The sequence below is a fragment of the Pyrus communis genome, chromosome 17 (genome assembly GCF_963583255.1).
Source record: "Pyrus communis chromosome 17, drPyrComm1.1, whole genome shotgun sequence".
NCBI lineage: Eukaryota > Viridiplantae > Streptophyta > Magnoliopsida > Rosales > Rosaceae > Pyrus > Pyrus communis.
Window position 1 is genome coordinate 5301365 of NC_084819.1, and position 143279 is coordinate 5444643.

The 143279-nt window shown below is 37.2% G+C and overlaps 13 protein-coding genes and 1 long non-coding RNA gene across 27 annotated transcripts in view; 7 read left to right on the plus strand and 7 right to left on the minus strand.

Annotated features, from left to right (window-relative positions):
- Positions 1 to 8584: 8584 nt before the first annotated feature.
- LOC137722614 (UMP-CMP kinase 3-like) lies at positions 8585 to 13210 on the minus strand. 2 transcript variants are annotated; one of them, XM_068461656.1, is made up of 10 exons: positions 13114 to 13210; positions 11900 to 11961; positions 11599 to 11650; positions 11041 to 11158; positions 10287 to 10443; positions 10086 to 10166; positions 9853 to 9960; positions 9701 to 9772; positions 9343 to 9395; positions 8585 to 8766 (listed from the first exon to the last, which is right to left on the minus strand). In XM_068461656.1, exons 2-9 carry the CDS (start codon positions 11927 to 11929, stop codon positions 9387 to 9389), a joined length of 627 nt encoding a protein of 208 aa, XP_068317757.1. In that variant the 5' UTR covers positions 11930 to 11961; positions 13114 to 13210; the 3' UTR covers positions 8585 to 8766; positions 9343 to 9386. The 2 variants fall into 2 exon arrangements, with proteins under 2 accessions (XP_068317757.1, XP_068317758.1); XM_068461657.1 differs by having other exon boundaries at positions 11900 to 11957; positions 13114 to 13204.
- A 4580-nt stretch (positions 13211 to 17790) lies between these two features.
- On the plus strand, positions 17791 to 21236 carry LOC137723472 (methyltransferase-like protein 2). Of its 2 annotated transcripts, none has more exons than XM_068462668.1 (9): positions 17791 to 18253; positions 18406 to 18619; positions 19102 to 19241; positions 19343 to 19376; positions 19701 to 19776; positions 20199 to 20376; positions 20478 to 20567; positions 20672 to 20765; positions 21000 to 21236. In XM_068462668.1, exons 1-9 carry the CDS (start codon positions 17978 to 17980, stop codon positions 21137 to 21139), a joined length of 1242 nt encoding a protein of 413 aa, XP_068318769.1. In that variant the 5' UTR covers positions 17791 to 17977; the 3' UTR covers positions 21140 to 21236. The 2 variants fall into 2 exon arrangements, with proteins under 2 accessions (XP_068318769.1, XP_068318768.1); XM_068462667.1 differs by having other exon boundaries at positions 17798 to 18253; positions 19704 to 19776.
- A 2195-nt stretch (positions 21237 to 23431) lies between these two features.
- Positions 23432 to 36635, plus strand: LOC137721918 (uncharacterized). The gene is made up of 17 exons (XM_068460940.1): positions 23432 to 23564; positions 23692 to 23758; positions 25715 to 27768; positions 27849 to 28370; positions 28670 to 28819; positions 29321 to 29706; positions 30054 to 30463; positions 30654 to 30706; positions 30790 to 30897; positions 30980 to 32754; positions 32945 to 33053; positions 33272 to 33446; positions 34098 to 34165; positions 34305 to 34417; positions 34520 to 35377; positions 36057 to 36153; positions 36260 to 36635. Exons 3-17 carry the CDS (start codon positions 25725 to 25727, stop codon positions 36274 to 36276), a joined length of 6885 nt encoding a protein of 2294 aa, XP_068317041.1. The 5' UTR covers positions 23432 to 23564; positions 23692 to 23758; positions 25715 to 25724; the 3' UTR covers positions 36277 to 36635.
- An 869-nt stretch (positions 36636 to 37504) lies between these two features.
- LOC137722893 (O-fucosyltransferase 29) lies at positions 37505 to 42609 on the minus strand. Its single transcript, XM_068462007.1, has 9 exons — positions 41950 to 42609; positions 41741 to 41831; positions 41571 to 41647; positions 41403 to 41491; positions 41066 to 41255; positions 40745 to 40926; positions 40066 to 40168; positions 39504 to 39832; positions 37505 to 38463 (listed from the first exon to the last, which is right to left on the minus strand). The coding sequence occupies exons 1-9, from the start codon at positions 42304 to 42306 to the stop codon at positions 38082 to 38084; spliced, it is 1800 nt and encodes a 599-aa protein (XP_068318108.1). The 5' UTR covers positions 42307 to 42609; the 3' UTR covers positions 37505 to 38081.
- A 5361-nt stretch (positions 42610 to 47970) lies between these two features.
- LOC137721902 (uncharacterized) lies at positions 47971 to 49647 on the minus strand. Its single transcript, XR_011066738.1, has 4 exons — positions 49509 to 49647; positions 49246 to 49408; positions 49071 to 49144; positions 47971 to 48128 (listed from the first exon to the last, which is right to left on the minus strand). It is a non-coding gene; the product is annotated as an uncharacterized lncRNA (long non-coding RNA).
- Positions 49648 to 62107: 12460 nt separating this feature from the next.
- On the plus strand, positions 62108 to 63341 carry LOC137721730 (metalloendoproteinase 1-MMP). The gene has a single exon (XM_068460753.1). It carries the CDS (start codon positions 62202 to 62204, stop codon positions 63291 to 63293), a length of 1092 nt encoding a protein of 363 aa, XP_068316854.1. The 5' UTR covers positions 62108 to 62201; the 3' UTR covers positions 63294 to 63341.
- Positions 63342 to 67169: 3828 nt separating this feature from the next.
- On the plus strand, positions 67170 to 69384 carry LOC137722867 (protein NONRESPONDING TO OXYLIPINS 2, mitochondrial). 12 transcript variants are annotated; one of them, XR_011066806.1, is made up of 5 exons: positions 67170 to 67408; positions 67513 to 67685; positions 68159 to 68216; positions 68715 to 68756; positions 69110 to 69384. XR_011066806.1 is itself a non-coding variant. In XM_068461974.1 (4 exons), exons 1-3 carry the CDS (start codon positions 67251 to 67253, stop codon positions 68732 to 68734), a joined length of 297 nt encoding a protein of 98 aa, XP_068318075.1. In that variant the 5' UTR covers positions 67170 to 67250; the 3' UTR covers positions 68735 to 68756; positions 69110 to 69330. The 12 variants fall into 12 exon arrangements, 6 of the variants coding, with proteins under 6 accessions (XP_068318075.1, XP_068318071.1, XP_068318072.1 ...); XR_011066810.1 differs by having other exon boundaries at positions 67513 to 67631; XR_011066809.1 differs by lacking the exon at positions 68715 to 68756 and having other exon boundaries at positions 67513 to 67631.
- Positions 69385 to 84495: 15111 nt separating this feature from the next.
- On the plus strand, positions 84496 to 88385 carry LOC137723456 (WAT1-related protein At5g47470-like). The gene is made up of 7 exons (XM_068462654.1): positions 84496 to 84893; positions 85038 to 85103; positions 86675 to 86791; positions 87012 to 87252; positions 87447 to 87608; positions 87796 to 87947; positions 88040 to 88385. Exons 1-7 carry the CDS (start codon positions 84685 to 84687, stop codon positions 88164 to 88166), a joined length of 1074 nt encoding a protein of 357 aa, XP_068318755.1. The 5' UTR covers positions 84496 to 84684; the 3' UTR covers positions 88167 to 88385.
- A 2303-nt stretch (positions 88386 to 90688) lies between these two features.
- Positions 90689 to 92260, minus strand: LOC137721919 (serine/threonine-protein kinase BLUS1-like). Its single transcript, XM_068460941.1, has one exon. It carries the CDS (start codon positions 92258 to 92260, stop codon positions 90689 to 90691), a length of 1572 nt encoding a protein of 523 aa, XP_068317042.1.
- Positions 92261 to 100983: 8723 nt separating this feature from the next.
- LOC137721920 (serine/threonine-protein kinase BLUS1-like) lies at positions 100984 to 102555 on the minus strand. The gene has a single exon (XM_068460942.1). The coding sequence runs from the start codon at positions 102553 to 102555 to the stop codon at positions 100984 to 100986; it is 1572 nt and encodes a 523-aa protein (XP_068317043.1).
- A 12863-nt stretch (positions 102556 to 115418) lies between these two features.
- Positions 115419 to 116951, minus strand: LOC137721921 (serine/threonine-protein kinase BLUS1-like). The gene has a single exon (XM_068460943.1). It carries the CDS (start codon positions 116946 to 116948, stop codon positions 115419 to 115421), a length of 1530 nt encoding a protein of 509 aa, XP_068317044.1. The 5' UTR covers positions 116949 to 116951.
- A 10197-nt stretch (positions 116952 to 127148) lies between these two features.
- On the plus strand, positions 127149 to 128595 carry LOC137723783 (zinc finger protein ZAT1-like). The gene has a single exon (XM_068462974.1). It carries the CDS (start codon positions 127217 to 127219, stop codon positions 128213 to 128215), a length of 999 nt encoding a protein of 332 aa, XP_068319075.1. The 5' UTR covers positions 127149 to 127216; the 3' UTR covers positions 128216 to 128595.
- A 4533-nt stretch (positions 128596 to 133128) lies between these two features.
- On the minus strand, positions 133129 to 134899 carry LOC137723398 (bifunctional adenosine 5'-phosphosulfate phosphorylase/adenylylsulfatase HINT4-like). The gene is made up of 6 exons (XM_068462591.1): positions 134695 to 134899; positions 134472 to 134518; positions 134304 to 134380; positions 134087 to 134153; positions 133508 to 133585; positions 133129 to 133400 (listed from the first exon to the last, which is right to left on the minus strand). The coding sequence occupies exons 1-6, from the start codon at positions 134776 to 134778 to the stop codon at positions 133295 to 133297; spliced, it is 459 nt and encodes a 152-aa protein (XP_068318692.1). The 5' UTR covers positions 134779 to 134899; the 3' UTR covers positions 133129 to 133294.
- A 5151-nt stretch (positions 134900 to 140050) lies between these two features.
- Positions 140051 to 143279, plus strand: part of LOC137723247 (protein arginine N-methyltransferase 1.6) — a 4931-nt gene continuing 1702 nt past the window's right edge. The window contains exons 1-10 of the mRNA XM_068462401.1: positions 140051 to 140469; positions 140602 to 140815; positions 140920 to 141045; positions 141149 to 141313; positions 141399 to 141517; positions 141611 to 141690; positions 141967 to 142238; positions 142382 to 142618; positions 142817 to 142890; positions 143194 to 143279. The exon at positions 143194 to 143279 is cut by the window's right edge and continues 8 nt beyond it. Of these exons, the coding sequence (XP_068318502.1) occupies positions 140159 to 140469; positions 140602 to 140815; positions 140920 to 141045; positions 141149 to 141313; positions 141399 to 141517; positions 141611 to 141690; positions 141967 to 142238; positions 142382 to 142618; positions 142817 to 142890; positions 143194 to 143279 (1684 nt within the window). The 5' untranslated portion in view covers positions 140051 to 140158. The remainder of the gene's footprint in view (positions 140470 to 140601; positions 140816 to 140919; positions 141046 to 141148; positions 141314 to 141398; positions 141518 to 141610; positions 141691 to 141966; positions 142239 to 142381; positions 142619 to 142816; positions 142891 to 143193) is intronic.

Here is a 143279-nt window from a genome sequence, read left to right on the forward strand (position 1 = left end):
TTAGTATTAATAGATCTTAATCCAAGACATTCGAGTTTGTTTTGCCAATGGGCAAACTTCACAAGGTTTATTGGAAGAAAGGGAAATTTTTGGAAAAGTCTTAGCTAATAAGTGAAGCTGTAATGCTGAGGGATGACCAAGACGACGATGCCAAATAACTAAGAACACCTTGGACACCAGAAGCGGTGGAGGTAAGCGCCTTTTTGGATCCACCAGTTAGTCCAACCCATTATGTTATTGCCCCTAACCAATCATTGTCCTCGTGACCTCGTCTCTAGGTCCTGTAAGATACAAAAATTGGGATAAAAAGTTATTGAGCAGTGAAATGATCGAGTGAGACAACTCACTGAAATCAAATTAACCAAGAATGAAGCAATTCCAAGAACATTATGTAGTCAAGCCAACAGAATTAATAGGGACTTTGGTTCCATCAGGTAAGCCCATGGGAGGCAATGATGGCTTTAAACTTGCTTGAGCCAATGGAAGGCCATAAATGTGGTTTGTTGCACCACTATCTAGTATCCATTTGTCAAAAATCCTACCTATGGCAGTGATTGCGTTGGCTTTGCTTTCCAGGCCTAGTTTTTGGCTCATCATTGATAAAGGTTGTTGGAACTATTCTTGACTAAGGCTGGGCATCACGTCGGTACACCCTGTAGAATGAATATTATTGGCTAATGGACCCCCTCCGTCGTTGGAACTGCTACCTTAGTTTTCTTTTTGCGATCACCATCATCGGTTTCTGAAAATTTGCCATGAAGATGATAACCCTACGAATAACCATGAAGTTTCCAACAGGTGTCAGAGGTGTGATGGTCATGGTCACAGTATGAACAATGGAGAGGTTTGCTCTTCGTTGATCGTCCCTTGCCATTGTTGCGTGACTATTGCACCGCCATGGATGTGGGTTCAATCAAGGCTTGTCTAGTGGCTATACCTCGTTGTTTCTCCTCCTGATTTAATAACGAATAGATCTTGCGGATGGATGGAAAAGGTTGTATTGACCGTGAACCGCTTCATACGACTTATTTGGCCTATGAGAAACTGTAGCAACTTTTGTAGTTTTTGCTAATTCACTGTGGGATTTGGTAGCACCATAAGAACAAGCTTCCACCGTTTGACACACCTCCATCTCATCTCATCCCATAAACTCCTCAATTTAGTGAACTAAACATTGATTGGCTGTTAGTTTTGAGTGGTACGTGAAATTTCACGTTGAATTTCGAAAAGTTGAGAGATGTTTTGTTGCAAAAATTTCTCTTTGAGATCATCCCAAACATCCTTAGCAGTCCTTAAATACACAACACTGGATGATATGTCCGATGCGAAGACATTGACAATCCACATAAGTACCATGTCGTTACATCATTGCCAAAAAGCAAGTTCAGTGGTCTTCTTTGCATTTGGCTTTTCGACAATACCATCTACGAACCTTAACTTATTTTTCGCACTGAGCGCAATCATCATGGAATGGCACCAAGTGGCATAGTTATCACCCGTAAAGGGCTTAGAAACAAGCATCATTCTAGTGTGATCGGAATGATGGATGAAAAGAAGGCTAGAGGAATCTTTGGAATTACCCTTAGTATCTGAACTTGTGTCTCCCTTGGTTGAAAAGGAAATGTCCAACTTTTGGGAAGAAAAAGAAGCAGAAAAACGTAGAGGATCAAGAGCCCAGGAAGGGCTCTGATACCATCTTAAATTTAGCTTATTAGAAGTTCTGAAATTTAATTCAAATGCAATAACCTTGATTATAAAAGAATATAGGTGTAATTATTTATAATTACAAGGATTCCTACTACATAGCTAATTGGTACAAAGTAAGTAATCAACCCATGATATTCTCCCTTATCTACATTGATTGAAGGCTAACAAAGGAAAATATTATATGGGAATCATTGACGTTCTCAACACACCTACATTATTTTTCCCTTGCAAAGTTTGGGCGGTCAAGTATTAACACGTGAAAACAATGAGTATAGCGGAGATAAGAATGCTTCATTGGATGTGTGGGGACATGAGAAATGACAAAATTATGAACGAGGATATTCAAGGTAAGGAGCACTTTTGCTCACCACTATAAACTATGGTGTATATTCACCATACACTTAATCAATTGACACGTGTTCTTTCTCTTAACTGTGGTTAATTTTTTTCAAAATTGAAAAAGTAACATTTAATGTGAAAGTTAACTAGACCTAGATGAAAGGACACATGTCACTATATTAGGTGTATGATGAGCATACATCATAGTTATGGTGGTGAGCAAAAATGCTCCTATTTGAGGTAAAGTCGGTGTGACCCCAATTGGAGATAAGTGAGAGAAAATGGTTAAGGTGGTTAGAACATGTGAAATGAAGACCTATAATGCTCTGGTTAGAAAATGCGACTATATGACAGAGGCTTAGAGTACAAAGGGTAGTCACTATGGCCTCAGTTAGTTCAAGTTTTAAAAGTCAGTCGTGGTTAAATGATTCCTTAGTTAACTTTCAAGTTTTAACCACTGATATGGATAAAGAGGTTTCGGGTTTCTCTTGCTTGTTTTTCAGGATTCCTTCATTCAAGTTGCATGGACACAGAGATCTCGAGGCAAGGCTGCAAATAGACCTAATAAGAAATCAAGGAGTCAAATGACATATATGTACATGAGGCCACTTTTACTGGCTGTTTTCTTTTCAAAACAATTCATCCATGCCAAAGTGATGCAAAGGGGTATCAACAAAATGATATCTGTGACCAGCACAAACTCCAGGGATTTGAGGTATTTGTTGCCATCGCTCACCGATGACGAAGCATGTCGTGTTGAAGGAAACCTGATTGGAGAGAGGTTCAAGAATACTGATGTATTTGCAATGTCGTTTGAGCCCAAAAAGAGTAAGAAGGGATCAAGTCATTCGTAGTTCATCATTCACTACACTCCGATGTTTATCACAGTACGTTCAAGCCGAAAAGCATAACATTCCTCAATCAATTATTAGAACTTAACAAGCATGAAATTACTAGGTTCAGGGCTACCTAACAAACCTACATGACATTCAAGATTTCCATTTCATCCATCATATAAATCACTATGTTTTCAACATGATACCTCCATCCATAGAATGTAACATATCAAATAACCAACGAAGCACAAAATTATTCTCAAGCCACATTGATCAACTCATATAGTCATAATAATAACAATCATATCCAACGTCATTCCACAATCACGTCAATTAATCAATTCCATGAATCAAAGATGCATAATTTAATAGTTAACTACGTTAATCAATCAATGAGATAACATATCATTTCACGAATTTAATTAAAGAACTCTACATAATTCCCTACTTGGATTATGAGTAATAACATGGTAAATTTAATTTATATTCACAAGGTCTATTGTGGGTAATTCTCATTCACTCGAATCTGGGGTTCTGGACTAACTTATGAAAATGAGCAATAGCAAGGATTTCGGACCACTCAACGGAACTAAATTACCAAGCGACCTCTCATAATCTACTCAGACCTGTCACTTGTACAATCAGTGCTTACACCAGAGAAATGGTGCACCGTCCAACAAGAACTCGGATAAGCTGCGAGGTTCGAGTAAGTGACAATAATACAACGTATATGATAATAAAAAAAAGACCATCAATCAGAGTTTATAAATCTCAATTAGCATGTCACATCCCAGTCTGCATAGTAAAATATTGTTCGCTTTGGGCCACACCCTCAAGATTTTGTTTTTGGGCTTCCACCCAAAACGCGTCTTACTATAGGGAGGTGGGCATGTACATATAAGGTACATAACCTCCCCTCCCCTGGGCGATGTGGGATCTTACAATCCACCTCATTTAGGGGCTCGACGCCCTCGTCGGCACACTTTCGACCAGGGAGTGGCTCTGATACAAAATTGTCACATCGCAGTCCGCATAGTAAGATATTGTCTGCTTTGGGCTACGCCCTCACGGTTTTGTTCTTAGGCTTCCACCAAAAATGTGTCTTACTATAGGGAGGTGGACATGTACATATAAGGCACATCACTTCCCCTCCCCTCCCCTCCCCCAGGCGATGTGGGATCTTACATAGAAATTCATACTTATAAAATCATAGCCAAATCACTAAAAACTCTGAATGAGTCACCCAGACATCCAACGGCTTTTCTAATTCAAACCACAAAGATTCTCAAAAAACTATCATTCATAAATACATTAAAAACTAGGGCTAGAGGGACGCAGTTCGGTCGAAACCTACATAAGTAACCAAATAAGAAGTGGCCCCCCATAGTGGATTAACCAAGCAGAGCCACCCCTGAGAAGGTAACCAAGTAGGTAGTGATCCCCCATCGCGGATTAACTAAGCAAAGTCACACCTACGAAACTGTTAGGCAATGATCACCTATCGCGGATCAACCAAGCATGATCACCCCTAAGTATGTATGGGCATAAGGATCGTCCATCAAGGATTAACCAAGCACAATCCATAAATAGTATGGCCCCCTATCACGGATTAACCAAGAAGGACCATGGTCCCCTATCATGGATTAACCAAGTAGGACCACCTTTGAAAAGATAACCAAGTAGGTAGTGACCCCCCATCGCGGATTAACCAAGCAAAGTCACACCCACGAAACTGTTAGGTAGTGATCACCCATCATAGATTAACCAAGCAAGACCATCCATGTACCACTGCTACATGGTGCAGACTCGGTGTCACCCCGTGACACTAGGGTGACGGTCATCTACTAACCCTCACGTTTAACAAACATTTCAAAAATATATATATTTCAAAACACATTTCATAAACATTTCAAATATAAAGTCACATAACAGTTCATAAAATAGATCGATAGCAAACTTTATAAAAACAATTATTCAACATAAAACATAATTTAGAAATCCATGCTGTATCCACAAAGTATACTAGCACATAAGGGTTTTAGGGTAATAACAATATCACACATATATTAAAGTCACTCACCGAGATAAGCCCACAAAGCCTTACTGAGTCTCTAGTGATACTAATTTTAGTATTTCAAACAATCTGAGACATGCTAACCAAAAGTTAACTCTCAATCAACGGTGGGGTCCACAACCCTAGTAATTCAATCCAGAAGATCTGCAAATCATATTTCAGATCCATAACATTCTAAGGTCCTCATTATGCTCATAGAACAACATACTAAAATCTCATCGCGATCCGACAGTCGGATCTCCGCCAATTACTAAAATTAGGTGGCTGTCAACAATTAGTTTTACAAACTTAGAATTCAATTCAGGAAGATCTGTATGTTGGATTCTTGATCTATCAATTCCTAACATCCTCAAATATTACGTTCTATAACGCATTAAAGTTTGGTGACGAACCAACGGTCGGATCGTCGATTCGTACAATGATCAAGTGATGTATTGTAATGAAACTAGGTTCAAACAATCAAACCACATCATACGGATATCAAATCTAAGATCAAGACATCAATTTATCTTAAAAAAGCATCAGCGGCCCACTAGCCACACGCCACCGAACGCGTTGCCGTAGGTGGCGGTTTTCGACGAACGGAAACCCGATTTTCCGACTAACTCTAAAAATTACCAAATTTTACAAGAAAGTATATCTCATTAAGAGGAACAACTTTCATACCTGGTACGAAGTTCAATTCATCCGGGAAACACTTGAAAACTGCCTCGACCCACGGGAAACCGTTGAAATAGGTGTTCTTGATTCGACTCCAAAACATCTCCGACACTCCAACCAATGCATGGGCTTTGTTCCTGAGGTTAAGGGGAGTCTATTGGTGGTGGTGGTTGACGGAGTCAGCTTCAGGATTAACGGATCGCCACCATGGAACCACTGCACCCACCGGTGCTGTTCCTCATGAAATCAGGCCAAATTTCGTCCATTTTGGGGTGGAATTAGTAGAGGGAACGATAAGAAATGTTTTCCAGGTGGTGAGTGGCTTCAATTCATTAGAAAACCACCGTGAAAAGCATCAGAAAACATGGATGCCGCTGGGCGGGTCGTGAGTCAAAAGGGGGTCCAGGTTTCCCTCTTTTTCTCTTCCCTCATTTCCCTCCTTTCTTCCTCCCCCGATTGGTCCATTTCCCTCCCTTTTCTCTCCTTTCCTTTCCATCACAGCCACACACGTGGCACATCAAATTTGCTGAGCTTTCTAAATTTATGGTCAAATGACCATTTTGCCCTCAACTTCATTCATTTATAACTCTTTCGTTATAATTCCAAATTACATTCTGTTTACGCCCACGTGTTCATATCGACGACTACTATCTAAATATGTAAATAAAAAGTCACAAAACATATAGGAATTAAATACATCCTCAAAATCCACTTAATTCACTAAGGGCGTTTTCGTCCCTTTACTTATCAAAAAATTTATATGCCGCAAATATATAAGCGTTGAAACTACGAATACGAATACAAAATACGGATGCATAATTTTAAATAGTGAAATCCGGGATGGGATTTCACAGAAATAGGATTTTCCTACACCTTAAAATGACCAAATTGTCCTTGTATACAAATGGGTTATTAAAAAAATTCCAACCCTCATTTCTCATTTTGTAGAGAGAGAAACATATAGGAGAGAGAGAAAATCTCTCTCGCCCAATTCAGCCCATCCGTCTTCTTCATCCAAGAACTCTCTCTCTAATCCACCCAACTTCTTCATCCAAGCTCTCTCTCTCTTTCTTTTTCTCTCTCTTTCTCCTCTCTCTCTACATTTCGAATATGCACAAAGCTCTCTCTCTAACCCACCCATCTTCTTCGATTTTTACCTTTTCATTTGTGAACTAGATTTGCTTAATTTTGCTTTTTGATTGATAGATTTTTGGAGTTGAAGTGATTGGTTTGGTGTTTCTTGGAGGAGACCCAAATCCTTCAATTCTGGTTTTTTTATTTTTTTTTATTTTGTTTTATCATTTCTCTAATTTATATGTGGATTTCCATTTCTTCTGTCTTCTCCTTCCTCTGCTCCTTCTCTCGATCCAAATTTACAGGCACTAAAATAGGATTTGCTTTGGCTGCAGTTAAATGAAAAAACGTATTAAAGGTCAGTTGCCTTTTGGAGAAGAGATAATTTTGAGGAAAAAGAGAGAAATTAGTGTGGAAAGAAGGAAGAGAGAAGGATATGGACGAAATTGTTTCGTGTACTCGTTTGCTCTCTTTGTATTAAGCTCGCTCATACACTGCATGTACGTACACGACATGCACATGTTATGCTCATAGATCTGAGCTCAACCCAAAAACCCATAGCTCACAACTCTCTCTTTGAAATTAGAAAAATGACGCAATCAGATAAATGACTCTAAACTTTATATGAAGAATCGAAGATTCGTTAATTTGAATTTGGTATCAAGTTTAATTGGGTTCAAATATTTCAAGGATTTGAAAATTGTAGTTTGATGGGCACAAAAGAACCCAACTGATCAAAGGAAATTGTTTCACGAACTCGTTCGCTTTTTTAGTATTTGCAAGGCCTGTCTCTAAATCAAAGGAAAAAGTAGTAAACTACGTTAATGCGAAAAGTATCAAGATGTAAATAGGCACCATATACACTATATGCACAGCACATACACATGATATGCACAGAACGAGAGAAACTTTACCGGCAAAGTATTGGTATAGTGAATACAATTAAAACATAATTGTTACGTATATAAGGTTACAATGACAGTTTGAAAAGTCTTGTTACGTACATCAATCACCGCTTAACTGTGCACGTGGAAAACATGATACTCGTTGTCGTTATTTCATGGACACGCATGACGCTTAACGTCCTCTAAGCGTTTTCTTAATTTTGTTATTTGCGGAGGCCAACTAGGTTGTGGTCATCATACTCACTAAATTCCGGGGCACAACATACGTGCATCATAACTAGTGAACATTCTCGCTTCTTATATTAAGATGTAGCTATGCACATCATATGCACACCACATACACATTACAGGAAAATTTTCACAAATTTCTACAATTGGACACTTGAACCAGAAATTGTTCCATCCCAGTTTGTAGCACGTCAAAACTTGAAATTTATTCCACAACCCATACGCCCCAACATGAAACACAAACCTTAATTTAACTTCTAAGTATTAATTCGTCTTACAAACAACTCATTATTCCATAAATCATTGATGAAGGAAATTGGAAATAAACACCCTACCTTACCATGTCTGCCGAAGCTTTAGTCGTCGAAAAAAATGGAACTTTCTGGCCAAAATAGAAAATATGGTACAAAACCCAACTCACTCTTCTCGCCTCTCTTTAGACTTCCCTCTCTTCGAAATCGAAGCTCTGAGATCTAAGCTTAACCCATAAACCCAGAGCTCACAGAGCTCTCTCAACATCCCTCTGCTCCAAATAAGAACAGTGATGCAATAGACTGATGATTTTTAGTATTTATATGTGGGTATTTTAGTAATTTCGATTTTGTGCATGGTCGGTCTGTCCTATTTTTGTATCAAGAATCTTTGCAAGCGAATCTCTCTTGCAACAATTTTTTGTACTTTTTTATTTTATATATATCTTTCAATATTTCGTGTAATTCGAACTATTTTTCCAAAATAACCAAAAATGGATCACATCAAACTCGAAATCGGAACATTATTCCAATAATTATTACTATAAATCTTAAATTTAGAATACAATCATAATGTAAGGCTAGAGGGGTACACCTCAATTGCGTAAAATAATACAACCTTGTATAATAAGTAAGCAATAGGAATAAAACCTGCCAAAGAATACACTATATGCAGCTAGCAACTGCATCACCTGAAAGAAAGATACCATTGTAAACGAAATGGTTAATATTGGCATTGGGTAAAAAGTGAGAGTGCTTCTGTGCATGTATGTCGGGACGGGGGTGTGGCAGTCGAACGAAACATGGGCTATGGGCATTCGAATATGTTCAATGGCATTGTTTACTTACATTTAACTGTTAAGAATCCCATTTGCAAAGCAGTTGATTTGGAAAGTCTGTTTTTCGGCCGATGATCACAAACCAAATTTAAACAATGCATGTAACAAATTTATGACTCTTTGACAACATCATACTTTGTCAACCCTAAAAGTGACAAAAACAGTTCGGATTCCTGGTCGAAGATGGAAAACCCACTGTCACCAGCATCATTGTTATTGTTTGCCTTTATTCCATCCGTATGTCTGTCTGTCAATTGGGTTCTCATATTCCATTCTTATTCTATTTCTATTTAGAGTTTTTAGATTCCTGGTCCTAAATGGAAAGCGAAAAAGGAGAATGTGTGCTTTAGTGCAAAATGAAAGCGAAACGAGGTAATATCAAAGCATGTGTCAACTGTTATTCTTGTCGTTCAAGATTAAGGTTTCTACCTCAATAGACATAGGATCTGAAATCTTGGTTACAATCGCAGCAATTAATCAGCCTGTAACAGCAAAAAGGGACGTCAATGACACGGAAAATATGCACATATTCAAATGAATGCTAGATTCTGCCCCCGGGAGGAGGAGGCGGGGGGGTCGTGTGGGAACAACACGATATTCTTATTAAATGTAGTTAAAGTTAATGTCAATGACACGCATGTAATCACATTTGTGGCAAACTGAGGTCACACAAATTCATCGATTCTAATAGAGCTAGTAAGAAAATATACCCCCATGAACTCACTTCCTAATCAAATCTTACACCATTACATCCGCAACAAGATTAAGCATGGCTGTGGCCATTTACCTTCTCATTTTTTGGTTCAAAAATAGCTTTAACGGACTCATAAACCTCTTCAACAGGCCTTCCAGCATCAATCTGAGAGTGAAAACAACAATGATTCCAACAAACATGCAAGATTATATTGTTAAAAAAAGTAAAACCAATTGAAGAATTACCTTCCGAACTTTCCCCTTGGAGTTGTAGTACTCTATCACAGGGAGACTAGAATCTTGGAAAACCTTAAACCGCTTCCTTATTGTTTCTATGTTATCATCCTCTCTTCCCTTCATTGGCCCAACAAAAGAAACACAAAGCATCACCATAATTAGGTCGGAAACAAAAAAGAGATGAAATCATTATACCAAGACAATATACATATTCCTCTACAAGAAAAAATCACATATTTTACCTGGTTCCTACCCAAAAGCCGCCTCTCCATCTCTTCATCAGAACAGTCAAAAAACAAGACAAATGAAGGCTCGATTTTAGTCTGCAAAATCATTAACACGGTTTGCCATTGGCTTCAACATGTAAACAAACCCCTATGAAAACCAGTCAATCACCGAAAACTGTAATTAAGTCATGAGGAAAGGTTATCCAGAGGGCTCACCACAGCCTCAAATGCAGCACGATTTTCCTCATTACGAGGAAACCCATCAATGAGAAACTTGTCATTACCATTTTCCAGCATTGCTCGTTCAAGAAGTTTAATTGTTACTTCAGAAGGAACAATCTTTCCTTCTTTAATCATGTTCGAAATCATGGTCCTGTCAACCATTAAAAAAAAGTGTTGTTAAATGAGAAATGTAAAATAATTATGATGGGCATACAAAGTCCAGAGTAAAGACTAACTTTGCAATCATTTTTCATTTAAGACGACTCAAAACAAGACACAACAGAGGCAAGCATCCTCAACCGTATCATCAACCTTGCCCCTCAAGTAACGCTACACGACATCTTATGAAAGAGAAACTGTTGGGTGACGGAATCATGATTACTGGAGATGACTTTTAGCATACTCAAGAAGCAGAATGCTACCCTCATCATGTATCCCTTTACTATAAAGCGCCAAAAGTAGATTACACAAATATTGAAACATTGGAAAGATAAATACCATGCAAACGGATCCAAACTAAAAAGTAAACAATAAGACCACCAGATGATGACACAGAACAGCACACAGGAAATCAACGCTTATGTGTGTGTGATTTTAAGACTTCAATCTGAATTACAATTGAAGTATCTTCTCAATCCCAAGACAAATACTTTTACAGAAAGAGTTGGATTTCAGTCAATGCTTCAACCTAAAAGGATTGTAGTTTTGAAAATGAACATTGTACAGATTAAAAGACGATATGCCATACCCATTTTCAGAGCCAGACTTGATTTCTGCTCTAAGAAGATCGCCAGCACTGAGATGGGTAAACCCAAAGTGCCGAACAATGTTTGCACATTGAGTACCCTTTCCGCTGCCTGGGCCACCTATAAAATTAAAAGAAACAACTGATAAGAGCATCCATAGGTACCTCACAAGAAAGGAGACTGGCAGCTTTAGTGTAGCTACTGGAATTAAGGAAAAAACAAAAAAACTAAACAGAAAATGTACAATTAAAATACAGCTACAACAACAAATGAGAGGAATGTAAACAAACCTAAGGATCATATCAATAATTAGTCTTCCCATGTCATGAGTAAACTGAAATGAAAACTTAGATAGCCTATCTATCATACTTAAACATCATCTCTTTGACATACAGGACTCTTAAATCATGCACTTGTTTTCATTAAACTCTTAAGCAACAAGAAAAGATGGATATTAAAATCATGAGCCAAGATTAGTGGTTCTTATCCCAGGTTGCTAACATCTCAGAAAAACAAGGATGATTAGAATACAACTAGTCCTAGTTCCATAATTTTCTTACCCAAGACAAAAACAACTGTAGGGTTCAGATCAGCTAAGCTTCCATTAGCCTCCTGCAATAGGATGAATTTCTCAATTTAAGCTTAAAGTAGTATGAAATGAAACAACAAATATTATAGGTGCATATATTGAAATCAGAAAAAAGAATAACGTCCTCCCGGAGTCTGGAGAAGACTAAATAAAAGCATTTCATTTCTCAGTAAATTTAGCAATATCAACTTAAGTGACAAAGTTTCCAGAAGAAACCGTGCATAATTTTAGAACCTCAATAAAAAATAAATAAAAAAAAACCCAAGATATACCTTCTTTCCGGCATCAACAACTTCACCCATGAGCACCAACTACTTGTCTCTGAATATCCTATCTGCACAAACCAGAACATTGCAATTACAAAAAACCCATGTTTATGCTTGAATGTGCAAAAATAGTTGATAAGCTAATAAACTGTCTTGTACACATGGCACATATATGCTTCCATTTACACATATAAATATATTAATTTTCCACCACAACGGTCTGAATAGCCAGTGTCTTGTGCATCGCAATTGAACCATAAAACTCCCATTATAGTCCAAACTACCCTTCATAAAGTGTCTTTTAACAAGTCTTCTAAACTGTGTGATATATAAAAGCAGGGGGCCATATTTATCAGAATCAAATTTTAGTCCCAGTGTTGTAAAGTTTACTTCTCCAAAGTGAAATACAAAAATTCAACAAAAAGCATAGATTTGATTAAAGTGATCAGAAAACTTCAAAAAAAAATGTAGAAAATATCTCAGAGATTGGACTTTTCCCATCAATAATTTTAAAATCATTCAATTATTCAAAGATCCAACACAGACAAACAGTGAGATTAATTCGGATGCAAAAAAGCAGGCATGCAAGGAGAAAAAAAAAATTCTGTTTCAATTTAATGCAGAAGCTCCACCATTTCTCATTGCAAGTAAAATCAGCATATAAAAAAATTCAAAATTTTACTCTCAATCTTTCCCTCCCTTTTTCCTCCTAGATCAATTTAACACCAATCAGAACTACGTCGAGATCTAACAAAAAGTTATGCTGTCAGAGACTAGAAATGCCGAAATTCATCAAATCATGCAACGTGAATAGATGTCAAAGCATCATGGAGACTCAGATCGAGCACTAAACCAAGTACGCAAGCCGAAATCTACATAAACACAGTCAAAAATGTCAAATGAATAAACATAAAAAGAAAAATCTTGAGACTTTCCACTCCCTTCCACGAAACCAAACCAAATAGACACGGATCAAAACCGCATCGATCAGATCCACGCAAAAAAAAAAAAAAATCACAATCCGATCAAATGCGAGCTCAAAAATCACCAAAAACACAAAATCCAATCGAAATTAAACAATCCGACGACGTTAACTAGTCAAATCAAGCATTAACAAACACGATGCGGAGCAAAAGAATTCGATCGCAGAAACGCAGATCAAAACCTAATTCCATTGCATCAAATGCTAATCGAAAGCCCGAATTGAGAAGAAGCCATACCTGTGTGCGGATTTTGGTACGAAGATCTGAGCTGCGCTGCGTTCTGGGAGCTGTGGTGGCTCTGGTTTTTCTTAAATAGAAGAAGAGAGGGAGGGGGGAGGACTTTGTTTTGAATGGAAGAAAGGCAATGACCCTTTGCGCGTTTTCGTCGGTAAGGGTAAAATGGGAATTTCGCGGAGTGGGAAAAATTTTGCGTACGTGCAACGGCTAAAGCCTGCCTACCGATTTGGTCAATTCGCATTTCATATGATTTTAAAATATTTTTTTGAGTGATAGATTTCAAAAAATTGTAGAATCCTTACAACTTTTAAATTGATTTTCAAGGATTCTTATAAAGTTTGATTAAAGATTTGAATGGATTTTGAGATATTTCTCATCATTTAAAGAATTGTTTTTTAAATAGAAAATTTAAAAGAGAAAAAACCTAAAAAAAAAATCTAAGAACTTTATTTGGTTCTCCCAATCCTCCATGTTTTCCCGATGCCCAGTTCTCCCTAATGAATTTCACCCATTAATTTAAAATGCCTTGCCATCCAAGATGAACCGAGTGCCATTCCTCCCCACAAAACTCAACTTCGTCCTGTCGTGAAAATTCGACCCAAGTTACCGAAAGCCATGTAGATGAAGGCTACATACGAAGTGAATCCAATAATTGGACATAGCACATGCCATTTCATGCCACTACCGTTTTATTCCTTGTTGCAGAGGACCTCAAAATCATAAAATGGAAAAATTGCTTCAACATTACATCAGCCTTACAACAGCAACAAAAAACTTCTCACAAGCAACCGGCATCAAAGCATTGTTGATGCATTAAGGAAAATATATTGTTCAACCATGAAGAGACACAAACAATAGCAATTAAAGGGATTCAATGATCAACTAGTACCAATCACATTGGTATTTACGAAATTTCAGGAAGAACAAGCATACCACAATGAATTGGAAAGTTCAGTTACCAAGTCAGCTTCCTCCAAAAACATCCATGTGTTTTACAAATGAATATACACAATATACTTAACCAAAACTTGAATTAACCCTATCTCTGACTATGTATTGTGACAAAACTGTAAATAGTTTCACTCCTATGTAAATAGGAAAACAATCTCAGTATTAGCAATGAATGCGCATATTACCTCGTCAATGAGTGATGCAGTGGATAATTAGCTTGATTTGCCCTTGCATGTTGTACACCTCCAAAAGCAATCTAACAAGGCTTGGTTTGGTATTGCTGTGCTTTGAAAAAAAGCTGCTGTGAGAATAAACGGCTGTGCTGTAAGAATAAGCGGCTGTGAAATAAAGCCAGCAAAGTGTTTGGTAAACTTTTTTGTAAAAGTGCTTTTGGAAAAAAAAAAGCAGTATCATAGTGTTTGGTAAACTTTTTTGTAAAACAGCTGTGACTGTGTGAAATGACCAAAAAGGGTATATTACTAGATGTGCTATTAATTTAATTTTCTTAACAAATAAAAGTGAATTACTAAATATATTTTATTTTTAGAAGAAAAATATTTATAAACTTTATCTTAAATATTAATTAGTATGACAAACTACTTTAATAGAAATATTTTAGAGTGAATAGCTAGGATTCATTAGTACAATATTGTTAATGTACTTGAAAGTAGTCTAATTAGATGCATTCATCAAACTTGTTGCTATTCTATTTCTTAATGCCTCTATCTCATGTGATTCTTCAACTTGATAATTTTGATATTCATCATCACCATCATCACTACTATCGCTTTCTTCACAAAAGTCCCTGGGGTCATCAAAATGATGATCACGTTCAGAATACCTCCGTATGTAGTTATGAAGAGCCGTTGTAGCAATAACAATCTTCACTTGCTTATTGAACTGACAGCTTTATAGCACAAGTCTCCAATGACAGAAATACTCAAGTGCCATTTGGACTACGTGGTGATTTGCAGTTAGCAACAAAGGCCTAGGATGAGATGTAAAGGTAGTTGGGATGGTGCTTGGCAAGACGGGACAAAAATACTCATGTGCCATTTGGACTATGTGGTGATTTGCAGTCAGCAATAAAGGCCTAGGATGAGATGTAAAGGGAGTCGGGATGGTGCTTGGCAAGACGGGACAGTGTAACCAAGGTCCGATTGGGATGATCGACTCGCCTAAACCAATGGGCAATTTGTCGACAATTTCTTGGCTTAACAATAGGGGAGATGAAAATTTTGGTTCATCAATTGAACCAATGCGCAATTTGTCAACAACACGCAATTAGTTTAGAATTGGCATCCGAAATTGCTCCAAAAACCAATTTTACACGCTTTTATTGTTGTACAAATTGATTGAGGAAGTATATCTTCAGAAACTGTTTCAAGTTACAATGAAGATGTATAAATTAGATTTTACCATTTACATACAACAATTGCCGAGTTGCTCTTCTTCTGCTTCTTCTCGCTCTCATTCTGCACCTTCCGTCCTATTCCTATCTAGATAATAATGGTCAACTGATATAAGATGTTAAGAATAAGTTTCCCTGCAGGAAGCAGTGAGAGTTAGAGGTCAGCAATCCAATTCTTCAACATGTAGCGGACGCGGCACTTATCTGGTTGCCTCACTATGTATATTTGATCTCCAATTTTATCGTCAGAGTCCTGGTTCCGGTACCATGTCCATAAAGCCCAAGTCTCATTCTTCACCTGCAAGTTATGCACATTGAATCCCACGGTTAGAATGTAATCCAGGTGGTTAAACTGGGCTGTCATTCTAGTATATACATTCTCTGCAGATTGCAGCCTAGACCTGTATGTTTGCTACACAAAACGCAACGAGGATATTCTAGTCGGTCACAGGATCTTCAAGAACTCAGGTCTTGAAAATCTCCCGCTCCATATAAAAAAATATCGTGCTGAGTGATTTGATCGTGACGTTGCAATTGAACGATAAAAAGAATTTGAACTTCCTATTTACTGAGTGAATAGATCTTGAATGGCTACTAGAATCTGGGTAAGGAGAAGCAATTTGAATGCCCATCAGAATCTACCTTCTCCTTACCCAGATTGCTTCCTATCTCTCGGTGCACTTTTGTCATCCAATACCATGTTTAAACCAAAATTTCATCATCGACTCCCAATATGTAGAACTAAAAACATCTTGAAACAGGGATAATAAACCCAAACATCATGGGGGTATAATATTGCAGCTCTAAATGTACCTAAAATTAAGTTCAATCTTTGTACAAGCAATGCCAACATGTGATACCCATCATCGTATCAGCTAGTTTGTCTCTCAAAACAAAAAACACTTATTGCTCTGCATCCTCTTACTACTAAACTTCCTCCAATGGCATCCATTTTGGTCAATAATAGACAACCAATGAACCCCAAAAGATTAAACTGTTAATTAATGAGCTAACAATGCATTAGCTAACAAGTCAGAATGTGTGAAGCCTTATGATCATACTTTTAACTGTATGACCATACTTTTAACAGTAATAGCATTACCTGAAACGTTACCAGGTTAGATTAAATCCGTTCCTTTCTTTCTTGTTTTCATGTTTTTTTTTTTCAATTAGCATTATGTTGTTCACTTTGTTTATTAAAATCTGATTGCACCAAAAGACGGCCTTCAGGAGTGCACAAACTACTAAAAGTAGGAAACTCTACTCAGAATTTAGATCGTACCACAAAAAAGATAATGCAGACAGCATGAGAACACACTGAGAAAAACCAGAAACCAAGCAATCATGGAACAATGGACAGAAACAAATCAAATATCACAAATAATTAACACATGTCTTACAATCTCCGCCAAAGAATCAAATATCACAAATAATCAAATATCACAAATCAAATATCACAAATAATCAAATATCACAAATATCACAAGTAGTCAAACTTCTCTCTCAATTTTTTTTTGTTTCCTCCACAAACCCTAATTTTTTCCCCAATTAATTTTTTCCCAATTAATTTTTTCCACAAACCATATCACCTTCCCCAATTAATTTTTCCCCATCCTCCATCCCCAATTGTTTTTCCCGACACCCATACCCTCATCCCTTTGCTCTTCCCACCCCTCTTTCCCTAATCTCCCCATCCCTAATTTGAAAAATCCAAACAAATAAATGAGAAGCTTACCTGGAGAAACCTGGAGAACGAGAGAACGAGAGAGATCGCTCTGGTTCGGGTTATGCGAGAGAGCTCTGAGGTGAAGAGCGTGCGAGAGAGCTCTGGAAAGGTTAGAGCGTAGGTGAAGGGAAAGGGAGGGCAGTTTTGGGTTGTTCATATTTCATTAAACATGTACACTGTTCACCCGTGTGTGGGTGAAAATAAGCTGCTTTTGGAAGCTGCAAATTGTAGCTTCTTGTCATCTCCTGGTTTTGGGCTTTTTTTTACCCTCAACTTTGAAACAAAGCTGTTTTTCAAAGTTTACCAAACACCAAAAATTTTCATAGCTTTTTTTCATAGTAGCTTTTTTTTTAATTACCTCAATCCCAAACAGGCCCTAAATATTTTCAATGAAATGAAAAGAGAGAAAGAAAGAAAGCTCGGTTGCAGAGTGGAGAGAAAGAGAGAGAAAGAAATCAAAGGGGGTTAGAAAGAAATCCTAGGGTAGAGGTAGGATTCTTTTTAGTCTTTTTAAGCTTACCATCTCTTCTCAAATCCTACAAAATCACTCATTCAATGAAATCCTTTAAAATCTATAAAAATCTTTTAAAATCTTAGTTGACTACACCAAAATTCTAAAATCCTTTAATTAACCACCTTGTATTTAAATGGACTCTCTTAAATTATTTTAAAATCCTAATTATCTACTAGATTCTAAATTCTTTTAAAATTCAAATAAGAGTACACCCTAAAGATTTCTAACAGCCGAACTGAACGCCGAAACCTACACGGCGATAATGGAGGACTCGAAACCAGCCGGCAAGCTATCGACGTTTTTGGACTCCGGCGTGTACCGGTTCGAAGACTCGACCGCCGTTTTCATCGACCCGGTTCGCGTCCTCAACCGCTCCTACACCCGGTTCAGGGTGGCCCCTTCCGCCTACTACTCCCGCTCATTCAAATCCAAAATTCAAGAGCCTAGGGTGTGCTCGAATTCCAGAAAGCGGATGCGGAAGGAGAAGAAGCCTCAGACTCTCAATGACAGAGAACGCGCCGCCGATCAACGCCACCAGGTAATCGCACTCTCACTGGCTCAATGCCTGTTTGGTTGACTAGAAAATGTTGCAAGGCTTATTGGTTACTGAGAAAATGTTGGAAAGAGTTTTGTGATTTGTGATTGAAATTCAGACGGAGACTCAGTGTTTGTATGGTTTTTTTGTTGCAGGAAGCAAGACCTTTTTTGCTGAAGGCGCATAAATCTCTACTTAGATCAACTGAGCTTTTAGAGGTTGTGAGCAATTTGAGGGATGATTTCGATAATTCAGCTTCGTCTCCCGGCACTACGCAGTCGCTGGTTGAACTCGGGCGGGTCTGGCAGGCGCCGCTGTATGAGATAACTTTAAATTCGCAATCACATGACAATGCAAGCGAAGATGGAGGTCGGTTTTGTTATTCGAAATTTTTTGCCTTTGATTCTTTTTTTTTTTTTGGATAAAAGTTGAAATGTCGCCTTTTTTTGTTTTATCAAGATTATTATTAGCTGCTTGTCAGCTGGTGCTTGATTACTTGATAATTGAAATAAATTCTAATGTAATTGTAAATATTATTTAAAGTTTTGCTCGCCAAACCATTCCACTACATAAGAAAAAACTTGAGTTAGATCTTGGAAATGCTCGGCTCATATGGATGCTCATCATCTGTCCTTTCTTCTGTTTGCTATCTCAACTCTTCAATTCGAGTTCTAATTGCCATAAAAAATGTTATCCAATTGAGTTGTGAGTTTGTTCCAGTGGACTATATAAACATGATGATACTATCGTGTTGCGTGGTTTGCATATTTCTGGAATGTGAAATGTCTTTGTATTTTTTCGACAGAGAATTGTATCTACTAATCCCAGTGAACTGTACTCTGTTTTCTCAGGTTCCCCTGTCATGGAATACTGTAAACAACGAGCAGTCCCTGTGTTTAACAACTTAGTCATTAATGAGACCAGTGAAGATGTGGAGGCTGAACTTTTGGGCAGTCGATATATCTTACCTCCAGAGAGTTCCTTCTACATGGTACACTGACATTACTGACTTTTTTCTTTTAAACGAACAGATGAACTCCGTGAGGTAGTTTACAATGTTTCTTACATGTTTTGTTTTCTATCATGTGGAAGTCTGATCTGGGGCAGATTCACAATCTAATTCCTGGTAATTCCTGCATTTCAAACCCCGTATTATCTGCAAAACCTGTTTCTGAATGTGTAAACAACTTAAGTTCTGTAGGAGTAAATTGCACAAACTAGATGCTTCATGCTTAAAGTCTCTTGCTATGTTTTTTTCTTTTTTTTTTTTTTTTTTTGTATTGTTTTGTACTGTAAATTGGAAGAAATGTGATGTACATTTACTAGCATGATGATGTCTAGAGCCAATTTCATGAATTTTTGCAAGGCAAAGTATTCGTTTAGGTAGAATCATTTTGCAAGTTCACTCTATAGTTGTTATTGTAGCTTAAATTTTGTACTTTTTGTGCAGCAGAGTCTGATTGTGGCTTCAATCTTATTGTTGTTGATCCGCCATGGGAAAATGGAAGTGCGCGTCAAAAGCTGAGGTAGGCATTCTACCTTATTATGCTTTCTAGCCTAAAGAACCTGCAAGCCTTTTCTAATAACCACCCAGGCATCTCCTGTATTTTGAACTTTTTAATGGAATTGAAAGCATACTCACCCTGTAAGAGTGTGCCGCTTACTGTTGTTAAAGAGTAAAAAGTGACATTAAAGGGATGTTAATCCAAGTGACTATTGTAAAATTTGTCCTATTGTCTTAATTAACAGATCAACCAATCAACCATGGAAAATTTTCTTAATTTATGTTATTAATTTTGGTAGTTTAGTTTGTTGAAACATTTTGGAGTTGTAGATGAGTGGCTGATGCAGATTTGACATGTAGCATGAACTAGCGTTAATATGGGCTACAAGCTGCTAGGAACTTGTCATTTTTTTCACTAACTATGCGGTTGTCACGTTATTATAGGTACTCAACTTTGCCCAACCGATATTTCTTATCCCTTCCCATCAAGCAATTGTGTCACACAAATGGAGCACTTGTTGCTTTATGGGTGACCAACAGGGAGAAGTTGCGTGGCTTTGTCGAGAAGGAACTTTTTCCTGCATGGGGAGTCGAATATGCAGCTACTTTTTTCTGGTTGAAGGTTCTCAGTTTGGCCGTGTGTTTTTGTTTTCATAGTGAATAAACTTGGCTATAGTTTAGTGAATTCACTTTGACAAGGTCTGGTTCTATTGACTGTCGAAGGTCAAAGCAGATGGTTCTTTGATTGGCGATTTGGACCTCTTTCATCACAGGCCATATGAGTGCCTTCTATTGGGCCTTTGTCCAGGGAAGGTTAGTTTTCACCACATGCAGCAGCCTGTTCTTTTGCTTATGCCTTACGGTTTAGATTTTAGCATTAGTAATCTTCTTCTGCGTGTGACGTTGATACTGTATAGGCTACGGACGACAATTCAAGATCCAAAACTATACCAGATAATCAAATCATGTTAAGCATACCAGGAGACTACTCAAGGAAGCCCCCGGTAGCAAGTAAGTTTAGTCTTGTAACCGACGCTAACCCTTTTATTAGTAGTGTTTATGTACTCGCTAGTTTCCCATTCATTGGAAACCATTAGATTTTGTTCTTGTTGACGCTGATCATTTTATCTTTCTTTAATTTTTTTTGTGTGGAGGAACTGATCACATGTTTGATACTCAGGCGTCCGGTTGTCAATTAGGCAATACAGTATTTACTGATATACGTTCTCTTGTACCTTTTATTAGGATTTTTACAGGAGTATTCTCCGGGACTCCAACGTAGTCGGTGTGTTGAACTATTCGCCAGAGAAATGACTGCCGGATGTGTTTCTTGGGGTAATGAACCCCTTCATTTTCAGGAGTCAGGAAATTTTACGAGGGGGTAGCTGCTTGTAATTTGCATCCCATATGCTAAACGATGTTGTGTTGTTTATCTTTGTAACGATTCTTTTATTATCTTTTTACTTCTCACACCTTTATTAATTTTTGTTCTTTGATCTTCTTCAATTCATCCGATCGGACGGCAAAAAATTATAAGGGTGTGTGGATATCACACCCCTTAGATGAAATGTACTCTTCTCAAACTAACGTGAAAGGAGAAGAACAAGAGTTTCCCCAAACGAGAACTTTTTAAACAGTCATTTGAAACTTCCACAAGCTTTTGCAGCGTTACATCAAATTAACAATTATGCAGATTCCTCGCTTCCTTAATAACTTGCTATTTCACTCACTAAATTTAAGATCCGAACCTTTTTTAAAATTCGAGATCTAAATAATTTTTTCATTGTGCTCAGTTCTATCAATCCCTACGAATGTTTTAAAAGGTGAAGGTGAAGGTGAAATTCAGGGGAGATTAGAAGGAAACATAGCCTAAAAAGGGTTGATAATTTGAATTAATTAAACCTTGGAAGAGATGCCAATGGGAAACAACTAGCTAATCAAAGAAGAAGTTGAAGAGATTTTCCCCTCCTCCATAATTCTATCGTTCCTCTTCCAAACTCCAGTCCTCTTGTTTGCCTCAAAATTGTCAATTCTAGCGAGTAGGGTTTTGTCGTGTTAGGTGAGTTGTTTACATCATACATACCATAAATGGGTATTAAGTGGGTTGGCCCATGTGCGCTTAGGCCATAACTTGTCTAGGCGTGGCCCGGCACATTGGACTTGATTTTTGGGCACGACCCGCCCATTTTTTTACAAATCATACCGTGTTGTACCTTATTTAAACGTGTAACGCTCATGTCATGCTCCTGCTTAGGGGCGGGCACGGGCCAGGCAGGGCTCAAATTTAGCAGAACTGGACCTATCTGTTGTAAATAGTAATGGGCGAGTCGAGTCTAGTAATGGGATTTCAGAATTTGGAACCGGACCTAACCCGACTCGTTTGAAACATGCCGAAACGGGCTGGGTCCATGAGTCCAATATCATTTTTCTTTGTCAGCCACAAATGATGAGACAAATTAATTATAGAGTAAATTACACAAAACTACCTCAACTATGGGTCACACCACAATTTCATACCTTATGTTTTAAACATTGCAATGTCATACCTCCGTTAGTGATTTTGTTAAATTGGTTGTTAAGTGATGATTTGGCAAATGGAGGGCCCATATATTCACTGACGTGCCAATTCACTTGTGCCATGAAGAAATTATATATAAAATAAATCATTAAAAAAAAAATTGTCAAAAATTAAATTTAAAAAAAGTGGGCCCACCCCCTTTAAATCACCAAATCCACCTTCTTATCCGACCTCCTTCTCAATATGAATTCAAACCCTGAAACCAATTCCCATATCTCCCAATCCTCCCTCAACTCGATTCCCAAACACTCATCATGGATTCCCTCAATCCCAATTCCCATGCATCAATTCCTAAATAGATGAATCTGCACCGACCGATCAGTCCCGAATCGCGAAAGTCATTCTCTTCCAAACTGGCCTAATCCTCGTCATCGCTGTCTTCCTCTCCATTCACAACATCCCCCAAAAGCTCATGGCCAACCTCTGTTATCGTTTCTGCAACAAACCTGTCTCCCAAGCCAAGTGTCATGGGCGCCCAGCTCCTCGCCCAGTCCCGATCCGCCGATTCCTGCTCTTCTTTCGTCTCCTTCTCCTAGCAAGCCCTTGATGAGGCCGAGAAGGCCATCACCCTTGTCCTTATCGTTAAAACTCAAAATTTTCAAATCATTTTCATTAATTTTCCTTTAAATATGTTCTAAATCTAGAATTTTACCATGGATTTGTTTTCATTCTTTTATCACACAAGGAAGAAAGACAATTAACTGAATAAATATATAGTGTAGTACTAGATAAAAGGATAAATTCATTATGTAGATAGATAAAAGGAGATAATTTTACTTATATAGCCTTTTGCATCAAACAACTCCAGCCACGTGTCAAGATCTTTTGAATTTTACAAGTCGACCCGTATGTCACACAACGCCCCTCCAAATCCCATCATCACCGTCCAATTAGGATAACCCAACTACCTGTGAGCCAATTACACATACCCGGCTGGTAATCTGAGTCCAACCCTAGAATCTTTCGTCAAATCAAGTCATGAGAAGCCACGTGTCAATTCCATGCTGCCATACCTGTCAGATTTCAGCTAATGTACGAAAATGCCCTCGGTTAAACCATTTTTCCGTTTTTTATTTTGAATTTTGCAAATTCGGTCAGCCAACACTCTCTCTCTCTCTCACGCTCTTTCTGCATCTTCTCTCTCTTCGTGCAAGTCTTTCTCACTCTTCTCCTGTAGCTTCGTCGATTTCGCCGGAACCCTAATTCTATCCGCCGGGAACTCGAAGACTCCGGTATGAACTCCGACGGGTTTTCCATTTCGTTTGTTAGGGTTTCAATTTTCCTTGCTGATGCGTCGTTACCAATTGGGTGAGGAGTGAGTGTGATTGAGAGACTAACGCTTAGGGTTTTGGCTTGCAGATGACCGTACAATTGGGGAACAGTTGAGAGATCAAAGGGGCTGGATTTCTTCACCGGATGGAGGGAGGTAGCGTCTCTAGACTTCTTACTTCTTCTGGTACTGTTCATTTCCTCTTTTTTGGTTCTGTAAACAGCTAGGCTATCTGTGTAAAATTAGGCCAAAGTAGTTCCTTGGTATGCTTCGAAATGGTGAGTTTTAATTAAAAAATTCGTGCCTTTTTTCTTCGTTTTTGTATTCGTACTTGGAGCTAATCAGAAATGCTGAAGCTTTAATCTTTGAAATTTCTTTATTAGTTTATCATTAATTGTGTGTAATTTATTTATTACTTTTGTACAATCTTTTAAGGTATCATTCAGCTTATTCTTGCTTTTTGTAAACAAAGCTGGATTTTGCCAAGGAACATGCATGTTTCGGAAATTGAAAACATCTGAATGCATGGTTGTGAGTTTAGTACACATTTTTAAGAATACCGCAACTGGCTCTACTAAATCATTAACTGTTCGACATTGGAAACCTAATCTTGAATGTAGATTTTGTGTTCTGCCATACCTTTACTTTTTATTTACAGGATTTCTCAAGGTCAGTGACCATTGCATATCTTCAGTTGTTCCTTTATAAACTTTTTATTAATTTGTTTTCGTTACAAGTACATAATTCCCTCCTGACTTATAAAATAGTAAGAGAATGTTAACATTTATTCTTGTACAATTGAATATTACTTTTTGCGTTTATGGAGGGAGTGATGGATAGATTCTTTATCTTTCCCTCTTACAGATGAGCCATTTAATCTATAATTCTACATGCTCTCCAAATTAGAATCTTGAGAAATCATCACTCAAAATAGTATGCTAGGATTGATGTCTTTGTGGTTTTAACGTGATTTTCTGTATAGATCAGTTACATATGATGTGCATTTATTTTCTTAAGTTTTTGGTTGTAGTTGATGAGATATCCCTTTTTATGAAAAGTGCCTTGACCTCCATTTTTTTTTTTTTTTTTTTTTTTTTTTTGGTATTATACGTTTTTAATTTTATAGGAATTTCTTAAAAACTGCACTTAAGAATCTGGTCAAGTGGAACTTCATTTGGTCTACCAATGAAGGGTTCTTAACATATTAAGAGTTCCACTGGCTTAAAATTTATTGGCATGGAATTTATATAGCTATTAAAAAGTATATATGTCATGAGTACATTTATACTGGCCTTTTTATACTATAATTTATTAAATTTTTTAGAGAAGCTGATTTTTGAAAAAATGGGGCATTAGGTAACTGCCCATTACTGAATGTCGAATTTTAATTTTTTTTTTTTTAAAAGATTATCTGTCTACTATTTTACCCCTATAATATTAAATTGTAGCGTTGATTTATTTAAGCAAGGGTATTTCCTGGTATTATGTAAGCTTTACCCTTTTTGCCTTCTCGCATTATAAGTAACTTTCTATTGTTCTTGTGCAAAGCATGATATGACAATCTTGTTTACTGTACAAAACTTTTATGTTTCATTTTTTTATTGATATCTCACATCATTGTTTGAATTGATTGAGGTTTTTGTTGGTTTTGTGTGGTTGTTGTTTTTTGCATTATTTCTTGTATATCATTTTTCTATAATTCACAAAATAATGTTCATAGTGTTTTTTTTTATTTTTTAATTTTCTCAATTTTAAAGTTTATAAATTGTTGAAATTCAGGTTGTGAGTGTCATGGATAGAGTTTGCAAACTGTCTGACTTAATTTAAAAAAAAAATTATGACTTTGAACATAATTGATGATAAATGGTTAATGGGCTATGACTTGCTTTGGGATGATTATCTGTTTGATGAGCAAAGGGATGTAGGGATTGAGATTCTTTTCCCTGGTAGTGATTACTTTTTAATGATTGTACTTGCTATTTACTTATTCTGCAAGATGGTGGTTGCAAAGCTTGAATATTTGGTCCATATACTTGCACATATTTTTGTCTATCTCGATTTAGCTATTTGTTTTATTTGTACTCTCTCCCCCTGATTGCTGTTCTATTTTAGGGATACACCCATGGATTATGATGACAATGATTTTCAAAGCCACAATGTTCATTTAGCTGGTGAAGGGACTAATAATTGTCCTCCAGTTTTACAGCCATATGCTCTTCCCAAGTTTGATTTTGATGATAGCCTTCAAGGGCATTTGAGGTTTGATAGTTTGGTTGAAACCGAGGTTTTTCTGGGCATTGAGAGTAACGAACCTAACCACTGGATTGAGGATTTCTCTCGTGGGAGTAGTGGGATAGAGTTTAGTTCCACTGCAGTAGAATCTTGCTCTATATCAAGGCGCAACAATGTTTGGTCTGAGGCCACTTCCTCAGAATCTGTTGAAATGCTATTAAAATCTGTTGGGCAGGAAGAAATTATTCCCTCTGAGACAATTTTTGAGGAATCAGATGCCTGTAAGGAACTGAATTGCTTAACTGAGCAGATGGAGCCTAACTTGGATGATGATCATAAGACTCTTTCCCAAACGGGGAATGTTACAGTTCTACGGCCTACATTACAGCAGGAGGAGACTTCCGAAAACCTTTCTAGCTTAAAGGATGTAGGAGTAGATCAGCTTTGTGTTGATGATTCACAAACCCATGAAGGTAAATTATTAGTTGATGGAAATTCAAATAACTTGGAACCAAATGATCTTGGTGGAAAGGACACCCTGCAGGTAAGTGAAGGGAGTCCTTTTGCTGAAGGGAGTCCTTTTGCTGATGAACCTCCAGATAAAAAAGTAGATTCCTCTGCTTCAGGAATGCAAGTTGATAATATGATATCTGTGGAAAATATTAATACAAGTGATAAGTTGAGTAACAAAGATGTCCAAGATAATTTAAAAGATATCACTGAAGAGGATCCAGACGGTCATGTGTTGAGCATAGAGGCTCAACATGTGAATGAAAAAATAGTTGAAAAGGCTACCTGTTATTTGGAAAACCCTCATTGTTCATCGTTTGAGGTGGAGTCTGTGGAAGGAGGAATTGCTAATCAAGAAAATGTTATTAGTGTGGAGGAACCGTTGGATATGATACTGCAAGAGGATTCTGACTTACATGCCCTGGGTGAATGCAGTGACAGGGAAATCTCTGGAGTTGATGCTGACACCAACAAATGTGAAAATGTGATCTTGTTTAAAGGCATAGATACTGGTGGTGATCAATCAGAACCAAACACGCAGAGCTTATCACCTAGGGCCTATGAAAATAAGACTAGCTGTGCAGTTGAGACCAGCAACAAAAATGCTGAAATTTCTTCAAGTCTAGATCCTGTGCTGAAAGGGGATTCTGACTTACATATACCGGATGGATTCAGTGACAGGGAGTGCTCTGAGGTTCCTGCTGAGACCAACAAATGTGAAGATGCAGTCTTGCTTAAAGATATGGGTACTGGTGGTGATCATTTTAAATTGAACACGCATGATGTATCACCAATGGTTAACAGAGGCCATGATAGGTATGCAGTTGAGGTCACCAACAGCAATGCTGGTATTTCTTCAACTCTAGATCCTAAACTGAAGGTGGATTCTGGATGGAGTAGCTCCAAGATGAATGCGTTAGAAAGTGGTTTCCAACCAGATAGTGGGACTTTGGTCAGAACATCCGAGGCTTCGAGTGAGGAAAATGATGTCTCTAAGGATGGAAGTAATGAAAATAGGGAAGTTCATTGTAACTTGACTGCAACATCTTCTTCAGCTGAAGTATTTAGTGAAGCACATGTAACTGGATCTTCTAAAAGTCCTCGTGATGCTTTTGGAATTTCTGGAGAGAAATTGAATGCCCACGAACATGTATCACTTTCTATTCTTGAGGAGTCAACTCAAATGTGTGATGATAATAAAGTTTACGGAGAAGGCGATGTTGGTGATGGACCTGATGGTAACCTGGATCTCCCTTCCAGTGAAATGGATAGTAGACAATTGCTCAATGAGTCGAATAGTAAAGATTTGAAGTTTGATGGTTCTGTTGTTAAGGGATCTGGATCCTCGCCGTTGTGTGAAGGTAGCACATATAAAGAGCTGATTGTTCCAATCCTAACACATGAAACTGATGGTAATGAACCAGGTATGTTATGAAGTTGAAACTTTGAATGGAAATAAATTCAAATCCATTAAATATACTAACTTGGATTCTTTCTCTTGCAGCGGCCAACCTTTCCCTGGAAAATTCGAATTTGGCTTCTTGTGGCACCACGAATGCTGCTCCCTTGTCTTCAGGAAATGGTGTAGCCAGCGATATCGTTAGCCACTCAGAGGTTCAAGCAGCACCTTCTTCTGCTGCGGGATCACACTGTGACAAAAAAGAAGAAACTGCCAACGAAATGACTAAGGATGCAAGTTTTTCGTGTGTAGTGCCACCTCCTTCTGTAGAAACTGGGCTAGTTTCTGTTTCCGAAGTGGAAAAAGGTGTTTCTGGACAGTCGTTGTGCAAAACAGTTGATCAGTCTCTGCCTGTTACAGACAGTTGCAATACAGAGTGCCAAAATGAACCACAAAATGCAGTTGCTAATGAAGTTAGCAAGAGAAACACAAATGAGAGGGAAGTTGCTTCAGATCAGTGTGAATCTTCTGCAAAAGAGGGTGGTGGTGCTGAAGCTATTGTCTTTGGAAAACAGGATGGCTCAACCATAAAAGAGAGTTCTGAAAAGGCATCTGCAAATGTAACAGGTGAGACTTTTATGTTCACTAGTCATCATCCTCTTTCCTTTTTACATATCATCTCTTGCCGCTTTAAGTTATGTACATTCAACTTGTCTTCCTGGGGCCTGATCTTTTTTCACAAGTTACGAATGCTAATAGTGTGGCTTGAACCTCAGACTTCCTGGATATAACTGCAATGTCTAACTTACAGGCGTCCCTTCTTTTGCTCTTGCTATTGTTTGTGTTTCATGAAATAAAAGTTATGTCCTTGCTCTTTCTCTCCATTTGTTTATTGACGTTTAAGAATGATTTTTTCAATTATGCAGAACCAATTATGGATTCTGACACGCAGACTGGGCCTTCAACATTGGTAGAAGTGTGTGGTGGTACTGCTAAAAATGTAATGAAAGACACTGACACTTCTGAAGTATCTCAGGATAAGACTTCTGCAGAGGCTATTATGCCCAGCATTAATTGTGAGTAATTTAATTTGATTAATCTTGAATGAGTTGTCAAATAACAAAAAAGATAAACCTTAAGTGAATGTAGTGAACCTTCACATTTTGATTCTTTGTGATACTGTAATGAGGCTATTGCAGATAGAATGGCTTTGAGGCACATTGGTAGTTGTAAGTCATTTTTCATTCTGTTTCTATTGGTGGCTCCAACTCATGATTTTTCGGCTTTGAGTGTTTATGGGAAGAGATGCTAATGTTGGATAAGATGTATTAGATTTTTTTTAATTTAAACTTTTTGCAAGTTGAAGACTTTAGTTTTGAGGGTTGGTTTCAAATTGCCTGTTTGGATTAGATAGAAGAGAACATATAAATGAAATGCTTGGGATTTAATAAGAATGTAGCAGGAGTGATATGCAACACTGGAAAAATAGTTCTTTTTTACACCCACTGTTGTTACTTCCAATTCATTTTGGCTTTTTCTTTCTTTTTCTTTTCTGATTGTTATATTTTGTTTTGCAGGTGACACTTCTATGATTTGTGAAGCTTCTATTTGTTCTGCTTCTTTGCCTGAATCTCAAGCTAGGTTTGTTGCGCCAGAAAGTGATTTAAGTTCTGTTGGTCCAAACAAAACTGATTGTGGTCCAATGAAGCTTGTTGAAACAATTGAGCTTTCTGAGACTAAACATGAATCAGGTGATATCAAGGGGCCGAAAAATCTGAGTGCCCCAGTTTCGGACAGTGTTAGGGATGGTGACAATCATTCTCTTAATTCCTGGAATCCAAAAGGAAATGATGCCTCTAAGGATTTGAGAAATGGCACTTCGGATGTGAGTTTATTTACAGATTTGCCGAAAGGGGAAGCTGCCAACAACTTGCAGCCTGTTCCTGCTATTATACCTCCCAGAGTATTATTTATAACCTTATTGTTGTTTATGTTTATACTAAATAATACTTGTGTCTTTGATCAATTTATCTCTTGACGTATACATTACTTTTGGGGATAAATATGTACGCTTATTTCTGGCCATAAGTATGTACATTTATAGTTATAAATGTGCTCTGATTTCAACATTTCAATATTCTGATTTAGAGTTATTTTGCAGATCTCATGTCTTTGATAGTTTATATTTGTTAATAGATGTATATGTTTTAGGGGATTGGGGAATGCTAGCTTTAGATACATACATGTATAGTTATTGGTATGTCTTTACACCGATTTTTCAATTTTCTGATTTAGAAATACTTTTTGAAGTTAGCAGAGGTGTCTATTCAAAATTCTGGTTCAGGCCAGCTGGATGCAAAAATCTCACAAGCTGCACGGGGTGCTTCCAAGGGTACCCCTGAACGGAAAACAAGGCGAGCATCTAGCAAGGCAACAGGTAAACAGAGTGCTAAGAAGGGAAGTGTGCAAGCAAGAGGCGACAGATCGAGCAGTGTGTCCCAAAACCAATCTGGAATTTTCCAGCTTGTGCCACCTAGTGAGACAAAGGCCTATGGGCATGTGGATGGTTCTGTAAAACCCTTTTCTGTTCTTACCACTCCCACATCTAGTTTGCCAGATCTAAATACTTCTGCTCCACCATCTGTTATATTTCAACAGCCGTTCACTGACTTGCAGCAAGTGCAATTACGTGCTCAGATCTTTGTTTATGGTGCTTTAATGTGAGTCTTGTTGCTTAATGTATATTTCTTGTACCAATGTTTATTTTTTGGGGCTTTTATCATAAATTGGAATTACATATATTACCAAATGTTGAATGCATTAGTCACCGTCTATTTTACACAGAAGTTCACAGAAATTTCATTTTGAGACGGTAAATAAAACATGTATCTCTTTTAATTTTCTCTGCAGTCAAGGAATAGCACCTGAAGAAGCTTATATGGTGTCAGCATTTGGGGGACATGGTAAGTTAATTTGTTCTCTATGTCCTATCGTTTCACTATTGCTACAAATGTTTAGTAACTCTGAAATTATGTTCTTTTATTAGATGGTGGAGGGGGCATGTGGGAGAATGCCTGGCGGGTGTCCATAGAGAGGCTACACAGTCAAAAGTCTACTCTGGTTAATCCAGAAACCCCTTTGCAATCACGTTCTGGTACTTTCTATCATTTTAAGCTGTTTGATTCTCTGTTGATTTGATCTAGTGTCTAACTGTACTTCGGACCTGAGGTTTACAGGTTCTAGGGCTCCTGACCAAGTAATTAAACAAGGTGCATTCCAGAGTAAAAGTATTCCCTCACCTCTTGGTCGACCCAGCACGAAGGGCACTCCACCAATGGGTAGCCCAATGATACCTATTTCATCACCGCTTTGGAGTATTTCTACCCCTGTTTGTGAGGGCCTGCAATATAATTATCAGCAGGCACTCAATCCATTGCATCCTTTCCAAACACCACCAATAGGGAACATATTTGGGGGCCATAATACTACGTGGATTCCTCAGGCCTCCTTTCGGGGTCCCTGGCTTGCTTCTTCACAGTCTTCTGCGGCTCAAGCCAGTACCCTTTTTTCAGCATTTCCTAGTACAGAAGCAGTGCAGTTGACTCCTGTAAAAGAAACATCTCTGCCACAATTGCCTAGTATGAAGCATGTTTCCTCTGGTCCTTCTGCTCAGACTGGGGGCCCAACTAGTACTTTTGCAGGGGCATCTCCAGTGTTTGACCCAAAAAAGGTGTTAGCATCACAGGGCGAGCATTCTGCTGACCCTAAGCCTAGAAAAAGAAAAAAGACTTCAACTTCCAAGGATCATGTTCAGGTTACTATGCAAGCTCGATCTCAACCCGAGTCAGTTACTATGCAAGCTCGATCTCAACCCGAGTCAGCTTTAACACTTGCTGGTAGTAGTAGTCTGTCTACATCTGTTGCCATCTCAACCCCAAGTACCATTGTGTCTAAGACCATGCCAGAGAAATTGATTATGTCTGTGTTTCCGATGCCTTCCACTGGCCACCTCAAAAAAGCAGATCAGGATTTGGAGCAGAGGGCAACTTTATCAGAGGAGACTCTTAGTAAAGTTAAGGAGGCCAGGCAACAGGCAGAAGAAGCTGCTGCTTACGCTGCTGCAGCTGTTAGTCACAGCCAAGAAATATGGGATCAGTCGGATAAGCAAAAAAATTCCAGATTGATATTAGACGTCGAAGCTAAGTTGGCATCTGCTGCTGCAGCTGTAGCTGCTGCGGCTGCTGTAGCGAAGGCAGCAGCTGCAGCTGCCAATGTTGCATCAAATGCTGCATTACAAGCAAAATTGATGGCTGAAGAAGCCTTGGTTTCATATAATGATGGTAATGCAAGCCAAAGTATAAGAATGGCTACTCCAGTGCCCATTTTAAGGGGTGAAGATGGAACAAATAGTTCAACTTCGATCCTTGTTGCTGCTAGGGAGGCTGTTAGAAGGAGAGTTGAAGTTGCATCTGCAGCCTCAAAGCGAGCTGAAAATATGGATGCTATTGTAAAAGCTGCTGAGCTGGCAGCAGAAGCTGTATCACAAGCTGGAATAATTGTTGCTATGGGTGATCCTTTGCCATTGAGTCAGTTAGTAGAAGCTGGTCCAGAGGGTTATTGGAAAGTACCTCAATTTTCTTCAGGACTGGTTATGAAATCCAGTGGCATGTCAAGAGAACAGTCAAATTTAGGTACTGTTGGAGAAGATGCTGATACTTCTGCTAGGGGTTCTAAAGATAGACAATCAGATAAGCATGAAGCACAGCCGACTGCACATGAGAAGTCACCTATTCTGAGAGAGGTAAATAAGGAATCAATGGATGATCAATTGAGGCGGGGTGTAGGAACCACGGGGTTTGATACAGTCATTGAAAAGGGGTCAATAGGGCCAAAAGGCCGCAATGTTTCTGAGATCATATCAAACTCTGCTTTGGTTACTGTCGACAATGATATTGAAAAGGAAGCAGAAGCATCTGAAGAAAGCAGCATCAAGGAGGGTTCTCTAGTAGAGGTATGAAGCTGAGGCGTGATCTGATATGGTTTGGAGTTTTTTTTTTTCCTCAAAAAAATAGAGATTAGCTTTTTTCCGTTCACTGGACTGTTTACAGCAGTTTATATGTTCATGTGCCATCTTTCTTGTGAAGCTTGGCATTTCAATGTGCTTTATGGCCGTAGCATAAAATTGACTTGTTTTCTTTTAGGTTCTCAAAGATGGGGCTGGATTTGGAGAAGCCTGGTTTACTGCTAAGGTATTGTGTTTGCAGGATGGAAAAGCCTGTGTGTGTTACACTGAGCTTCAGTCAGATGAAGGTATACCACCTCAACATGCCTTGCCTCATGTTGGTGTTACCGGTTTTCTTTTAAGTGATAATTTCACGTTGACCGTTTATTATTAGGAGTTTGTTTGGTTGGATGCATTTTGTTAATCATATATTTCATAAATAGAACTCTTTGTTATTAAGATGTTATGCCTATTGCTTGTGCATGGTCACTTACTTTACACTTGGTTTCTCATCTACTTGGTTCAGGGAAACTGCAGGAATGGGTGGCACTTGAAGGTGAAGAAGATAAGCCACCAAAGATACGAATTGCCCGCCCTGTTACTGCTTTGGGACACGACGGAACAAGGAAAAGGCGCAGAGCAGCGATGGCGGATTATACTTGGTCTGTTGGAGATAAGGTTGATGCATGGATACAGGAGAGGTAAGCGCAAGTTATAAAATTAAAAAAAATTGATTGCTCTTGCAGATAATCTTGCTAGAGAAATTTTTATATGAAGATTAATATAATTATACTGCCTGCAATTTCCTTTAGCATGCACAAAAAGATTTAGGGCTTGTTTGGAACTGCTTTTAAAATGGGTTAAAGCGCTTTATGTGAAAATGTTTTTGGAATCAATCTTTAGTGAAAATGCAAGTTAATCATGAAAAAGCGCTTGAAGTGCTTCCTAAATAAGCACATAACCGGTGCTTCTTGCAGGAAGCGCTTTTAAAATCTATAAACATTTTCTCTAAATGCACTTTTAGTCATTTTAAAGGTACTTCCAAATGAGCCCTTATATTTTGTGAGTTGCTTTTTCCATTACTAGACGAATTTTTCTTTGCAAGTCTCCTTTATTTGGATATACATTCCCTACATCTTTCTTCACTATCTTAAGCATGCCTAGTCTTGGGTTTCAGAGCAATTTGGTAGTGTTGATATATTAGATATTAGTGCATTTGGTGATTGCAAACTCGCATTCAGTCTTAGTGATTTTGATGCTGTTTTTCCATTTTCCACATCTATTGTTTGGACTTTTCAGTTGGTATTATCCCATTTGCAACACATCACATGTGTATTTACTTCTTTTTTCAGCTGGTGGGAAGGAGTTGTCACTGAGAAAAACAAGAAAGATGAAACTATATTAACTGTCCACTTTCCAGGTGTGTATGAATTGTTATTACTGTTATTTTCTTGGGTGGGGTTGCTTTCATTAAGTCACTTCATCTAAATGCTTCCTACTGTACTATTTGAAACTTACTGTTAGTTGATTGGATACTCTCCTGTTATGAATTCTTACAGCTCAAGGGGAAAAGTCAGTTGTTAAAGCTTGGCATCTTCGGCCTTCTCTCATTTGGAAGGATGGCAAATGGGTTGAATGGTTTAGTGTGCGAAATGACACCTCCTTCCTTGAGGTACTATGTTTATATAGCTTCATGCTTTAATATCATATGATTGTTGAAAACTTCTCAAGTCAATTTTATTTCTATTTTACTGATGTGCAATTTGATGTTCAGGGTGATATGCCTCAGGAAAAGCGACCCAAATTGGGCGGTCCTGCAGTGGAAGGCAAAGGGGAGGATAGCACATCAAAGGGCGTTGATGTTGTTGACTCAGGGAAACCTGTAGACCCAAGGTTACTGAATTTATCTGCAAATGAAACGGTATTTAATATGGGTACGAATACGAGAACTGAGAATAAGCTTGATGCAACCAGAACAATTCGAACAGGGTTGCAGAAGGAAGGATCAAGGGGGGTTGTTTTTGGTATTCCCAAGCCTGGAAAGAAGAGAAAATTCATGGAAGTTAGCAAACATTATGTGGAAAATGAGAGTAACAAGACTAATGAAACTAGTGATTCGGTGAAATTTCCGAAATACTTGATGCCTCAAGGATCCCGTGGACTGAAAAATACATCTAAAATTGACAAGAGGGAAAAACAAGTGGCAGAATCCAAGCTAAAGGGTCTGAGATCTGGAAAGCTGCAAAGTTTGTCAGGTAAATCCGCCGCACAGAAGGACAGCCTCTTAACAGATGCACGCAGTGCCTCCGATGGTTCAAGTGAAATGGACAATACAGGAAGGATCAAAGATTCTGTAAACCGTGCCGAGGGTTTATCCGGAAAGCATACCCTATCACAAACAACACAGGGCCAAATTGAATTTTCTTCACTAGCTCCATCATCTGATTCTTCATTTAAGAAAGTCTCCACTTTAACTGCTAAATCTCGGGCAAACAAAGGAAAACTTGCACCTGCTTTTGGAAGGTTGGGTAAAATTGAGGAGGGCAAAGTGTTTAGCGGAAATCCGGCAAAGTCGACTGCTGAAGTTGTTGAGCCTCGTAGATCAAATCGAAGAATTCAACCTACATCAAGAGTAAGCATTTAGATATATTTTAGTCTCTGTTTGCATATAGATGCTTATTCGTTTGTTACGATAACATTGGGGTAAATGGTTTATCAAGTCTTTAGTCTGATTATATCTCAATCTGAGGATGGTTCCCTTGGTTATCTGCTACTTTGATTTAAAGTTGGTGATGTTACAGCAGAACTTGTACAGGATCTTTTTGGAAGTTGAATTGCGAATTGTAGTGTAGGTTTGTTAAATTATTAGTAAATTGGAAAAATCATTTCAACAACTATTAAGTTTTATACAAACACTTAAGCGGTCAAATTTAATAAAAAAAACCCCATCCATCAACTTGTCATGCTCTAATTGATTGATTGCTGTGAAATTCTTTTGGTGCCCTTCTCTTGTTACAAAGTAAGCTGGGTTGTTTCCCTCAAGTATTGAGTTTGAAGTGTTTTCGAAAGTGCTATGTTATCAAGGGCTTGCATGTAAAATACCCCTAAATTTTCTTCCAACATCTCTCTGATTTAAGAAAGTTGTAGTTACTTTTATTGTTCATATTAAAACATTTTCCTTCACTCGTTGGTATCCATGTACAACATTTATGCTAGTTTTGTTGCTTGTTCACTCGTTGGTATCTATGTGAACATTCTCTTATTTTATATTCAAAACTGTAAATCTGAGATGATCACATTGTTGGCCGCAGCTACTAGAAGGACTGCAAAGCTCGTTGATCATCTCAAAGATTCCTTCTGTTTCACATGACAAGGGCCACAGAAGTCAGAACCGGAATGCCTCTAGAGGTTAAATTTTATCCCCCAGGGTTTTTTTCTCTGCGGATAATTTGCAGCACATATGTTCTTGTTTTTGTGAATGTGATTGTGTTTTCTGACTCTTTGATTGTGACAGGGAATAACAATGGTTAGGAGCAGCTCTGCAAATGATGGATTCCAGTCTGAGGATCGTCAATTATTGGATGACCAGGCCAACATGTTCATGCGTAGTTGTGTATATTGATCATAGAGGAGGATAAGCGTAGGGATGGAAATTCTTGCTTCCTTGATTTTGGTCAGTCATAAAATGTAGCCGGTAGATGTTTATAGCCATTTTAGTTTACAATTTATGGTTTCCGTAGTTGGTCTTTCGCCCAGATAGGTTGTATATGGAAAATTATCCATTTAGTTTGGCTTGTAATGCAAGGAAGGATTTCAGATGATTAATCATATAACCTGTTACTGTTTTGTCCATTTGGATATTTAATATTATGTCATCTCATTCGTCGACATTATGCATAGCATGGGTATAAATCTGGTTAAAATATTTTTTGTTCCAACCATTCAATGCTACGTAGTATTGAAGAAAAATCCGATTTCTCTGTCGAAGTTTCGATGGTTTGAGCTCTATTTTTCTAGTCCATGTTGAAATCATACAGCAATCTGAGTAATGCTCCTTCAGACTTCATCAAGGGAAGCAGTTGCATGCGCAAAGAGGGAGCTAGATCTTATAATATTCTTTTGTTTTTAGTTTATACATGCAACGGTTTCAATTTTTTGTTTTTATTCTTGGTATCAAATCCAAGATTAAAGTAACCATACGTTCTTTGGTCATCAGGTGACCGAGAGTATTTTTTGTAAACGTATATCACTTGGCGGATTGGCAAGAGATATAGTATTGAACTTACATTCTTTTGTTACATCGGAGAGAATAGGACTCTGAACCTTCCATTACCCTGTTCTTACTCGTCATTTGAGCAGAAGGCAGGCCGTTGAATTGCAACTTCGGGTGTACGGGTAAATGTTCTTAAACACTAGAACTGTAAGATGCTACTCTTAAGTTCTTTTGGTAGCCTAAATAGCTCATTGAGAATCGATGACATGTTTACTGAAAAGTTGAAGAAACTACGAACCAGTATGAGAACGAATGTCACAAGTGTACATGGGATAAACAAGCTCTCGTTATTCCATAAATGATTTTCCAGGTATGTCATACTCTAAATCAACGTGAGACACGAACTTTCATTACTTGGAAATAAATTCACGATATGACATAAATGAGAATGACAGGAATTCCTGCAAGTTATCGTAACTTTAAAGAAGAGATTAGTTAGGAACTAGACACAACCTATCCCTAGAGTGTTAGCTTTGCGGCTATGACATGTAAATAAAGTTAAAGACGCCGATAATAAACACTTGGTCTAGTTGCAACCGATTTTCACTATGTTGGGGAAAGTCCCGAGTTAAATCACATGAACGACAATTGTTGATTAAAGGAAAAAAAAAATAGACGAAGAAAATGAAAGGAACTGGAGGATATTGAAGCTATAAATCAACATGTTTACACTCGTTACCGACACTTGGAACCCAGAAAGTGGGGGAATAAAAGAGAAGAAAACATTCGGGGACTTCGTTAATGCAACAGAACCTGGCAGCGATGGGTTTCTGCCCCGGCTAGAGTTATTTACTAGCAAAACTAATTTATAAACAATTGCAGCTCGGTGAACCTCTCTCCTGTACATGGATTGAATACATTCATTCACGACGGAGATAGAACAGCAACCAGATATAACCTGTGTAATGGCGTCACCCCGTGCATGAAATTTGGGGCTGGCAAGATGAAAAAATTGCCAAAGTAAGCGGCAAAGTCACCACCATAGCCGATCAGTTTAGATGAGAGATCCGTCCAACCACCACCTAGTTGGTCACCTTTTAGCCTGCTTCCTTTCTTCGTCCCTTTAGTCTGGGAAAACTTCATCCTTTTCGTCATCTCCTAAAGATAAGCGCTCTTTTCCCATGTTCCTCTTGATTGAAATTTGTAGAGCCTTCTCACCTGGTTTCTCTACATTATATGTACTTTTCGTTTTTCCTGCTGAGTGATGATCTCTGTCGTTGCTCTTTTCAATATCTTTGAATGGTTTCTGGCAGATGCAAGCCTGTGGAAATTCATGGAATTCACCCCGACCAGGTTTCACCTCGTCAGGGTCACCCATGAATCCTTTTTGGCATGACTTTACTTTTTTTGAAAATGTTTCCCAATTCATCTGATGCCTAGCCATGAACAAAGCACTGAGCCTCTTAGCATTTGGCCTGATGGTCCGCTTGTGACCCATATACCTCCTATAAACGATAAAACAAAAAATGTAACACATGGTTAAGAAATCTATCAAAATGAAAAGGATTAAATTTAATAAGAAACAAAATAACAAGTAGAAATAGTTGCACAAATTACAAATCTAATTTGACAATGACCATGATATCAAACTACACAAAATTTCTGAGATCTTTATACTAGGGTTTCAGTTGAAATAAATCTCTCCTCGTCACCGATGGATGTCAACGCAAGGTTATTCAGCTGGGAAGTCAACTAAACGAATATACACTAGACTACTAGACAATATCACATGTTTACTTGAGGATAGCAAGATCTTAATCTGTAAGATTTATTAACTATTTTAAGATGCAAACTTACTGCAGTTGGAATGATTTCACTGTTGAAAGTTTTTAGTATACCAGTACTCAATTAAAGGATAGAAAATTATCAAATTTCCGCAAATCTAGCCAAAGTCTAAATTTGGGGAACAAGTTACGGGAGCAATCAGTATCCGCAATGTCAAGTATACCTGTATTCAAAGGAGTTAAATCCCACAGAAACTAGTTTGAACTGGAAAGACAATGAATTTTCTAGCACAAGCAATCAGGAGTTACATAGACATGAAAATGCCAATGAAATAAGGAACAGTTGATGGGGGGAAGATAAGATGTTTTGCTGTCTGTCTAGCGCCTAGCAGAAATCCTAAACATTTAGTACAAGGAACAAAGGATAAGCAAACATAAGAAAGAAAAGAAAGGACAAAAATACTTGAAACTTCAAAACAAAATAACTTCAAGTTAAAAAAGGCAGTACATTTGTTAATTAGTTCTGTCAAATGCTACAGCTTAGGCTTGTGCAAAATTTTCAATAGTAGTTGAACACTGTCATGCTTTGTTAAGTTTACCGTGATAGAGCAGTAATTACTGCACCAGCATTCTCCAAAATCAAATTTATACATAATTTACTGATCCCTAGTATCATTTTGGACATATATAATTTTTTTTTTTTTTCATGCATTAGTTCAATCCCCAGAAAGGCTGATGTAATAGTGAAATAGATTTCTAACCTTCGACCTGCGAGAATCTTGGCCATATTCCCGTTATTATTAGTGACAAATACATCACTTTCATCAGAGACAATGTAGTCAATTGCAGCAAGACGGGAGGAGAATGGAAGAAAAGGTTTCAGCTCCTCACTAGCAAGCATCTCCTTTGTGTAAAAATTTGGGAAGAGCTCTCTTAGTGGTCTCAAAGTCTCTTCCCCACCATATATTTCTCCAGAAGCAATGTAGATATACGTGTCATTTGCAAAACCAAGTGCACGCAGCATCAAACCCACTTCATACGGAGTCAGTGGACATTTTCCTCGCTTTCGCTCTTCCTCGGCGCTTAAATCCTAAATGAATAATAAGAAAAATTACACCGGTATTCAAATTACAGTGTGGAGCCAATTGTACCAACATCACCAGCATGGCACACTATATAATGGCAATTACAATGCAATGTCACATGAGCTTCATATAAATACAAAAAAACATATGACACATAAGACATAAGAGAATATAATATCTATCATAATTCTCGTTGAGATTAATATGAATCAGAATTATAAAAGAACAGCAATCTCACAGGTAATGTCGCCCATCGTTTCCTTATTTCAGCAAACTCATCTCTCTCTTTATCACCCCCGCCATAATAACACCCAGAAAATGCTAGCATATCAGGTTCAAACCTGTCATTAATGAGTGTCATCCGAAATCCAAAAACAACAGAACTTCAATCATACGCATCATGAAAGGATAGCAGTTCTTTAAGAAGAAAACAACTGATTGTGAAGATCATATTGGTACAATAAATGGATATAACCAGAAAGGGAAAATAACAAGAAAAGCTACAAAATTCTAAATGCGAAAACTCATAATCTGGTTATTATACAAGGTGTATTCTAAGGTAGTGTTAGTTTCCGCGCTTTGGTGCGCATTGGAAGGGTTTGACATGCATTCCCCATGACTGGTAAATGCAGATGAGAATGACATGGTCTTTCCATGGGTATCACAAACCCACAAAAAACAAAAAAGGTTTTGCACCCCGAAAGGAAGAGGTGGCTTTCCCATTCCCAATCTCCAGTTCAACTATATAGTAAACTATGGTGGCGATTACTAGAATTCCATTCCGTGAAACAGACACGACCTATGATCCTGTAGGCAGAGGTGGCCTTTACACACTCCTATCCTCCATGAACATTAGATTCAAGTTGAAATTTAAAAATATCAGCTCCCTTGTAAATTAATAGGCAATAGAGACAAACCTCAAGTGAACAGCAATGAAACGTTTTGCCATCTTTCGCATTCTCATAACAAGTTTCTGACCGAGTTCATGTATAGATTTTGTAAATTTAAGTGCATGATAATTAACACGGCAACGCAACTTTTGCAGCTCATCGTCAAGGTTACTTGAAAGTCTATAATCAAACTTTGTCAATTGCAAAACCTGCCAAATTGCGAGAGTATTAACTGCCATTCTGAAACAGACTACAGTGTTTTTACTAAGACAGATGGAGACAATGGACTTAGGATATCTTGTACACCACTGAATAAGATAACCATCAGATAATAGCAACGGGTCTTACACGTCTCCTCAAGAGTATAGGCAAAACTTGTTCAATATAATATTCAGGTTCAGATTTCCTTGGCACACGCATGGTATATGGAGGCTTTTCCATGCTCCGCATGACTTTCTCAGGAACTCTCCGGACAATCGTCACATCTTTTGCAAGATAAGACATGAACCAATCGACATCAAAAATGTGGATAAAGTCACTGCATACAACATTAGTGTATTTAATGGGATGATAATTCAAAAGACAATTTTCTACCAACACTAGAATGATATTCTTTTAAAGAGAAACAGAAAGTAATACAGAAAAGTTAATTGACGGAGCTAAAACCTTGTTAGAACCACATTACCTGTCATCCTTCCAATAGGAATGATGATCCAGCTCGGGTACAACTAAGGTAGCGTTAAGAATCCGGGCAACTACCACTGCATCTGTTATCTGATTGCAGGAAATAGGTTACTATTTTCAGCATTGACAAGACAAATAATTACTCTAGTAAAACAACAATGTGACTTACTCCTGTTCTTTGTTGGTTCAAACCCCCACTTGTTGCAATCAGCAAATACCCATTTGACGATCGCTCTTTCACAGCCGCTGAATTCGAAAGATAATTACTTCAAGTTGAAAACACGAACATAACAAGGGAAAATTGACAATGCAAACGTGAAATATGGAAATCGAACTCACAAGCATAGCGAGGTCCTCTTTGACTGCACCCGTAGTAGAATTTCGAGTAGTTGGACTTCCAAACATCAATTGCCTCACGACCATTTCCATTCTGAAATTCAAAAACCCACAATTTTTTTTCAACTCATTTGAATTAAAAATCAAAACTTTGAAGAATTTTTAAATATTGAAAGATAAAACAGGAAAGAGGAGGAGCAGCGGTGCAGTACCCGCTTTGTGTAGAATGAACTTAATGAAGTGTTCATGACCAAGCGCTGGGAGTACCACTCGAGATCAGATGCCACGTGACCGGTGAAGAGCGAAATCAGGCCCAGCCCAAACAGCATCAGCCCACACACCAGCGACCACGACCACGACATCACCGTCTGCTTCCTCTCCTTCTGCGACAGCGACGGCGTCATTTTGGTGGCCATGGCGATGGCGGGGGCCGGGGCGGGTGATCTCAAGCTCAGCTCGTGCTTCTTCTCGCCGCCATTGCTGAAGCCGTTCTGGTGGTGCTGCTGTAACAGAGCCAGCTTCGCTGTCGCCGGAGTCCAGCTGAACCGCCACGCCTTCACCATGCCCATCCAGAACAACCGCCCTCACTCTTCCAGCTTATTTACTGGAAATGCCATTCGCCCTCCGCGATCGGATTGCGGAAGAGTGCTGTTCGGGGAGAGGAAGCTGGAAAAAGAGGAAGGGAAGGTGGCGTAAATAATGGGAATGCGGGGGTTCGAAATCGAATATTGGTTCAATTTGGAGCGCAAACCCTAAGCCTGTAGAGTGCGGGGTTTCAGGCAACAGTCACTGTGCAGCTTTTGAGATGTGTTGGAAGACACTGGAGACCTTTAGAGAGACAAACAAGAAAAGAGGAGAGAGAGAGAGGAAGCGTGAAACTGCCTCTGATGAAGGAAGCTTGTAATTTTTCCCTTTATTATTTATTTTAGTCTATAGTTTATTTATTACTCAATAATATTTAACTTAGATTTGTCTTCCATATTTGGAAATTATTAATAAGAAAATGGGCTATTCATTGCACCCTAATCTACTCATACGCTCCTTTTAAATTAGACCAGCTTATCACTCTGTTATCATTATGTATACGGGGACGCATAATTTACTAGGTTGAAAGTCTGAGCAAGATTTTAACGACACTACTTATGACATATATTCTTTTGGTCGTATATTTTTTCATCTTAATATTGTACATTTTAGAAGAAAAAGGTATACGTGGCATTCTCTAAAAATGGTTGACAAAAGTGTTATGTCTTCAAGTTTTTCTTCCCAATAATGAACTATTTATTTGTTTTATGTATATAAATGATTAAAAGATCTCTAAATTGAATAATTTTTAGTATATATGATATTTAGATGAGGACAAAGAAAATGAACAGTACCAATTATAATGTTCGGACAATAAAGGTTGGTTAAGCGTAAGTGGGGGGACAAGCAATAGGGTTGGGTTCGGTTTTTGGCCAAAATAGAAACCGAACCGAAATTTCGGTTTGGTTCAATTTTTTTCGATTTTTTTTCGGTTTAGTTTTTTTTTTTTTTGGTTCGGTTTCGGTTTTTTTTTTTTCCTTCTTCTTCTTCATCTTCTTCTTCTTCCAAAAAATGCAAAACAACCATAAGATATGACATGTTTCCATCCCTCCAGGGATGGGCTCACGGTTTTTCAATATTCATGAGGGAAGTTACTAATTAATCTAAAAACATAAAGTCTCATAAAAGTCTCCAAAAATGAAAAATTTTGAAATATGAAATTTTAACATCTCCAACAATCATAACATAAGAATTCCAACTAGAATAGAATCAAAGACAATGAAAATAAACATTTAAAGTCCAACTAGAATCATCAATCAAGTTTAAGTCTTCAAAAAGTCCAAATTTAAACATCACACAAGTCAAATAAACCTTCAAGGTTTCATCACTTCATGTCTTGCACAAATAAAATCTTCCAAGTCCTCAAGCTCAAGCTCAACGCTTAGGCGGCTTAGGAGGCAACATAGCACCTTTCCTTGAGCTTCCACTTGCCATTTCTACATACAAATAATAATAAAAAAAAGAACATGATGTAAAGTAAGCATGCAACATAGCATCTAATTAAAATAGTCTAACAAAACCAAATGCAATAAGTAAAATTACCTTTCTTAACTTCTTCACAAAACTCAATCTCCTCAATGGTTGGCTCATGATGTAATGCTACAAGAATTGACCTAAGCCAATTTTGTGTACATATCAAAGCCTCCACCATTTTTGGACTCAAAGAACTACGATATGGATCAATTATTTGTCCACTTGTGCTAAAGGAGGATTCTGAAGCAATGGTTGATATGGGAATAGCTAAAATCTCTTTTGCAACTCGTGCCAAAATAGGATTCTTAGAAAGCCCATTCACCCTCCACCAATTCAAGATATCAAAGTTTGTCTCTTCTTCCCCTTCATTAGGATCCGAAGGATACCTATCCAAATCATTTTGTACAATACGGGCTCTCTTTGCTTTTCTCATTTCACCTTTCTCTTTCAACTTTCTTTCAATCTCTGTCATGCTTGATAAAGGATCTCCACTTGTAGTTGCCGATTGAGAAATACCACCACTACTTGTGCTTTGTTGTGTATCAAAAGATAACTCTTCATGAATCTTGTAAAGATCAAACAACAAATCTTTCACCGCGTTGGTTGCAATTTCAACTTTTTTCTCGTCCTCGCCATATAGTATCTCATAATAATCAACCACCTTCTCCAATTTATGGTGAGGTTCAAGCACAAGTGCAACAAAAACATATTGATTCATATCCTCAATTGAACCCCAATATTTGTCTTATTTTTCTTGCATTAACATGGAGATCATAGACAATAATTCATTATCTTTGTTTTCAAGGATGAGACTTTTGATCTTAAACAAATCACCAAAAGTAGTATGAATTGTTGGAGTATTAGAACAACACACTTTTAAAGTGACTTCATAGAAAGGTCTCAAAAATGATGCAAATATTCTCGCCTCACTCCAATCATAAGTAGAAGGTGGCCTTTGATGCACTTGACTTCATCTAATTAAGAAGCAAAGGTAAGATATGGATTACTTTGGAAAAGTTACGGATACATCATTGATTAAGAAGCAAAGATAAGATACAAACCACTTACTGTGGTCTCCTAGAATCTAGATTGCTTTGGAAATGGTAAAATAAGTAACCATATCTTGTGCATAACATAGTAAATTATAAGTTCTAGGGTTACATATCTTGTGCAAGGTCTATGACTAAACAATGAGCATATTTATAGAAAATTATGAATATCTTGTGGGTTCATAAAAACAAGGTCTATAACTATAATCATATCTTGAGGGTTCATAAACAGTGTTTACACCAATAAAACTAAAATAAGTAACCATATCTTGTAAAACTGAAATAAGTAACCATATCTTGTGCAAGGTCTATGACTATAATCATCAAAAGATACAAAACATATAAGATGGATTAAACTAGTTATTTACACTCTCAGACACAACAAACAAGTAATTTGCATTATGCAACTCATAAGTCATAAAGATGCAATCAGGTTACTTAATTACATGTTGCTTAACTGAGAACGAGGAGAACCCTAATATAATTGAGGAAGCTACTCCTCCCCCTTAAATTAGTTTATTATCATATTGCTTAACTGAAAGCTGCACCTGCAGAACCAAATCTAGGCTCCAGCAACATACCCAAAACAAATTAATCAAACCCTATGTACTCTCACAAATTCATCAAACCTTAACTAATAGTCTAATAGTGTTCATAAATGAAGTTACTTAACCAAATCCAGCATACCCAAAACAAATTGTAAAACCATGAAATTGAAAAGCTACAGATCAGATTCATCAAAACCAACGAAATTAAAAAAAAAAAAAAAAATCTATAAAACGTATCAGGGGGTGAGAGACTAACCTTGCAAAGGAGGGAATTTGTGGGTCGAGACTCGAGACTCCAAATGGCGAGAGGAAGTCGTGGGTCGCAGGTCACTAGTCACGGGGGTGAGAGACTGAGAGTAAGACAACGACGGCGAGATGTGAGACGGGTCACAGGTTGCTGGGAAGGAAAAAGACGAAGTGGAAGAGCGGCAAAGCTTAGCTGGGAATGAGATGGTCCAGAGTGAGAGAGTACGTACAGAGGAGAGGGATAAGAGAAAAGGAATGGGTTCGGTTCTGTTTAGTGTTTAGGGTTTCAAAGTTTAGAGACTGAAGAGAAAGGCAGGCGCTAGGCACCGCGATACAAATTGGACTGAACGACACCGTTCAAGGGAAAAAAATATTTATTTATAATTAAATATGAAACGATGTCGTTTTGCTTTACTTCGGTTCGGTTCGGTTTGGTCTGATTTCTGAACTCTAGAAACCGAACCAAATTGAACCAGATTCGATTCGGTCCGGTTATACACTTTCGGTTCGATTTTTTTCGGCCTCGGTTTAGTATTCGGTTTTCGGTTTTTTGAACCCATCCCTAACAGGCAAGTCCCCTCATTTAAGAGACATAATCATTATTCTTACATAATTTGATAAATTTAGTGTAGATTATATATTATTTTTGGTAAACTGGGAATATCATTTCCAAGGCAAGGATGCCAAGATTACAAACAAAGCCTACACCGAGGGAAACAACAAACACCGAAACACATAACAGCACTAGCAATGTAGGAGGGTACATGGAAGACAGACGATGCATCTAATGCAAACGTCGCATCCTACAATGCTGAAACAAAATTAAGGTAGACATGGCAAGCCATCTTTGTTCAAGATATGAACCAACGAAGATGAATGTCGATTGACCCATGAAACATCGCACATCTCCGGGAATCTAGCCAACGCAACCCAAGACCAGCGACAGTCCTGGAAAGCATCCTCAAGATGTTTGAATTTCGCCAAAGTTGGGTAGGCTTCCCAGCTACCATTTTCCAAAGAATCCTCCGTTTTGGGTTTCCGAAAGGTTCCGTTTTGGATTACTGAAAGGTAGAGTTGGGGTATTGGGTAAAATGGGAATACCATAATTAATACCTGCAAATCCATGTTGGGTTGTCATCAAATGAATTTTATGAATTGACCTAACACATAGGCCTATAATCAAAAGATTTTTTTTTTTTTTTTTATTCTTTTTATTTTATTTATTTTAGTATCATTTGAATTCGTAAGCATCTGTGATAATACCACCCTGAACTTTTAATTCAATTTTTTACCACCTAAATTGTTTTAACAGATGAAATCTATCACTTATGTTAATTTTTACCACTTGAAGTCACTATGTATATTATACGTACATATATGCATGACAATAAAAGTGGAACCCAGCAAGCTAAAGAAAATCACTTGCACTTAAGAATGAAGGGTTTACATTGTTTGTATCTTGATATGTGGATATGCACTATCGTTTTTGCAATGATAGAAGGGTTCTAGATTTTTCCTCCAAGCTCCAAAGTTGAGCCACACATATATAGGCACCGATTGGTTTTGAGATTTTATTTATTTATTTATTATTATTTTTACTTTTAGTGCCTTTAGACGACTAACTTTAGGATTTCATACAATACAGATGCACTATAAAAATATGGAGATATTTTGGGTACTCTGAAAAGTCATTTTACACTTTAAACATATAAAAATAAATAATAAAAAAATAAAATACATTTAGAAGGAGTGCATAACGGCTTTTTGGAGTGTCAATAACCCGTCCTAAAAACTAGCGGACTAAAAAATGGCTATTGGTGTAACTTTTTACCAATAGTCTAAATTTTTTTGGTACTTCAAAATTCCTCCTCTAAACATAATATTAGGACATTGCATGGTCGGATAATAATAGGAGAAGAAATTGATTCCTTTATCTAAAGTAGCAAATAAAAATGTCTTTTGGTGAAAGGTGGGTTTTAGCTTAGATGGGTTTTTAGAAAAAAAAAAATAATGATTGAACATTATTTAAAATGCAAATTACATATATCTATTCATATTTTTAATCAAATTAGTAGAAAAATTATTCTCTGTTACCGGTCCAAATATTCGTGCACGATTGACAATTCTTACTATACAAATTTGTAGCATGTGTATGTCTACAACAACTAAAATTTGTTGAAATTGTTCGTGATACATAAATTAAGGCCACTTATATTTTAGAATGGCTAAAAACGACTTTAGATAAGCCAAAGCATTTCATAGTGGATAAGATAAAGTTAAATCATTTGCAAGTATATATTGACACACCCCGTCCCGAAGGAGGGCATGCTGGCCGTCACGTGAGAGTGACGTAACCATTTACACAGTACGGAAGCTTTAAAATATACAACTTCTAAAATGGAACACCCGAAGGTGAGTCCTTATTTGGTCCATTCTGTCAGAACACCGTTGAATTTCCTCGTAGTCACCACACCTTTGCAATTCTTGAACCTGGAGGGGCGCAAAACAAAGTTGAGTGGGTCAGCAAAACAATTCTTTTCCAAATCCAAACACTTCTCAAAACTTTGTAACCCCTCGCCGTAAAACAAGTATAATTTCCCAGAAAATAAACATATATACGTATGTACAAATATGCCAAACATGCTCCAAAATATGTCATTCATGCTTGAGAATATGCCATTCATGCTTGAGAATATGCCACATTAGAATCTCATAATAAATGTAAATGCTCAAGCATAATTCACATCAATAACATATAATCTGGCAGCCGGGAGTCACCTAACGTGACATGTACCGCTGCATATAGAGCTCCAATCTCAACTCAACATCTGAATCTGCACACGAGTCGGAACCACTTAACGTGGTCTGTACGACAGGCTGGTGTAATATATATATGTATGCTCTAGTGCTACGATCACGTGAAGCTGGGCGATAAATCGCGGGTCACCTACAAGTCGGACCCACCTAATGTGGACTGTACGACAGGCTTGCACCTAACTTGGATCCAAGGCGAGCATGCGGTGCTGGTGAACATACACGTGAAGGCTATGCCCCTCACTCTGGGCGGGAGCACTAACACCGGGGGTGCAGATTATGAGCTCTCTAAGCATCTCAAGCTACTACTGAATACAAACATGAATACCACTTACCTGGCACTTACCTGTGCGTCCACAGCACCAAATACACATATATAAATGTATGCCGCTATTAATGCATGTGATGATAGTAGTTCAATCGTAGCTTACCTGGGCCTCCTCAGCACCATGCAACAGTATGCATAATTATGGTAATGCACATATTAAAATATGATGCATATATGACAGGATATTTAATTCGTATTTCTTTTAAAATACGTTTTCTGGGAAATACGTCAAGCATACGTATATATATATATATATATATATATATACTAGAAAATAACTGCCCACTCACAGATCACATCGACATCTCATAGGTCCCTGAACCTCCCCTAGCTTGGTTACATTCTTCCTCTGTAATATTTTCACCTATACAAAAAGTAACCAAATTGACGTTATTTAACGCACATACACCAAACATTCGTCTATAACTTTCTCATACGTTGCTCAATTTGGGTGTATGAATATACCACGGTGATCTACACGACGTCACGAACGCGTGACAATTTTCAGAACTCAATTTGGAGCTCTCACGCGCCCCCACGCGCGCTGTTCACGCGCTGCCCACGCGCGCGTCTTCTTCCTCGCGTCGCCGGACTGGTTTCGCCGGCGGTGGGTGTTTTGCCGGAATTTCTGGGTAAACTTCAAAGTGTCATAACTTCTTCATTTCTTAACCATTTTCGACGTACTATATATCAAAATGAAGGTATTGACGAGACGAACACATCCATACCTGCCTTGACCCCTAACTCGCCGTGGATTCGCCGGAAAACCCCTCGAAAGCTCCGGCCAACTTTGACCACGATGATCCCGACGTCCAAACTTCTCCAACGAAGTACTCCGAGGCTCCTTGGGACCTCACTAAGACATCTACAAGCTTCAAAAGTCCAAAAACACGCTAGTTTAAGTTTGCATGAACATTACCTAAATCGGACTACCTCGAATCGACATGAAAACGAAGGATTTCTCACCTGAAAATGGTATGGTTGCACTCGTACAAGCTTCACGAGTTCGATGGTGTCCTTAGTTTCTTCGATCCATCAAGGTTTGGGTGATTTGTGTGTCGTCCGTACGTTTTCGAAGAAAGAAGAAGAAAGAACGGAGCTTGGGAGAGAGAGAGAAGAGACAGAAAAGAGACAGAGGGAGAGGGAATCACGGGAGAGAAAGAGAGTGTGTGAGTGTGTGTGTGGTCCTACAACACTACACAACACAACACTACACGTAAATGTAACGAACTAGGGGTAAAATTGTAATTTCAAATGTACGTTTCGATATTTCCGGGACGGGATGTCACAACCTACCCTCCTTAATAGAATTTCGTCCCGAAATTCAAAACAACCAATCAACGACCCCTAGTGGTCAAAGAACAATCTAGGATACAAATCCCTTATCCAATCTTCTGTCTCCCATGTAACTTCCTCGACTGACTGATTTCTCCACAAAACTTTCACTAAATTCACCGTCTTGTTCCTCAGAACCTTCTCTTTCCAATCTAAGATCGTTAACGGTTCCTCGTCATACGTCAAATCTGGATTAATTCTCAATAGTTGCACCGGAACTCCATGTGACGAATCTGCCACCTAGTGACAACGCATCGAAATATAATACATTATGCACCTTAGCCAATTCTGAAGACATCACCACTTGTATGCAACTTCATCGATTCCTTTAGTGGTCAAAAAAGGTCTGATGTGTTTAAGACTTATTTTGTCTCCTTTCCAAATCTCACTATTTCTTTTCGTGATGAAATTTCTAAAAATGTTGAATCATGAAACACATCATGCTCTTACAATAACTCTGGAAGTAATTCAAGCAACTTCACCTACTCTTCGATGATCACATAAAGTCCGATGTACTTAAGACTTAATTTGCTTTCCTTTCCCAGCCGAATCATACTTTTCTAAAGTGAAAACTTCAAAATTATAAGATCATCTACGTTAAACATTCGATTAGTGACATGTTCAACTATTAATCTCTTTTGCCATTCCTGGCTACTCTCAGGTTAAACTTAATCACCTGAATACTTTGAGAAGACTCATCCATAGTTTCAGGGCCTACCAAAACTCTTTCGTGATCGAATCTTCTCTATCCAGAAGTATTTCTTCCACAAATCAACAAAAATTGACACATTTCATGGTCCTTATGGCGTTACTTTGGACACTGTGCAACCAACATACTTAAGAAACTCAGCAGTTCCGTAACCCAAATCTCTTCTCCATAAAACATATAAGTATTGTTGCACCGTGGTTGTTACTCAACACTGGAGTAAATGTACTAACTTGGTACATTGATCAACTAACACTTCAAGTTCAATCATAACCATCCTATTCTCGAACTCAGCAATCTTTCTTTTTCCCTTCTTTCTTTACCTTGGTTAATTCTTAATTTTCTTTGTTAACCATTTGAGTCTTGAGTACGACCTTACTAAAAAGACTTAACTTGAAAATTAGCAATTACAACTTCTTCTCAAACTTCCATTCTCAACTTTACTTCAGTTGATTTCCAATCCACAAGAAGACAATCTTGGCAAGCGTGCCAGACATCAACTCTTACCACCGTCTTTTCACCAAGTGCATCAGCTAGAACAATTTTACGATCACCCTGGTCGTACAATCATGTTCATTAAACAATTCAATCCACCTTCGCTGCCTCATATCAAAATCCTTCCAAGTAATGGATATTGGAGACTTTTTGGATTCGTAAAAATCTTGCATTCTTACCAAATATAATGTCTTCATAACTTCACAGCAAGAATGGTAATCATGACTTCCAAATCACCAGTAGGGTAATTCATTTCATGAGGTTCTTTTTGTCGTGAAACGTATGTAATCACCCTAACATTTGCATCAACATGCATCCCATACCATTCAAGAAACATCACTAAAATTTTATGATTACCACTATTCTCTGGGAATACTAAATTACGTGCATGAGTGAGGAAATGCTTCAGTTGTTGAATTCTTTGCTCACAATTTCCTTCCTACTCATACATAACCTCTTTTCTCAACAATCTCGTCAATGACAAAGCAATGACTGAAAAATCTTTCACGAACCGTCCATGATAGCTTGTTAAGCTAGGATAACTCCGAATTCTAATCACGATTCGTGGTTGTTCTAAATTCTCAATTTCTGCTACCCTTTTATGAATTCACTTGAATACCTAAAGCAGATATAATATATCTCAAAAATGCTACTTGATTCATCCAACATTGGCATTTGCTAAACTTAGCATACAATCGACATTCCCTCGATCTTTGCAATACCAATTTAAGATGTTTAGCATACTTTGCTCTAGTCTTATCAATCTTTTCAATAGCAACAACAACAGATCGGTCTAGATATCATTGGAATACTTCATTCATCAAATTCATAAAGTAGTAGATGCATTCGTCACTCCGAATGGCATCACCAAAACTTGAAATGACCTTAACGAGTTCTGAAAGTTATCATAAGGGCATCCTCACCAATAATCTTCAACTAATAATATCCAGACCTCAAATCAAACTTAGAAAATATACAACCACCTAGAAGCTGATCAAACAACCATCAATGTGAGGTTACGAATAACGGTTTTCAATTGTTACTCGATTCAACTGCTTATAATCAAAGCACAGCCTTAACGTCCATTTTCTTTCTCACCAATAAACTGGGGTTCCCCCAACGTAATGTATTAGGTTGAATAAAAACCTTTATCAACCAATTTCCAATTCTCTTAGTTCAAAGGCAACATTCTATAATATATGGTTTGTACCTGGAGACAAATCCATAGTGAACTTTACATCTTTAACTGGCGGCAATCCAGGTAAATTCTCAGGGAAAATGTCAGGTAAATGTTTGACTACTCCCATTTCTTCCACACTACTAGAAGTGACATCACTTAGCACCACATGATATAAATATCCTTGGCAGCCTTTTGATAATAATCTCTTTGCTCTCACAGCATAAATAACGGCCTGCCTCACTCCACTTTGCATACTTACAAAAGTAATCTCTAGTCATCCAGACCGATGGAAAATAACATATAATCAATTCAACATTCGGCTATAAACATAGCTCATACTCTTTCATTCTAATCAACTCAGCCCTCGGCTGCATATATAACTCATAATCAACTCATCATATCATGTATATCTTGCACACATTCAGTACCACCTCGCGTGGTCTGCAACTCATCACTATATATAACATAATATGCTCTAGAATAACATCGAAATCCACAATCTAATGAAACAAAAATAGCTGGCAACAATACATACTCTACTATTACTGAGCACTCTAAATAAGTACGATACTAACATAGGATAACCTACCGGTTTACTTGCTTAACGAATCCACGAATAAGTTATTAATATTACGGTCTGCAGCCCGCAATACTGATAAATCATCGTTGTCTCGATAAGTAAGCAACAATTCCTGAAGGTGTTACATTTCCATCTTACTCCACACAGGGATAATTACATATAAACACCTCAATCATGCTCCATCATCACTTACTTTGACAACATCATCCATAATACGAAATACATCAGCCAGAGTTAACTAGAATGACTTGTACGGCTAATTCTCTAGCTCAACTATTTATGCTAGCATATTAGCCGGAGTTACCTATAGTAACCTGTACGACTTACTCATCAATTCCTCATGTGTTAGCCGGATCCACCTTTCGTGGTCTGTTCGGCTGAACATTCAACTTATCAAACATCTTGGCACCCACAGTTCATATAACCCAAACTAATGATCCAAACACCTGCTGGACTGATATTGGTGGTATCAAGGAAACTGTCGGGTAATAACTAATTCTAGGGACAATTCATAACTCTATATCCCTTCTGTCTATACAACCACATTCACTGATTCCACAATTTCCAAAGTGTTTAGTCTTGTACCTGCTGCACAAGGTACATTTCCCTTACTCGAGTCACCTTGACTCTGAATCTGGAATTTCCAGTAAATCTATCACTTTGACTTTGACCAATGGCATTAAAACCTCAGTTGGAAGAATTAGCTCTAGCTTCACTCCTCTTGAAGCTCTGAATCTTTCTATATTCTTGATATGACGAATCATTAACTTTATCGTCCTCTTTTGATTCCCATTTTTTTTTATCATTCTTCTTTACTCTCGCTGAACATGTTCTCAGAGTCCTCAAGGCTCAACAACATCTTGTATACTCCTGGTAAGAATTACAATGGATAGTGGTCACCCAAAAAACCACTGCCTTATGCCACCCAGTCTAAAACAATATAACACTTCAATCAAAATAGCAGCAATATTCGAATGGGACGAGGCAAGTCTGAGAACTTTCTATAATACTCATTGATCGTCAGCTTTCCTTGTCTCACATTTGCAAATTCTTGCTTTCTACCATCATAAGATGCCGAAGGAATAATTCTTTTCTTTAAACAAGTCCTTAAACAATTCTCAATCGGCTGTTTCCTCCGGTGACAACGACTTATACTCCTGTTTCCACCAGGATACAAGTTCATAACTCAAACCAGGTAATCGTCTCAACCCTTCTGTCATAAGGAAGATTCCTTTGACTTGCATAATCTAAAACATCTTTTCCAATTGGTTAATCCATCACTTTGCTCCCTCAGGTTCATCATTTCATAAGGTGATTCAAATTCAACTCATAACCCATCTTAAAATGTCCCTTTTTGATAATATACTGAATCACCAAAATAATAGTTTCCCCTAATAGCTAAATCAGGGAGACTAAATTCCTCTAACTACGTGGTTTGCTACGAGGCGGTGTAGTTCTGACAGAATTCACTAGAACTTCTCAAGATGTCCAAGATTGAAACTTAGGCTCTGATACCAACTAACACACCCCGTCCCGAAGGAGGGCATGCTGGCCGTCACGTGAGAGTGACGTAACCATTTACACAGTACGGAAGCTTTAAAATATACAACTTCTAAAATGGAACACCCGAAGGTGAGTCCTTATTTGGTCCATTCTGTCAGAACACCGTTGAATTTCCTCGTAGTCACCACACCTTTGCAATTCTTGAACCTAGAGGGGCGCAAAACAAAGTTGAGTGGGTCAGCAAAACAATTCTTTTCCAAATCCAAACACTTCTCAAAACTTTGTAACCCCTCGCCGTAAAACAAGTATAATTTCCCAGAAAATAAACATATATACGTATGTACAAATATGCCAAACATGCTCCAAAATATGCCATTCATGCTTGAGAATATGCCACATTAGAATCTCATAATAAATGTAAATGCTCAAGCATAATTCACATCAATAACATATAATCTGGCAGCCGGGAGTCACCTAACGTGACATGTACCGCTGCATATAGAGCTCCAATCTCAACTCAACATCTGAATCTGCACACGAGTCGGAACCACTTAACGTGGTCTGTACGACAGGCTGGTGTAATATATATATGTATGCTCTAGTGCTACGATCACGTGAAGCTGGGCGATAAATCGCGGGTCACCTACAAGTCGGACCCACCTAATGTGGACTGTACGACAGGCTTGCACCTAACTTGGATCCAAGGCGAGCATGCGGTGCTGGTGAACATACACGTGAAGGCTATGCCCCTCACTCTGGGCGGGAGCACTAACACCGGGGGTGCAGATTATGAGTTCTCTAAGCATCTCAAGCTACTACTGAATACAAACATGAATACCACTTACCTGGCACTTACCTGTGCGTCCACAGCACCAAATACACATATATAAATGTATGCCGCTATTAATGCATGTGATGATAGTAGTTCAATCGTAGCTTACCTGGGCCTCCTCCGCACCATGCAACAGTATGCATAATTATGGTAATGCACATATTAAAATATGATGCATATATGACAGGATATTTAATTCGTATTTCTTTTAAAATACGTTTTCTGGGAAATACGTCAAGCATACGTATATATATATATATACTAGAAAATAACTGCCCACTCACAGATCACATCGACGTCTCATAGGTTCCTGAACCTCCCCTAGCTTGGTTACATTCTTCCTCTGTAATATTTTCACCTATACAAAAAGTAACCAAATTGACGTTATTTAACGCACATACACCAAACATTCGTCTATAACTTTCTCATACGTTGCTCAATTTGGGTGTATGAATATACCACGGTGATCTACACGACGTCACGAACGCGTGACAATTTTCAGAACTCAATTTGGAGCTCTCACGCGCCCCCACGCGCGCTGTTCACGCGCTGCCCACGCGCGCTGTTCACGCGCTGCCCACGCGCGCGTCTTCTTCCTCGCGTCGCCGGACTGGTTTCGCCGGCGGTGGGTGTTTTGCCGGAATTTCTGGGTAAACTTCAAAGTGTCATAACTTCTTCATTTCGTAACCATTTTCGACGTACTATATATCAAAATGAAGGTATTGACGAGACGAACACATCCATACCTGCCTTGACCCCTAACTCGCCGTGGATTCGCCGGAAACCCCCTCGAAAGCTCCGGCCAACTTTGACCACGATGATCCCGACGTCCAAACTTCTCCAACGAAGTACTCCGAGGCTCCTTGGGACCTCACTAAGACATCTACAAGCTTCAAAAGTCCAAAAACACGCTAGTTTAAGTTTGCATGAACAGTACCTAAATCGGACTACCTCGAATCGACATGAAAACGAAGGATTTCTCACCTGAAAATGGTATGGTTGCACTCGTACGAGCTTCACGAGTTCGATGGTGTCCTTAGTTTCTTCGATCCATCAAGGTTTGGGTGATTTGTGTGTCGTCCGTACGTTTTCGAAGAAAGAAGAAGAAAGAACGGAGCTTGGGAGAGAGAGAGAAGAGACAGAAAAGAGACAGAGGGAGAGGGAATCACGGGAGAGAAAGAGAGTGTGTGAGTGTGTGTGTGGTCCTACAACACTACACAACACAACACTACACGTAAATGTAACGAACTAGGGGTAAAATTGTAATTTCAAATGTACGTTTCGATATTTCCGGGACGGGATGTCACATATATCATCATAATCCTTTTAGAAGGCATTATTTGGATCTAGTGATATTCTTGTTTATTTGTAAATTATAAATAAAAAATCTCGGATTTAATTTCATAAATAACAAGTTTGATACCTAATTATATATGATATACTGTATATAGTTTACCTATATATATTGTACATGAGGCAGATTTGCTAATCTGGGAGGTCGCACCTTCAAGTCAACCAACTTTTACAAGACGGTTACGAGTTTTTCATTCTGATTGTCTTATTCATAGTTGACTTCAAATGAAGCAAAAGGTTTTTAATGGTTGGCTATAAGGACACAACACAGCTATAACATATATCACAAAAGTGGTGTCCATATTATATATATATATATATATATACACAAGAATTAGGATCAAGGGATAAACTTTTTATCAATTTTTTTTTACTCATTTCTAGCCTTTAGAACTTGTAATGTCACCCTTAATTAGAACTCTTTGATGTTACAAGTTCTAAAGTTAACCCCTAATTTTAGTACAAATATTTGTTTATCTCGTGAAGATTCAAGAGATCGATAACTTAATTTGTTTTTATGTGCGTCAAATTACGTATCAATCGAATCAGAGCAACAAAATAGTAAATTGTGTGACAACAATGTATTTATGACTCTCTCTCACATTCTCAAGGAGTCTCCCATCCTGGATTTCAAGTTAAATTAGTTTTTTTTTTCCTTCTAGTTTAAATTTATTTTGTTACGTGTTTCTTATTAATTTAGATTATTATTTTATTATGAATTATAATCCGCATCATCTGCCCGTTCATCCTAACCCTATATGGAATTGCCGGCCCCAGCTCTGAATCATCATTTAACATTTATGCATCTCTGTTCATACATGTACTGTTGCATTTGAAGCTTCTTCAATAGCAGCCAGCTAACTCAGCGCTGAGAGTTATGTTGCTTCTGCAGAGAGCAAGAGTGAGTAAACAGTGGACATGGTGGGTTAAAAATTGCTCTGTAAATTGACCATCGCAATCTCTCCACTCATTCCCCTATCTTGTTTTCAATATAGGTATGGATTCATTCTTTTTTATATGACGATGTGACATCATTTTACTGTATGAATGTAATAATTTGAACCGTTGGTTCTCTTTATTGTCATATAAAGATCTGGAAAAATACCTTTATTTTAAAGACTATTTAATCATTCATATGAATAAATAAGCTGACAATTAATCATGATGATATTACTTGTTAAGGCAAACGTTGATTTGTTCGACAAATATGAATGGCTAAATGGTTTATAAAGAATATAAATGGCCCATCCCCTCCTTAGTGTAGATAATATCGTTTGTTAAAAAAAAAACTTTATTGTCCATAATTATATTTTGTGATAGAAGGCAAAAATATCTTTTCATCCTCTGTTGGTTGACAAAGAGAGTTTCGTTAATTTGTAGTTTAGATAAACACTCCATACAGCCAGAGGGTAGTGCTATGACACACCCTTGTCAATTTTTATTCATTGATCTTCTTTAAGTCATTCGATCCGACAGCTACAAATTAAAAATGGTGTGTGAGAGATAATGGACGTGTGGATAGCATCACCACAGCCAAAAATATGGAACTTCCAAACCGAATGGTTGGCCTGCTAGTGAATGTATGGGCTGAATAACTTTGTGACAAGTGCATGGGCTCTTAAGCCTCTGAGGCCCAATCATGGTAAAAAGGTGTTGCTGTTGTGCACTTCTTTGATAGAGCTGAAGATCAAGTGATCATTGCTTTCGGTTTCTTGTAGGATGGTTCGGCTAAAAATTTTTGACTAATTTTATAGGCCTTTCTCAGCTGAACAACACATTCAATCAGCATATTATGGAGCCTTTTTTATATATACAAAATGATGAGATAGTGTTGCTAAACTCGTTCAAATTACGGAGAGGGAAGATTCGTACTTGGATGCAAAAGGTGGAACACATTGTTGTAGCCAACTTAGTTAAATATATGTTTGAATTAGGAAAACCCTTTTCACACAATTCATTTTATCTGTCTCTTGATTTTCTTTGAATTATTCAAACTAATAGCAAAAAATAAACAAGAATGTGTAGAGGAAGAGTAAAAGAGTATGGAAATCACTTCTCCAAAATTATGCCGAACAAACAAAAAGTGGTTAATAATGATAGTAATTCTTAAACTTATATCCGTGTTTCACTTTGATAATTCAATTTACTTTTGTTTAGCCAAGTTTTATATGCGTATTTGAGACCAATAAGTTGAGTCTTAAACCTTGAAAAACGAAATTAAACCTTCAATCTAATTAATCTTGGTGAACCACCAAGTTGGCCAACATGGTATTTGATATTTTTCGTGCCAACCAAAATTGTCTTTGTCATGCATGACTAGTCTTTGTGGATGGTTCGCTTAAGACACTCAAGTCCCCTTCTTGCGAAGCTTACTGGAGTAAGTATCTCCCTTTAGTTTTCTTTTCACTCTTTTTCATTGTTAATTCATTAATAATAGACGTTTACGCTCTTAACCACTCGAACTATAAGCGTTTTTGGATTTTATGCGCAACACATACATAAAATATGAGTTGACACAAGCACTATGTCAACAAAGAAAGAAAAAAAGTGATTTTTCGACGCTCAATGTTTCTCTTCTTACACATCTTTGTTTATTTACAACATTTGAATTGAATAGTTTAAAAAAAAGTCAAGTGACAAAAATAAACATGAGTACACCGGATCAAACAAAAGTGTGCAAATATTATTTTCCAAAAAATCATATTGAAAGATATATATATATAGATTTGTGTTTCACACCTCCGAAGAAAATTAAAACTTTACCATAAAATCAATTGAAAACATCAAAACGGCATGAGGCTTAGGCTAGGACCAATAATAACGAAAGAAAAAAAAAAGCACTAGACTAATGAAAGGTGCCAACTTTGGGATCATGTTTGATAGCAATAATGACCAATACAAATGATTCAAAGTGGGGTATTTAAGTGTACTCGCGTCATCCCTCATATATAATAAACTTGAAATATTGTCTTCCGAAAGCGAAACTAAAGAAAACGAAGGGAGACCTTCAGGCCACCAAGAAAACAAAACAAATAGATATCCCTTAATTAATTAAATCATTCTTATGTATGCACACTCAATCTTCAAGCATGAGTCTTGCTTACCTAAGATTTTCATTTGAGGTTCCGTAAGCTCTTGAAAGTTCATCTTGCTATTTAAATCCAATTTGGCTAACTAGTTAGTTGCAAGATGATGCACTCTATGAACATGCTACACATTATAATTTCAGTTCTTTATGATCAAACTTTTGCACCCTGAGACAAGATCGTAGAGAGAATGATTATTAAGGTTAGGCGAACCATGAAAAAGAGAGACCACCAAAGTAGAATCAACCTTCACAATAAAATGAGATAAATTTCTAGCTTAAGCTATCTTCAACACATAAAACAAAACCCAAAGCTCAGCATGGAGAACTTTCCCAACTCTTTTTTTAACAATAAAATCAGTGATCCAGTAACTGTGCTAATCTCTAATTAATCATTCACTTCCAATCACCCCGTTAGAACTAGTGTTCTAAAAAAGGGCCTAGGCGCTAGGCGGTGGTGACCTGAGGCGTTTTCTTGCAAATTGGTTGGAAAAATCGGCTAGGCTCTAGACGGCTAGGCAGTTTTTTTATTTATTTTTATTATTTATTTATTGTAAATCCTATCTACATTACTATATTTCCTTATTTTCCTCCTATTTTGTATTTTATGTGGTTTTAAATTGTGAACTTATTGTACATGTGTCATCCTACAATACTCCTCACTATGGTTATATGACATATATGCTTAATGTGTTTTTAAATTTTGGACTTGTTGGATACTCTTTTTGCATTTTATCATTCTTTTATTATCTTATCCATGGATTTCATACAAATATAATTTTTTGTAAGTGTCAATATATACTTATTTAGAAATTTACCTAAATCCGCCTAAGCGCTAGCTCGCCGCCCGACTAGGACCTAACTTTTGTTAGAACATTGGTTAGAACCAAGCCTCCAAAATAATGCATATATAGCATACTTATTTACAATAAAAAAGATTTAATTAACTTAAGAATGGAGCCGATTGGCAAGGGATTTGGTAAACTTTCAGAAAATGATTATGAAAACAAATTCTTATGTCCTACGCAGATAAAATCTTGAGTCTACCATTGCTGCAAAATGAAGATTGAGTGTTACTGTACCAAATGCTCTGATATCGAAGGCTTTGAAGTAGAAGCTAGAAAATAAGGAATTAATTTTTGAAGGGTAATGCTAGGGAGACTAAATTTGAGGATAAAGTTTTGAAAACTAAAGGACAAGAAAGTTGATTGGTTTATTACTTAAATGTCGATAAATGTGCTTATTTATATTAGTGACATATCATTTAGTTTGCATATTTAATCTTTCTAGCATTACTCATTTTTGAATAAAAGAAAACCATATATTTTAATCACTCATGAATCATGAACGTATTGTTGGCGTAAGTCCAGTTTAGAATATATCACAAATATTGTTCTAACTTAATCAATTAATATTGAATGTTGGAATTTATCGCGAAAACTTCAATAATATTAGAAGTGAAATCTCACATATAGTTGTACATTATTTGTTATATTTTCAATATGAGACTCTATTCTTCAACGTATATGTCATGGCTCATAAGGTTGGACCCAAAACAAATATTAAAACCATGAGGTATTTCTTGACTGTTGAACATTAATTTTGACCACTAGTCCTTTTCTCTCGTTTGAATTTACTTGGAAAAAACTTTCTGCATGATCAGTTCATACAATTGCTTAGTGATCTGTCCTAAGATGAAGACTTTGTCATAGTTTAAGTATAACAAGTTAAACCCAAACCAAACGCTCACTAGAAAATGATTTCTACACTCATACTCAATCATTTTACTTCAAATCACCAAATTTGGTCAACAAATAGAGTACTTTAAACTGATCAACTAACCTGACCTACACTTCAAGTTTCTAAAGCATATCCTATTTTCTTAATTTCCCCCAGATAAACAAAACCCAGAACCCACAAATCATTACCAACCCAGACAAAAGATGCCCATTTTTAATCAAGCAATGATTTTGAAAAAAAGAAAAAGAAAAAAAGGATTAGTCAAGGTAATTATTGGTTAACAGAAAACAGACCTAGTGGTTTACCCATCATTTACTCTTGAAAGTCAGAATCTCCAACTCAAATACAAGCAAGGAAGAATCTTGTTAACTTATCTTTCCACCATCATTTGAATTTCGAGTGCTCTTTTCCCATCGATCCTACCTATAAGCCCCCAAACTTTCGATGATTTCTATATATTCAAATTAAAATATTCATCAATCAATTTTTTTGTGTGTTTTATATAATTCATTTCTTAATCCAAATCCTTTCCATCGATCAATAAATTAGCCTATGCGTTCTCTTCCCTCTTCTGCAATCCCAGGATAACTAACAAAACTGAAAAACCAAACCATGTTCCCATTTTTCAGGTACAACTCTTTCTTCTTCTTCATATGCCTCTGCTTCCTCTGTTTTTCCCGCCCTTCCTTTCCAGCCAGAATTTTACCGGACTCAGTAACTGTATTAACCGCCGCATCCGACGTCCACAACGCCACATGGCACGACTTCTCAAGGTTTCTAGACGCCGGGAAAGGAAGCCTAGTCAGTGGCATGTCCGAGCTTAAGAACTACTTCCACCGTTTTGGCTACTTACCCAATTCCAACTTCACTGATTTTTTTGACATAGAACTTGAGTCCGCCTTGACGCTATACCAGTCCAAGCTGAGCTTGCCCATCACAGGCAAGCTGGACACGGACACCATCTCGGCGATCATTTCACCGAGGTGTGGTGTCAGTGACACGTCGCAACATACGGCTCTGCATGCGACGCGTCACTTCGCCTACTTCTACGGCAAGCCGAGGTGGGCGCGCCCTTCCCCCGTATCGCTCACATACGCTTTCTCCCCCAATCACATGGTCAGTTATCTGAACCCATCAGATGTTCGAGACATTTTTCACCGCGCTTTTTCGCGGTGGTCGGCGGTGATCCCTGTGAACTTCACTGAGACCGACGACTACGCTTCCGCGGATATCAAAATAGGGTTTTACCGCGGCGACCACGGTGACGGGGAGCCGTTCGACGGGGTGTTGGGGGTGCTGGGGCATGCTTTTTCGCCCGAGAACGGGAGGTTCCACCTGGACGCGGCGGAATCGTGGGCCGTTGATTTCAAAACGGATAAGTCAAAGGTGGCGATTGATTTGGAATCGGTGGCGACTCATGAGATAGGGCATGTACTCGGGCTGGCTCACACCTCGGTCAAGGAGGCCGTTATGTACCCGAGCCTGAGTCCTCGGACCAAGAAGGTGGACCTCAAGATTGATGACGTGGAAGGTGTCCAAGCTTTGTATGGGTCAAACCCTAATTTCAAGTTTAGCTCATTGCAGAGTGAAAATTCTTACAATCATGCGGTTTCTTTGGAGTCAAGGTCTTCCTCTAAGTGGTCCATTTTTTTAACACTCACCACCACTTTGGTATTGCTCTTAGGCCTTAATTTGGCCTTGTGAGAATGATTGGTAGCCTCCAATTTCTTTTTTTAACCATTTTTTTTTTCAATTTTTAAATCGGTTGAAAATTTTTATACTTGTATTATTTGTAGTGAAATTTTAGGGACAAAATACTAATAGAAAGTTAAAAAGAATTCTTTCTATATCATCCTTATGTGTTTGGTTTGGGAATATGGTGTCGTATGGATTTTATTTCGGCGGAAACGGTAAAACACACTTTTTTCTTTTTTCTTTTTGTAAGCTCTTATTTATTTATGACTGTTTAGGTTGAATGAATCAAAAGAAAATCAAGAGACATAATTAAAAAAGGTATGTATAAGCAAAAAAGATTGGTATGGGAATCATTTCCTAAGCTTTTTATATGTAGGCTTTTTGTCTATAAAAGAAGGCAGAAGGGAAAACCCCAAAAGGATAATGACAATGAGAAGTCAAAGGTTGTGTCTAATTAAGCTGAGGACTAATAAATCCTAGCTACTGGGAATGATTTGTGAGATGGAAATCCTATGCTACCAACCCAACTTCTGTGATGCATGCAATTTCCGGGCACTGCAAAGAATATGCTTGACCTATAAAAGGGGAGGAATTAAAGGTATCACTTACATCGCAAGATAGGTAATTGTACCAGTCTCTCGCAGAGCAAGTCAGAAGGAACATCTAACGTGCATGGGAGGATATATAAGCTTGGTCGATTAAAAAAAAAACAAAAAAAAAACAATATCAAACTGGGCTTTCACTTGTAAGTGAGAGATCTTAAGTTCGATTCTCACCAAATGAGAATTTGAACCGCATTATTGCTAGCCCATTATGAAGCTAAGCCCACCCCCTCCCCTTAGTATAGATAATATCGTTTGGTCAAAATAAAAGGTCTACCTAATACCCAATATGTACACTTATGATGAAGACCTAGTTTGATATTGCTTTTTTTCACCAAAAGCTACTTCACTTTAAAGTTAAGCAGTAAAAAAATGTTTGTTAAAAATAAAATATCTTACTTATTTTAAAAGCAATAGTCTCCAAACAATAACTTTTAAAAGCAACATGTAGGATACTTTTTAAAGCTGCTTTAATAAAAAACGAAGTTGAGCCTTTAATAGATATTTTTAATTATTGTAATACGCTCATTATTTTTAAAAATAACATTATTTATCTTTCTAGACACATTTTATCTTTGGAAAACAAAGACATCACACCCCCATATACCACTACAAACCCTAATCTTTTATGCACCACCATTGCCAGTGCCACCACTAATGTTGCCACCGCCACCACAACTATACCTGCCACAGTACCACCACAACCACAACTGCCACTACCATCGTTGCAGCCATTGCTGCTGCCACCACCACCATAAACACCACTACCACCACAGCCACAAATGCCACCATCACCACCGATATTGTCGCCTCCCCTATCACCATTGCTACCTCTGTAGCCCAACCACCACACCTCTTTATCGGCACCACCATGACCATCATCACAACCATTGCCTTCGTCACCATATCGTTATCATCGCCCACACTATCAAGTCTATTTTCTCATTATATACAATTGTATTCTTTTTTATTAAAATTTACCAAACACTTTTACAGTGCTTTTCATACGACACTTTAAAAATACAGTTTATCAAACGGTCAATTACTTTATTTTGCAGCTGATTATTCTTAAAGCACAGTAGGAACAGTTTTTTTTTTAAAAAGCATAACAATCCCAAACTAACCCAAATGCAGAGATTTGTATGGATAGGGACATTCTAAAACAACAAAGTCACAAACTAAAAATCTAAAGAATTTACTAAAAAAATACTTATTTATTAATCCATAAGATTTTGCATACAACAACATATTACAATTTCCCTTGACTCGTTTTCATCTTTAGAAAGCATGCATGACAACTTCATACCAGTACCATCAAATATCTCTTTCTATAAACATAACCATGTTATCATTCATTCATTGATATTCGATCCGATTTCTCAATCAATTCTTTAGAAATTTCATGACCGCAATGCTTTTTCAACATTGGCAGTAGCAACTAGAATAGTTAATATTAATGTCAAAAGCAAGTAAACTAGCAACACACCTTACTAATGTCACAAACATGTACATTTACAATAAAATAAAATAAAACAGAATAAAAACAAACTAAGGGGGCCAAAGTAGCTCTGTCCTCGCGTACCCTGCTCTAAATATAGTTTAGAATAAGTTCAATGACTGATTTGGACCAAAAACCAGTAACGGTAGATTGATCACTTATCATATTCTAGAAAAAGAGGGTATATTACTATTGTTTGAATGCACTCCCTTATGTGAGAATGTGAGGACAAAATCCCACATAGGTGAGGGACTAAACCATGCAAGGGTTTGTAAGAGGTTAGACTTCTCCTCGTATTGTCAATTAATTTTATGATGGAACCTCAACTTTCTTCATTGTATTAAAACAGGTTGCCCCTCATGTGTAGCCCAACAACCATACACGCTTCATGTCACCCATGTATTAGGCTGGAAAATTTGTCACACGTGAGGGGCCATGTGGGAATGTAGGTGAGTAATTGGCTATATACTTTGCCTATTAATGATCCTCAAGTGTTGTAAGGATCTTAGTAATTGGCTTGCCTATTAATGATTTTAGTAGCTGAGCTATATAATTTGCCTAGTGAAAGTCGGTGAGCATGTTAGGCAAGGTATGTTTCCAGGTATAATGGACAACATTATATAGGCAATGCCATGTCCAACATCAGGTTGGATATGTCTGAAAGGGTTGTCATATGGGTGATTAGGTATAAAGGTAGCATATGATACTAGACAAGTAACTTCCCCACAAAACATACCTAAGCATGAGTTAATTCGATTTCTCACATGTTTTAACTTGCATTAGTACACTCGTATTCAAGAACAATAATGTCATCTAAACACTAATCTTAAATCAGGGACGACGCCAAACGACATTGTTCAATCCTAGGATTTTCTAAATTTTTCGACTTGGCTTAGGGAGCTTGGTTGTGTGGTTGTAGCATGAGCTGCATGCTCAAGTTCTGGCCTTTTAGGTCATGGCCTCATTTTGGACAAGTGTCAAACCTTGGAGCAGTTATCTTGATTTTTTAGCAGGAACTGTTGCTAAATCTTCAACAGCCAAGTTTTGTTCTTCCTTTGTTGCACTATTTCATGTTGATTATGTGGAAATAAAGTTAAAGAGTCTGAGAAAGAGTTAACAGAAGTTGTTAGAAGTTGGTGACAATGTTATATTGTTTCAAACCCTTGTGGGTCCCTTACCACTTAGTACTGCAGTGTAGTGGTACTTCTTTGCTAGTAAGTGAGAGATTTTGGGTTTGTTTCTCGTAAAAAGCGATTTCAAACCAAATTATTATGGCTAGCCCATTATGAGATTTAACGCACTCCTCTATCCCTTAATGTAAATTATACCGAACTACAAAACTTGTCGGTGTCCGCAAATAAAGATTTTTATATTTGCTTTCTAAAGATCTTAAATCCTATGTGGTAATTTTTTATTTTTTTTTAACCAAAGATATTACTTACACTAAGAGTTTGGGGGTGGGGGAGTGGGTTAAGCCTTACAGCTCACACTGAGCTAGCCATAATAATGTGTTTCAAATTCGTCTTTTGTGAGAGTTGAACCTGAAAGAATTCTTACTTATAAGTGAATAGAAATATCACAAAACTGTAGTACTAAGTGGCTCATATGTGGTAATTTTACATATAAACAGAAACCGAAATTGAAAATAAACAGACTTTCTCTATTTCCCATTGATTTATCGTAAACCCAACCAAGACAAAAGAAACCGAGCCCAACAAATATTTGCCAAAAGCCCAGACCAATAGGCATCAAGAAGCACATCTATTCACTCTCACGGAGCTTGTGCAGCTAAAACCCTAAACCCTTTTGACATCATTTTTCAGATCAGATCTCATCTGCTTATTCACATCACCGCAATCCCCTGCAATGGCTTCAGCCTGCAGGCAATTCGCCAACAGAGCTTCCCTATCGTCCATCCGATCCGCCGTCAGATCCAGCGTCCCAAAATCTTCCGCTTCACGCTTCCCTCTCCCCACCGCCTCCTCTCCCTCCTCCGCCCCTCCTCGACGTTTCTCGCTCTCCAGGTTTGCGTTTTATTTGGGTTTTCATTTTAATGCTTTTTAAATTCATAATTTGTGGTTTTTAACCATCGAGTTTGGATTGTTGCTGCGCGTTTTATTTGGGGCAGGTCTCCGGGTGCGTTGGGATGCGTTGAGTCACTACTTCCACTCCACAGCGCGGTGGCGGCGGCGAGGTTGACGTCGTCGCTGAGCACTACATCGAGGAGCTGCCGAGCGCTCTCACAGGGTACTCTCTGCTGCACCTCTCCCGGCCTCTAATAAAAATTTTGCTTTCTTTTCTGTGAGTCACTTTTGCTTTTATCACATTTGTAATAATTGTATTTATTTCCATTCCATGTCTTTGTTTTCGTGTTTGCTCACTTGGGTTCTCCTCAAAACTTGAGCTTTGCATTGTTGTTTCTGTTGAGTGTTGCATCTGAACAGGCTTGATTGATTAGTAATTCCCCTTTTGTAATGCATTTTTGTGTCCGGTGGAACCCGAATAGAAAATTTAACTTATAGAATGCCCCTTAGACATTTTCGGAGATAATTACGGTCTAGATAGGAGTTACACAATTTTGGGTAACCCAAAATTGTTGCGTCGTTGAAATGAGCACTCTCTGTGTAAGATTGGCACATCAGGTTTCCTTTAGAGGTTCCTGGATGTTCAATGAGGCTGTAGTTTTGATAATAAGAAACTTTAAGGAAATGAAAACGAGGGTGGATGTGCTTTTGATAGGGATGTTATCTGACTGGAATATTTGGTTCCTGCAGGCACATAATGTCCATTATGCTTGAACCTGCTAGTTAAGGCTTGCTGCGTCATTACCAAGTACGAAACTATGAATTTTCCTCAAAAACCTTAAAAATGCTTAACTATGTTAGTTTGGAGGCTTGTATTTCGTCTTTTGTTTGATTTGGTCAGTTTTTATGATTGTACCGGCACTTACCACATTTTGTTTTCTGTGTCCACAATCTGTTTTGCTGGTTTAGTTTGATAATCTGTAGATTAGGAATGTCCAACGATTCATACGGGTTACTATTATGATGAAATGTTTTCCATTGGGCTGTAGTACACTTAATTGATCATATTTTGGCCATATTACAACAATATATTTTGAGTTTGAAAGTGAGCGTATTGGGTTAATGTCTTGAAAACCGTAACTAATGCAAGTGTAATGGTAATATGGCAAGAAGATATGATTGTATGGAGATAACAAAAGAAAACTTAAAAGTACAAACACTTTGGCTTAAGTTTGTTGAACTTATATTCGTATACCATGTCTAAAATAATAAAATGCTTTGATAACATAGCTGCTCCTTGTCCCAGATGGAATTGATGGTACGTGAGACATGTATGCTGTATATGGAGGTGGGCCCTGCCATTTATTCTCATTGTGTCTGACTTAAAACATTGACGAAAACTAGATATACGTACATGTTGATCGGTGATTATTGGACAATGTTCCTACCCATATGTATTATGAGAGCAAGTTTTTGTGGATGCTGCATATTTGAGTTTACTTTTTTGTTAGTTTAATTTTGTTGTTGAACATCTCTGTAACGTCCCCATGATCACATTTCTTTAACGTTGTTGTGGAGTCGTTCTGATTGGGTTCCTTAGTTAAAGAAACTGGGAGTGCAACAGTCTCTGCATTATTCTCCTCTTATAGAGGGTTTCGTTTTGTTTCCTAATTTAAGCCTTTGTATTGTTTGATGATCCAGAGCTTGGTCTGTCAGGTCCGAGGTGATTCGTAGCAGGCTGTCACAGTTACAAGAAGTTACCCTTCACAAGAATGGAAAAGCAAACAGTTTGTAGTTTTATTTATTCAAAACCCTTATTGAAGCTAAAATTGATTTTTCCTAAAGATAGGATGCCAGCACTTGTTACATAATAATTCAATTTGCTTGTTCACTATGTATTTATGAATCTTTGATTTCGAACATTAATCCGTGTTCATTGCCTTCCTTCTTAAGTCTAGTTTACCATGCTTGATGCCCATCCCTTTGATATTTGGTCAAAATTTATGCAATCTAAGGTTGCATTTTGTGATTTTTGGTGGATGTTTTTCGATTGTTAGGTTTGAATTCACCGCAGTAAGAATCTCAGGGGATTTTAGACCTATCCTGCTGAACAAACACACACCGTGCCGAGAATGCATCCAAGAGCGGTTTGTACTTTGAATAAGGCTATTTGAAGGTTGCTGTTAAAGGAAATTTTTAGCTTATTGCATTCTTGACATTCACTGTCTTGCTAAGTTGTTCGACGTTATCTCCTTCAGTCATGTTTTTAGAGAGACAAATTTCACAGGGAAGCCTTGACCTCTCTTGGTCACTCGCAATATTTCCTGAGTTTGTGAGCATGATCACTCCGAAATATTTCTTCAGTTTCGGACCTAAGAATTTCTCCTTATGTTGACTAATCTTTAGGAGTTGTGATTTGATCATTTTAGTTGGGAGTGTAGTCGGAGTTTTGTGTTCAAATTTAATTTTTTTTTTCTTAAGCAAAAACAAAATGGAAGGGTCAATCCTCCTAGTGGAGCAAAAACCTGATAGAAAAATATAGCTATGAAGCTGCAGGTCACAGCAAGAGACATCGCATTGCTTAACAAACAAGCAAATGCAACACGAAAGATTGATGTAATTTAGGAAATCCCCAAGGAAAAAAGAAACAGATACATGAAGGGATAACACGATCGATAATCCGAATTCACAATATGATATAAGTATTTGTAATGTGTGACAAGAAAAAGTTACTCCTTACATGTTCATTCTATGGAGGGAGAATGCTTTGTCGTTTTGAGGGGATTAGACATGAAAAAAAACTTGTCCATTTCAATCCTTCTGAAATTGATTACTTTTTTTTTTGAGTAATGTATCTCCTACTTCCAAGTTGGTCACAACCTTTTTATTTCTTCTTTCAGTATACTTTGAAATAGTGACTTATCCAGTCCAATTCAATCCTCTATACCAAATGAGATCTATGTACATATTGCTTTTTGAAAAAAATTGAACTCATACCATAAAAACCAATCGACAATATGAGAGTTGCCCAATTACTTATTTCTTTTGTCTCGATATGGGATTAATATTCAACACTTTTATGCAGTGAAAAGCATGTCCTTGAAATAACGAGGATCCTCTCCGGATTCTCTTTGTGAGGATTCCGGGGATCTTTCAATCACGTTTGTTTGTTGTACATCGTGCGATTAGTTTGCATCAGATACTGTTTATATTCAATTTTAAATAAAAAAAATTACAATGATTTTCGATCATACATAGTTCGTACAAGCCCCATGACAACAAACCTTTGCAACACATAACCCAAGTTGACAAAATCATACCATCGGTGTATACAGATTTGAAGTAGGATTCTATTCCCTCCTTACCTATTTCATCCCTCTGTACTTTCATTTTTCTTTTTCTTTTTGTTTTTCTAAAAGAAAAACATCACAGGATGTTAACGTAACTTAATCGTAACTGTTCAAATAAGATAAGATAGAAGGGAAGAAAGATTAGAAAGGGAGAGAAATCCTACTCTTACAGACTTTTGCACGACTCATACTTCGTCGGACAGAGGTTGTTTGAACGAAATGATTCATCGCCAAAGCAGTTAGGTTTTTTTTTTTTAATTTTTTAATTTTTAATCTATTATTATTATTATTATTATTTTTTTTTAATACTAAATAATACAATATGAAGTCTTAAATATCTGCGACTTTTATTAGGTCTAATGGTATCTGCTCTACTTCAAAGTTGACAGTCATAAGTTGAACACAAAAAAAGTAACGAATTCAATGCTTAATTAAGTGATAAACCATATTGTCTGACTTTACTCAAATCCTCAGACTCCAAATACCATTGTGTTAAAGAAAGTGCACTACCAACATCTACACAGAGAAAATACAATCATCCTTTTGATTAAAGGGGCTTTTAGATCTATGTCTAAAAACATAGATGGTTTTTAGGAGTGAGTCCAATTATCTAATTACATATTTTTATTTCTTTTACACTCATTTTATATATTTTTTTAAAATATTAAAAATCAATTAAAATCTTCTAATATTATGCATTTTTCAACTCCAAAAAATCTAATTAATATCTTACAAAAAAAAAAAAAAAAAAAAAAACTAACATACTAACATAAATTATCTACAAAACATTGTACCTTAACTCAACTAACAAATATATGAATATATATTATACCTGTAAGCGAGGTATGAAACCTAACTAAAAGGTAGGAAAAAACATAATATACCTACAAGCAAGACACATGAATTTGTGACATGTTGATTATAAAAAAGAATATGTCATATAAATACATAAAAATAATTAACCTGTGATATAGGTTGTGACAACCCGCTCCAAATTTTACGTTTTTATTTTATTTTAAAAGCGTGAATTTACTAAATTGCCCTAGAGGCAAGGGCTTTGACTTATGTTGAGCATCGTCTAGAGAGACGTATGACTTATTCTTTTAACATATTCTCATAATACTCGTGGATGTGAACGCAGAGGCGAAAGCCGTTTGCGAGTCCGGATTATAACGGTATAGTTACGGACGTTCGAAATTGGTTATTCAAGGTTTAATGTTTATCTATATCTATATATATAAAGTGAGAAGGATTAAAAGGTGAAACATTCAAAATACCAAAAATTGTCCTTCCAGAATTCTTAAAATTACAATTGAACCATAAGAATTTAAAGTAATTCACCACATTTTAATTTTGAATGAATTTTAAATTTAAAACTTTTATTAAAAAAAAACTCCCATGTTAGTGGGCGGTTTCATGGTTTTGCTTCATTTTTTTTTATGAATAATTTTTTAATAAAAATATAAAATAGTTATTTAAAAAAAAAAAATTAAAAGACATAATCAAATATAAAAAGGCCAATTGCTACACGCGAGAGGCTAGTTTAAATTAAATCCCCACTTTGTGGGCGAAACCCAATCAGAAAATGGAGGGAGGAAAGAAGAAGTAAAGTTGGCAGCCAATCAAAAAGAAGGAAGAAAAGAAAAGAAAAAAAAAAAAATGGGAAAGCTCCCCCAAAACCGTGACCGTCGTGCACGACCATCCATTTTCCAAGGCCGATTCCGGCCAACTCCGGTGGATTTTTTCGATGCCACCACCACCATCTTGAAGCTCTCATTCCCCTCTAAAAAACCCACCCAAGAACCACCTTGATTAACCATGGTATGAGGCGGTTTGAGGCCACGAAAGTTGACGAAAATCAATGGTGCTCCGGCCACCCTTCTCGATTTTCCGGCAAATCGGCAAAGCAATGGCCGATGCCACCACTTGGGCTTTGTAGCCCATCATCCCAGGAGCAAAACCCAACCAACCTTGACCCCGTTGGACCACCGTAGACGACGAATCGATGTCGGGAAGTTTTAGGCACCCGCCGGCTTCGTGGGCAAAATTGACCATCTTCCGTCCACTTTTGGACTTCGTGGCAGGTATGAAAGTTGCTCCACTCACTGAGATATTCATTTCTGTTAAGTTTGAGAATTTTTGGAAATAGTTGAATGTTCCGGCGAGTCGGGGCGGCCGACCGCCACCCGCGGCGGCGCGTGCGGCGGCGCGTGGCCAGTGGGCCGCCAATGCTATTTTTAGGCTATGTCAAATGTCTTGAATTCAGTTTTGTCATTTGAATGACGTAGGTTGATAGTTGGAACCTAAATTCGTTACGATACGTTACTTGATAAAATGTGAATCGATGATCCGACCGTTGGATCGTCACCAAAATTGGATACATTATAATAAGTAATATTTAAAGATTATCGGAATTTACGGATCGGGAATCCGACTTACGGATCTTCCTGAATTGGATTTGTAAGTTAGTAAAATAAATGTTCACGGCCACTTGTTTTAGGCAATTGGCGGAGATCTGACCGTTGGATCGTAATGAAATTTTAATATGTTATTCTAGAAACATATTGTGGATTGTTGGGAGTTGCAGATTGGAAATCTGATATGCGGATCTTCCGGGTCAAGTTATAGAGGGTTGTAAACCCTACCGTCGATCTTTGATCGACGGTTGACTTGTGGTCAATGGGTATCAAACTATTTTAGAATGTCGTTGAGGTTGTGTTTTATGTGAATTATATATTCTACGGATAAGAGTTCTGAGATGTGATTTGATAATTGGTCACAGGGACCAATCATTCAGGACGCCTCGATGCGTGCGCTAGAGAATCATAGCGTGGACTCCAGGTGAGTGCATATTTTCCTTTTTTATCGTACATATTGTTGAGAGTTCTATCGACACTTTTAAATTGATTAAGCATATTACTTTCATATATAATTATTGTGAATGCTTGAAGTACCAATATGAACTACGAATGGCTTGATCCCTGTCTAGGGTACGTAGGCAGTCTAACGAGAGGTTAGATGCAGCCATAAAGTATTTGAGACAAAAGCCTTATTTGGGAAATTGAGTAATGTGAAGGAAATTGATAAAGACAAGTGTTAGTTTTGTGAATTAGTTAGTTAATTAGTGTTAATTGGGTTATTATGGATAATTATCCCTGAAAATAAGTAGTTCGGGAGTAGAGCGTTATTGATTGTACATTTCACACCGTATTGTTTATAATTGAAAATGCTACAACATGGTTGAGTTTTAGATTGCATCATGGTATATCCATACGTATACTACTTGCATATAATTATTGGGAATGCTTTCAAGTGCAAAGGTGGACGCAGGACACCCAGGTAAGCTTCAGGTGAGTATATGTTGATGTTAGTGATGGTAGTGAGTACGATTGTGTTGAGACATAGTATAGCTCATAAACCTGCACCCCGATGTTAGTGCTCTCGCCCGTTGCCAGGGCACAGTCCTTCACGTGATGTTCACCTCTCGCACCTTACGCTCACCTTGGATTCAAGGTAGGTGCACAGTCCTGTCGTACAGACCACTTTAGGTGGTTCTGACTCGTAGGTGACCCGCGATTATTCGCCCAGTCTTCACGTGATCGTAGCACTTGAGCGTATTTATTTACACCCAGTCCTGTCGTACAGACCACTTTAGGTGGTTCCGACTCGTGTGCAGGTATACTTATTGAGCTATTGGCTAGCCAGGATTGATGAGATATGGATAAGTCGTACAGGTCACTATAGGTGACTCCGACTTATATGCTAGCCATGATTGATGAGATATGGATAAGTCGTACAGGTCACTATAGGTGACTCCGACTTATATGCTAGCCAGGATTGATGAGATATGGATAAGTCGTACATGTCACTATAGGTGACTTCGACTTATATGCTAACCATGATTGATGAGATATGGATAAGTTGTACACGTCATTTTAGATGACTCTAACTGATATATCACTTTGTATTGATTTAGTTCATTTGGCCTACTTATTAATGTATGGTGGAGTTGATGGCAAACCGTGGTTTTGGTCATTTCTGAGTATGGTTTGGATATATGTATATATGTTGTACTGTCTTATGGAAAACGATACGGGTTTTACAATTAGGGGCATTACTTTTAGAGAGGTAATAACTTTGGGAAGTTTGGTTTTATTGCTTACTCACACCTTCTGTTTGGTGCCCTCCAGGTTTTAGCTGCTGAGTTTGTATCGACAAGAATCTGTGGCGAATCTTAGTATTGTTGGATAATTCTGAGGGTATGATTCTTACCTGCACTATTGTACCTTACCTATGCTCTGACATCGCGTGTGATATGGGTTCGCTCCCACTCATAGCGCACTCTGGTACTTTGACACTTTTAGATTCAAATTTATTCACTTTTTCTACACTCTATCACATTTTATGGCTTCGTCACCTTCCAGGTGTCGGCCAGCACAACTCGATTCAGGGTCCAAGTGGACTTTCTGGGTCGGGGTGTGTCATAGGTTGATTATAAAAATTAAAAATAAAATCTATAAATGGGGTTTAAAGCAGGAGGAAGAACAAGAAATTAAAAAAAAAAAAAGAAGAAATAATTAGGAAGAAATTTGATTTTTGTAATAAATCTTATCATTGAATAAATAATTATTGATAATAAAATAATTAAATTTAAAGAATTAGACTTATTTTAATAAATTGGACTATTCCTACTATTAGCTAAAAAAATTGGACTTATATCAAGTTTTCCCTTGATGATTGATTAAATTCAATCATCCTCTTGTACTAATTGTTCAATACACATAGGAAACGAGAACATTTTGGACCTATAGCGTTATTTGGACTAAACAGCCCTTCATTAGCCTTCAAGAATAAATAATACGAAAAAAACATTTGAGGTAGGTAATTCTATTGGCAATTCATTAGTACATCACTTCTTTTGAAATAAAATACAAAATTTACTAGTACTACATTTTTTTTTTTGTAAAGTAAAAGATTTTAAGTTTTATTATCGTAAATAATGAATTCAATACAATATTACTATGGAGACTGTCATATTGTGTGGTTTAACTTATCCCACCAGATACCAAAATAATGATTTTTTTTTTTAACAAGCGTAACTATCTACTTAAGAACTGGGTGAATGGGCTAAACCTTACAATGAGCTAATAATAATGTGATTCAAATTCACATTTTAAAGCAGTAAAATTTATACTTCCACATCCTCACCACTGAGCGTGACATTTGTTACACCACATTATACTAATAGAAGTATGATCTACTTATATTGATTCACCTTCATTAGAGAAGTAGTACAATCTGGTCTACCAAAATGCGTTCTCCCAATATTCTCGTAGAGTGTAGATTACGGTGTCAAATCAAGAACTATTCTATTTTTAAAGGAATGAATCTGCACATCATCAAACCAATTATTTATTTGTTTTTATTATTATTATTTTTTGCGGTAGTTAGCCAAGAAGGTAATTATTACCCTATAGTTTTGGTTTTTAATGGGAAACCAAGAAATTTTATATTTATTTTAATTTTTGAAGATGTTAAAAGAAATTTTATATTTATTTTAATTTTTGAAGATGTTATTAGCACTTCAAATTAAATAGTCTTTAAGCATTTTTTTGCTATTTTGTAATATGTTAATAATTGTTTTTATTTTTATTTTTATGTCAATTACAAATTGTGACAGCCCGTCCCGAATATGTATATTATTTTATCCTTGATAGCATGAAATGACTTTTATATCCTTGGACGTTAGATGGTGTTGTGTGACATGCATTTTGGTTGTGGTCCAATTCATGTTTTCCTTAGTTTTTGGAACAAATTAGAACTTAGGTTTTATTTTATTTTCTTTTGTTTTGGTTGACTGCCATCTGGACCTCACACACACATCCATACCACTCTCCTGTTGACTATCTCCTCCCTCTCGAATTTCTTTCCATTTCCGTACAATTGTACGGACAACTTCTCAAGCCACTTGATCATTCATGGATCGAGGTTGTGGTTGGTGTTTTTGGATTCCTTGCAAGCTCAGGAGTCAATCTATACTCGTAGTTGGATGTGAAGACTTCAATTACTCGAGAACTAGAAAACCACGATGAGGTGCACTGTTCATCCATCATGACCAAGGAGGTTTTGTTGAGTTTGGAGGTGTTAGAGAGCCTTAGAACTTCTTCACGAAGCATAGGGAAGAATTTTGGAAGGTTTTGGACGTTAGGAAGCTGGGGTTTGACAAGTTGCAGAGGTGGTCGGATTATCGTGATTTTTCCAACGAGATTCCATGAGTTTTAGGACTTAAAAGTGGTAAGGATGTGTTCCATTCATCCTTAGCTTCATTTTGGTTTAAATTTCATGGATCTTGGTGCTAAAATGAAGAAGATATGATGATTAGAAGTTTTTCCAGTTTTCGGGGATGCAAACGGCGGCCGGCGACGGCTCAGGCGAGGATCACCAGAGAAGACGAAGAATATTTCGTCAACTCTGACGGAATATACTAACGGCGTTACTAACGACGTCAAGTACATTTAACAGTATATTCCATTTTTGGATGAAATATTCCCTAACGCCGTTAGGATTTCTGTACGTGTGCCAGGCACGTGCCTGCACGTGGCCGACGCGTGTGGCCGTGCCTTGGCTGGCGCGTAAGGGCGCGTGGGTGATCATAATTTTTTTCTAAAAATATGGGGATGTTAGTGGGGTTGAGTAGATCACGTTGGTATATTCAAACATCCCAATTAAGCAACGTGTGAGAAGTTATTACCTAGTTTTGTTTATGTGCTTTAAAATAACGTTTATATGGTTGTTTTGCATATAGGTGAGACCTATCCAAAGGACGACCCTTCTACATATCAGTAAGTGGGCTTTTGGTTTTCGGTATATATATATATATATATGCTTGGTATTTTTCCCAAAAAATTAATTTAAATGATTCATATGTTTTGAAATGCCATGCCAAATGTCTTATACTTAGAATATGTATTTAGTAGTTGCACATATTGTCATTCACGTGATGTTCACCTCCCGCACCATACGTTCACCTTGGATCCAAGTTAGGTGTATAGTCCTGTCGTACAGACCACTATAGGTGGTTTTGACTCGTAGGTAACCCGCGATTATTCGCACAGTCTTCACGTGGTCGTAGCACTTGAGCGTATTTATTTACACCTAGTCCTGTCTTACAGACCACTTTAGGTGGTTCCTACTCATGTGCAGGTATACTTGTTGAGACATGGATTTGAGTCATACAGGTCACGTTAGGTGACTCCGGATTTTGCATTGATTTATATCACCTGGCTTACATATTTTTTATGCTGAGATATTTGACATGTCATATATGAGGATTTTACTATTTTGATCATGGTTGTGATATAGATATGTATTCTATTTTCTGGGAAATTATACAAGTTTTACGGCAAGGGGTTACTAGCTTTGATGTTGAAATGGTTTTGAAAAGCTTTGTTTTTGCCCACTCACACTTTTTGTTTTGCGCCCCTCCAGGTTCCAGTTATAAGTGCTTATTGGTGGCTTGCGAGGAATCCACGGTAGTTCTGATAGATTATCACCATTGTAGGATCACATTTGGTGTTGTATAATTAGTATTCGTCCTGCTGGACTGCACTTAGGCTACTTATGCTCTAGTTGTGAACTCACACTTAATTCCATCTTGCACTTATTCTTATCTAGTACTCTAGTTGGTTTGGTTTTTGTTTATTCGCATTTCTTATATTATTATTGCTTCCGCACTGTGCACATGGCTACATCACCCTCACGTGACGGCCAACATGCCTTGATTTCGGTCGGGGTGTGTCATAAATGATGTATTACTACTCTAAACTAAATTCAAAGAAGAGGGGAGGAATTAAATTAAAATGCGGTGAGTTAAAGAAAAAGATCTTATATACCAAAACAATCAATTATCATGTAATTATCTAAACTATATATTAATGAAATCCTCTTTGTCAACTAAAAAATGGTGAAACGATATGTTTGTCTTTTATCAAAAAATAAAATTATGGACAATAAAGTAATTTTACACAAACTAGGGGTGTATTCAATTGGAATTTTGAGATATTTTAATTCTTTTAATGTATCTATGAGAATTCAATTAGGATTTTAAATGTTTCTATGAAATTCAAAATGTATCCAATTGAGATTTCAAGATAGTATGTTAAAATCTTTAGAAATCCGAGTGTATTTAATTAAGATTTTAAAGAAGTTTATAATATTCTAAATGTATTCAATTATAAATTAATTTTAAAGAATTTTTAAAAATTGAGGAATTCGAGGGAATTGAAGAGATTTTGTAGTGTACTTTAAGTATTCACAAATGTCACCTTACCCATGAGATTTTGAGGGAATTGAATCAAAGTTTTATATGGAAATTTTACAAATCAATTAAACTCCATAAAAATCCATGGATTTATAAATCTATTAAAATATCTCAAATAAGCAAGTGGCCCTTTACCACAGTGATGTAATGAAGTTAAGCCCTTGCATGACGGAGGTTTGAACCCTGTCGATGGCTAATCTAATACCTAATCTAACGTTTGATCATGAATTTGGCCCCTTTAACGTTTGATCATGTGCCTATCTGTTTGGAAATCTGACAAAGCCCAGAGGTACCACGTTTTAAACACAGACATTTCAGGTTTGAGGAAGCTTGGTTGCATCGTGATGAATGTGAGCAAGTGATAGCTGAGGGGTGGGCTGCTCCGGTTCAGGGGGTACTATCGTTTTGGGTTTGTGGAAAAATTAAGACTGTCAAACTTGAACTACTTAAGTGGAAACGGTCTTTCTCTCTAATCAAGGATGAAATCAATGTTGTTCATGATCAGTTGAGGGTTTTATATCAGCAACCACCAAACACTGAGGTTTGGAGCCTCAGTTCTGCGCTTCTTACAAAGCTGGCCCAGGAAGAAGCACATTGGCGGCAAAGGGCTAAAGTACATTGGCTCCAAGATGGCGATCATAATACACACTACTTTCACCAGAAAACTACCAATCGTTGGAAAAAAAAAATTGCATTAAAGGTTTATTTAATGACCAGGGTGTTTGGCGCTCTTATCCCAACGAAATCCAACAGGTTGTAGTTAGTTATTTCTCGAGCATGTTTCCACTAATGGGTGTCTTCCCTGCTCAGATATTCTGGATATAACTCAAAGTCGTTATTTCAGATGGAGCCACACACCGCTCTAGGGCCGGATGGAATGCCCCCAATATTTTTTCAAAAGTTCTGGCCAATTGTTGGCAATGATGTAATTTGTGCGGTCAAGTCTTTTCTCTCATCTAGGCGTATTATGAAGGAGCTCAATTATACTCACGTCTCTTTAATTTCAAAGTTAGTTGAAGTTCAGAACATTATGCAGCTTAGATCGATTGCGTTGTGTAATGTTCTATATAAAATTGGTGCCAAGGTGCTAGTGAACCACTTAAAGAGTATATTGGATCAAATTATTTCCAAGCAGCAGGGTGCCTTTTGTTCCTGGTAGAATGATTTCCAATAACTCTGTTATTGCTTCCGAGGTTAGGCATTATTTTCACAATCTTTGTTGAGGCTGGAGTTGTTAGCTAGCTTTAAAGCTAGATATGAGTAAAGTATATGATCGAATGGAATGGGGATTCTTGTGTTCCATGTTGTTGAAGCCTGGATTTGCTACGAGTTAGGTTGAAACTGTTAAAAATTGTGTATCCTCTGTCTCATACTCTTTCCTGGTTAATGGTAAGATTACAGGTTACATGTCCCCTCACTTGTGGTCTCTGTTCAGGTGATCCGCTTTCCTCATATTTGCTTCTGATTTGTGCAGAGGGGTTCACAGGATGTTTAAAAATTTTGAGAGACGTGGGCTTATTAATGGGGTCCCAATTTGTCGTGGGGCGCCCACTATAACTCACTTATTATTTGCGGATGACAGTTTCCTCCTTCTCCTCGCATCTTTTTAAGAATGTTGGCATCTTAAGAATATTTTGAATATTTATGAGCGTGCGTCCGGGCAACGTACCAATTTGCAAAAGAGTGTTGTGTCTTTTAGCCCCAATGTTTACCGAGCCATTCAAGATCAGCTTGTTGCCTATTTGGGGGTACCTCGGGTGGATGTCCATGACAAGTATTTGGGGCTTCAGATTGTTATTGGTCGTAGTCATTCTGCAAGATAAGCATACGTTAAAGATAGGTTGTGGAAAAAGCTTAAAGATAGGAAAGACAAGCTACTGAGCAGTACAGGGAAGGAGATTTTTATTAAGGTGGTCGGTCAAACTCTCCCTATTTATACGATGAATTGCTTTCTCTTGCCTAAAACCTTTTGTGAAGATCTTCAACATATTCTCTGTCGATTTTGGTGGGGAGACCTTGATGATTCAAAGTGTATTCATTGGCTCTCATGGGGAAACATATGCAAACCAAGGCCTGCGGGTGGTTTGAGATTTTGATCTCTGTATGATTTTAATTGCACCCTTTTGGCTAAACAGGGCTGAAGACTGCTTCACAACCCGGATTCACTTGCCTCTTGGTTACTCAAAGCCAAATATTTTTCTCATAATTCTTTCTGGGATGCTGCTCTGGATTCCTGTCCATCTCATTGATGGCGGGGGATTATAAAAGCTCGCATCATTATAGAGCGAGGGTCTCGTTGGCAGGTGGGCGTTCTATTTGTATTTGGAAAGATAGGTGGCTGGACCACCTGCACTTGTTTTGGCCTTTATCATCACCCTCATCCAATGGTGAATTAGAATTAGTCTTCTTAATGCACAAAATCAGCGAGGACTTTGGTACAACAGAAAGTGTGAAGTTTATGACCTTCGCTAGATTGCTTTGGTCATTAGTGTGAATAAGTATGTAAATGAATAGAGATAGGGAAGCAAATAACACAAGATGTACGTGGTTCACCCAGATTGGCTACGTCCACGGAGTAGAGGAGTTCTCATTAGTTGTGAAGGGTTTACACAAATACATAGGTTCAAGCTCTCTTTCAGTGAGTTCTAGTGAATAGTTTAGTACAAATGACATTAGGGATTATTGTGGGAGAATGATCCCTTTTTATAGAAGAGAATTTCTAGCTTTGTTCTGACATTGACACGTGTTGTGTTGTGATTGACCTCTGATATCGACATGTGTCGCGCTGTGATTGGCTTCTAATACCGACATGTGTCGTGTTGTGATTGGCCTCCTGGTTGGAGGAAAAGTCTTGTGGGTCCTTGACTGTATGCTGTTGACCGGTGCTTAGTAGTTTTGGGATTGGTCAAGTATGGTACAAACAAGTCTCTTCCATAATCTTGCCATTACTGGCTTCCTGGAATGAGCAATTAATATTGAATATTTTCCCACCTGATGAAGCTTTGCTAATTCTTTCCATCCCGCTAAGTTTGAGATTTCCCCAGGATTGTTTGATTTGGCACTACGATACTAAGGGAGTTTTCACTCTTAAAAGTGCGTACAAGGTTGGTTGTGGCTTGGTGGGTGAACCTTCGTCTTCTCACTGTGGGGCTTCGAACACTCAGTGGAATATTATCTGGAAAGCAAAGGTTCTTAATAAAGTAAAATTGTGTGTTTGGTGGGCTGCTTGGAACATTCTACCTACTCGTGCCTGCTTAGTTAACAAAGGCATTACGGTGGATGACATTTGTGTGTTATGTAGTTTATCTTCGGAGTCGGCGCTACATGTGTTTACTGAAAGTCCATTTGCAAGAGCCGTTTGTTCTTCCGCCAACATTGAGCTTAGACCACGCTGCTCTTCTTTCTCTTGCTTCTTGGAATGCCTTAGTTGCCGTGCTATTGTCCTCAAGCATGGTCAATTTGATCTTCTTCTTGTCCTTATCCATTTTATTTGGCATGCTAGGAATTCCCTTCTTTGGGATGATAAGTAGGAAAACCCCATTCTGGTGAGTAGATTGGTGAGCCTTTTCCTATCAAATTTTGTGTATGCACAACCCCAAATTGCTCCTTGCCCTCTGCTTTCTCCTTCTTGGTGGTCTCTGCCACCGCTAAACTGGATTAAGATTAATGTCGATGCTTCTTTTTGTTCAAATTCGAAGTGTGGGGGTATCGGTGGCTTTTCGTGACGAAGTAGGTAACTATGCTGGAGGTTTCGTTTGCTAAATTCCTTATGCGATCGACCCTTATACTGTGGAGATTCTAGCAGCTCGTGCAGGCTTGCACCAGGCTGCACAACGGCAATGAAGGCTAGTCATTCTGGAGAGCGATGCCTTACAAGTGGTCTAAGCACTGTATAGTCCCCATTGTGGTGTTTCTGCTACTGGTTTATTTATTGAGGATGTGAAAGCTAGCTTGCAGAGTTTTGCTTGCTACAGTGAAAGTAAATCACATATGTAGATCCGCCAATGTTTCGGCACATAGTATGGCTAAATTGGCCATAAGTTTTACTGTTCCTAATCTTTGGTTTGAGGTGCTTCCGGTTACCATTCAGGATGCCTCCTACATGATTGTATGCTTCATTAATATTATGAATAAAACTGCTATAGTATCTTCTTCTTAAAAAAAAAAACCCTAATCTATCAAAATCTTTTTGAAGAACTTTTTTTTATTTTTTTATTTTTTTTTATCTCTAAGTCCCAATTGAATACACCCTCCATACAATCTTAATTAATTTTTGGACTTGGATGTGTGGCTGAGATAGATGGCTTGGTGTGTACACCCACCAATTTTAATCAAGATGCTCTAATCGAGGATGTTTCTTAATTAGTTTCTGTTGTTTGTAATCTTTGGAGGATGGTTATATTATTCATTATGCGGGCATTGAGACCCAGGGTGCACCCCATCCTCATATTAATGTACGTATTTTTCTTACCCCAATAAATATCGTACTTCTCTAAAAAAAAAAAAAAATCAACTAAATATGATCCTAATAAATCTCTAATTTAAAAAAAATAAAAATATCGATATCAAATTAGGTTACCTATTGCGTGGCTTAGCCGAACTCCTCATCCCATAGTATAAAAATATTGATGTATTAAAAATAAAAAACAAAAACAAAAACTCATCCATCTTTTCCATATTCTCTCTTTCTCCCCCTCTCTCTTCTTCTCATTTTTTTGAACAAAAAACTATCGATTCTAGTTAAATTTTAATCTCTTTCTCATTTAAAATAAAAAAAAAAAAATATATCCGCACACACAAATGTGCGGACATATGCTAGTTTCGTTTATTAAAATCCCTTGCGTGCAAACAAAGAAAAAAGAGAGATTGGACATAAAGGTTGCAACCATCAAATTTAAAGGCCCAACTACTTTTTTCCTGTTTGATCATTATGATTCTATTAATTTGGGAAAGAGAATATCTCCAAATCTTTTTCACAAGATCACCGGATGAAGTGATTCAGATTTTTAAAATTTGATTCGACGGCTAAACAGAAGTTCCTTTAAAAATTATAATAACTTTAACCATTTGATCAAATTTTAAAGACTCGAATTATTTGATCCGGTGATCTTGATGAAAAAGATCTGGAGATGATATTTTTCCATTAATTTGGTGGGTAGCAACTCAAATCCAATATGGTAGAAAAAACAAGAAGCAACAATCTAGGCACACAACCAAACTTTATCAAATTAATGAGAAAAAAACAAAGAGAGTTTCGAAAAGGAGAAGCAATTAACTTTTTATGTACTAAAAAAAGGAGAAGAGAGAGATCCGCTTTCACCCGAAAGGCCAGGAGAGAAGACTGGTTGGTGGAGAATAAAATTTATAAAACTGCCTCAACCCCCATGAACGTTAGCTGTACACGATTGATGAGAAAACGTAACCAAACAAAACTGCAAGGACGGAAAAACCAAACAGCAAACGAAACCAAAACAAAAACCCAAAGCATGGAAAACCAGGAGAGAAGATCATGACACAAGAAGAAGCAGTTGCAAGAAATACAAGATTTGTTTTAGGGTTTTAATTTGAATTTTTTTCTGGTGAGGAGGAAAAATTGCACGGAAAGTATGGAGGAAATATTGTTCAGGATGAAGAGGGAGGTGATTGAAGATGTTGCGATAATAGGGGGGTTGGTAGGGATGCAATTTGTGTATGCTGGGAATGCTGTGTTGCTAAGCTATGTCATGTCTTTGGGGCTTAACCCTCTCACCATTGTTATCTTCTCTACCTTGTCCACCTTCATCGTCCTCTCTCCCATTGCCGCTTATTTTGAAAGGTACGTACGTATGCATTTCTCTCTCATCAATTCAGAAGTAATTGTTTTTATTTAATTTCGAAATTTAAACAATTATAACAGACAGAATTCAATTGGGTTCCAGTAGATTTTGGTGTTTGATGATATATGAATTTGTGTTTGCAGGCACACATGGCCGAAGAAAATCAGCTTGAAGTTCTTGATACAGTTGCTTTTGATCGCCCTTGGAGGGTATGAATTTCTAAAATCTTTTGTTTCTAATTAGTTATTATAATTTGCATAATTCCCATGAATTTTTCTGGAAAACCTTTTTTTTTTTTAACAAATAATATTATCTACTCTAAAAGGTGGGGAATGTTTTAAGCCTCATAATAGGCGAGTCATAATAATGTGATTCAAATTCTCTTTGTAGAAACCTTTTTGAGATATTCACTTTTTTTTATTTTTTATTTTTATTTTTTATTCTGGGTTACCTTTTTTTCCCCTGATAATGTGGTAAGTGAAAGATCGCTCGTCCCAAATTTGGAAGATGCAATCAATTTAGTGTTCTTCAATTTCGCCGAACTCAATGCATCTTTTTAAGGTTTTACTTATATTATATTTCATTTGAGTCATTCTTAAAACTTGGGCTGGAAATTGCTATACATGTTTTTAATCCTATACAATACTTATCTTGACATAGTTATTGGTGAAGGAGTACATGCATTGTCATCCAAATTAAAAATCCAGCTAAATTACCACCATTTTTTTTTTTTTTTTTTTTTTTTTTTTTGTGTGTGTGTTAATTTAGCACCTTTTTTATTTTTCGTTTGAAATTTTGTCAAAACTAATCATTTGTTATGCAAGTGATCATTTTTCATGCTTATTACTCTAAGACTCTTAGACAACTTCGGGTAAGAATTTCGTTAACTACAACTAGTTCTCGAGGAGAAGGAATATATGTCCCACGAGCTTTGTTTAATGAAGTTTATACACTTGTTCGCCTATAGGTTTTAAGTGGCAAAAGTACCATTAAAAATATATTGCATGTGCTGCAGATGACACATTTTAACTAAATTTTTAGCAAAAACTAATGGAGGTGGTAAATTCACACTAAAATATGAGTTTGTGTGGTAAATTGACAAGATTTTTAGTTTGGGTGTATTTGCACACACCCATAATAGGTGAGGTGATGTTTATGCAAATTTCCCTTTGCAAACGCTGAAATTTAAGTGTTTAGAAAAACAGAAAGAATAGGAGAGTGGTTTTTGTTAAATTAAACTAAATGAAGCTCACATTATATGCGTGAGGATATAAGGTGTTCGTGTGAGAGTGGGAGAAGTGTTTTCCTAAAACATAGGATGAACATTTTAAATTTTAAAGGTGTGCAAACACGAATTCTAGATAGATTTTTCTAATTTTGTGCATGTACCTAAATCCATATTATGAATTCTAATGATTGTACACAATAATTTTTTCCGCAAGAAATCAGAAAGTTGTAATCTCTCTTTGATTTGGGAATGAAATTCAGATGTTATGATGAACTACTTACATGGGTTTTCTGAATTTGGCTTAGTTTTGGTACTTAAAACAACAACCAAACAAGTTTTTAATTTTTAGTTTTTAAAACGGATCCTTAATGATGATTGTTTTGGTTCTGAGTCAATATAAATTAACTTTTCAACTGAAATATAGATTCTTTAAATTTAAATTGTTTTTACACTTACTTGTCTTCTTCCTCCTTTAATTTAAAAAAATAAACATAGAAAATTATGAAAGAAAAAGGGGTAGTAAAGTTATTTTCCTTGTTTCTTGTTTTGCAGGGTAACTTTGTTCCAGACATTATTTCTTAAGGGGATCCAGTTGACTTCACCAGCAATGGCAGCAGCCATGCCAAACCTTGCTCCTGGATTTATTTTCGTCATCGCGTGTACTGTTAGGTATTTGATCTCATCTTTTTTCTTTCTTTTTTCCCAAGTAAGAAGATGATGAAGAGAAAGAAGTGGCAAACTATTAGAATAGTTAACATAATGTATGGGGATAATCATTTGGACATTTTAGTCTCGACTTTGTTGGAAGAGATCAAAATTCAAATCTCATGTACGGAAATTGTTGAATTAAACAAATACTAATATAGTAATATTTATAATGGTTATGCAGATTGGAGAGAGTGAAAATTAGTTGCCTATACAGCAAAATGAAGATTCTAGGCACAATTCTGTGTGTGGTAGGAGCTATCACAATGAGCGTAATGCAAAGCACTGCCAGTCCTTCCGAAGCAGAAGCACAGCCCCAATTTCGAGCTCTTTCTCCTGAATCACTCTTTGATAAGCAAAAGATCATTGGTTGCTTGTACCTCCTTGCTGCTGTGTTTGTTTTGTCCAGTAATATTGTCTTGCAGGTGAACGTACAACTAGTATGAATATAATTGTTAACTTTAATTGTTATCTGACTGTGAATCTGAATTCGATGATACGTGAGATCCAGATTCACAGACGGACAACATAAGCATTTGCCAAGAACAGAAGATTATCATTGTTTAATATATTTTTCTTTTGTTTTTTATGGATTAGTATTTTTTATGATGTTTGACAGGCTACAACATTGGGTGATTTTCCTGCACCTATCTCCTTGTGCGCCATAACATCTTTGATAGGGGTGTTTCTAACTGCAGCTGTACAATTTATTCAAGATCACAAAATAGAAACTGGTTGGCCACTTGTGAGTGCAAAACAATTGATTGGCTTCTCTCTACTGGTAAGTACGCTTCTCTCTCTCTCTCTCTCTCTCTCTCTCTCTCTCTCGATACTTTGGTTTGCGTTGAACATATAATCAATCATAACCCTAATCACTTTCTCCACCCACCATCACTCGGGCTAGTCCCAAGGGCTTAGTATTTATGACCCCGCTCCTTAACCCCGCTCTTTTAACCAAATATACACAGGGAGGTGTAGTAAGCGGAGCATGTGTGAGCTTCAACGGATGGGCAATGAAGAAAAGAGGGCCGGTTTTGGTTTCCATGTTTAGCCCCATCGGAACAGTTTGCTCGGTTGTTCTCTCAGTTATCACATTGGGAGATGCCATTAGCGTTGGAAGGTACATTAATTATCTAGTACTGAAGTAGTTTTTCTCTTTTTCTCTTTTTGAAATTTTTGTATTAATTTGTTTCTTTGGTCTCAATAATGCAGCTTTGCCGGTATGTGCCTCATGTTTACTGGGCTCTACTTCTTCCTATGGGCAAAGGGGAAGGAAGGCTACTTAGATGTGCGTGACTTAGAAAGTGAGTTTGATGCAGAGAAGCCTCTGTTATGTTGATATCATTTGTTTGTGTATATATAGGTTTTGGTTTCAGTTTAGACAGATAGGGATAAACAAAATTTGAAGGTATCGTTCTACGGGCTACAGACTAATCGCCTGTAAGTAATGTGCATGATTTTCATGCATAGTACTAGTGTTAATGTGACAACACAACTTGATGGAACAAGCTATGCGTGACCGAAAAATTCAGTAAAATTGTTATAAATTTGCTTAATAGTTAATGCTCAACATTGAACAGTAAGTGTTCCCTGCCTTTTTAACTGTTTTTGCAGAGTGCTGAAGGGGCTACAAATACGACTTGTGATATTTTACTTTATAGAGATGGTGCTTGGGAAGAGTACGGATTTGGGCAACTCAGAGTTTTAATTCTAGGGCTTTCTTTTTCTTATATATTTGGGAAGGCTCATAAAATTTCCAACTACAAGTTGAACCCAAAAAGGACTCATTTGGCAGACATTCTTCTAGGAGGAGTTACTAATTAACACTTCGACCACACTGTTAAGTCATTTTTGAGTTATTGGGTCTAATAGACTTAACCAAAAAACTACTTTGGGATGTTTAGATGTGGTAAAACATTATACACAAAACCAAGTCTACGCAGCTATGGAGTGAGCAATATTGTATATGATGTTGTAAAACCATATATATTATAATTCATACTAACTACTACAATTCTTCTTTAAAATATTTTTGATGTGCTTTCTTTGCCAAAGAACTTTCTAGAATATGACCGCGCTGTGACCAACAATCATTGTGCAGAATTACCGTTAGTCACAATATGCAATGTTCAAAATACGATTTCATGACTTGTTAATTATTATTAATTAGATGGATATGCGACACGATAAATATGATCGACAATGAATGTTAAATTGAGCATTGTAAGTAAAATTACACTCCAGCTGAAATATAATTCTAGTTAGAACTTTGCTTGGTGTTCTCCTAAACTAACCGGTTGAGGAAATGAGTGCTGAATTATTTGTCTTGATTGGGTTGGCTTCCATACCAAGTTTTGGTTCCAAGGCCTACTTGTCAGGTTTGTGTGATTCTTAAAACCAGGTATTTTGAAAAACAGCTCACCAAAAGAAGATACATGAACAAGAAGCAGAATCCAATTAGAACTCCTCGGTTCTACAATTATGTTAGCTTGTATGCGTGAGCGATTAATGCTAGCAGTCATCGTGATTTTAAACATTGTTAGATATTGATCATCATCATGACCTCTGTTCGAAAATGAGACTGATTGTCACAAAGTGAATTGTGAAGGAAGGTGTCTACTTTTTCTATCTTCTGTTGGCCAAAAAAATGTCTATTTAAAGGAACTAAATCCAGTAACCATTTAAGAATGTGGTTTACTTTAGGTGTGGGAGGATAAGTGCTTTAACGTTGTAGCTCCTTGAGCTTTTACCTATTGTTATAGTAATTCCTTCTTCCGAACTGGCTTATATGCGCAGTTGGATACGACATCATGGAAAAAAACTGTGACAATGGCACACACCTCTACTAATTTAGCTAAAATTTTTGCAAAAATTCATTAATGTATATATTACAGCCCATATTGTTAACGAACAGAAGCACGTAAATTGGTAGAGGCTCAAAATTATTACTTGTTTCCAAAGCAACAAAACTAACCTGTATGGATGGTGGGAGTATTATGTCCAATTTTGAACTAACCGTTTTGTTGCTCATTGCAGGAATGCAAAGCAGTCTTCTGGCCCTTCCCGTTGCAAATAGATTTTTCTAAGATGCGCTTGTTGGAGTGCCACCGGCAATCTCTGTGAGTCAATATCTTGGCTTATATACCAATTTTGTTTTCTTTTTATACCAATTAAATCATGTCACTTAATCTTCACTATTTTTACTGTGATCTGCAGACTCTGATCATGTCTTTGATGGGCTTCTCCCTCGTCATGGTTTGGACCAAAAAGAAAGTACTATGACAAAGCACGTCTCAAATTTCGGAAGTTGGCTCTGTGATTGTTGATGGCTTGCATATGGGGAGCTTTTTTTATCAAATCGTATGGAGAACCATATATGACAAGTTTCAATGATTTTGTACTATCAGAGTTTTTCTCATTTTATACAAACGATAGTAGGGGAGGGAATAAATTGAAATGAGGACTTTTGTTCTAGAGGTAAATGCTCTTAACTAGTTGGTTACACCTGCCCACCCCTTCTGAAGCGCTAAAATTTGTATCAACTCATTTTGTATATCATAATTATTATGAGTTTCCACATTCTGAATAAAATCAATCACTCTCCCTCTCTCTCTCTCTCAATGTTAGCAAAAGAGTATGGGAAGAAAATTACAGTAACTATCAATCCAACATCAAATGATCATTAATTCTTCTTTTCTTTACAAATGACAAGTCCCAAATTATGTAATCAGAATCTGAACACTTGAATATTAATGCCCTAAAACTCAATTCTCTCTCCTAACCATGAAAAAGTATCCAAAAGGTTCACCATTTTTTCAAAAAGCAAACCCTCTGCAAATGCAGTTTCCTGGAAAAATCTTACTAATCACTTTCATCAGTGTACAGCCTTTGCATGATCACCTCCAACTCTACCTGAAAGTTCACACATATGTCGTACTCAGACTCCAACTCAGTCTTCAGCATCTGAACCTCTCCTGTTTGTCCCAACTGACCAATAATACTCTTCACATTCTCCATCTGCTCGTCCAATTTTCTTGCAATTTCCCGCAATTCCACCAGCCGTGCATTGCCGCGGTTGGAAGACTCGGCCGGAAAGCTGGAAGTAGAAGACGACGCAGCTGGAATAGCCCGGTCCAAAACAAACCTCTCCAAGTCATCCTGGAACTGCAAAATATCTTCCTTCTTGTTCTCCAACTCACCCTTCAGCCTCTGAATCTCTACTTGATCCTGTGTGCTCACCTCAACTACTCCCGTCAACAGACGAATAATCGACCCCACAATCTGTAATTGCTTTGCCAACCTCGTTGCAAATCTTGACAGCGGGGATTTGCCGCCGCCAGAAGACTCAGAGCTGGAAGTAGAAGACGACTCAGTGGAAAATACCGGGTTGAAAACAAAATCGTCCTTATTGAAATTCCATCCGCTAAACCCCATATTCTCAGCCTTTTGTTCTCCACATTTTTCCTTGCCCAACAATTCACCCAAACCCCTGTTTCTTTTCTTCAACCTCTCCTCAACGCTCTCCAAATGCGGAAACACAGTCCCCACCAGAAAATCCTTGCCACTGTAGTTGTGGAAAAACGAGTGCTTCAGCAGCGTCTCCGCCGCCGGCCTCTTTTCGGGGTCCCGATCAAGGCAAGAACCCACCAAGTCCGTGAAATCCGCTGAGTACTTCTTGTTCTTGAAATCTTTGATGATGTTTTTGTAATCGGAAAACGGGAACCTGTTCTTGACCTTCAGAATCTGAGACTCTAAATACGGCGGCAGGTCAGACACGGGAGGGCCGCCGAGAGCCAATTCCAGCGCCGTGATCCCAAATGCCCAGATATCCGCCTTGCATCCACCTCCGTTGGGTGCCACCCAATACGGCGTTGCAGAAGTTTCGTTTGTCCCAGTTGAATGATCGGCGCCGTAGAAAGAAGCAGAGACCCCGAAGTCGGCGAGCTTAACAGACCCTTCAGAGTCAACCAAGATGTTTCCGGGTTTGATGTCGCCGTGGACGTGTTCCTGACCATGGAGATACGACATGGCGTTTAGCGTCTCTTCCAGGACAAGAGCAAGGCAGGGCTCTGGTAATCCTTCCGGAAAAGCAGAGGAGGAGATTAGAGAGCCGAAGGCCATGAACGGCATAACCACCCAGAGACGGCGGTCGGCGGTGGTGAAGGAGCAATGGACGCTGAGAATGTTGGGGTGGGAAAGAGACAGAGTCTTGGTATCGCGTAGCTTGCCCTCGAAATCGGCCGTGGATTGATGGAGGTCAACGGACTTGATTGCGACGATTGCAGAGTTCATGGGGACGCAGACGGCCTTGTAGACGACGACCTTGTCGCCAGAGCTGATTTCTTGGAGGTCCTTGTATGCGGCGGAGTCCAACGGGAATTGGACCTTTTGTGGGTTATCTTGGTGGGAGGAAGAAGTCGAAGAAGTCGCCATTGGAGACGACAAAGATGAAATCTTGAAGAACGAAAGTGGGTTACTTGGATTTCGGGGAAATGGGTTTTGATGGAGTTGATGAATGTAGGGTTTCTGCAATACTAATGCTTGTGAAAGGTTGAGGCTTTGGGAGGAAGACGACGATGCATGAGAATGTGTGGGTGTGTACTGCTCTGCTTTTATTTACTTATATAATAAGAGAAGTTTCAACTTTTGCCCCTAGATTTTGTTAATTAGCAGAATCATCAACATTCTGTCGTGAGGCGATTTTGGTGATTAGGATTGGGTGAGGTTGGTTAAGATAGTACTACAGTTAGTTCGTTTTCTGTTATTTGCCATCTCAGCAATGTCTTGGGAGGCAAGGCATGATGCCCACATCTGAGGCAAGCCCATCTCACTACCATATAAGTGAGAGGTAGTCATATCCTCTTCTCATTTGATCCAATCTCGAAAGGTTAGTTCTGTTGTGAGTGCATCGTATAAATATTTCGAAAGGATTATAAGGATACAATATACGAACAAAATACGTATTGAGACCTGTGAGTCCAATAACGAGACCAACCTACTAACCTATTGAAATCAATCATTCTCCAAGATGTAATTAAAAATCAAGTAAGTCCTATAAAATCATAAAAAATGTTGTTGGTAATACTAGAGAGACCAAGTTTTGTAAACCATATGATGTGGTGATTGACTTATTATTTAAGTGTAGATTAACGTGCTTATTTTCTGTTGGTGACGCATCATATGAATATGATTTGCAAATTTGTTTTAAAAAATTGGACTACCTAGCATTACTTTTTGTAAAATGTGAATTGTAATATTAAACTGAAAAATAAACTTAATTATAATTTTTTAATTATATTTGAAAATTTGTCACTGTGATAAGGCACAACTCTATCAACAATGGTAGGAACATTACTAGTATTTCCATAAGGATTATTAAGAAATTGAGAAATAATTCACAAAGGAGAGAAAAAGTGCCCTCATGATATTGGCGAGGCCCACCTTTGTTCCACGCGCAATTCAACCCTCGAGAAAACCTGAGCTGCTGACTACAACTTTTTAATGCTCATTTATTCATGGCAAGGAAAAACTTCAAAAGAATTAAATGGGGAATGAGCCCAAATAGTTACAAACTTTAATCATAGATATAAATGCCACATAGTACTACGATTTTGTGTACTTATTTTTACTTATAATTAAGAGGGCTTAGGTTCGTACTCAGAAATAACAAATTTGTAAAAACTTGATTCTCTCATTCCTTAGTGTAAATATATCATTGTATATATTATAAAAAATACAATTTACATACAATTTAGCAATCTTTCTTCAATAATACTTATCATGACTTCATGAGTGGTATATGGAATAAACGGTTGAAACTAAAAGAAAATCTAAACAGTTAGAATAATCAAATCTTAATGGCTAAAACACACCCTGTTGCGCTTCGCGTTTTTTTTTCTTTGATTATTTTCTATTGCCACTTAATACTAGGATAGTCATATTCCTCTCACTTTGGTTGGATCGTCCATCTCGTTTACACTCCACATGGGCCTTCACGTTTCCAGCGTCGTTGAATGGTGAGAGAGAGAGAGACAACATTTCTCTCCATCTTGTTGTGATTTATGCAAATGGGGTTTTGTGACTTGTTCTAAAATTGCATTTTCTTGTTAATCTTGATTGAATATTTCACACTAATGGTTGGTTGGTTGGTTGGTTTGGTTGTAAGGATTTCTATTACCTTCTACTTCTGTGTTAACCATTGTTTACTTGAATAGATATCATCTTTGAATTTCTTATTTTTGCTAACGTAATTGGAAGTTAGAATATAAGGGCACTAACAAACAAGCTCACAAGTTACAACTGAAGTTGGTAGCCTTGTTTCTACTTAACTGACTTTACTATTCAAACAGATTAGCTCTGATATTTTAGAATTTGGCTTTTATCATATTTAGTCTTAGGTCAAAAGTTTAGCTTTACAAGTTACTACTTATCCCTTGCGAAAGAAAATGGGGTTGAGGCTGCCTTGTTGAGGAGCTTTATGTGGAGCTTGCTTTGCAGTTTATACACTTTTCTGCCGTAGAGCCTTCAAACCCACGTCTTGTTGCGCGATGCTATCTAAGATTAGATCAATAAAGGCAAGCTTAAATGCCCTGAAAAGGTGCAGATATTGGTTGACACCGATCCTTTCCCAACCACGACAGTCGATATGGGCAACGACTACGTGCTTAAGAAAAATGATCGGCCAAAGTCAATGATTGATCCTTCCCCAACAGTGACTCATAGACCCAAGAAGAGTCTTCAGCCAAGGCTAAAAAACCATCTCACCCATCACAGCGTTCCTCCACAACAACCTGTGCCAACTTCCCATACCTAGGTCAAATTTGCCAGTCAGGCTTAAAGTGAGTTGGATGAACTGGTAGTATTGTGCAGTCGATGTAAGTCAGAAGTGAACCTCACAAAGCGGAAAGCTTAATCGCTCAACCAGTCGGTCTCATTCTTCCGGGTCATCATAGAATCTCAAAACATCTGAGCCGTCTGATCGAGGTTTAGCGCAGAGCCGGTCACGAGTGTTTAGCAAATTATGGTCGTCGCTTGAAGATCAGACTGCTTGACTTTGACAAGGAATTTTATGATGAAAATTTCGTTGAATTCAAGGTGGGTGACATAGGGCTGGTTTGGGTTGGGATCCTGAACCGAAACCCAAGGCCCAAATTCGAAACTAATACTTTTTGGGATGGAATTTTACAACCCGAAACTAGACTGAATTTTTGGAATTCCCCAATTTTAGGATGATTGAAAGTTTTTCGAAATTTCGGGCCTGTTTGGGATTGGGCCCAATTTTATTTTATTTTTATTTTTTGCAGTTCAAGCCCAAATTGTTGGGCTTTTTAATTGTTTTGAATTTTGGAAAGAATAAAAGATGCCCACCAGTTTGTGATAGCTTAGATTACAACTGCACATTACAATTTTTAAGTTTCATGAAGTCCAAATTAATTAGCCTCATTAGTCATTTTATCTCCAAGCTTCTGTAACCCAAGACCCTATTTTTTAGCCCCAAGAATCATAACCAACTGTGACGGTGCTACTGGTGGCGCCACAAAAAACATCCCTCCCATAACTATAATTCTTTGCATCTTGAATCTCCAAACTGCAAGAAAAACAGAGTACTCTCTCTTCACTCTTAAACCCCCACTGGGTTTTTAGAATGTAAGCAAACATGCCCAAACCCAGAAACCCAGAAAACCCCCAGCACATTAGTTTTAGGAAAACCCTAAATCACTAGTTTTCCCAAAAAAACACAGAATACCCAGAAATACAAAATCCATACCTTTAGCGTGTGTTTGACTGTGTGTGGTTTTCTTGTGGTTTAGTGGTTGGCTAGAGTCGAGTCAAAGTGGACAGAGGAGGATTCTAGAGAGATGAGCGGATTTGAGGAGAGTGTTGCGGAGTGTTGAAGCCTGGAGAGATCGAGGGTAAATGAGAGAGGAGGATGTCTGGGCTCCAACCTAATTTACAATGGACGGTTAAGATTATATCTCAACCAATCCAAGCATCCAACGGTCCAAGTAATTAGTAAATTATAAATTAAAAAGAAATAAACAAATACATAGAAAATATTGATTTGGATTGGGATTCCTAAATCATTACAAAGAGGAGAGCAAATCCCATACCTAAAATTTCGAGATGGTTCGGGATTTTTGGTTTTTTTTTTTCCACCCCTAGTAACACGAGCACATCAACTCTACAGAGGACATTCAAGCCACCGAAGATATATAAAGGTATGACATTCAAGCAACCGAAGATATATAAAGGTATGAATACAATGTTCATGTCGGTGCATACATTGCAAGGTTTAAGTCACAAAAATATCGGTAACAACGTAATGGACTCAGGGATCACCTTCGCAATATGGCGGCCAATGCTTAAAGAAATGCATCTCAAGTTTGGCAGCCGAAAGACTTGGACTTTGACTAGAGAGACCGAGGTAGAGGAATTTGAGAAATAGATCATGTTATTGGTTTAGTCAGGCCAAATTAAAGCACAGATCGAACGTTTCACCAAGAACGCTTGAAAGGCTCTTCCTCCACTTTCCCTACAGGAGCCCCTGATCAAAGTTCAGCGTAACAAGCACCTTCCATTTATTGGTGAAGCTCTGGAATACATGAAACTATTTTACAGGAAATTTTTGGCCAACGATCTTTATGGTTTACCTAAAGAATGTCAGGACTGTATCAATTTGGCTCTGACCAGTCATGCGGCCGAGGATGCAATGATCCAAAGGAATTCATTCAGATCTAGTAATCCTAGCCATAATCCAACACATTTGAGAAGCCAAAGTACAACGTTCAAGGTCGAACCATACGTTGACATAGACGATAAAGAGTTTCCTTTCTCGTTGGAAGACTTGCGATATCTCCGCTGACACTTGCAGGTATTCTTGGCCGTCAATATATTCGGCCTGATTCTTGGAGTAAATTGAAAGAATCACTTGTTGACACAAGGTTTTAAAATTTCAAAACCAATTAACCACAGTTTGAGCTTCTAATTTATTGAAAATCTCCTTCATAATAACAAGAAAAATAAAATACAAGATTGATTTTTATGATTGAGCTTCTTACGATTGGGTTGACGATTTTGGCACTCATTTTCTGGTCATTTTTATTCTAGATTGAATTTTTATTTTCTAATACTTTTTTTACATTGCATGAGCGAAAAACAAATGTCAAAATCACTAGTCTTGTCATGAAGTTTTCACCAAATCCGCCTAGTTTGGTATTCGAACCGTTTATAATACTTTTTTTACATTGCATGAGCGAAAAACAAATGTCAAAATCACTAGTCTTGTCAAGAAGTTTTCACCAAATCCACCTAGTTTGGGATCCGAACCATTGAAATTTGATTCAACGGCAACAAACAAAATGTCCCTTTAAAAGTTATAATAACTATAGCCGTTGAATCATCCAACGGCCGAAATCTCGAACTAGGTGGATTTGGTGGAAAGGAATCCGTAGAGGATCCCTTTCCCCCAAAACGCTATGTTATGTATGTCAAAACCACTAGCCTCAAATGAAACCACAAACACATTTAGAGTATTTTATTCACTGGATACTCTAAATGTGTTGGGGGTGTCATTCCAAATAGTAACAGTGACCTTGTTGGTAATTTAATCTGTCATCAACATCACATCCCCTCTCCATCTTCGATCGAGTTTCTGGCTGCTAGAGAAGGTGCTTGTGGAGCCGTGGAGCTTTAAGCCAATAAGTTCTCCTTCAATGTGACTCCTTGCAAGGTGTCCAAGCCGTTAGCAGCAGCCACCAAGATGCTTCTATCCTCAGCCCATTAATGGATGACACCACATTTTACTTGAGTTCTCTTTCAACTTTTCGCATTACATGCTTTGTCAATGTCGCAGCATATAGATTTGTCAAGTTGATTTTGTACTTTGAATTTGAATTCATTTGCTTTGAAGAACTTCTGAATCTCATTTGTGCTGTTCTTTTGAAGGATTATAATGCTTGATTATCAATACAATACTATTCTTTCGCATAGAAAACATAAAATTTAAGATCTAATAACTAAAAAGTTAAGAGAATATACTTAGAGCACCATAGAAATTTTATGGTGTTTTATCTATGTAGCTTTGGCTCATTCTGCAATTGGTGGAAATTGCCACAACATATAGACAATCACAATGACTCGGTCCAATTCCTTTTAAGCTTTAGATAATGTTAGGAATAAATTTGTAAACAAAATTTGCAAATTAAATGTTGTGTCACTGATAAGAAATGAGCACGTTTATTAACGGTTGAGTAATAGTTTAATCATCAACTTCCATGTCATTTAGTTTACACTTTAGGTAATGCTAGGGATACTAAATTTGTGAACTAAATGATATGTCACCAATAGGAAATAAGCACGTTTATCAACGCTTAAGTAATAATCCAATCATCAACTTCTATGTCATTTAATTTTCAAAATTTTATTTACTAATTTAATCTCCCTAACTTATCCGCATGCATTTAGGCTTTGACAAGCTACACTTGTCAATTGCATGCTATAATTTGATTGCTCATTAGAATAAAGATGGTTAAATGTCAAGACAAATTGTGATGTGTCATAATTTTTTCCATTTTCTAACAAAATACAAATAAAAAACTGCTTCATCAACCAATCCGAGTCACATCATGTATGGTGCCATAAACAGATCTACTTTGCAACAACAAAAAGCAAACTAGTATTGTTTGTACTCAGTTTTTCACTTTCTATTAGCAGTACTATTTATATTTAACTACTTGTATAGATTGGGATTTTCTATGGTATTTTGAGTTTTTGATACCTGAAATTTTTTAACCGTTAAATTTTAGTAAATAAACAAAACCACAAAACTTAAGGATTTAAAAGTTTGGATAGCTTATTATAAAAAATTTTGCCACTGAATTACGAGATTGTGTGAGATACAATAGAAGTCAGAAGAGGAAAAAAATAATATTATGGAGGCTAAACAGCCAAGAAGAGTACGGATTTGGGCAAACTGAGAGTTTTAATTCTAGGGCTTTCTTTTTCTTATATATTTGGGAAGGCTCATAAAATTTCTAACTACAAGTTGAACCCAAAAAGGACTCATTTGGCAGACATTCTTCTAGGAGGAGTTACTAATTAACACTTCGACCACACTGTTAAGTCATTTTTGAGTTATTGGGTCTAATATACTTAACCAAAAAACTACTTTGGGATGTTTAGATGTGGTAAAACATTATACACAAAACCAAGTCTAGGCTGCTCTGGAGTGAGCAATATTGTATATGATGTTGTAGAACCATATATATTATAATTCATACTAACTACTACAATTCTTCTTTAAAATATTTTTGATGTGCTTTCTTTGCCAAAGAACTTTCTAGAATATGACCACGCTGTGACCAACAATCATTGTGCAGAATTACCGTTAGTCACAATATGCAATGTTCAAAATACGATTACATGACTTGTTAATTATTATTAATTAGATGGATATGCGACACGATAAATATGATCGATAATGAATGTTAAATTGAGCATTGTAAGTAAAATTACACTCCAGCTGAAATATAATTCCAGTCAGAACTTTGCTTGGTGTTCTCCTAAACTGACCGGTTGAGGAAATGAGTGCTGAATTATTTGTCTTGATTGGGTTGGCTTCCATACCAAGTTTTGGTTCCAAGGCCTACTTGTCAGGTTTGTGTGATTCTTAAAACCAGGTATTTTGAAAAACAGCTAACCAAAAGAAGATACATGAACAAGAACCAGAATCCAATTAGAACTCCTCGGTTCTACAATTATGTTAGCTTGTATGCGTGAGCGATTAATGCTAGCAGTCATCGTGATTTCAAACATTGTTAGATGTTGATCATCATAATGACCTCTGTTCGAAAATGAGACTGATTGTCACAAAGGGAATTGTCAAGGAAGGTGTGTACTTTTTCTATCTTCTGTTGGCGAAAAAAGTGTCTATTTAAAGGAACTAAATCCAGTAACCATTTAAGAATGTGGTTTACTTTAGGTGTGGGAGGATAAGTGCTTTAACGTTGTAGCTCCTTGAGCTTTTACCTATTGTTATAGTAATTCCTTCTTCCGAACTGGCTTATATGCGCAGTTAGATACGACAACATGGAAAAAAAACTGTGACAATGGCACACACCTCTACTAATTTAAGTAAAATTTTTGCAAAAGTTCATTAATGTATATATTACTGCCCATATTGTTAATGAACAGAAGCACGTAAATTGGTAGAGGCTCAAAATTATTACTTGTTTCCAAAGCAACGAAACTAACCTGTATGGATGGTGGGAGCATTATGTCCAATTTTGAACTAACCGTTTTGTTGCTCATTGCAGGAATGCAAAGCAGTCTTCTGGCCCTTCCCGTTGCAAATAGATTTTTCTAAGATGCGCTTGTAGGAGTGCCACCGGCAATTTATGTGAGTCAATATCTGGGCTTATATACCAATTTTGTTTTCTTTTTATACCAATTAAATCATGTCATTTAATCATCACTATTTTACTGTGATCTGCAGACTCTGGTCATGTCTTTGATGGGCTTCTCCCTCGTCATGGTTTGGACCAAAAAGAAAGAACTATGACAAATCACGTCTCAAATTTCGGAAGTTGGCTCTGTGATTGTTGATGGCTTGCATATGGGGAGCTTTTTTTATCAAATCGTATGGAGAACCATATATGTCAAGTTTCAATGATTTTGTACGATCAGAGTTTTTCATTTTATACAAACGATAGTAGGGGAGGGAATAAATTGAACTTAGGACTTTTGTTTTAGAGGTAAATGCTCTTAACTAGTTGGTTACACATGCTCACCCCTTCTGAAGCGCTAAAATTTGTATCAACTCATTTTGTATATCATTCCTAGTGTAATTATTATGAGTTTCCACATTCTGAATAAAATCAATCTCTCTCTCTCTCTCTCTCTCTCTCTCTCTCTCTCAATGTTAGCAAAAGAGTATGGGAAGAAAATTACAGTAACTATCAATCCAACATCAAATGATCATTAATTCTTCGCTTCTTTACAAATGACAAGTCCCAAATTATCTAATCAGAATCTGAACACTTGAATATTAATGCTCTAAAACTCAATTCTCTCTCCTAACCATGAAAAATTATCCAAAGGGTTCACCATTTTTTCAAAAAGCAAACCCTCTGCAAATGCAGTTTCCTGGAAAAATCTTACTAATCACTTTCATCAGTGTACAGCCTTTGCATGATCACCTCCAACTCTACCTGAAAGTTCACACATATGTCGTACTCAGACTCCAACTCAGTCTTCAGCATCTGAACCTCTCCTGTTTGTCCCAACTGACCAATAATACTCTTCACATTCTCCATCTGCTCGTCCAATTTTCTTGCAATTTCCCGCAATTCCACCAGCCGTGCATTGCCGCGGTTGGAAGACTCGGCCGGAAAGCTGGAAGTAGAAGACGACGCAGCTGGAATAGCCCGGTCCAAAACAAACCTCTCCAAGTCATCCTGGAACTGCAAAATATCTTCCTTCTTGTTCTCCAACTCACCCTTCAGCCTCTGAATCTCTACTTGATCCTGTGTGCTCACCTCAACTACTCCCGTCAACAGACGAATAATCGACCCCACAATCTGTAATTGCTTTGCCAACCTCGTTGCAAATCTTGACAGCGGGGATTTGCCGCCGCCAGAAGACTCAGAGCTGGAAGTAGAAGACGACTCAGTGGAAAATACCGGGTTGAAAACAAAATCGTCCTTATTGAAATTCCATCCGCTAAACCCCATATTCTCAGCCTTTTGTTCTCCACATTTTTCCTTGCCCAACAATTCACCCAAACCCCTGTTTCTTTTCTTCAACCTCTCCTCAACGCTCTCCAAATGCGGAAACACAGTCCCCACCAGAAAATCCTTGCCACTGTAGTTGTGGAAAAACGAGTGCTTCAGCAGCGTCTCCGCCGCCGGCCTCTTTTCGGGGTCCCGATCAAGGCAAGAACCCACCAAGTCCGTGAAATCCGCTGAGTACTTCTTGTTCTTGAAATCTTTGATGATGTTTTTGTAATCGGAAAACGGGAACCTGTTCTTGACCTTCAGAATCTGAGACTCTAAATACGGCGGCAGGTCAGACACGGGAGGGCCGCCGAGAGCCAATTCCAGCGCCGTGATCCCAAATGCCCAGATATCCGCCTTGCATCCACCTCCGTTGGGTGCCACCCAATACGGCGTTGCAGAAGTTTCGTTTGTCCCAGTTGAATGATCGGCGCCGTAGAAAGAAGCAGAGACCCCGAAGTCGGCGAGCTTAACAGACCCTTCAGAGTCAACCAAGATGTTTCCGGGTTTGATGTCGCCGTGGACGTGTTCCTGACCATGGAGATACGACATGGCGTTTAGCGTCTCTTCCAGGACAAGAGCAAGGCAGGGCTCTGGTAATCCTTCCGGAAAAGCAGAGGAGGAGATTAGAGAGCCGAAGGCCATGAACGGCATAACCACCCAGAGACGGCGGTCGGCGGTGGTGAAGGAGCAATGGTCGCTGAGAATGTTGGGGTGGGAAAGAGACAGAGTCTTGGTATCGCGTAGCTTGCCCTCGAAATCGGCCGTGGATTGATGGAGGTCAACGGACTTGATTGCGACGATTGCAGAGTTCATGGGGACGCAGACGGCCTTGTAGACGACGACCTTGTCGCCAGAGCTGATTTCTTGGAGGTCCTTGTATGCGGCGGAGTCCAACGGGAATTGGACCTTTTGTGGGTTATCTTGGTGGGAGGAAGAAGTCGAAGAAGTCGCCATTGGAGACGACAAAGATGAAATCTTGAAGAACGAAAGTGGGTTACTTGGATTTCGGGGAAATGGGTTTTGATGGAGTTGATGAATGTAGGGTTTCTGCAATACTAATTCTTGTGAAAGGTTGAGGCTTTGGGAGGAAGACGACGATGCATGAGAATGTGTGGGTGTGTACTGCTCTGCTTTTATTTACTTATATAATAAGAGAAGTTTCAACTTTTGCCCCTAGATTTTGTTAATTAGCAGAATCATCAACATTCTGTCGTGAGGCGATTTTGGTGATTAGGATTGGGTGAGGTTGGTTAAGATAGTAATACAGTTAGTTCGTTTTCTGTTATTTGCCATCTCAGCAATGTCTTGGGAGGCAAGGCATGATGCCCACATATGAGGCAAGCCCATCTCACTACCATATAAGTGAGAGGTAGTCATATCCTCTTCTCATTTGATCCAATCTCGAAAGATTATTTCTGTTGTGAGTGCCTTGTATAAATATTTCGAAAGGACTATAAGGATACAATATATGAACAAAATACGTATTGAGACCTGTAAGTCCAATAACAAGACCAACCTACTAACCTATTGAAATCAATCATTCTCCAAGATGTAATTAAAAATCAAGTAAGTCCTATAAAATCATAAAAAAAGTTGTTGGTAATACTAGAGAGACCAAGTTTTGTAAACCATATGATGTGGTGATTGAATTATTATTTAAGTGTAGATTAACATACTTATTTTCTATTGGTGACGCATCATATGAATATGATTTGCAAATTTGGTTTAAAAAATTGGAGTACCTAGCATTACTTTTTGTAAAATGTGAATTTTAATATTAAACTGAAAAATAAACATAATTATAATTTTTTAATTATATTTGAAATTTTGTCACTGTGATAAGGCACAACTCTATCAACAATGGTAGGAACATTACTAGTATTTCCATAAGGATTATTAAGAAATTGAGAAATAATTCACAAAGGAGAGAAAAAGTGCCCTCATGATATTGGCGAGGCCCACCTTCGTTCCACGTGCAATTCAACCCTCGAGAAAACCTGAGCTGGTGACTGGAACCTTTTCATGCTCATTTACTCATGGCAAGGAAAAGCTTCAAAAGAATTTAAGATAGGATTAATAACTAATCGCTTAGCACATAACGAGTACTTTATCTTTATTTGTCTTAATCCATAACTCAGTTTCATTACTTGGTTCCGATAAAGAAATGTGATTACCATGACCAAATATAAAACAAGAAATTGACAATAGAAAAAATGGGGAATGTGCCCAAATAGTTACAAACTTTAATCATAGATATAAATGCCACATAGTATTAAGATTTTGTGTACTTATTTTTACTTATAATTAAGAAATCTTAGGCTCGTATTCAGAGATTTTGTGTACTTATTTTTACTTATAATTAAGAAATCTTAGGTTCCTATTCAGAAATAACAAACTCGTAACAACTATATTCTCTCATTGCTTAGTGTAAATATGTCATTGTATATATTATAAAAAATACAATTTACGTACAATTTAGCAATCTTTCTTCAATAATACTTATAATGACTTCATGAGTGGTATATGGAATAAACGGTTGAAACTAAAAGAAAATCTAAACAGTTAGAATAATCAAATCTTAACGGCTAAAACACACCCTGTAGCCCTTTGCGTTTTGTTACCTTGATTATTTTTTATTGCCATTTAATACTAGGATAGTCATATTCCTCTCACTTTGGTTGGATCGTCCATCTCGTTTACACTCCACATGGGCCTCCATGTTTCCAGCGTCGTTGAATGGTGAGAGAGATAGAGACAACATTTCTCTCCATCTTGTTGTGATTTATGCAAATGGGGTTTTGTGAACTTGTTCTAAAATTGCATTTTCTTGTTAATCTTGATTGAGTATTTTACACTAATGGTTGGTTGGTTGGTTTGGTTGTAAGGATTTCTGTTACCTCCTACTTCTGTGTTAACCATTGTTTACCTGAATAGATATCATCTTTGAATTTCTTATTTTTGCTAACGTAATTGGAAGTTAGAATATAAGGGCACAAACAAAAAAGCTCACAAGTTACAACTGAAGTTGGTAGCCTCGTTTCTACTTAACTGACTTTACAATTCAAACGGATTAGCTCTGATATTTTAGAATTTGGCTTTATCATATTTAGTCTTAGGTCAAAAGTTTAGCGTTACAAGTTACAACTTATCCCTTGCGAAAGAAAATGGGGTGGGGCTGCCTGGTTGAGGAGCTTTATGTAGAGCTTGCTTTGCAGTTTATACACTTTTTCGCCGTAGAGCCTTCAAACCCACGTCGTGTTGCGCGATGCTATCTAAGATTCGATCAATAAAGGCAAGCTTAAATGCCCTGAAAAGGTGCAGATGTTGGTTGACACCGATCCTTTCCCAACCACGACAGTCGATATGGGCAACGACAACGTGCTTAAGAAAAATGATCGGTCAAAGTAGATGATTGATGCTTCCCCAACGGTGACTCGTAGACCCAAGAAAAGTCCTGAGCCAAGGCTAAAAAACCATCTCACCCATCACAACGTTCCTCTACAACAACCTGTGCCAACTTCCCATACCTAGGTGAAATTCGCCAGTTAGGCTTAAAGTGAGTTGGATGAACTGGTAGTGTTGTGCAATCGATGTAAGTCAGAAGTTAACCTCACAAAGCTGAAAACTTAATCGCTCAACCAGTCGGTCTCATTCTTCCGGGTCATCTTAGAATCTCAAAATATCTGAGCCATCTGGTCGAGGTTTAGCGCAAAGCCCGTTAGGAGTGTTTAGCAAATTAGGGTCGTCGCTTGAAGATCAGACGACTTGACTTTGACAAGGGATTTTACGATGAAAATTTCATTGAATTCAAGGTGGGTGACACGTAGGGCTGGTTCGGGTTGGGATCCCGAACCGAAACCCAAACTAATAATTTTTGGGATGGAATTTTACAACCCGAAATTGGACCGAATTTTTGGAATTCCCTAATTTTAGGATGATTGACAGTTTTTCGGAATTTCGGGCCTGTTTGGGATTGGGCCCAATTTTATTTTATTTTTATTTTTTGCAGTTCAAGCCTTAATTGTTGGGCTTTTTAATTTTTTTGAATTTGGAAAGAATAAAAGATGCCCACTAGTTTGTGATAGCTTAGATTACAACTGTACATTACAATTTTTAAGTTTCATGAAGTCCAAATTAATTAGCCTCTTTAGTCATTTAATCTCCAAGCTTCTGTAACCCAAGACCCTATTTTTTAGCCCCAAGAATCATAACCAATTGTGACGGTGCTACTGGTGGCACCACCAAAAACATCCCTCCCATAACTGCAATTCTTTGCATCTTCAATCTCCAAACTGTAAGAAAAACGAAGTCCTCTCTCTCCACTCTTAAACCTTCACTGGGTTTTTAGAATGTAAGCAAACATGCCCAAACCCAGAAACCCAGAAAACCCCCAGCCCATTAGTTTTAGGAAAACCTTAAATCACTAGTTTTCCAAAAAAACACAGAATACCCAGAAATACGAAATCCATACCTTTAGCATGTGTTTGACTGTGTGTGGTTTTCTTGTGGCTCAGTGGTTGGCTAGAGTCGAGTCAAAATGGACGAAGAAGGATTCAAGAGAGATGAGCGGATTTGAGGAGAGTGTTGCGGAATGTTGAAGCCTGGAGAGATTGAGAGTGAATGAAAGAGGAGGATCTCTGGGCTCCAACCTAATTTACAATGGATAATTAAGATTATATCGCAACCAATCCAAGCATCCAACGGTCCAAGTAATTAGTAAATTAAAAATTAAAAATAAATAAACAAATATATATAAAATATCGATTTGGATTGGGATTCCTAAATCATAACAAAGAGGAGAGTGAATCCCATACCTAAAATTTTGGGATCGGTTCGATTTCGGGCTGTGACATCCCACATCGCCCAGGGGAGTGATCCTTATATGTATATTCTCATCCCTACCTAGCACAAGGCCTTTTGGGAGCTCACTGGCTTCGAGTTCCATCGGAACTTCGAAGTTAAGCGAGTAGCGCGCGAGAACACTCCCATGATGGGTGACCCATTGGGAAGTTCCCCGTGTGAGTTCCCAGAAACAAAACCGTGAGGGCGTGGTCGGGGCCCAAAGCGGACAATATCGTGCTACGGTGGTGGAGTGGGCTCGAGTTGTGGTGGGGGCCCGGGCCGGGATGTGACAATTTGGTATCAAAGCCTAACCCTGGTTGTGGTGTGCCGACGAGGACATCGGGCCCCTAAGGGGGGTTGATTTTGACATCCCACATCGCCCACGGGAGTGATCCTTATATGTATATTCTCATCCCTACCCAGCACGAGGCCTTTTGGGAGCTCATTGGCTTCAGGTTCCATCGGAACTTCGAAGTTGAGCAAGTAGCGCGCAAGAGCACTTCTATGATGGGTGACCCACTGGGAAGTTCTCGTCTGAGTTCCCAGAAACAAAACCGTGAGGGCGTGTTCGGGGCCCAAAGCGGACAATATCGTGCTACGGTGGTGGTGCGGGTTCGGGTTGTGGTGGGGGCCCGAGCTGGATTCAATTTCGGGACGGTTTGGGATTTTCAGGTATTGTTTTTTTTCCACCCCTAGTAACACGAGCGCATCAACTCCACAGAGGACATTCAAGCCACAGAAGATACATAAAAGTATGAATACAATGTTCATTTTGGTGCATACATTGCAAGGTTTAAGTCACAAAAACACCGGTAACTACGTAATGGACTCAGGAATCACCTTCGCAATAAGGCGGCCAATGCTTAAAGAAATGCATCTCAAGTTTGGCAGCCGAAAGACAAGATGGAATTAGCTTCGGTGGACCAAGTCCCTACAATTCTCCTTGAGCTAGCCGAAGGGAAGAAGACTTAGACTTTGGCTAGAGAGATCGAGGTAGAGGAATCTGAGAAACAGATCATGTTATTGGTTTAGTTAGGCCAAATGAAAGCACAGATCGAACGTTTCACCAAGAACGCTTGAAAGTTCAGCGTAACAAGTGCCCTCCATTTATTGGTAAAGCTCTGGAATACATGAAACAGTTTTACAGGAAATTTTTGGCCAACGATCTTTATGGTTTACCTAAAGAATGTCAGGACTGTATCAATTTGGCTCTGAACCAGTCATGCGGCCAAGGATGCAATGATCCAAAGGAATTAATTCAGATGTAGTAATCCTAGCCATAATCCAACACATTCGAGAAGCCAAAGTACAAGGTTCAAGGTTGAACCATACGTTCACATAGATGATAAAGAGTTTCCCTTCTCCTTGGAAGACTTGCGATATCTCTGCTCACACTTGCAGGTATTCTTGGCCGTCAATCTATTCGGCCTGATTCTTGGAGTAAATTGAAAGAAATCACTTGTTCACACAAGGTCCAGAATATTTTAAAATTTCAAAACCAATCAACCACAGTTTGAGCTTCTAATTTGTTGAAAATCTCCTTCACAATAACAAGAAAAATAAAATACAAGATTGATTTTTATGATTGAGCTTCTTACGATTGCGTTGACGATTTTGGCACTCATTTTCTGGTCATTTTTGTACTAGATTGAATTTTTATTTTCTAATACTTTTTTTACATTGCATGAGCGAAAAACAAATGTCAAAATCACTAGTCTTGTCATGAAGTTTTCACCAAATTCACCTAGTTCGGGATCCGAACCGTTGAAATTTGATCCAACGGCTACAAACAAAAGATCCCTTTAAAAGTTATAATAACTATAGCCGTTGGATCATCTAACGGTCGAAATCTTGGACTAGGTGGATTTGGTGGAAAGGAATCCATAGAGGATCCCTTTCCCCCAAAACGCTATGTTATGTATGTCAAAACCACTAGCCTCAAATGAAACCACCAACACGTTTAGAGTATTTTATTCACCGGATACTCTAAATGTGTTGGTGGTGTCATTCTAAATAATAACGGGGACCTTGTTGGTAATTTAATCTGTCATCAACATCACATTCCCTCTCCAGCTTCGATCGAGTTTCTGGCTGCTAGAGAAGGTGCTTGTGGAGTCGTGGAGCTTCAAGCCAATAAGTTCTCCTTGAATGTGACTCCCTGCAAGGTGTCTAAGCCGTTAGCAGCAGCCACCAAGATGCTTCTATCCTCAGCCCATTAATGGACGACACCACATTTTACTTTTCTCTTTCAATTTTTCGCATTACACGCTTTGTCAATGTCGCAGCATATAGATTTGTCAAGTTGATTTTGTACTTTGAATTTGAATTCATTTGCTTTGAAGAACTTTTAGATCTCATTCGTGTTGTTCGTTTGAAAGATTATAATATTTGATTATCAATACAATACTATTCTTTCGCATAGAAAACATAAAATTTAAGATCTAATAACTAAAAAGTTAAGAGAATATACTTAGAGCACCATAGAAATTTTATGGTGTTTTATGTATGTAGCATTGGCTCATTCTGCAATTGGTGGAAATTGCCACAACATATAGACAATCACAATGACTCGGTCCAATTCCTTTTAAGCTTTAGATAATGTTAGAAATAAATTTGTAAACAAAATTTGCAAATTAAATAATGTGTCATTAATAGGAAATGAACACGTTTATCAACGGTTGAGTAATAGTTCAATCATCAACTTCTATGTCATTTAGTTTACACTTTAGGTAATGTTAGGGATACTAAATTTGTGAACAAAATTTGCGAAGTAAACGATATGTCACCAATAGGAAATGAACATGTTTATCAATACTTAAGTAATAATCAAATCATTAACTTCCATACCATTTAATTTTCAAAATTTTGTTTGCTAATTTAATCTCTCGAACTTATCCGCAGGCATTTAGGCTTTGACAAGCTACACTCGTCAATTGCATGCTATAATTTGGTTGCTCATTAGAATAAAGATGGATTAAATGTCAAGACAAATTGTGATGTGTCATAATTTTTTCCATTTTCTAACAAAATACAAATAAAAAACTGCTTCATCAACCAACCCGAGTCACATCATGTTTGGTGCCATAAACAGATCTACTTTGCAACAACAAAAAGCAAACGAGTATTGTTTGTACTTAGACCTGACAATTTATTACACGACCCGTTAATACGACACGTAAACGACACGAAAATAACAGGTTTCGGGTCAACACGATAACTAATCGGGTCATTATCGGGTTACACGATAATAATCCGTTAATAACGGGTCCTTAACAGGTTTACACGAGAGTGACACGCGGGTAACATGTTTCGACACGATAAGAAAAATGCTATTTTGGTGATTTTAATTTTTTAAACTACTAAAAAAAACTTACTATAAAATGCAATAGATATAATGAATATGTATATATTGTTTATTAATTATTATTCTATATAAATTTTAAAATTTAAGTTTTATTTATTTATTTATTTTTATAGTATATTATAGGCAAAGATTGAGATTAAAAATCATAAAACACATTAAAAATAAAAATATCAAGTAATTTAAAAATACCCAAAACATAAAAAAATTATAATAATTAATTTCCCGTCTAATATTTCAAGAGTTTCATCCATTTCCCACCTAATGTTTGGGAAATTTTGCAACCTATATCCATCCATTTCCCGCCTAATGTTTAACCCAAAGAAAAAAATAACCAGCTTTTTTTTTTTTTGTTTTATCTCTTATAACATTTTAACTTGAATAAAAATAAAATACGTAATAAAAAACATAAATGTAATTTTAATATTAAATATCATCACATACTAATTGAAACATAGTCTAATTAACACCTAAAATATATAAATAATTAATATATTTATTCCAAGTCATCAAAACAATAAGATTCACTAACGCTTAAAGTTTATTTATACTTTCATTAAGTATAACATCAATGTGTATCCCATCAAAATGATGAAAGTATGAATAAACTCTTAAGTGTTAGTGAATTTATCATTTTGATGGGATACGTATCCTACAAAACTAATTTCAACAATCTAACCGTCAAACTTGTTTATACATGCTTCGAGATCGCATACTCCAAAAATTGCAAAAAAAAAAACATTCAGAGATGAAGTAATGAGACAAAACTTTTCAACGGTTATAAACGAAAAATCACGATTTAACGGTTATTTTAACTCCGATTTTGATAATTTTTTACAGCTACACTCCTTGACCTTATATGAATACAATGAATGAATTCTATCTTCAATTTAAAATATTTACACTAGTGGATACCACAAATCTTATGTTATACTTAATAAAAGTATAAATAAACTCTTAAGTGTTAGTTAATGTATCGTTTTGATGGGATACACATCCTATGAAACTAATTTCAATGATCCAACCGTCAAACTTGTTTATACATGTTTCGAGATCGCATACACCAAAAATTGCAAAAAATAAACATTCAGAGATCAAGTAACGAGACAAAACTTTTCGACGGTTATAAATGAAAAATCACGATTTAACGGTTATTTTAACTTAACGGTTATTTTAACTTAGATTTTGATGATTTTTTACAGCTACACTCCTTGACCTTATATAATGAATTCGATCTTCAATTTAAAATATTTACACTAGTGGATACCAAAAAATCTTATGTTATACTTGATGAAAGTATAAATAAACTCTTTAGTGTTAGTGAATCTATCGTTTTGATGTGATACGCATCCTACGAAACTAATTTCAACGATCCAACCGTCAAAACTTGTTTATATATGCTTCGAGATCGCATACGCCAAAAATTACAAAAAACAAACATTCAGAGATCAAGTAATAAGACAAAGCTTTTCGACGGTTATAAACGAAAAATCACGATTTAACGGTTATTTTAACTCCGATTTTGATGATTTTTTTACAATTACACTCCTTGACCCTAAACAAATACAATAAATGAATTCGATCTTCTATTTAAAATATTTACACTAGTGGATACCACAAAATCTTATGTTATACTTGATGAAAGTATAAATAAACTCTTTAGTGTTAGTGAATCTATCGTTTTGATGTGATACGCATCCTACGAAACTAATTTCAACGATCCAACCGTCAAACTTGTTTATATATGCTTCGAGATCGCATACACCAAAAATTACAAAAAACAAACATTCAGAGATCAAGTAATGAGACAAAACTTTTTGACGGTTATAAACGAAAAATCACGATTTAACGGTTATTATAACTCCGATTTTGATGATTTTTTACAACTACACTCCTTGACCCTAAATGAATACAATGAATGAATTCGATCTTCAATTTAAAATATTTACACTAGTAGATACCACAAAATCTTATGTTATACTTGATGAAAGTATAAGTAAACTCTTAAGTGTTAGTGAATCTATCGTTTTGATGGGATACGCATCCTACGAAACTAATTTCAACGATCCAACCATCAAACTTGTTTATATATGCTTCAAGATCGCATACGCCAAAAATTGCAAAAAAAAAAAAAAACATTCAGAGATCAAGTAATAAGACAAAACTTTTTGATGGTTATACATGAAAAATCACGATTTAACGGTTATTTTAACTCCGATTTTAATGTTTTTTTACAGCTACACTCCTTGACCCTAAACAAATACAATGAATGAATTAGATCTTCAATTTAAAATATTTACACTAGTGGATACCACAAAATCTTATGTTATACTTAATGAAAGTATAAATAAACTCTTAAGTGTTAGTGAATCTATCATTTTGATGTGATACGCATCCTACGAAACTAATTTCAACGATCCAACCGTCAAACCTGTTTATATATGCTTCGAGATCGCATACGCCAAAAATTGCAAAAAACAAACATTCAGAGATCAAGTAATGAGACAAAACTTTTCGATGGTTATAAACGAAAAATCATGATTTAATGGTTATTGTAACTCCGATTTTGACGATTTTTTACAGCTACACTCATTGACCCTATATGAATACAATGAATGAATTCGATCTTCAATTTAAAATATTTACACTAGTGGATACCATAAAATCTTATGTTATACTTGATGAAAGTATAAATAAGTGTAGATTTTTAAAATCCTCCAAATCTCATGAACAATGTTATTTATTTGAGTGAAAAATTAATAATAATAAGTGTGAAAAATGTAATCACTCGTAATGAAAAGCTTTACAACTTTCATTAAGGGGTCAACTCCGAAATCTAGTATGTATATACTAATTTAGTATTATGTTTTACATTTTTTTGGGTCAAATTATGTTTTTCTTTTCATTTTTATTGATTTAAAATATAATTTTCTTAACGGGTAACGGGTCGGATCATATTACCTGATAATATTAACGCGTTGATTTCGGGTCGGGTCATATTACTCGTTTACTTTAACAAGTATTACACGACACGACCCGTTAAACTATCGGGTATGACACGAAAATGACACGAACACGAGAAACACGACACGAATGCCAGGTCTATTTGTACTCAGTTTTTCACTTTCTATTAGTAGTACTATTTATATTTAACTGCTTGTATAGATTGGGATTTTCTATGGTATTTTGAGTTTTTGATACTTGGAATTTTTTAACCGTTAAATTTTAATAAATAAACTAAAACACAAAATTTAAGGATTTAAAAGTTTGGATAGCTTGTTATAAAATTTCTTGTCATTGAACTACGAGATTGTGTGATATAGAAGTCAGAAGAGGAAAAAACTAATATTATGAAGGCTAAACAGCCAAGAAGAGTACGGATTTGGGCAACTGAGAGTTTTAATTCTAGGGCTTTCTTTTTCTTATATATTTGGGAAGGCTCATAAAATTTCTAACTACAAGTTGAACCCTAAAAGGACTCATTTGGCAGACATTCTTCTAGGAGGAGTTACTAATTAACACTTCGACCACACTGTTAAGTCATTTTTGAGTTATTGGGTCTAATAGACTTAACCAAAAAACTACTTTGGGATGTTTAGATGTGGTAAAACATTATACACAAAACCAAGTCTAGGCTGCTATGGAGTGAGCAATATTGTATATGATGTTGTTAAACCATATATATTATAACTCATACTAACTACTACAATTCTTCTTTAAAATATTTTTGATGTGCATTCTTTAACAAAGAACTTTCTAGAATATGACCGCGATGTGACAAACAATCATTGTGCAGAATTACCGTTAGTCACAACATGCAATATTCAAAATACGATTACATGACTTGTTAATTATTATTAATTAGATTGATATGCGACACGATAAATATGATCGACAATGAATGTTAAATTGAGCATTGTAAGTAAAATTATACTCTAGCTGAAATATAATTCCAGTCAGAACTTTGCTTGGTGTTCTCCTAACCTAACCGGTTGAGGAAATGAGTGCTGAATTATTCGGCTTCATTGGGTTGGCTTACATACCAAGTTTTGGTTCCAAGGCCTACTTGTCAGGTTTGTGTGATTCTTAAAACTAGGTACTTTGAAAAATAGCTCACCAAAAGAAGATACATGAACAAGGAGCAGAATCCAATTAGAACTCATCGGTTCTACAATTATGTTAGCTTGTATGCATGAGCGATTAATGCTAGCGGTCATCATGATTTTAAATATTGTTAGATGTTGATCATCATCATGACCTCTGTTCGAAAATGAGATTGATTGTCACAAATGGAATTGTCAAGGAAGGTGTCTACTTTTTCTATCTTCTGTTGGCCAAAAAAGTGTCTATTTAGAGGAACTAAATCCAGTAACCATTTAAGAATGTGGTTTACTTTAGGTGTGGGAGGATAAGTGCTTTAACGTTGTAGCTCCTTGAGCTTTTACCTATTGTTATAGTAATTCCTTCTTCCGAACTGGCTTATATGCGCGGTTAGATACGACATCATGGAAAAAAACTGTGACAATGACATCATGGAAAAAAACTGTGACAATGACATCATGGAAAAAAACTGTGACATCATGGAAAAAAACTGTGACTAATTTAGGTAAAATTTTTGCAAAAGTTCATTAATGTATATATTACTGCCCATATTGTTAATGAACAGAAGCACGTAAATTGGTAGAGGCTCAAAATTATTACTTGTTTCCAAAGCAACGAAACTAACCTGTATGGATGGTGGGAGTATTATGTCCAATTTTGAACTAACCGTTTTGTTGCTCATTGCAGGAATGCAAAGCAGTCTTCTGGCCCTTCCCGTTGCAAATAGATTTTTCTAAGATGCGCTTGTTGGAGTGCCACCGGCAATTTCTGTGAGTCAATATCTGGGCTTATACACCAATTTTGTTTTCTTTTTATACCAATTAAATCATGTCATTTAATCTTCACTATTTTACTGTGATCTGCAGACTCTGATCATGCCGTTGATGGGCTTCTCCCTCGTCATGGTTTGGACCAAAAAGAAGGAACTATGACAAAGCACGTCTCAAATTACGGAAGTTGGCTCTGTGATTGTTGATGGCTTGCATATGGAGCTTTTTTTATCAAATCGTATGGAGAACCATATATGTCAAGTTTCAATGATTTTGTACTATCAGAGTTTTTCTCATTTTATACAAACGATAGTAGGGGAGGGAATAAATTGAACTTAGGATTTTGTTCTAGAGGTAAATGCTCTTAACTAGTTGGTTACACATGCCCACCGCTTCTGAAGCGCTAAAATTTGTATCAACTCATTTTATATATCATTCCTAGTGTAATTATTATGAGTTTCTACATTCTGAATAAAATCAATCTCTCTCTCTCTCTCTCTCAATGTTAGCAAAAGAGTATGGGAAGAAAATTACAGTAACTATCAATCCAACATCAAATGATCATTAATTCTTCGCTTCTTTACAAATGACAAGTCCCAAATTATGTAATCAGAATCTGAACACTTGAATATTAATGCTCTAAAACTCAATTCTCTCTCCTAACCATGAAAAAGTATCCAAAAGGTTCACCATTTTTTTAAAAAGCAAACCCTCTGCAAATGCAGTTTCCTGGAAAAATCTTACTAATCACTTTCATCAGTGTACAGCCTTTGCATGATCACCTCCAACTCTACCTGAAAGTTCACACATATGTCGTACTCAGACTCCAACTCAGTCTTCAGTATCTGAACCTCTCCTGTTTGTCCCAACTGACCAATAATACTCTTCACATTCTCCATCTGCTCGTCCAATTTTCTTGCAATTTCCCGCAATTCCACCAGCCGTGCATTGCCGCGGTTGGAAGACTCGGCCGGAAAGCTGGAAGTAGAAGACGACGCAGCTGGAATAGCCAGGTCCAAAACAAACCTCTCCAAGTTATCCTGGAACTGCAAAATATCTTCCTTCTTGTTCACCAACTCACCTTTCAGCCTCTGAATCTCTACTTGATCCTGCGTGCTCACCTCAACTACTTCCGTCAACAGACGAATAATGATCACCAGAATCTGTAATTGCGTTGTCAACCTCGTTGCAAACATTGACAGCAGGGATTTGCCGCCGCCAGTGGCAAATACCGGGTTGAAAACAAAATCGTCCTCATTGAAATTCCATCCGCTAAACCCCATATTCTCAGCCCTTAGTTCTCCACATTTTTCCTTGCCCAACAATTCACCCAAACCACTGTTTCTTTTCTTGAACCTCTCCTCAACGCTCTCCAAATGCGGAAGCACAGTCCCCACCAGAAAATCCTTGCCACTGTAGTTGTGGAAAAACGAGTGCTTCAGCAGCGTCTCCGCCGCCGGCCTCTTTTCCGGGTCCCGATCAAGGCAAGAACCGACCAAGTCCTTGAAATCCGCAGAGTACTTCTTGTTCTTGAAATCTTTGATGATGTTTTTGTAATCGGAAAACGGGAACCTGTTCTTGACCTTCAGAATCTGCGACTCTAAAAACGGCGGCAGGTCAGACACGGGAGGGCCGCCGAGAGCCAATTCCAGCGCCGTGATCCCAAAAGCCCAGATATCCGCCTTGCATCCACCTCCGTTGGGTGCAACCCAATACGGCGTTGCAGAAGTGTCGTTTGCCCCGGTTGAATGATCGGCGCCGTAGAAAGAAGCAGAGACCCCGAAGTCGGCGAGCTTAACAGACCCATCAGAGTCAACCAAGATGTTTCCGGGTTTGATGTCGCCGTGGACGTGTTCCTGACCATGGAGATACGACATGGCGTTTAGCGTCTCTTCCAGGACAAGAGCAAGGCAGGGCTCTGGTAATCCTTCCGGGAAAGCAGAGGAGGAGATTAGAGAGCCGAAGGCCATGAACGGCATAACCACCCAGAGACGGCGGTCGGCGGTGGTGAAGGAGCAATGGTCGCTGAGAATGTTGGGGTGGGAAAGAGACAGAGTCTTGGTATCGCGTAGCTTGACCTCGAAATCGGCCGTGGCTTGATTGAGGTCAACGGACTTGATTGCGATGATTGCAGAGTTCATGGGGACGCAGACGGCCTTGTAGACGACGACGTTGTCGCCAGAGCCGATTTCTTGGAGGTCTTTGTATGCGGCGGAGTCCAACGGGAATTGGACCTTTTGTGGGTTATCTTGGTGGGAGGAAGAAGTCGCCATTGGAGACAACAAAGATGAAATCTTGAAGAACGAAAGTGGGTTACTTGGATTTCGGGGAAATGGGTTTTGATGGAGTTGATGAATGTAGGGTTTCTGCAATACTAATTCTTGTGAAAGGTTGAGGCTTTGGGAGGAAGACGACGATGCATGAGAATGTGTGGGTGTGTACTGCTCTGCTTTTATTTACTTATATAATAAGAGAAGTTTCAACTTTTGCCCCTAGATTTTGTTAATTAGCAGAATCATCAACATTCTGTCGTGAGGCGATTTTGGTGATTAGGATTGGGTGAGGTTGGTTAAGATAGTAATACAGTTAGTTCGTTTTCTGTTGTTTGCCATCTCAGCAATGTCTTGGGAGGCAAGGCATGATGCCCGCATATGAGGCAAGCCCATCTCACTACCATATAAGTGAGATGTGTCATCTCCTCTGCTCATTTGATCTAATCTCGAATGGTTAGTCCTGTTGTGAGTGCCTCGTATAAATATTTCGAAATGACTATAAGGATACGATATACAAACAAAATACGTATTGAGACCTGTAAGTCCAATAACAAGACCAACCTACTAACCTATTGAAATCAATCACATTCTCCAAGATGTAATTAAAAATCAAGCAAGTCCTATAAAATCATAAAAAAAAGATGTTGGTAATACTGGAGAGACCAAGTTTTGTAAACCATATGATGTGATGATTGAATTATTATATAAGTGTAGATTAACGTGCTTATTTTCTGTTGGTGACGTATCATATGGATATGATTTGCAAATTTGGTCTAAAAAATTGGTCTACCTAGCATTACTTTTTGTAAAATGTGAATTTGAATATTAAACAAAAAAATAAACATAATTATAATTTTGTAATTATATTTGAAATTTTGTCACTATGATAAGGCACAACTCTATCATCAATGCTAAGAACATTACTAGTGTTTCCATAAGGATTATTAAGAAATTGAGAATTAATTCACAAAGGAGAGAAAAAGTGCCCTCATGATATTGGCGAGGCCCACTTTCGTTCCACGTGCAATTCAACCCTCGAGAAGACCTGAGCTGCTGACTACAACTTTTTCATGCTCATTTACTCATGGCAAGGAAAAACTTCAAAAGAATTAAAGATAGGATTAATAACTAATCGCTTAGCACATAACGAGTACTTCATCTTTATTTGTCTTAATCCATAACTCAGTTTCATTACTTGGTTCAGATAAAGAAATGTGATTACCATGACCAAATATAAAACAAGAAAGTGACAATAGAAAAAATGGGGAATGAGCCCAAATAGTTACAAACTTTAATCATAGATATAAATGCCACATAGTACTACGATTTTGTGTACTTATTTTTATTTATAATTAAGAAGTCTTAGGTTCGTATTCAGAAATAACAAACTCATAACAACTTTCTTCTCTCATTCCTTAATGTAAATACATCATTGTATATATTATAAAAAATACAATTTACGTACAATTCAGCAATCTTTCTTCAATAATATTTATCATGACTTCATGAGTGGTATATGGAATAAACAGTTGAGACTAAAAGAAAATCTAAACAGTTAGAATAATCAAATCTTAATGGCTAAAACACACCATGTTGCCCTTCGCGTTTTTTTTCTTTGATTATTTTCTATTGCCACTTAATACTAGGATAGTCATATTCCTCTCACTTTGGTTGGATCATCCATCTCGTTTACACTCCACATGGGCCTTCACATTTCCAGCGTTGTTGAATGGTGACAGAGAGAGAGAGAGAGAGAGAGAGAGAGAGAGAGAGAGAGAGACAACATTTCTCTCCATCTTGTTGTGATTTATGCAAATGGGGTTTTGTGACTTGTTCTAAAATTGCATTTTCTTGTTACTCTTGATTGAATATTTCACACTAATGGTTGGTTTGGTTGTAAGGATTTCTATTACCTCCTACTTCTGTGTGAACCATTGTTTACTTGAATAGATATTATCTTTGAATTTCTTATTTTTGCTAACGTAATTGAAAGTTAGAATATAAGGGCACTAACAAACAGGCTCACAAGTTACAACTGAAGTTGGTAGCCTCGTTTCTACTTAACTGACTTTACAATTCAAACAGATTAGCTCTGATATTTTAGAATTTGGCTTTATCATATTTAGTCTTATGTCAAAAGTTTAGCTTTACAAGTTACTACTTATCCCTTGTGAAAGAAAATGGGGTTGGGGCTACCTGGTTGAGGAGCTTTATGTAGAGCTTGCTTTGCAGTTTATACACTTTTCCGCCGTAGAGCCTTCAAACCCACGTCGTGTTGCGCGATGCTATCTAAGATTGGATCAATAAAGGCAAGTTTAAATGCCCTGAAAAGGTGCAGATATTGGTTGACACCGATCATTTCCTAACCACGATAGTCGATATGGGCAACGACTACGTGCGTAAGAAAAACGGCCAAAGTTGACGATTGATCCTTCCCCAACAGTGACTCATAGACCCAAGAAGAGTCCTCAGCCAAGGCTAAAATACCATCTCATCCATCACAACGTTCCTCCACAACAGCATGTGCCAACTTCCCATACCTAGGTGAAATTCGCCAGTTAGGCTTAAAGTGAGTTGGATGAACTCGTAGTATGGTGCAGTCGATGCAAGTCAGAAGTTAACCTCACAAAGAGGAAAGCTTAATCGCTCAGCCAGTCGGTCTCATTCTTTCGGGTCATCTTAGAATCTTAAAATATCTTAGCCGTCTGATCGAGGTTTAGCGCAAAGCCCGTCAAGAGTGTTTAGCAAATTAGGGTCGTCGCTTGAAGATCAAATGGCTTGACTTTGACAAGGGATTTTATGATGAAAATTTCCTTGAATTCAAGGTGGGTGACACGTAGGGCTGGTTCGAGTTGGGATCTTGAACCGAAACCCAAAGCCCAAATTCTAAACTAATAATTTTTGGGATGGAATTTTACAACCTGAAACTGGACCGAATTTTTGGAATTCCCCAATTTTAGGATGCTCGAAAGTTTTTTTTGAATTTTGGGCCGGTTTGGGATTGGGCCCAATTTTATTTTATTTTATTTTTTACAGTTCAAGCCCAAATTGGTGGGCTTTTTAATTTTTTTGGATTTTGGAAAGAATAAAAGATGCCCACCAGTTTGTGATAGCTTAGATTACAACTAAACATTACAGTTTTTAAGTTTCATGAAGTCCAAATTAATTAGCCTCATTAGTCATTTAATCTCCAAGCTTCTGTAACCCAAGACACTATTTTTTAGCCCCAAGAATCATAACCAATTGTGACGGTGCTACTGGTGGCGCCACAAAAAACATCCCTCCCATAACTGCAATTCTTTGCATCTTCAATCTCCAAACTGCAAGAAAAACAGAGTCCTCTCTCTCCACTCTTCGAACCCTCACCGGGTTTTTAGAATGTAAGCAAACATGCGCAAACCTAGAAACCCAGAAAACCCCAAGCCCATTAGTTTTAGGAAAATCCTAAATCATTAGTTTAAAAAAAAAAAAAACACAGAATACCCAGAAATACAAAATCCATACCTTTAGCGTGTGTTTGACTGTGTGTGGTTTTCTTGTGGCTCAGTGGTTGGTTAGAGTCGAGTCAAAGTGGACGAAGGAGGATTCGAGAGAGATGGCGGATTTGAGGAGAGTGTTGCGGAGTGTTAAAGCCTGGAGAGATTGAGAGTGAATGAGAGAGGAGGATGTTTGGGCTCCAACCTAATTTACAATGGATGGTTAAGATTATATCTCACCCAATCCAAGCATTCAACGGTCCAAGTAATTAGTAAATTATAAATTAAAAAGAAATAAACAAATATATATAAAATATCGATTTAGATTGGGATTCCTGAATCATTACAAAGAGAAGAGCGAATCCAATACCTAAAATTTTGGGATCGGTTCGATTTTGGGTAACGAACGTTTCGTGATGTTTGATTCGGACGCTTTTCAATTCAATTTCGGGACGGTTTGGGATTTTTGGGTATTTTTTTTTTTCCACCCCCAGTAACATGAGCACATCTACTCCACAGAGGACATTCAAGCCACTGAAGATATATAAAGGTATGAATACAATGTTCATGTCGGTGCATACATTGCAAGGTTTAAGTCACAAAAACAGTGGTAACAACGTAATGGACTCAGGGATCACCTTCGTAATAAGGCGGCCAATGCTTAAAGAAATGCATCTCAAGTTTGGCAGTCGAAGGACAAGATGGAATTAGCTTCGGTGGACCAAGTCCCTACAATTCTCCCTAAGATAGCCGAAGGGAAGAAGACTTAGACTTTGACTAGAGAGACCGAGGTAGAGGAATTTGAGAAACAGATCATGTTATTGCTTTAGTCAGGCCAAATGAAAGCACAGATCGAACGTTTCACCAAGAACGCTTGAAAGGCTCTTCTTCCACTTTCCCTACAGGAGCCCTTGATCAAAGTTCAGCATAACAAGCACCCTCCATTTATTGGTGAATCTCTGGAATACATGAAACAGTTGTACAAGAAATTTTTGGCCAATGATCTTTATGGTTTACCTAAAGAATGTTAGGACTGTATCAATTTGGCTCTGACGAGTCATGCGGCCGAGGATACAATGATCCAAATGAATTAATTCAGATCTAGTAATCCTAGCCATAATCCAACACATTCGAGAAGCCAAAGTATAAGGTTCAAGGTCAAAGCATACGTTGACATAGACGATAAAGAGTTTCCCTTCTCCTTGGAAGACTTGCGATATCTCCGCTGACACTTGTAGGTATTCTTGGCCGTCAATCTATTTGGCCTGATTCTTGGAGTAAATTGAAAGAATCACTTGTTCACACAAGGTCCAGAACATTTTAAAATTTCAAAACCAATTAACCATAACTTGAGCTTTTAATTTATTGAAAATCTCCTTCACAATAACAAGAAAAATAAAATACAAGATTGATTTTTATGATTGAGCTTCTTACGATTGGGTTGACGATTTTGGCACTCATTTTCTGGTCATTTTTGTTCTAGATTGAATTTTTATTTTCTAATACTTTTTTTACATTGCATGAGCGAAAAACAAATGTCAAAATCACTAGTCTTGTCATGAAGTTTCCACCAAATCCATCTAGTTCGGGATCCGAACTGTTAAAATTTGATCCAACGGCTACAAACAAGGGGCCCTTGAAAAGTTATAATAACTATAACTGTTGGATGATCTAACGGCCGAAATCTCAGACTAGGTGGATTTGGTGGAAAGGAATCCGTAGAGAATCTCTTTCCCCCAAAACGCTATGTTATGTATGTCAAAACCACTAGCCTCAAATGAAACCACCAACACATTTAGAGTATTTTATTCACCGGATACTCTAAATGTGTTGGTGGTGTCATTCCAAATAGTAATGGGGACCTTGTTGGTAATTTAATCTGCCGTCAACATCACATCCCCTCTCTAGCTTTGATGGAGTTTCTGGCTGCTAAAGAAGGTGCTTGTGGAGCCGTGGAGCTTCAAGCGAACAAGTTCTCCTTGAATGTGACTCCCTGCAAGGTGTCGAAGCTGTTAGCAGCAGCCACCAAGATGCTTCTATCCTCAGCCCATTAATGGACGACACCACATTTTACTTGAGTTCTCTTTTAACTTTTCGCATTACACGCTTTGTCAATGTCGCAGCATATAGATTTGTCAAGTTGATTTTGTACTTTGAATTTGAATTCATTTGCTTTGAAGAACTTCTAGATCTCATTCGTGTTGTTCGTTTGAAAGATTATAATGCTTGATTATCAATACAATGCTATTCTTTCGCATAGAAAACATAAAATTTAAGATCTAACAACTAAAAAATTAAGAGAATATACTTAGAGCACCATAGAAATTTTATCGTGTTTTATGTATGTAGCTTTGGCCCATTCTGCAATTGGTAGAAATTGCCACAACATATAGACAATCACAATGACTCGGTCCAATTCTTTTTAAGCTTTAGACAATCTTAGGAATAAATTTGTAAACCAAATGATGTATCACTAATAGGAAATGAGAACATTTATCAACGGTTGAGTAATAGTTCAATTATCAATTTCCATGTCATTTAGTTTACGCTTTGGGTAATTCTAGGAATACTAAATTTGTAAACAAAATTTGCGAACTAAACGTTGTGTCACCAATATAAAATGAACACGTTTATCAATACTTAAGTAATAATCCAATCATTAACTTTATGTTATTTAATTTTCAAAATTTTGTTTACTAATTTAATCTCGCTAACTTACCGGCAGGCATTTAGGCTTTGACAAGCTACACTCGTCAATTGACTGCTCATTAGAATAAAGATGGATTAAATGTCAAGACAAATTGTGATGTGTCATAATTTTTTCCATTTTCTAACAAAATACAAATAAAAAAACTGCTTCATCAACCAACCCGAGTCACATCATGTTTGGTGCCATAAACAGATCTACTTTGCAACAACAAAAAGCAAACGAGTATTGTTTGTACTCAGTTTTTCACCTTCTATTAGTAGTATTATTTATATTTAACTGCTTGTATAGATTGGGATTTTCTATGGTATTCCAAGTTTTCGATACTTGGAAAATTTTAACCGTTAAATTTTAGTAAAAAAATAAAAACACAAAACTTAAGGATTTAAAAGTTCGGTTAGCTTGTTATAAAATTTCTTGCAATTGAACTACGAGATTGTATGACATACAATAGGAGTCAGAAGAGGAATAAAATAATATTATGGAGGCTAAACAGCCAAGAAGAAGAGGAAGAAAGAAACATGTGAAAGATCACAATCAAAGTACCATCCAGTTAATAATAACAATTAGTTTTTCCTAATTAAAAAGTATTGAAATTCATATATCTTTTAGTCTAATATATCCCAATAGTAAAATAAAAACGTACCAAAGTGATCAGAGCCGGCTTTCTTAGCATCCTAATATTCTTACTCTCTTCGGTGACAATTTTTAACGTTGCCGTAACCTAATAGAATTAGAGTATCCAACGCAAAAGTAATCGACAATTAAATAAGATTTGCAATAACATCGTGTTACCTTCATGACGTGCGATTCTCCCGATGGGTCTTACCGTGGAAAAGTATAGCCGATTATTTGGAGGCTAGTCATGACCAAAGTCGTTCCCATTTAATTAGTAAGGCAAATAAATGGTCAAGGCTTGGAGTATTTAGTCATATTGGTGTGTGAAGGAAGTTTGTGCTTAGAAATAATTTATGATCTTATTCGAATTTATTAAAATTTGAATAGAGTTTTAATTAAAAAAAAAAAAGCATATGTAACTCTTTTTTTTCCTCTAAGATGAACTATTTGCATGCACAACGCACATGTATAAAATTTAAATTAGAATATTAACATTTATTATAATTTAGTGGTATTTTTATTTACTTAGCTCAAACTTTTTACTTTTTTTAATAAAATACCTAAAGAAAATGGAAACATCGATTTTAGCACTCTGATTAACACTTGAAGTTCGTAAAATTAAAGTTTCCAAATTATTAACGTGTTACCCTTTTGCACACTTTTTATATTTTTTTCTTAATTTTCTGTAATTTATTCAATCTAAATACTATAATAGAAAAAAGCACGTGTCGAGGAAAAAAACAATTAGAAATGATTAAAAAAATAGGAATCATTTTTGCTAACCAGCTTAAAATTTGGTATATGCTCATTATACACTTAATTATCTTTTATGTGCACTTTCAATTAACATACATCATAGTTATAGTGATGAACAAATGCTCGATAAAAATAAAATAAAAAAGCACCAAAGCGGCAGGTGCGTGGATGTAACCCACCATAGAAAGCACCGGGCGGCATGCTAAAGCGTTTTGTAACGTAACAGTTAGGCGCTGATTACCCCGGTAAAAGTAACAGAAGCTCGAGCTGGTTGGTGCTCACTTAAATATGGATATTAATTTACTACCATTTTTGCTATAAGTGTCACAACGTAGTAAATACCAGTAAAAGTACATGTAGCTCCAATGGTACTATCTAAATTTAATGACCATGGCTTTTAAGGTTTTAGGTTAAGTAATTAAATTTATTTATCTTTTTATTTGATGTCAGATGTTTTGTAGCAGCGTGACAAAAAGAAAAATAAATAAATAAAGCAATTACTTTGAAGCATAAGAAATTTGAAACCGCCGGAGAATATGAGAAAACCTAAGTTTTTTATTGAATAAATGAAAGTTAATAAGTCTAAAACCATAAATGACGTATCTCCACAACTATATAGGCTCACGAGAAGTTTTAATATTATACAAAATATGTAACAAAATACCAAAAATATTCTCAAAACTTGTTTCGTTTTGGGCTTAGTGAACATTAGAATCTCGCTATATATCAAGGCGAATACTACTTCCTATTCGTGATGACGTTCTATTCCAAACGGCGGGTCATTGAGTGCAAATCGAACACTAAAGCACAAATTTATAATGCTTGGACCCTGTTGCCATATTTATATCTTTTATTCTAATTCTCGATGCACTCCTTCAATTTTATTCTAATTCTCAATGCACTCCTTCATAAGATCTACATCACGTTCAATTTTTCCCTTTCATCGCTTCAGTAAATTACCATTTTTTTTTTCTGGCCATTCTAGCATTTATCCAAAAAATGAACGATTTCCCACCATGAAAATTTTGTTGTTGTTGATCATATTTGATGAAGACAAATTACTTAATAAGATACAAAAGAGGAAGAAATTCTTGTTCTTAACTTGGTAGCACATGATCCCTATCACTTGGAGCCTATTGTTCCAACAAACCCAACTGTTTTTGTTGTTGTTGTTGTTTAACTTTATTAAGGTAAGCCATCACTTTAGGATCCCTTATCATGCCTCTCAAATCTCACCCTTGTCGGTCCTAATTGTGTAAAATGTGTGAGAAAAAGTTCAATCCGGCATAAACTCAATAACATGCTAAGAAGGGTAAGCTTGAATTATAAGGGTTAAGCAAATGTACCAATGATCAACAAGCGAATTAAATCGCAAACACATTGGTTAAAGCAGTGTTCTTATTATGCATATGAGTTTGAACTTTCCTCATTCCGCCTTGAATTAGTGTAAATAGATTATCGGTGATAAAACAATTTAAAGATAAAATCTTTTTTCTCTTCGAAGAATAAAGGAAAAAAGAAAAGTGGGAATCATTAAGAAATGGAAAAGAATGGAAGCAGGAGAGGAACAAAGGTATGAACAAAAGGGAAATTTCAAGTCTTCAAGTAAAAGAAAACTTGGTATACCATAAAATTGAATTGTTCAGATTAAGTCATGCAATGTGGCTTCCACAAAGATTGCACATGACCAAAAATGGCCGCCCATAACTTTTAAATTAAAACCATGTTACACAGTTTTGGTCTTGAAACTAACAAATCCATAATGGCCTTGCAATGAGTACAACACTCACACTTCCAAGATGTGTGTGTGTATATATATCTTCTTCTTTTTTTTCTTTTTCTTTTTTTTTTTATATATTTTTTTTAATAAAAATGAAAACTAGTTGTGGGGTTCACTTCACATTATACTTTAACGATCCAAAATCGTTTATTTTTCAAGTTGTATTTCATAAATCATTCTTGCAAAATATTAGCCAAAATCTGAAATGTTTGAGGTATCTGATTGAGTTTAAAAAATTGATGAACACTCTAAAAAACATTAAATTTCATCATGACAATCACATAGACAAATGGTTCAGTTTGAATTGATTTTTTTTTTTTTTTGCAGGGATAATATATGAATGAAGACTTAAAAATAGACGGTTTAGATTGTTAAAGTTCGATGTGGAGTGAGTCCACAACTAGTCCCCATTTAAAACAAATGGAAATCTCTTTGGATAAAGGCTATAGATATGAATGTATGTATGTATAGATACAGAAAAAATTTGAAAAAATAGAAACCTTGAAAAAAAGCATGGGAGGAGTTTAATTGCCTAATCCAAAAAGTGGTAAAAAGAAAAGTTTACTAGTGAAATGGGTAAGGATTGCATGTTACTTGTCCCTCTTTCTCCATTCATGATCACACTTTATAAGTTTTTTGGCACACTTAAAAAACTAATGAGATTATTATCATTATTTTTTGTGATTTTTTTAACATTTTAACAACTGTTTTTTCATACCTTGTTATGTGTTTTAAAAAAAAAAAATGGCATAAAATTTTGGGTTGTGTGTGTCTTTTGGTGAAGGAATGCTTGTCACCTACTCCTTTTAAGTTCCCAATCTCTCTCCAATACTAGTAGCATTCTCCAAAGGCCATAGCTTTAGAGAGAGAAAGAGAGAGAGGAGGGCCTTAAAGCTCTGATCTTTGCTCTGCTCTGCTGTGTACTGTGACAATGGAGAGGCACAGATGCAAGCTTTGCTCCAGGGCTTTTGCTAATGGCAGAGCATTGGGTGGTCACATGAAGGCTCACCTGGCAACTTTTCCTCTTCCACCCAAAACCCACCAACTCACTGAGTCCGACTCGTCTTCGTCTTCCTCCTCCGGCGAAGAACCAGAAGAAGAAGAGCAGCATTTACAAGAAGAAGAAGGAGAGGAAAAGGGTTTGATTTATGGGCTGAGAGAGAACCCAAAGAGGAGTTTCCGGCTTGCAGATCCTGAGTTTTCTTTTGTTAATTCTGGGTCGGTGATTCAAGACAGGGAGAGTGAGACCGAGTCAAGAAACCCAACTCGAAGACGATCTAAGCGGAACCGGAGATCATTCGTTGTTGTTACAGAGAATCTGCAGAGCCAGAATTTGGAGTTGAAGAAAAAAACCACGTTGACAATCTCAACACCGCCGCGTTTGGCCGAGTCTCCTCCTCCGGCGGCTGAGCCAGAACCGGTGAGCTCGGTCTCCGATACTTCTCCGGAAGAAGATGTTGCTATGTGCCTTATGATGCTGTCAAGAGATGTGCGGATGGTAAGATCAAATGATCATCAGCACGCAGATCAATTGGTTCAAGCTCAAGAACAACAGGGTAAACAAGTAGTAGCTGAGAAGTTGGACGGGATCAAATTGAAGAAACTTCGAGGGAAGAACCGGTGTGAGAAATGCAACAAACTGTTTCGATCTTTTCAAGCAATGTGCGGGCACAAAAAGATTTGTTTTCGCAACGAGGAGGAAGCAATCAACAATGCAGGTGGTGAGAAGCTGTTTGAGTGCCCGTTTTGTTACAAAATATTTGGCTCCGGTCAAGCTCTCGGCGGTCACAAAAGATCTCACCTTTCGGGTTCTTCAAGATCAATGGTTTTATCAGTGGCTGCAAAAACTGAAGTTAGAGAGGGTTTCATAGATCTCAACCTGCCTGCTCCGGAAGAAGATGATGATTTCAGCGTGCTATCGGATGCCTAAAACTGTAAAAAGTAACGGACTTTTCCATCAAAACTCGGATCTAAAGGTAAAACAAATTCGATTATTTTGAGTAACATTGAGATCAAATGGTGAAGATTGAAACACTTTTTCAATACTTTCACTCATAGATCAATCGATTCGCTCTTTTTTTTAGGTACTGGTATTGTTCATTTCTGACCGTATTCATTTTGTTTATGCACTTTCAAGTTCAACAACTGTTTGGTCAAGTTCCAACTGCAGTAACAACTTGTTCTATGTACTGTTGTTGACTAGAATACAGAAACTAGAATTGTTCTTTTTTTTTCTTTTATTATATAGTAAAATTCAAGTAATTAGGTACTGCCCCAATGCATTTAAGAAGAGCGTTACGAAATGCGATACTTGCTGTAAAATTGCAGAATCTCGTGAACCATCGAATCTATTGTTCTAGTTGTTCTTGGGTTGTCAATGTGCTATGCTGCTTCTGCTTGATGTCCAGTTTTCCAGTAATTCTTGCAAATTGTCCCATCTAATAAAAAATAAATAAAATTAAAATTAAAAAGTTATATTCTTTGTATGATTGTTTTGTTTGTCCCATTTGCTCTTTCTCTCTCTCAGCTGGTTGTTTTAGCTTGAAGCATAGGATCAAATGATTTCTGAGGTCTCTGAACCAACAAACTGCAGACCTTTTTTTCCAAATGACCAAAATAACCTTGAAAGAAGAACCTAATGACATTTTTGTTTTTTTTTTTTTGTGTTTGATTGTGACCAAAGAAGATCCCAAAACCCCTTTTTTCAATTTGTGAATTTAATTAAAAAAATTAAAATAATATCTGCCTTGAAATGAACGAAGTATCCGGGCACAGGAGGTGCCAGCCATCCGCTGCCATGCTTACTATTCTTATCGAAGAATCAGTCAGAAGACTAGAACTTGTTTAAATCTTCGTACATTGGATGCTTTTATACGCTTTTTAATACGCACAAAAATAAGAATTTATATTACAATCTAGAAGTGTTTTTATTTACTTGATATTTATGTGAAAATTCTCAATTCCTACTTGTTTTAAATTCGTTGAAAAATAAAATTTTACATTAACTTTTATGATTTTTTTAATGTAACCCACCATCTATGTAGTCATTAATTCTAATTCTTTTATTTTAATTATATAAAATTATGCTACTAAGTACTACGAACTAGTAATATTCTTCTTTACTTATAAGTGAGAGGTCCTAGGCTCGTATCTCGTAGATAGCGAATTCGATACTAAATTAGGTTGTCCATTGTGTGGCTTGACCAACATCTCCTTCAACTTAGTGTAAAAATATCAAGGTACTAAAAAAATTATATAAAATTATTTACAAGCAATCTCTTTTCCTTACATCACTTTTCTAGTCGCTTCTTGTACATATATATTTCAAGTTTTTTTATTTGTTTGAATTTTAACATGTACTTGTTTAATGGGGAAAAATTTTCATAAGCTAACTGATATTGTGAAAAATACATTATCAAGTTTTTTTGTTCATAAAGATTGACGAAAAATTTTTAGCTCCGCCCTTGTGACAGTAGAATGTCGTCTGTTTTGTGACAGTAGAACATCGTCTGTATAAGGTCCTGGCTTCTCCCGCGTAGGGTCCTTTTATGCATGTGTGATTTTTTCATGCTTCATATGATCAACTCGTTAAAGGTTGACTAAAAACGATCTACTCAAATTATGCCTGTGATTTTAAAAAGCAGAGGAATTGTGCAATGGTAGGTCACGAGTAGGGCTGTGAATCAAATTGACCAAATCTGTTGATTCGAATCGTAGTGGTAAAGTTTGATTTGATTTTTGATTCACAAAATTGCCCAACGGTTCAAAATGGACCCAACTGTATAATTTTGTTCAATTTGGTTTTGAGCTTTTGTAAAACGACTTAATTGTACCGACCACTTAAGGACGGATCCATTAAGGGACTAACCGTGTCCTTGAATTCTACGGAAGACGTGAAAATAGCTTGGGAGGTCCTATGGGTACCCTATGTCAATATGGGACATGACCTCGTAGTGACCACCAACTCTAAGTGTTCAATGTAATGCCTACTCTACAAATGTCATTAGGTTATACTTAACATGTCTTGATAAGTTCAACAGGTTTTGGCAACATGACTCGACAGATGTCGGCAAGCCTATCAAGTGCTCGACAAAGTGCTCACACTGACATAACCCAATAGAAATCAATTTAACTCGAAATTTTTTTTTTTTTTTTCTCTTTTGGTAGAACTCGAAACTTTTTGCTCTCTTCTCACGTGTCTATGTTTTAAAAAAGTTTTTAACTTCTATACTAGAACCGCATGAGCCATGAGGTATGATTTCTAGATTCACCACTTTGACCAATTATATATTCATTTTTGTATTGTTTTATGTTAAATGTTTAATATTCTTATTGGCTAATAACTAACATAAGAATGTGATTTAATTCTATGGAATTTGAAGCTATTGATGTTGGGGCAAGTATATTAATTTTTGAACTTTGAAGTTTGATGAAATTTTGAATAATAATAAATACGTAGGAAGTTATGAGTTATGTAAATCTTTTCGCACACTTATTTATTGCTTGCTTAAACCAATTTTGAATAATAATAAATGTGCTTAAACCAATTTTCTTTGTTAAACAAAAATAAACTTAGGAAGAGAAAATGAAAACTCTCCCATACAATGGAAAGGAAAATGTGACCAAAAGAAAGAAATAGTGAGTGTAATTTTTTTTTTTTTTTTAAACGATAAATTTTGTAAGTTTAGATTAGTTAAGGGGTTTGAACTCACGCTGTTATGCAAGACCTTAATACATTTCTATTACTGTAGTAAATAATCACTTACAAATAATGGGTATTATAGAGAGAAAAAGATAGAACAATGTCGACAACATTTGTCATGTGGCTTTGGGCGGCCCTTATTTTTGTGCGTTGGCTTTGACCCAATGGTCGTATAATTCTCAGGAGAAGAAGCTGGCTCATGGCTGCCGGCTTTACTTTCCTTCCTTCCATCCATACATCCCCCTTACCTTGCTTGAACATCTTTATTAATTAATTAATTAAACTCTTTGGCTTTCAAACCAGTAGGGCAGCTAATTAAGCTTTTACTAGTTATTCAATGCGAAGTCATGGTCAATGCACAGAAACTCATGCTTAGAATAAAATGTTGACATTACCATTGCCAAACTAAATTGTGACTTGTGAGATCCTATCTTATATGAAGACAACATTTGGGTCACGTTTGAGAGATTAAATTTTCTGCACTAAAAACCTATGTGATTTCTATGTGTTTTGTTTATTTGAGTGGCACGTGTCTTTTTAGCTTAATTCATTTTTAGTTTTTATTTTATTTTATTTTTATTGAGAAGATAAGTTGAAGAGTTAACATTATTAAGTGAGGTTTAGATGAATGATCAGGTGTCAACAAATGAGATAAAGACGCAGAAAGACCACATGCAGAAGATGTGAACTCCACGTTTGATGCCTGGTATTGAATTAGATTAGACAACTCACTAAATTTAAAATATGTTAAACTGTAAAAGGAGGAAACGGAGGTCAACTTTTAGATTATGTTCAAGTTCAAGGTGGAAAATGGTAAATGACAAACACACTCCATTTTTAACTTCTGACACACACTGTTAAATCTTGTTTGTCGATTGCGCTTGATTTATATAATTTGAAAACTAAAACTTAAGATGAGTAGTATATGACCAGCTAAAAGATGAATTTGTGTGCCCTAATGTAACAGCCCGTGGTCGAGTAACGTCTCCACAATCAGTAGTCATGATGCCCAAGAGAAGTACCATAAAATAAAGGGCAACAAGAAGAAAAAAGAAGTTTTAAGAGACTGCCAACGCCATGATGGTGATCCGATATTGATTCTAGGTGTGCTGCAATTTAAAGCATGGTATCATAAGCAAGACTTATGAGTGAGTCGAAAGCTAAAGGAATTCCAAACAATTACCTACTTTTTATAAATTAGATTAGTCACTAAGTGTCAGTTATGACATGAAGTAGGATCGATGGGTTTTCACTCTAAGATCTATCAAGCTCTAATCCCTAAATCAACCACTTTCAACTAAGCAAATTTAGAGTTTAACTTGAATAAAAGGGTCCATTTGAGAATACAGAGCTCCATAAATGACATGTTAGTGATAACCAATCTCATTATTTGTCCACTTCATAATTTAATGTCAGTTAAATCATCACTTAATGCTAACGCCATCACTTAACATTGGTGAATTAGCAAATTTCCATTTTTCAAAACGTTAGCTAATTATTTCAAAAGTTTTAATGGGTTATTAGGACCAATTTAAAATTACACCAAAAGGGTGTGTAGTTCCATACTTACTGAATTTAATTTCCGAATAATTTCCATTGAAATTAAAAGTAGTATAAGTCTTAAAATTTTCAAATTGTGAAGAACACACATTGTAACTCTAAAAAGAAAATTGAGATTTACAAATCAACACAGAGGGTTTTTCATCCATCATCCATTCAAGTAGCCTTCTTCTTTGAGAGCATTAGTTGCAAATTATTCTCTTAATTATTAGTTAATATATGAGAAGGGTTGTAACTTGTACGTCTTGATTTTCCTCTTATGCCTTCACACGTTCTGTTTGAAGCAATGCGTCTGACGAAATGCTTCGAAAAAAGGCGTTTTCAAGCTAAAAATGCAGGCAAACCCTGCCTATGTTCAACTTCACGAGCTTGTTTATCCCACCAAGTAGAGATCTTGTCGCTCGAAAGACCTATCTCTTAAAAACCGATAAGAAAATGCAGTATGATGTTTGCTAGGGAGACTACCAACTAAGCTTATACACCAGAAATAGCTGCTGCTGGATCTTTCTAAATCCTAGTATTTTTATGAGCATGTAGAGTAATTTGTACAAAGCACCAAAAAATTGAAACAACAGCATCACTGAGGAAATGCAGACTATAAGAATAAGAACAACCGACAATACATAATTCGTCAGAACGCTGAAAGATAATCTATACCTTTTTTCAGTTGTGTTACAAAGTTGACTCGCTTATTACGGAAAGCCAATGCAGTCGTTTTCAAGTTTCAACTACTAATTACCACGCGCATCAAACTTTTGAAATACCTGGTGGCAAAGGCTTGATCTTGCCCAACAGCTTTTCAGCTTCAACAAATCCAATTGATCCCACAGACAAATACTTTATACACTTCCATCTGTTCAAGTATAATTAGGTATGTCAGTTCAATGAACAAGCAGGATGTAATCATGTAAGAGAAATCCCCGAGGTATAAAACAACTATGAAAACCCCAAATAGCTTGCCTGGGTGTGTAGGGTAGTGCAAAACAATGTAGGTGAAGATGGTTAACGGAGTTGAATGGAGGCTGATGAAATCCAAATCTGTCAAAAGGAAAGTCTAAAATCATAATCAAAACTCTTTCATAATTGAAATTGTTTGAATCATGAAATCCTATTATTTTGATCCAATCATTTCCAATTAATGATGCGTGCATGCCCGGTCTAATTCAAGTTTAAATGTCTAATTGTTGTGTAATCATTGAAGGATTCACAAGCAATCTCACAAAATCATTTACAGAAAGACCATCTTCCAAAGAAGGCGTAAAGCGGCCTAGTTGGTCAGGGATACATCAAATTACAGAATTAATTAACATTCACATTCTTCACCAGCTCATTTCTGCATTAAGCAATCTGTTTAGATAGCATATAAAGATTTTATTAAACCAATCGATTGTTCTGAATTCTTTGGGGATAGCATAATGACGCGAAACAAATCTTAGCACAAATTTACATGAAGTAGCTTTTCAAGATCAATCTGTTCGTGCACGCAATTACAAACCCGAAAACAATACTATGAGAAAAACTTAAATCGCAAGGCAATACCTGTACTGATGGCATTGCGGTGCATCTCGTTGTATTAGCGTTTTCCCCACTTCTAACATGTGACTTACTGTATAAGAATGAAAAAAATGGAGAACATAATCACGAAACATATCAACAACAAAAGGCAAAAAATTAAGAAATAGCAAGAAAAGTCACACATTGGTTCAATTAGATATGATTTTGAACTAAAGATACCAACAAATTCAGATTAGATTACCCAAAGAGTAGTCTTCAGTTTTCCTCTGAAGATCCTTAACAGTTGGAATGTGATCCACAGGAATAACCAAGTAATGCCTACACAGGATTAGATTGGAATTCGACTTAAAATTCAATTAACATGGTAAAATTCATGCATAAAAATTGGGAAATTACACTCTATCAGTACCTTACAGCAGCAGGGTTGATGTCTTGAAAAGCAACGACCTTTTCATCCTGCAGGAAAAACCAGTTGACCAATTACCGAACTACAGCATCAAGATAATTACGACAAGCAGCGTTTGGTTGCTGAGAAAATGGGAAGGGGATAAAACCCAATTGGAAGCTCAACTTTCTGAGCAACCAAACTAAAGTGGAAAGGAAAAATAAATGGGTGGAGAGAGAGAGCAGACAGTGTGGAGGAGAGTGGTCGAGGTGGATTTTCCGGCGATCTGGCAGAAGATGCACGGTGAAGCTGCGGCTGCTGCAACCGCCATCGGCTACCCTAAGCCGCGGGCAGAGTTGAAGTTGATGGGAGTCAGACGCGTTTGGAGCTCTCTCCGTGATTTGTTATGTTGCCAGCATTTTCTTAACTATTATTTTTGTATATGGATGACGCTCTCTGTTCTGCCTGATAAACTTTTTTTTCAAGTATCTGGTATTTGAGCTGGTATCTCGTTGAGATAGCAATGGTTCAGTTTAAAAACAAAAATGCTATATCCATCTCTAAAATTACGAATATTAATTATATTTATTACAAAGTTAACTATCGGGGATTATTTATAACCACTTATCAAGTAATGGATTATTCATCGGTTAACGGTTATATTTATTTTCACCAACACCTATAATATATTTGTTCAATTACCGCATTATAATATAATGGGTACTAATTTCATCATTAAATATCTATGTCCAATCATAAAAAACATAACAATGTTCTTTTGTAGTTGTTGATGATAAGCCAAATGTGATAAATTGGTCCAATGATAAAAGAAAAGAATGATAAAAGAAAAAACAACAATCATTAAAAAAAAAAAAAAAAAAAGACAAGGCAAATTGTCAAATAATTCTAAAACTTGTGACGACAAAATTAGGAGCATTGAATTTAAAACATTGATGGTGTTGGATGATCTCTCCTATAAGCACCGTTGAATTTACATTGGTTTTGATTCTAAACTTGTGAACTTTCCACAAAATGCAACTTTTGTAATTTTCAAGATAATGAGTTCAGAGAATATATACATATATATACATATATATATATATATATATTATATAACACAATACTATATAATATTATATTATAGTATTATATTATATTATACTATATTATATATGAGTTGTATTATATATAAATCGTATTGTTCGGGTCAGATTCGGGAACAAATATAAATCGAAGACTCATATAACCATAGTTAATACCATAACTGAATAATATTTTTGGGTTTTCCCCTATCCAAAATATACCAGAATTTTCATCTCCAACAATCTGTCTCATTCGGACAGTTATCCACAGTTATTGGGTTTAACGGTTTGAATTATCATCCCTAATATCTCATGTATGATGATGCTTAATAAGATAGTACCTTTATTATTAAAAGGAGATGAGAGGATTCAAAACTATTACTATAATTTAGAGGAGGGAGAGTTTTGAATTGAGATGCATGAGTGAAAACCCATTACCCTATCCATTAAGATATGGCTTTTTAGCTAAAATGGTCCATGAGATTTGCATAACACATCACTTTGGTCCCTGAGATTGTCCACCATCTATTATTTTGGTCATTCCATTAAAAACTCCGTTAAGTGTCCCGGAGCTCTTAGCCGAAAGTTTGGGCAATTTTCAAAGTTTCGTAACTTAATCGTTTCTTAACCAAATTCGACTCATAATATATCAAAATGAAGATAGGAAAGTGTAGAATAATATTATACCATTTGGAAGCCTAATGGTTACCGGAGATGGCCGGAAAATAGCCTGAAGAGTGACTGGTCCGCGAGAAAACTGGAAAACTCGCTGAAAACTGGGTAAACTTTAAACGTTCATAACTTCTTCAATATTCAAAAAAAAAAATCATACTTCTCGAAGAGGTGAAGAGAATGGTAAATTTATAAACGGCTGAATCGCCATGGTTTGGCCGGAAAAAGGCTCAAAAGTGGCTATCTTGGTCTCGAGTTAGCCATTTTCGAGCTATTTCCGGCCAAACCACGGTGAATTAGCCATCTAAAAAGGTATCATTCTCTTCATCTCATTGTGAAGTATGATTTTTGTTTTTGAATTACTTGATTTCGTTGATTATTGAAGAAGTTATGAACGTTTAAAATTTACCCAGTTTCTGGGGAGTTTTTTATTTTTCCCGCGGACCAATCACCTTTCAGGCTATTTTCTAGCCATCTCCGGTAACCATTGGGCTTCCAAATAGATATAATCTTGTCCTACACTTTCCTATCTTCATTTTGATATATTATGGGTCAAATTTGGTTAAGAAATGATTGAGTTACCAAACTTTGAAAATTGCCCAAACTTCCGGCCAAGAGCTCCGGGACACTTAACGGAGTTTTTAATGGAATGACTAAAATAATGGATGATGGACAATCTCAGGGACCAAAGTGATGTGTTACGCAAATCTTAGAGGCCATTTTGGCTATAAAGCTTTAGGATATTTGACCACATGTTTAAAAACTACATTTAAATTGTTTTTTAAAGCTGTTTTAGTAGAAGCATAGTATAAATTTTAATAAATATTTTTATTTCATATGATAAACTCATTGATTTTTTTCTAAATGACATCATCTACCTTTTCCGACTCCACCACCATCTACCAAGTCAGTGCCACCACCAATAGCGTCCCCCATCATAATTGCCACTGCCATCTATTGCACCACCAACTTCTTCACCATTGCGACCATCATTGCACCACCATCTTTGCCACCATCACCAACCCCTCACCAACATCATCATCATCACCATCACCAACACCAGCACCACAACGATCACTATCACAATTTGAATTACTGTTTAAAGCTCTGGGGGAGCCATTGGAATTTCTTCTAAATAGAAAGCATAAAGTTGTTCGCCTACTTACTTTGGGAAGTAAAATGCCAAGGCAGACCTCTATTTTTATTCTTCGGGATGAGGGATAGTACTCTTTTGCTAAAGAAACGAATAAAACTTTAGTTGAGATGCCTTTACATCTCCTGTATCTAGCCCCTCATAACATAGGAATGAGAACTCAAATTCTCTTATGTCTCATCTCTTGGGTGCTCAATCCAAATTAAACAAGAGCAGTAGATCCACGGTGGTGAAGGAAGCAATGCATTCTGAAAGCGTTTCAAATATGAAGGTCTACCTACAATCTTTTTCTTGTTGTGGTGAGATAGGGTATGAGATGTAGGACACCAAGATGTCAGATAAGAGATAGACTTCTCAATTTTTCTTCTATTCATTGTTGTGCTTCAAATTTGATCAAACATTTTCCTACAATTTGATAGTTGTGTGGGGAATTCTAATTTGTTCAATTTTATCTCAAATTATTTTTTATTGAAATTCCTTCTTTATCTCTCAACTTAGCAAAAAACTTGACGGCGTCAACAGAAAAGATCATAGGTGCAACACACGAACATAATTTAAGGTATAGTGTGACAGCCCGTCGGGGATTATTAGTACTGTAGGTGTGAAATGACGGTTTTGCCCCTAGTGTTTTTGTTTTGTTGTGTGGTTGTTTTGGGGATTTGGTTGGTTGTATCTGGACCACACACACACCCACACTTTCATTCTCATCTTCTGCCCTGTCCCGAGTCTCTCTCTCTTTTCTTCTTCTTCGTACGGACCAAGACCAAAACACTTGAAAACGTTATGGATCGAAGCTGAAAACCATACCTTTGGGTATGTTATCCTAGATTCCCTTCTAGATAGCCTCTCAATTTGATGAATTATCCTAGATTTTCTCCTAGATAGTCTCTCAATTTGGTGACGATTACTTTCCCTATAAAGACTTTCAATATCCCTATAAATACTCTAACTTGGTTATTTATCAAGGGGACATCCACATTTCTTTATGCCTAACATAGGCCCATACGTCACCGTTTGCTTGAAGACATGTCCATGGAGAACCCATCTCCTTAATGCTTCACCATAGGCTTTCGTCAAGGATGGTTCATACCATTCTTTCTTAAACTTATTCCCGTGGTTTGATTCTCCTCTTTGGAGATATGTAGACGGCCTTTTTTACGATTCAATCACACCCCTAATGAAACCCGTTCTCTCCACGCGAGAGATCATGGGCTATCCCGATTGGAATTCAACTTCGTTTGCAGATGTGCGTGACTTTGGTTCCAACACTGTCTTTAACTGGTTGATACATGCAACATTGGCTTCGTGAATCATTATTGGAATGTCAATGATAGAAGAAAAAGCACAATCACACCCCTCAACCAAAAGCATTCATGCAATGCTTTGTGTAGGGCTAGAATCTCTGTGTGATTTGAAGACGTAGCAACCAAGTCCTATTTGGTTGATCTCCAAGATATTACAGTATCTCCAACCGTAAAAACATAACCCTCTTGAAAACACGCCTTGTGCGGGTGAGATTAATAACCCTTTTCAACATAACCAACAAGGCAAACATCATTCCGAGGATTAGGGATTGTATTCGCTCAACGATGAGCAGGGATAGAGTAAGCCCATATTAATTTTCCTTGAAGCTAACGTATGATGTCTTTAACATCTATCCAATGTCTGTGTGTAGGCACATTGCTGTATCTTATTTTTTAATTTCTATAATAAATCTAGGAACTGTTATTTGCACTTCAAAAATTTTATTTTGCATTTCTCACACTTGTATTTTGCTTCACTTGTAAGTGAGAGGTCTTAGGTTCGAATCTTGTAGATGGCAAATTCAATACCAAATTAGGTTGCCCATTGTGTTACTTAATTGAACTCCCCCTCCCCTTAGAGCAACTCTACACCTAAAAAATGAGCTGGCCCAAAGTCCATTTAATCCACCCAAATGAATAGTAATTGACTCTAATGAACAGTAATTGGGCAAGTGCATTTCCACTTCTAAAAAATGAGCCGGGCAAGAGTCTAGTTAATTCGTATTAAAATATCATTAGTTTTTTTTTTTATAAAATAATAAAAACTAATATTATTTTTAATGTTGGATAAAATTTTTAACCAATCTTGTCACGCCACTTGTTATTTTTTGAAGGTACAATTTTTGTGAAAAATGGTTAGGTGTGTATATATATATATAATCATTTAATTTTTTTTTCTGTATTTTTAAACAATTTTTCTAATTTTTTTATTCAGTTAATTAATTTGGACCATTGGATTTCAAAATGGATTAAATCCAACAGCCCAAAATTGGACATGTGGCCCACGGTAAGATTTTCACTTTTTTTTTTAATGATGAAGCGCAGAAAAAAAAAAATGAAATTCACATAGTTGGCTTATGTAGGCCGATCTCTTGCTCAATCCATTACGTGCTAAGCTCAAAGTTAGCCTCCACTTTGGGTTAGCCTATTGGGTGGGGTGAGGTGAGTTTTTTTTTTTTGGGGGGGGGGGGGGTGGGGTGGCCTAAAAAATAGATTTTGGGCTAACACATTTGTTAGGGGTGGAAATGCTTTTAGTGTAAAATATTTAATTGTACTTTGATGAAAATTTTGAAGTGTTGATAATAATTCTCTAAATTTAAATATACCTATTAATTATTTACAAGTGATTCGTGAGGAAGAAAATAATAATTAAAACATGGCGGTTGAAACGTTTCTAACGTTTGTCAAGTAAAAGCCCTACCCTCAGTCTCTCACCGTCACTGACTCGCTCGCCGAACTCACCACCGCCATGTTTCTCAACTCCTCCTCCTCCTCTTCCTAATGCTCTCTCGTATCGCCAAAACCTTATTTCCTAAACTACCCCTTCACTCTACACCCCGGCTTGCCCGACCCATGAGCTCCCAGCCGACTCAGCGCGCCTTCCAGCTCCGTGTCAACCCGCTCACCGGAAACTCCGAGTGGATCGTCATTGAGGAAGACGAACCAGAGGAACAAACTTTCAACAATCCCCAAAATGCCCTTCTCGCCACAACGTCGTATCTGGACATGCTCAACGACTCCACTCGAAACAGAGCATTCCGTGCAGCCATTGACAAGACCATCACCGCTCCCTGCCATGTTCTCGATATCGGGTTAACCTCATAATTACCAATTAAATATGATTTAATCAATTACGTTTACATTTTGATTGATATAATTAATCAAATTTTGAATTTTGTGCATTTTGATTGATTTGGTTGTTCAAATTTTGAATTTTTGCGAAGTGCCGGAACTGGGTTGCTGTCGATGATGGCAGCGCGGGCAATGGGCCCAACGACATGCCGTATGGTTACTGCCTGCGAGTCTTACCTTCCCATGGTGAAGCTAATGAGGAAAGTGGTGCGCTTAAACGACATGGAAAACCAAATAAAGGTCATCAACAAACGCTCCGATGAGCTCGAAGTCGGAGTTGACGTCGCTTCTCGTGCTGACGTACTGGTAAGTTTGCAAAAGGAACAAAACTTTGTGATTGTGCGAAAAATGGTGTGGTTTGATTTCCAGAACAGAGTGTATGCACCATTGTGACTGTTTTTAATGGGTAGGTTAGTGAGATTCTGGATTCTGAGTTGTTGGGAGAAGGGCTCATTCCAAGTTTACAGCATGCTCATGACATGTTGTTGGTGGAGAATCCCAAAACCGTGCCGTATAAGGCGACCACCTACGGCCAGGTATGTGAAGATACAAAGATTTTACAATGGGATGGGATGGGATACCATATGTTTCTTATGTACCAAATGTTTTGAATAACCCATTTTTGGAAACCTCCCTCAGCTTGTTGAGAGTACACTTTTATGGAAGCTTCATGATTTACATGGCAATGAGGAGAAAGCATCTGATGGGATTCATCTAGTTCCAACTGGGTTGGGTGATATTCTAGGTGTTAAGCCGCAACAGTATGCCTTTCACTGCAATGCGATAGAGAATGAAGTGAAACTGGTAATGACATTGTATTACTCTTGGACAGACTTATAGGGAAAAAACACTTATGGTTTAATTCCTACTAAATTTTGGATTCATCCAGCTGTCCGAACCCTTCAAAATTTTTGAATTTGATTTTTGGAAACGGCCCGACAGTTGTGGGGAGACTGAGCTATTTGTGAAGGCAACTAAAGATGGTCGAGTTCATGCTGTAATTTCATGGTAATTGGACTGAGTAGTTTGTTAATGTATTTTTGTTCCTCTTGAAGAGGCGGTCATGAAAATTTTGGTATCTGTTTGCGTGCGTTATTTCAGGTGGATACTTCAGCTTGATCGTGAAGGGACAATCTTTTATTCCACTGCCCCTAGGTGGATAAGTTTGCCAGCCAACATAAGTAAGTTATACATAATTCCTTTGTAAGCAAGAACCAATACCATATTAGTGTCTTTAGTGTTCTTTAAAGTAAGTTATGCAGTTTTTTGGTATGTTCACCCTACAAGTCTTATCATATGTTATGATAGCATAGTATGATTGTTAGTGATGAATTATCCACCAACCCACATAGGACAAACTTACTCTTCTATTCAGAATTTGACTGCAAATGAAATGATAGCTATTTGTTTTCTTTCATAGTCATGCAATAAAGAAAGTTGTTTTGTTTTTTTGCCAGGTCATGGGGATTGGTGTGACCATTGGAAACAGTGTGTTTGGTTTGTTCCTGGTGAAGGTATGTCCATAACTAAGGATGAAGAGGTTTGCTTACATGCTGCTCATACAGAAACTAGCATCTCTTATAATCTCAAGAACCAATCTCCAAGAAATGAGACTCTACAGTATGGCCTCAAGAATGGGGAATTCAAACTCACACTACCCCCAGAAAGAATTGCAATTTACGGAGACAGTGAATGGAGGCATTCCATGTTTAGTGCCATAACTAAACCTGTAAGATTTAAACACTATCTCTTTATATCTCTCTGTCTGTCTGCCACCGTGTACCTCCGACCCCAGAAGAAAGAAGATAAGTAATAATAATAATAAATAGGAAAAATCTTTCACATTCTTGACATGGATGGTATTCTTCACAGTTACAGGGAAGAGTTGATCCGTTATGCATTGTTGCAGATGACAGCATCTTCTTAACACTCCTCGTTGCACATATTTCTAAAACATCACATGTGATGTCTTTCTTTCCGGGGTTGCAAGGCAAGGGTATTGGATATTTGCAAGCTGTTGCTAGTTCAAATGGTTTTTCAATGGATCGTGTAGAATTTATTAATAAGAGGAAAACAAAGTTGACCATGCATGACACACACCAAAAAAAGGTACTTTCTTCCCAGTGAGTTTGTATACTAGTATGACAGGGTACAGTGATGATATGTTGATCGAATGAAAAACAAACAATAATAATAATTCTTTTTCATCCTCATCCTTCTAGGGGTACTATGACATTTGTTTTTTTTTTTTTCTGTTGACAATTTAGAAACTGAATTGGCAGTTTGGGGCTTTTGTCCTATTTGTAGGTTGATCTATTGATTGGAGAACCTTTCTACCATGGAACGGATGGCATGCTTCCATGGCAAAACCTACGGTTTTGGTATACTATTATTTTCTGTTCCTGCAGTAATTCAAATTATGCGCTTTATGAGATTTTTATGCTTTTTACGGAAATACTATATGTAGACTCAAGTAGGAGTTGGTTTTAGACTCTTCTGTCTATGATAGCAATAACCATGTATATGCATCCATACTATATTCATTAGATAATTGTCTACAGAACCATTGTCTTTTTTATCATTGGCTATTTTCGGTGGCCATGGTTATGCTACATTGATTGATTTTAGATATATAAAAGTTGGTAAACCAATATATATAATTCTTGTTATGATTGGGTTTGAAGGAATGAACGGACAATGCTTGACTCTGTCCTATCTGAAGATGCATTGGTACTGCCATGTAAAGCGATATTAAAGGCTTGTGCCTTGT

Coding starts and splice junctions, on each gene's coding strand:
- LOC137722614 (XM_068461656.1), bottom strand. CDS start 11,929: ATGGGTGAAGTTGTTGATGCCGGAAAGAAG. Junction 10,444..11,040: donor AAGTCTGGCTCTGAAAATGG/GTATGGCATATC, acceptor AATGGTTGACAG/GACCATGATTTCGAACATGA. Junction 10,167..10,286: donor GTGCTGCATTTGAGGCTGTG/GTGAGCCCTCTG, acceptor ATGATTTTGCAG/ACTAAAATCGAGCCTTCATT.
- LOC137723472 (XM_068462668.1), top strand. CDS start 17,978: ATGGAGGACTCGAAACCAGCCGGCAAGCTATCGACGTTTTTGGACTCC. Junction 19,377..19,700: donor GATTCACAATCTAATTCCTG/GTAATTCCTGCA, acceptor CTTTTTGTGCAG/CAGAGTCTGATTGTGGCTTC. Junction 20,766..20,999: donor AAGGAAGCCCCCGGTAGCAA/GTAAGTTTAGTC, acceptor ACCTTTTATTAG/GATTTTTACAGGAGTATTCT.
- LOC137721918 (XM_068460940.1), top strand. CDS start 25,725: ATGGATTATGATGACAATGATTTTCAAAGCCACAATGTTCATTTAGCT. Junction 28,371..28,669: donor GGCATCTGCAAATGTAACAG/GTGAGACTTTTA, acceptor TCAATTATGCAG/AACCAATTATGGATTCTGAC. Junction 33,054..33,271: donor TGAGCTTCAGTCAGATGAAG/GTATACCACCTC, acceptor TACTTGGTTCAG/GGAAACTGCAGGAATGGGTG.
- LOC137722893 (XM_068462007.1), bottom strand. CDS start 42,306: ATGGGCATGGTGAAGGCGTGGCGGTTCAGCTGGACTCCGGCGACAGCG. Junction 41,648..41,740: donor AAGAGGACCTCGCTATGCTT/GTGAGTTCGATT, acceptor TTTCGAATTCAG/CGGCTGTGAAAGAGCGATCG. Junction 40,169..40,744: donor TTCATTGCTGTTCACTTGAG/GTTTGTCTCTAT, acceptor CATTAATGACAG/GTTTGAACCTGATATGCTAG.
- LOC137721730 (XM_068460753.1), top strand. CDS start 62,202: ATGTTCCCATTTTTCAGGTACAACTCTTTCTTCTTCTTCATATGCCTC.
- LOC137722867 (XM_068461970.1), top strand. CDS start 67,251: ATGGCTTCAGCCTGCAGGCAATTCGCCAACAGAGCTTCCCTATCGTCC. Junction 67,409..67,512: donor CGACGTTTCTCGCTCTCCAG/GTTTGCGTTTTA, acceptor TATTTGGGGCAG/GTCTCCGGGTGCGTTGGGAT.
- LOC137723456 (XM_068462654.1), top strand. CDS start 84,685: ATGGAGGAAATATTGTTCAGGATGAAGAGGGAGGTGATTGAAGATGTT. Junction 86,792..87,011: donor GTCATCGCGTGTACTGTTAG/GTATTTGATCTC, acceptor ATGGTTATGCAG/ATTGGAGAGAGTGAAAATTA. Junction 87,609..87,795: donor TGATTGGCTTCTCTCTACTG/GTAAGTACGCTT, acceptor AAATATACACAG/GGAGGTGTAGTAAGCGGAGC.
- LOC137721919 (XM_068460941.1), bottom strand. CDS start 92,260: ATGGCGACTTCTTCGACTTCTTCCTCCCACCAAGATAACCCACAAAAG.
- LOC137721920 (XM_068460942.1), bottom strand. CDS start 102,555: ATGGCGACTTCTTCGACTTCTTCCTCCCACCAAGATAACCCACAAAAG.
- LOC137721921 (XM_068460943.1), bottom strand. CDS start 116,948: ATGGCGACTTCTTCCTCCCACCAAGATAACCCACAAAAGGTCCAATTC.
- LOC137723783 (XM_068462974.1), top strand. CDS start 127,217: ATGGAGAGGCACAGATGCAAGCTTTGCTCCAGGGCTTTTGCTAATGGC.
- LOC137723398 (XM_068462591.1), bottom strand. CDS start 134,778: ATGGCGGTTGCAGCAGCCGCAGCTTCACCGTGCATCTTCTGCCAGATC. Junction 134,154..134,303: donor AACTGAAGACTACTCTTTGG/GTAATCTAATCT, acceptor ATTCTTATACAG/TAAGTCACATGTTAGAAGTG. Junction 133,401..133,507: donor GCACTACCCTACACACCCAG/GCAAGCTATTTG, acceptor ATACTTGAACAG/ATGGAAGTGTATAAAGTATT.